This window comes from Perissodus microlepis, chromosome 17, assembly GCF_051167445.1.
Source record: "Perissodus microlepis isolate ML-2025 ecotype Zambia chromosome 17, ASM5116744v1, whole genome shotgun sequence".
NCBI lineage: Eukaryota > Metazoa > Chordata > Actinopteri > Cichliformes > Cichlidae > Perissodus > Perissodus microlepis.
Window position 1 is genome coordinate 32989024 of NC_140477.1, and position 144179 is coordinate 33133202.

General features: G+C 39.7%; 3 protein-coding genes and 1 long non-coding RNA gene across 6 annotated transcripts; 2 read left to right on the forward strand and 2 right to left on the reverse strand.

Moving 5' to 3' along the window:
- Positions 1-11231: 11231 nt before the first annotated feature.
- LOC146369940 (anoctamin-4-like) lies at positions 11232-61542 on the forward strand. Of its 2 annotated transcripts, XM_084910019.1 has the most exons (29): positions 11232-11638; positions 14424-14498; positions 22971-23195; positions 32882-33082; positions 33776-33924; positions 34088-34237; positions 35319-35419; positions 36059-36103; positions 36181-36312; positions 36533-36639; positions 37334-37389; positions 37567-37688; positions 37903-38037; positions 39089-39185; positions 39636-39696; positions 48688-48770; positions 49902-50042; positions 50247-50411; positions 50694-50730; positions 50824-50935; positions 52532-52589; positions 53221-53318; positions 54169-54311; positions 55460-55612; positions 55699-55846; positions 55932-56051; positions 56381-56486; positions 58447-58650; positions 60948-61542. In XM_084910019.1, the coding sequence occupies exons 1-28, from the start codon at positions 11413-11415 to the stop codon at positions 58636-58638; spliced, it is 3438 nt and encodes a 1145-aa protein (XP_084766145.1). In that variant the 5' UTR covers positions 11232-11412; the 3' UTR covers positions 58639-58650; positions 60948-61542. The 2 variants fall into 2 exon arrangements, with proteins under 2 accessions (XP_084766145.1, XP_084766146.1); XM_084910020.1 differs by lacking the exons at positions 11232-11638; positions 14424-14498; positions 22971-23195 and adding an exon at positions 24875-25328.
- Positions 39831-44569, reverse strand: LOC146369941 (uncharacterized). Its single transcript, XR_014797333.1, has 4 exons — positions 44250-44569; positions 41353-41470; positions 40790-40933; positions 39831-40535 (listed from the first exon to the last, which is right to left on the reverse strand). It is a non-coding gene; the product is annotated as an uncharacterized LOC146369941 (long non-coding RNA).
- A 22769-nt stretch (positions 61543-84311) lies between the features above and the next one.
- On the forward strand, positions 84312-88581 carry LOC146369942 (amphoterin-induced protein 2-like). 2 transcript variants are annotated; one of them, XM_084910811.1, is made up of 2 exons: positions 84312-84833; positions 86223-88581. In XM_084910811.1, the coding sequence occupies exon 2, from the start codon at positions 86308-86310 to the stop codon at positions 87820-87822; it is 1515 nt and encodes a 504-aa protein (XP_084766937.1). In that variant the 5' UTR covers positions 84312-84833; positions 86223-86307; the 3' UTR covers positions 87823-88581. The 2 variants fall into 2 exon arrangements, with proteins under 2 accessions (XP_084766937.1, XP_084766938.1); XM_084910812.1 differs by having other exon boundaries at positions 86229-88581.
- A 25956-nt stretch (positions 88582-114537) lies between these two features.
- LOC146369943 (serine/threonine-protein kinase pim-2-like) lies at positions 114538-117895 on the reverse strand. Its single transcript, XM_084909352.1, has 7 exons — positions 117751-117895; positions 116270-116458; positions 115910-116004; positions 115247-115468; positions 114985-115165; positions 114719-114895; positions 114538-114629 (listed from the first exon to the last, which is right to left on the reverse strand). The coding sequence occupies exons 1-7, from the start codon at positions 117893-117895 to the stop codon at positions 114538-114540; spliced, it is 1101 nt and encodes a 366-aa protein (XP_084765478.1).
- Between the last annotated feature and the right edge of the window lie 26284 nt (positions 117896-144179).

The window sequence follows — 144179 nt, forward strand, 5'->3', positions numbered from 1 at the left end:
CCATCAGTCCAAATCGCCATCAGCTGTTCTCACCGGCATCTCCAGCACCGCCCCGTTGAGCTCACTGCACCACTCCTCCCCTGCAGCTGCGCCCGGGACCACACCTCCGCCACACCCATATTCATATAAATATTATTGATATTATAACAAAAGCTGTCACCAACACAATTGTCCCAAGTGCTTTTTTTTAAACAGGATTTTCAACTAGAGGATTTCCCCACAGAGCCTTCCTGATTTGTTTTTCCAGCCTGGATGAGTCCTTCTTTGCTGTGCTGCTCCCCCAGCACACCACAGCATAGAAAAGTACTCCTGCAACCACCGACTGATAAAACATCCTCAGGAGCTTCCTGCAGATGTTGAAGGACCTCAGCCTCCTGAGGAAGTACAGTCAGCTTTGGCCTTTTATGTACAAGTGCTGCATGTTGCATGACCAAACAAAACTTTCAGTGCACTGTGAAAGTAAAAAAAAAAATAGGAAGGCCTAGTTAGGACATCTAAGCATGCTCTTCATCTTGGAAGAGTAATTCATACCAAAACTAATTGGCAGGTTCAACTTGGTAATAAAAGTGTTGGGTCTGTGTTTCCACAGGCCCCGCTAGTTTAGAGACTTATTCCTCATGAAGAACACAAGACAAAACAGAACATCTTCAACCGGTCTTTAACTCGCTAGCGAGGGAGAGCTTTGGTCAGAACCAGGCAGTGGAGCAATGCTCCTCACCTGTCTCTAGCCCAAATCCTTCAAAGAGCAGCTCTCCTCGCAGCTATTTATTGACAAACTGTTACAATACACAACACAACACAACACAAGCACCTCCCACCGTAAAACCCTCCAATGGTTCTAAGACAAGGCACTATGTGTGTGTGCGTGTGTGGAGTCCTGTCTGTGCCCCTCAACAATAATATTTAACTATTAATCACAGTTTTGCTCAATAAAAGGACTGGCTTGCATCAGTCGTATGACTACCATTAACCAATGATCGCCCTTAACAGCATAGCGCGCTGGTTACAGGCTGGGAACGGGCTGGCAAAGAGCACGCGCATTTTTCGCCGTTTGAGCTGTAATTAATTAACACAAATTAATTAACAGACGCAGGCTGAACAAAAACAAACAAACAAAAAACAGTAAGTAGGTGTGTACACTGTAGCCTATAGCACACAAGAGTATTAGCTTATTATGTACACGTTGGTAAGTTATCTCGTGGCTACGGTGGCCCCTGGAGACAAAGCACGTACAAACTCCAAAACACATGCAAACTCCAAAACACTTGCAAACTCCAAAACACGTACAAAATCCAAAACACTTGCAAACTCCAAAACACTTGCAAACTCCAAAACACTTGCAAACTCCAAAACACTTGCAAACTCCAAAACACGTACAAACTCCAAAACACTTGCAAACTCCAAAACACTTGCAAACTCCAAAACACGTACAAACTCCAAAACACTTGCAAACTCCAAAACACTTGCAAACTCCAAAACACGTACAAAATCCAAAACACTTGCAAACTCCAAAACACTTGCAAACTCCAAAACACTTGCAAACTCCAAAACACTTGCAAACTCCAAAACACTTGCAAACTCCAAAACACGTACAAACTCCAAAACACTTGCAAAATCCAAAACACTTGCAAATTCCAAAACACAACGGAAGTGCTCCAGGACGCTAGGGGCAGTGTTGAGCTCGATTTGAAAAAATAAACGACAAGTTTGTCTGTATGGGACGGTCTAGTCTCCGTCACGCTTCCCAGGTTGCCTAGCAACCATGATACTAACCGCTGGAAACGTGTCATACAACTTTGTTTGACAGAAATGAAGGAGAACATATTTTGTTCATTTGTTTGTTTGTTTCTACAAGAGCTTTGTGTGATTTGATAAGTATCTGAGGCTGAGACCACTGGACAGTAAAACATGATTTTTGGGCTTCATTTCTGTACTGAACAGTCATTTAAGATTAGTTAGTAAATAACAATTAGCTAATGTTGTTCATGAGACTAAAGTCATATCACTTTTGGTAATGTAAATATAATATGGCCAATATTATAGTTATTATATTAATCATTATTAGCTATTACAGCAGTGAACATGAACTCTGTGTCAAATACTGAGCCTCAGTACAGATTCAAGTTGCAGTTATTTATATGTCTTATCACCTTAAATCTTCACTCAAAGAAAAGTATCTTTGACAGTGCATATATAGGTGTATCATATATAAGAGACAAATGTTGTTCCTTCAGTATGTTGGCATTACTAAATTTGGCTCATTGCTTACATATATTTATAAAAAGAAAATGTACAAGCTGTGATAACTGTTTCTGATAGAATGAAGAGTAGACTGATATATTGAATATTCCTTTATTGGGTGAGAAAATCAGACCATGTCATAACTGCTTTAAGTCATACAGAATAGATATCAGAGCCTTAAACAGGCTGACTTCTGCTAAATGGGTCAAACTGGGCAGAAAGTATACAAACACATAACATCCTTATAAAATATGATGTAACACTATAGATCAACTTACCTCAGAATATATAAAGCATATAAACAATTACAGCAATATGATGCAACAAACACAGTAGTACTACTAATACAAAATACTCAAAGCTTCATAGAACTGAAACAAACATTTATTTTTAGCTCCATTCTGCTGCTGATACATACTTTAGGTTTCTGAATGTTAAACTTGTTGCTGCCTTTCATAGTGTGTAACCTGAAGGCCCTGAGTACTTTCTCCCACACTGAAAACACTGGGAGGATAAAATTATTTGAACATTACCTAATAAGACTGATTCAGGACAGACAATTAGTTATGTTAAACTTTCTTAGCAGTCCTTCAAAAACAGGGAACAATCTGTCTATTCTCTCCATCTGTCAGCTGCTGCTGGCTCTTCCTCCTCCTCTTCCTCACACACTGCTGAGTTTGTCCTGGTGGATCATCAGGGGTGCAAAGCCTCACAGATGATGTGCAGCAGTGGGTCCCTCAGTCTGTCCTCACTCTGGACACTTGCAGTTGTCACACATGGAAATCAAATGTGTGATAAGCTGCAGGATTCAAACACAAGTGTAACTTATAAATACATGTTCATACTTTTATTCCACAATCAGAGAGAAAGAAAAAGAGAGAGAGTGCAGGACAGACAGACAGGTGACAGTCAGGTACAGTGGACACATGTGTGACTCCTGTGATTAAAGCATCTTTCTTTCAGCTTAACGAGTGAACCGTCAGCTCGTTCAAACACACGTTAAAGTCCGTTTGGCTCGACACCACCGAACAGAGGCAGCAATATAACACAGCTAACATTAACAGTGCAGTGAATCCTGCTTGTGCCGTGATATTCAGGACTGCAAACCGAGCAGCATCACTGACTTTCAGCTTGTTGTGTTTGTGGATATATGACTGACTTTAATTATCCACAAAATCATCACATTCTCTGTAAGATTAAAGTCAACTATTGAACGGCGTATATTTTGAAGTAAAGGCTTTAAAACCAAGTTAGTACAAACATCGCTAATGTCACATAACTTTCCCGACATGTGGCCAACAGTAATGTTTTAATGTTCTTCATTATAAAAACATTTGCGCATAAATAAGTGACATAATATTCAGTACTTACTTCAGAAAGTTTACTCTTCGGCGGCTCCGCTTCCGCCGTTTTTTTCGGCAAAATTATCCACACCACCGCTGCGCTATGAAATCTGGGATATGTTGGGCCATGAAGGCTACACCGACCCATCCTTAAAATTCAGGGAAATTAAGGACGCATTTGAGGGCCGCATTTCGAGCAGCCTTTGAATTGGGACAGCCTTCGTGGTGTCGCTGTGACGTAATCGGCCTTAAAATGCGGCCTTTAAGGCTGCAGACCCTGAATTGGGATACAGCCCAAATCCGGTCATTCGTACTTCCTGGCTTGTGTAGTTACTAGGTAACAAAAGCTCAACACTGCCCCTAGTGTCCTGGAGCACTTCCGTTGTGTTTTGGAATTTGCAAGTGTTTTGGAGTTTGCAAGTGTTTTGGATTTTGCATGTGTTTTGGAGTTTGCAAGTGTTTTGGATTTTGCATGTGTTTTGGAGTTTGCAAGTGTTTTGGAGTTTGTACGTGCTTTGTCTCTAGGGGCCACCGTACGTGGCACTAGGGCTGGCAAGGGATCATTTTGGGGTGACACATGCCACCTTTCTAGATCCACCCCTGCAAGTATGACTTACCACTTTTATTTAGATTATCTGGTGCAACTTTGACTTTGTAGGCCTACCAGTGTACTAGCAGGTTAAATACACATCCAACTGAGTTAGACGCTAGAAAAGTTCAAAGCTGTGAATTATGAATGAATTATAATTAAATCTGATTGGCATTTTATTATAAAATATTGTTAAGAGATGCCAGGTTTTTATGAGCTGGTCCTTTTAGAGACTGTTATGTAAGTAACCACATGACACCACCTGCACACATCCTTTTCTCCTCTCATCCCTGTGACGGTTCAGATGTAAAGCTATGCTTGCATTACTTCAAGGATAAACAGTTACTTAAAGTGGCATGTAATTTCAAATTCAACATTTCAAAAAGCTCAATACACATAACAACCAAACTGTTTTTGCACAGTGCGGTAGAGGTGGCAAAAATACAGACATTCTTTACTTAGGTAGAAGCACAGACAGGCCACCTGTGTTAAAAAATACTCCAGTAAACGCTAAAGTACAGAATCAACTTCTTTGCTCAAATAAAATTGAAAATGTCTGTTTACTTAAAGTAAAGAGTAGCTCTTTTTTACTTTGAGTAAAAAGGAGCTAGTAGTAGATGTCACTAGATATTAGTAGATTCTAACATGCAAATAATAATTTAACCTTCATAATTTAACCTTGTGCTCTATTAATATGATAATAAAATAATATTGGCACTCAGAATACAAAATTTATTCACATCTAAATTATATATATATCTAATACACTGAGCTTGAATCTTTTATGAAGGACACAAGCAGTGGAGGAGAATTTTAAAGTTTTTCTCTACACCAAAGGGTTAAAGTGGGATTCAGAAGGTAGGGGAACCCTACAATTGGTTGTAGTGGCTCAGTAGAGCTCTTTATCTTGGCTAATTTACATTTCCTACACTGACAGTATACTGCATATTGTCTTCATACTAGACCATATACAGTTGGCACAATTAATCTAAGCATCATCAGCTTCTTTGCAAATTATTTAAATGTAATTGTCCAACATACTCTTTTATTGTGAATTCACCAAAGTAGCTTGCAGCTAACCTGATTATTCTGCACAAGACTACAGAGTATTTTCATTCAACATTTAAATAACACAAAATAATTATACCGTAGTTTGTTGTGCAGGATGTTTCACATCATGAAAATACATAATTTACCAAAACACAGTAGATTTCTTGCCGCTGAGCAGTCCTTACCTTTAAATCTAACGTCTGTCCTTTCTTTCGTCTTTCTCCATCTCTTACTGAATTTATCTTGAAACTTCTTTCTGTACCTGGAAATACAGCAGCTGTTGTTGTTTTTTTACCTAGCAACAAAATATGTGACAAGCTGGACACACAGTTTGTGTGTTTGTTGAGCTAATAAAATTGACACATTTCTAATTATTTGACAAAAAAAACAAAAAAAAAACGTTACTCCCTTTATCCTCACTCCTCGCTGTAGGGCTAGCTAGATGCTCAAGAACCGCAACCACAACTCACAACACTTGCACTCTTTCTGGCCCACTTTAGCCCCCCACTATAAACACCTAGCTATATTTGATAGACTTAAACCTAACTTAATGTCTGTTTTGAAAATATAGAGAGTGAAAACCATGTAGGTAGTAAAAGTAAAAAGTGTTCTGAAAAATAAATACACAAATACACCTGAATGTATACCTGAAAAATATGACCTGCAGAAACAAAGTATTTGTTCCCAGAGAGGTGGAGTCTAAGACTCGACCTGACATATAGACACAGACGAACAGGCACACACAGACACAAGCGTACATTCCCATCCTCATGCACACATATACAAATACTCATCATTCGCCCAACGTGGAGACAAACATAAATGGACACTGTACACACACTCCCCAAACATACTCTATACCCCTGGTCCAGGCACCACCACCCCCAGAGGGGTGATGGTACCCAGACCCAGGAGATGTTACTCTTTTCCCTGGGGTGGAGACAAGCAGACCGCCCACGGTCCCGCAGCAGCAGGGAGGCCCCACATCCAGACCCTGATCAGATGGCCAACTCTTTCTCCCAGCCCCAATGGTAAAGAGAGAACGGAGGTGTAAAGAGACCCATGCTTCCCTCCGCCCGTTCATATGTGGTGTTACTGTGTGCTGTTCTAAAGTGCAATTTTTTTTTTTTGCCTGTCCCGTTTGGATCTTTAGCCATCAGAATTGTTGTCTGAAGGCAAAGAGATGCCAAACGGATTTACTTTACCAGTTGGATCATCATGGCCTTGCCATATTGGTCCATTTGATTGACCTTTATTATAATTATGTATTAATTGTATTTGATTTTCGGTTGTTACAGACGGGACAGACATGACTGGGGGATAGGACAGGGAGAATGAATGAAAGAAAGAGAGCGAGAGAAAGAAAAATAGAGGAGAGAGAAGAGATGGCGAGAAAGGGGGGAAGAAAAAACAAACAAACAAAACACCTGGATCACCTGTATGGAGATAAGAAAAAACAGAAGAGAAAACAAACAAGAAAGAGCAACATAATAAATACAACAACATCACAATAAACTAGCTAACAGTAGATAATAGTAGATAGTAAGTATTACATATTATTGTGCAGCACGCAATATAGACAGCGCACAATGTGCTTTGAGGTACCAGCCAAGAAAGGTGTAGTTTGTGTCTGTGCACACCTGTGTGGATCAGCACGCTTGTATTCAAAAGGTTTCTCCATGTAACGATCTGCTAGGGAGTGTGGGGAGCCATAGCCCCGTCCCCCAGGCCATGAAGCAGGCATAGAGGAGATCCAGGCCCCAGACATCCAGAGGCCCCAGAATACGAGGACCCAAGGAGGACCACCAGGGGGGCAACCGTGCCACCCTCCTGGGCAGAGATGAGGAGAGCCCCAAACGATAGGTCACCCAGCCGCCATGGAGCAGAGGCCAGAGGGGGTTGAAGTGACATGCCAGCGGGCTCTGCCAGCTGCCGGCTGTGCCAGAGTGGACCGGAAGAGGCCCAGCCGGGCCACAGGCGCCAGGCCCCGCCAATCGGCCACCAGGAGTGAGCCAGTACATACATGAGCGCCCAGCCCCAGACACCAAGAACCACCAACACACCAACGTCTGAGGGCGTCAGCCACCGGCAGGGAGTGTGGTGAGGGGAGATAGGCCTCCATACCTCGGAAAGCCTGAGATGTTCCCAGGGAGGTGGAGTCTAAGACCCAACCTGACTTATAGACACAGACGAACAGGCGCACGCAGACACAAACGTGCATTCCCACCCCCATATACACAAACGAATACTCGGCACTCACCCGACGTGGAGACAGACACAAATAGACACTGTACACACATTCACACTCCCCAAAAATACTCTATATCCCAGGTCCAGGTACCCCTGCCCCTAGAGGGGCAAACCGTACCCAGACCCAGGAGATCTAGCCCTTCTCTCTGGGGTGGAGGAAAGCAGGCCGCCTCCTTATCTGCAATAGCAGGGAGGCCCCGCATCCCAGACCCCAATCCGACGGTTAACAGAACGGGAGTGAGTGAAGACCCCAAACCTCCCTCCGCCCGCTCATATGTAGTGTTGCTGCATCCTGTTCTAAAATGCATTTAAAACATGGGAGGGCATGGTGGTTCCTGCCAGAGAGCAGCCGGTGTCTGCTTGGCCCCTCCCGAGAACCCTCAACATGCAGTTAAAACTGAGAGGTGGGCACCAGCGCCAGAGGTGAGGTTGAATACACAGACCGTCCTCTGGACGCTGTACAGCGTGCTCACCGTGCTCACAGGTATAGGGGCCTATCTCCCCTCACCACACTCCCTGCCAGTAGCTGATGCCCCCAGGCCTTGGTGTTTCTTGGTGTCCAGGGTTGGGCGCTCAGGTATGTACCGGCTCACTCCCGGTGGCTGCTTGGTGGGGCCTGGCGCCCGTGGCTCAGTCGGACCCCGTTTGGGGACTCCGGGGCCCTCAGGCCTCTGGATGTGTGGGGCCTGGATCCATGCCTGCTTCATGCCTGCTTCATGCCCTGTGGGACGGGGCTATGGTTCCCCACACCCTCTAGCACAGGGGTTTCGAACTCCTCGAGGGCTGGTGTAACATGGTAAATGGCCTGGAATTGGACACCTGTGATCTAGCAGACCATTACATGGGGAAACCTTTTGAATACAAGCACGCTGATCCACACAGGTGTGCACACGGGTGTTCACTGTTCATAGACATAAACTACACCTTTATTGGCTGCTATTTCCAAGCACATTGTGCGATGTCGGTCCTGCTTGCTACACAACAACATTCAATATTTAGTATTTACTGCTGTTTACACTGAGCTAGATTAACGTGATGGTGTTGTGTTTAGTATGTTGCTCTGGTTTTTTTTTTTTTGCTTGTTTTCTCTTCTTTTTCTCTCAACAGGTGATCCAGGAGATTTTTTTTTCTTCTTTCTCTTTTTAAGTGCCCTTTCTCACTGTCCCTCTTTTTGCTTCTTGTTCGCTCTCTTTTATTGTCTTCTCTCACTGTCCCGTTTCTCCTCTGTTTTTCTTCACACCCCCCCCCCTTTCTGTTAGGGTGAAATTGTTAAATGTTGCCATTATTGTACGTACATTTTTAAGCCTTGGTTCAAACTGTATGTTCAAAGACATTCTGTTTCTGTCCTTATTTAGTGAGGATGTTTACTTCTTGCAATTTATGGCCCCACCTGTGCTTGTGTATGGGTGACCATTAAAGGGGTTGAGGCATATACAGGGTGAGGGGAGATGACCCTTTGTGATCAGCAGGAAGTCACACAAAAACACCCACATCCACACACAGACTCACTCACGTGCACATGCATGCACACACACACACACACACACAGAAATCACATGTACTACCCCAAAAAACTCTCTTGAATCATTGCTGTTAGACATGATGACAAGGTTAGATATAAAACTTGAAATGATTTAAGGCTAAACACACCAAAGCTGACATGCTGCTTTATTACAGAGCAGCAGATTGGACCTTGCTCAGCTGAGTCTGGGCCACACTCTGCTTGTGAATGTGGAACAGCATAAAGGATCTCTGCAGTAGTTAAGTTATTATCCGACAGATCTGGGCTGTTTCCCTTGAGCCAAAGGGACTTTCTCGAGTGAAGTGTTTTCTACCTCAAAGGCTCATCAGTTTACACTGGAATCCATTTTTTGTTTATTATATTTAATTGTCATTATTATTACACAAGTTTGTACTGATTTTAGCTTTAACATCCAGTTTGGATCAGATTTTGCACTTGTGCAATTATTTTGCAACTCTCATAAGTCCATGTTTTATTCACAACAGAACACAGAAAACATATCAAATGTTAGTTTTGAATTTGATGAGAGCAAAAAAGAGGACAGGTTTGGCCAGTGTTTACCACTGTGCAGCATCCCCTCTTCTTTCAATGAGAGGTTTGCACTGCAGATTCTTCTACTATGATGACATGCTGCAGTATGCAGTTTAGCATTGTGTTGCTGAAATATGAAAGGCCTTCCTTGAAGAGGAGGTTGCTAAAACTTGTGTATAAGCTTTCAGTAGTGATGGTGCCTTTTCAGATGTGCAAGCTGCCACTTCCATAGGCACTAATGCACTCCCATACTACCAGAGATGCAGGCTTTTGAACTGAGTACTGATAATGAGCTAGATGGTTGGTCTCCTTTTTAGTCCAGAGCAGGGGGCAGATCTAGAGAAACTTTTTAGGGCATCATGAAAATCAGATGGAGTAGCAAAATACAAGCCATTTCTATACACATTCTTTAATATGTACTATATATGGTTAAAATATATAAAGTGCAGTAAGTATATTCATGTTTCATATAGACAAACTTTCTTATTAAAATTAGCCCAAATAATAAAGCATTTGAGTTATATGTAAAAAAAGACGTAAAAGAAATGAATTTATGAACCGTAAATGTCAGTTTATTTAACAAATAAGCATACAGCCAAAAAAGTATAAAGTCCAGAAAGCCAAATGAGGTGGATCGATTAAAAATGAATTTAAAATTAAGAAATTTAAAAAAAAAAAAAAAAAAAAAAGCATTTAGCCTTCATTGACATTTGACATGCTCTCTCAACTTTTCTGAAATTTTGATGTATTGATGTGATATCATTTTTAGGAATGTGTGTACAGCTTCCTAACAGGCTGCAGCCTCTGCTCCCCGTGCATATCAATGATCCTTTGGCCAATGTTACAGCTCAGTGCTTTTCCTTTTTTGAACTAGTTTTACCATCACATGTTGGCCGATATCAAAGTCTGTCAGTTCTCAGTCCTGATGAAACATGATCTTTTTATTAACTTTATTGCTGTTGTTCACACATGAAACCATGGCCCACCAATTCAATTCAATTCAATTTTATTTATACAGCGCCAAATCACAACAACAGTCGCCTCAAGGCGCTTTATATTGTAAGGTAGACCCTACAATAATACATAAAGAGGAAAACCCAAAAGTCATATGACCCCCTATGGGCAAGCACTTTGGAGATAGTGGGAAGGAAAAACTCCCTTTTAACAGGAAGAATCCTCCGGCAGAACCAGACTCCGGCAGAACCAGAACAGGGGCGGCCATCTGCTGCGACCGGTATTAGAACATCTTAGGGCTGAGGTATATAACAAAGCCTCATCCTCTGGGTTCAGATCTGAAATTAGTGTGTGTTGATTAACCGAAAGTCATGCATTACTCATCTTTTTATTTAGTTTTCATTTCTGCATGCTGAGCTGCTGTGTGGTCATTCCTACAAAACATTATCCTCACTGTCCTCCTCCGATTGATCGACCAGTCACAGCTCAAATTGTCTCTCTATAAAAAACCCAAGCACCCTGTGCTAATGGATACTGGCTGGACATTTAAAAGTTTAGTTCTGGTTTCGGTCTCTGCTTTGATTCTCTAAGTCCAAGATACTGACAGTGTTACAGGGGGGAATCTAAATTGATCCTATGATCGATTGTGGGACTTTAATTAAATATTTATTTTAGTATCACTGTTATAACCCCTAAGAACTTGACACTGCGACCTCATTAACCACGTGAAACAGCCACGCCTGCAATTGTGCGTAAAGACTGCAACACTAACCGCTTACACGAGCCGAAAGAGGCTGACACGATGGAGCCGAGGTGAGTGCGGAGGACAGGTTAGAGTAGGTGGGGTTAATGATGTTTGAGGTACAGGACAAGTTGATGTCTCCTCATGCCGAACCCATGCGTAATAAGTGCGATCGTCGCCGGTGAGGAGGATGCTGGATCATGAGGCTGGAGCCGACATGCGACTGGTCCGTAAGATCAACACAGGCATGAAGATCCACGCCGGGGGTGAGCACATGGGCTGCAGCAAGGTGGAAGACAACCAGGACAACCAGGTCATCTGTTTGCAATGTCAAGATGAGGTGATGCGGGTTTGCCCGGGGAGTCCGCGCAGTCCTCGCCGCGCTATCGCGACGCGCCTCTCATCCGGATCCGCAGGTAAGGGCAGGCAATGCAGCACACGAGGTTAGAAAGAAAGCGCGACGCATGCTGTCAGCTGCAAGCTTAATAACACTGTTTCTTCCGTTCATATCGTCAATTACTCCGATTTCAAGCTGAAATGTGGGTGTGGTGATCCACTGTGCTCAAAGTGAGTCCACGGGATGACCCAAGGCACACACAAACAGTAGTGGAACACCTCACGAATTCTCACAGAGCAGACAGCGAGAGCTGCACTACCACAACACATACTAGTCCTTTTTTATTTTAAATATAATTGCATGTTGTACAAGAGATACACTGCCTCAGAGTACGGGTGCTATTTTTTCAGTGAACATTTTGCTGTGGTGTAATTCATTCATCTGATGTTAAATTAATGATGTGGCTGGAAGCTGCTCAGAGGCTGATATGGTTTGTTCAGCGGTGTGCTCACTCCAAAGCCCATAGCTTTGGAAATAAATGATACCTGCAGCTTTATCTCTACACCGGGACGGGAATGTGTGTGCTTAAAAATATTCCCAGTCGGTAATAAATGTCTACACTGTGCTGCATTTGCTCTTTTTTTGATGCATCTGTAGGTGTTAGATAGGAAAATAAAGGAAATTAGAGTTTGTTTTTTTTAAAGTTGTCTTAGTGCTTAAATGAGAAAAAGCAGTTCAGGTGTTCATTTATCAGTCCCAGGCAAAAATGTTGGGTGGTATCTTTCAGGAGGTGACTGCAGTGCCAGAGAAAGTCTTCTGCTCTGCTGAGGCAGATTAATGACTTAACCTCTGTCTCCCAGAGGAAAGTTGGTGTTCCACATCAGGCCTTCAGTTTCCACTGTCAGGTTTATCTTATTAATTGGAGCCTCAGTTAACAAAGCCCCTCAAAACCTCCTCCCACAAGTTTTTCAAACTGCACTAATCCAAATAAAGGCGCAGATAAGGTTGCTTAACTTTTTTTTTCTTTTCTTTTTTTTTTCCACTATCGCCAGTTTTGCTATTGCAGAGTTCTCCCATAGATTTAAATGACAGATTCTGTGAGTGCAAATTGTCTCTGTCTTATAACAGTTCTGACAGTTACACTGTACTCTACTGGACTGAATTATTGTTCAGTTGCTTATTGTCAGTGATGGTATGAAGAGAGTGCTAAAAAATAGAAAATATGAGCACATCTATAACCTGCAAGAGTGGTTGGCTTAGGTTTGCCTTTTTATTACAACCAAAACTGTAACATTAAGTGTACACCTACTTTTCATCAAATAATAATGCACATTGAAGCCGTGTCTTAAATCATGTTGCTGGTCACATGATGCTCAGTCACACAGAACATATACATTAAACTCATGGTGTTCATTTTGCCATGATGTAATTTGGCTGTGAGAACAAAACAGTAGGAAAACTTACTTCAAAAGAACATTTCTGTGGTAAACACTGAACAGCTAGCTGTTGGCTAGATAGCTGCCCTCTGGGAATTTGTCATTGTCGTTGCTGTTTGGATCCAGTTTGAATCAACACTTGATGTACTGAGTGCTTTTGTATTTTCTGTTTAACTGAATGTCCTCTTTAGTCTATTGTTTTGTTACCTTTTTGACGCAACTGATCCGATATTTTATTTATCGTATTGAACTCATTGTTTTACCTGTTTTGTATGCTATAATGCAGTAATTTCACAACATTTGGGATCAATAAAGTCCTTTTCATCTTATCATATCTTATCTTATTGTTACATAGCACCCCAACCTTTTGTAAATAGATACATAACTTAGCCAATAATTTTATTCTTGTTTACTTATATTGTATATTGTCAAATAAAATCGTTTTTAGCAGTGTAAGTAGCTCATATGGTGATTTATGCTTTCTATTTAGTTAATTAATGAATAGCTAAAGGACTTAAAAACAATTCTGTTTTTTTCCATACTGAAAATGTTTTTTTTTCCTTGGAATAATAGGATGAATGAAAGAGAGAATCAAATGAATCGTAAACTCTTGATTATTATTATTATGGGCATCAACAGAAGCTTTCACATTTAGTGCATCCCTAGATAGCATTTAACAGGCTTTCCATTATATATGTGGCTTTAATTGTGTTAAATATTAATAATATTGTTTCAGATGTGCCACTTGGGTAAAACTTGTACTATTATTGCAGTTGCAGTTCAAAAAGAAACTGAAGTTAAATTAATGTAAAAGTTGTTAATCATTAATCTTTTTGGTCAGCGTCACAAAGACTGCAAAAAGTACTGCAAAATGCTTGACAGTTAAATCTTACTCCATTCAGTCTCGTATGAGTTTAATTATTTTCTCTTTGTTTTGTCCAGTCTGCCCTGCAGGGAAAGAAGGTGAAAATCACTTGCGGTATTCGAGGCATTATTTCTTAAACATTATCAGGCTCTTGGAGAGGTTTTCTCCCTGTAATCCACAGAGTTCTACCACAGTGAAAGCTTTTATTCCCTCTATATAAATTGGTAGACAAAGGCAATAAAGCTGCCAGACTCATGCATTTTATTCCCCTACCTCTGCCAAGGTCAAGAGTTTCCTCCCCTTGTGTAGCTCAATGTGGATCAGGGCACTAACATTGCAGGATTACGGGTTTGATTCCTGTAACGCTGCTGGGTCATGGATTTTCACAAGCCCCCATGAAAAAGGGAAGCTCAAAAGCTTAGTGGGCACATTTGAAATTGCAAGATACATGTTTCTCTGGGACTCCATGGTACTGATGGTCACCTGTGCTAACAAAAAAACCCTACCTTAGTTACACTGAATATTTGCCTTCACCTTATACGTGATGTCTTCTCCATTCACAGATCGCGAACCCAGCAGTAGCAGCTACAATGTCTCCTCAGGAACCTTCTACAGTTGTGTCAGTCAGATCACCATCGGTGAGTGCACTGCTTTTGAGTTGTCTCATGGTTCCTTCAGCGTGAGGATTTGGTCAGGAGATTTGGTATCTCCTGCATGTAGTTAGTCTTGTCTCCATGTTTGTTTACATTCTATCTCACCAGTCATGTCCCCGTGTCTGTGCAGTGCCTCTGTGCCCTTTTTCTGTAGTTTCTCATTTTTCTCTCTCAGTTGTGTCTCCATGTTTACTTTTCCTTTCGTCTATGTCAAGTTTTTATGTCTCTGCCTCTCAGTTTTACTTTTCTAATGTGTTCCCCAGGTGTGTCCTCTCTACCTTGATTCCTTCTTATTGTCTGAGTCTGAGTAGTAAAAAAAGTGAAGTGTCCACGTGGACAGTTTTATGTTTGTACCTAACATTTTCAGAAAACTGTAAGCAAACTGTAAGCACCCCGGGCAAAACCCATCCACAGAGCTATTTAATCTAAGCACTGGCTTTACACTAAAGGGAAGTTCATTTCCAAACTCTGCAAAACATCACTGGACTTTATTTAACTGGGAAAAGGCCAACACAACACTCTCCTTAATCAAACACAAATGTTTATATCAAGCTCGAACATTTTGGACTTAAGGGCCACTGACTGAATACATTCATACAACCTGAATTCCAAAAAAGTAAATATAAAAGAATGCAAAGATTTATTTACAAATACCCAAAAACTAGTATTTTATTAATAGAACTTAAAAAACATATCAAATGTTTAAACTGAGACATTTTTACTTTTTCATGAAAAATATGATCTCATTCTGAATTTGATGACAGCAACATGTCTCTTAAAAGTTGGGGCAACAAAAGGCTGGAAAAGTAAGCCCTAAAGAGAAAAAGCTGCAGGAACATTTTGGTAATAATTAGGTTAATTGCCAACAGATCAATAGCATGCTTGGGTAAAAAAGAGCATCTTAGACAGGCAGAGTTTCACTTATCTGCAAAAAACAAGAGCTGTCTACAGATTGTGGAACAAATTCAGTGTTTTTAAGTATAAAATTCATTGTCTGTTTCATAATCTATACCATCAAACCCTAAAAAGATCCTGAAAGTGCTGTGCAAAAGAGATGAACACTGAATGCTGTGATCTTCATGTCCTCAGGTGGCGCTGCATTAAACACACGTACAGGCCTATCAAGGTCTATCATGCAATTGCTGCCATCTTCTCTGCATCTCACACTAGAACAATCTCGATAATAATTTTTTTTAAAAGGCAAAATTGACATGGGGAAAATTTTTTATCATCATAAATAAAAAAGGAAGACAGAATGTGCATATTTACTTCAAATGTTTTAGCAATATACAGGGAGTGCAGAATTATTAGGCAAATGAGTATTTTGTCCACTTCATCCTCTTCATGCATGTTGTCTTACTCCAAGCTGTATAGGCTCGAAAGCCTACTACCAATTAAGCATATTAGGTGATGTGCATCTCTGTAATGAGAAGGGGTGTGGTCTAATGACATCAACACCCTATATCAGGTGTGCATAATTATTAGGCAACTTCCTTTCCTTTGGCAAAATGGGTCAAAAGAAGGACTTGACAGGCTCAGAAAAGTCAAAAATAGTGAGATATCTTGCAGAGGGATGCAGCAGTCTCAAAATTGCAAAGCTTCTGAAGCGTGATCATCGAACAATCAAGCGTTTCATTCAAAATAGTCAACAGGGTCGCAAGAAGCGTGTGGAAAAACCAAGGCGCAAAATAACTGCCCATGAACTGAGAAAAGTCAAGCGTGCAGCTGCCAAGATGCCACTTGCCACCAGTTTGGCCATATTTCAGAGCTGCAACATCACTGGAGTGCCCAAAAGCACAAGGTGTGCAATACTCAGAGACATGGCCAAGGTAAGAAAGGCTGAAAGACGACCACCACTGAACAAGACACACAAGCTGAAACGTCAAGACTGGGCCAAGAAATATCTCAAGACTGATTTTTCTAAGGTTTTATGGACTGATGAAATGAGAGTGAGTCTTGATGGGCCAGATGGATGGGCCCGTGGCTGGATTGGTAAAGGGCAGAGAGCTCCAGTCCGACTCAGACGCCAGCAAGGTGGAGGTGGAGTACTGGTTTGGGCTGGTATCATCAAAGATGAGCTTGTGGGGCCTTTTCGGGTTGAGGATGGAGTCAAGCTCAACTCCCAGTCCTACTGCCAGTTTCTGGAAGACACCTTCTTCAAGCAGTGGTACAGGAAGAAGTCTGCATCCTTCAAGAAAAACATGATTTTCATGCAGGACAATGCTCCATCACACGCGTCCAAGTACTCCACAGCGTGGCTGGCAAGAAAGGGTATAAAAGAAGAAAAACTAATGACATGGCCTCCTTGTTCACCTGATCTGAACCCCATTGAGAACCTGTGGTCCATCATCAAATGTGAGATTTACAAGGAGGGACAACAGTACACCTCTCTGAACAGTGTCTGGGAGGCTGTGGTTGCTGCTGCACGCAATGTTGATGGTGAACAGATCAAAACACTGACAGAATCCATGGATGGCAGGCTTTTGAGTGTCCTTGCAAAGAAAGGTGGCTATATTGGTCGCTGATTTGTTTTTGTTTTGTTTTTGAATGTCAGAAATGTATATTTGTGAATGTGGAGATGTTATATTGGTTTCACTGGTGAAAATAAATAATTGAAATGGGTATATATTTGTTTTTTGTTAAGTTGCCTAATAATTATGCACAGTAATAGTCACCTGCACACACAGATATCCCCCTAAAATAGCTAAAACTAAAAACAAACTAAAAACTACTTCCAAAAACATTCAGCTTTGATATTAATGAGTTTTGTGGGTTCATTGAGAACATGGTTGTTGTTCAATAATAAAATTATTCCTCAAAAATACAACTTGCCTAATAATTCTGCACTCCCTGTAATGGGTGTTATATTTTATTTTTATTATGTATCAGTGCAGTTTAGTCCCGTATGGATTGTTAGAGTTCTGACAGCAGAGGGGTTAGGGGAAATTTAACTTGGGATTTGCTAAGCAGTAAGAAAATTAAAGATTTCCGCTGATGTGGAAGTTTGTTTGTATGTCCAAGGTTCTTGATGGAAAATTGTACAATGGTGACAAAGCTGTTCAACATAATTTTCCTGTCTGTCACAAAACTGCAACTGCCTGCCATTTGGAATATTGAGGCCTTGGCTTTCGACATTTTTTCAATGAATATTAACACAGTGTGTGGTTAGCCTGTAAGCTACTGTATAGGTTGTTGACAGCAAGGGGATTCAGACTGTGCTGCTGCTGCATGCAGGTGTTCCTCTCTTCTCTAGAAGCTAAATTTAAAAAAAAACCCAACTAACTAATGAACTGCTGAGGGGGAGCTTTGGACCGCTGAGACTCACTCTGTTGGTTTTCACAAAAGAAAGATCTATAGTCTCGTCCCACACTTTGACATCAAAAAGATTTACTGTGCTGCCTGTGATTTTAAAGCCCTGGCCTTTGTTTGAGAGGAAAATACAAGTCAGCATCACCGTAGGTTCTTAAAAGTTCTAATCGATTATAATCTCACATCAATTCCACCCTCCTTTATTGTTGTAGGAATCTACTGGGATAGTGCAGCTGATAGACAGAGCTAATATTCACCCTGAGGTAGGGATTCAGTGAAGGATGAAATAAAACATTGCAGGCCCCTCTTCTGTGGAACCAGCTTCCAGTTTGGATTCAGGAGACAGACACTATCTCTACTTTCAAGATTAGGCTTAAAACTTTCCTTTTTGCTAAAGCATATAGTTAGGGCTGGATCAGGTGACCCTGAATCCTCCCTTAGTTATGCTGCAATAGATGTAGGCTGCCGGGGGATTCCCATGATGCATTGAGTTTTTCCTTTCCAGCCACCTTTCTCACTCACTATGTGTTAATAGTCCTCTCTGCATTGAATCGTACCTGCTATTAATCTCTGTCTCTCTTCCACAGCATGTCTTTATCCTGTTTTCATTCTCTCACCCCAACTGGTCACAGCAGATGGCCCCACCCCTCCCTGAGCCTGGTTCTGCCGGAGGTTTCTTCCTGTTAAAAGGGAGTTTTTCCTTCCCACTGTCGCCAAAGTGCTTGCTCATAGGGGGTCATATCATTGTTTGGTTTTTCTCTGTATCTATTATTATACAATCTACCTCACAATATAAAGCACCTTGAGGCGCCTGTTTTTGTGATTTGGCGCTATATAAATAAAATTGAATTGAATTGAATTGAATGTGGCCTTCAGATTAGCTCAGGAACATATAGAGTGTATAGGACTATAGAGCTTCATTGAATGGGTTGCAATGGCTGAACAGCTGCAACCAAGTGCTATGGAAAGCATCCAGTTGAAACTACGCCACCACTGGACTCTAGGGCAGTGGAGATGTTTTCTCTGGAGTGATGAATGATGCTTTGATGGACAAGTCTGGGTTTGGCAGTTGTCAACGGTACCTGTCTGACACCATTGTGTCTCCAAGTGTCAAGTTTGGTGGATGGAGATTATGGTGTGGTGCTATTTTTCAGGAGTTGGGCGTGGCCCCTCAGTTCCAATGCAAGGAACTCAACTTAATGCTTCAACATATGAAGACATTTAATGCTCCCAACAGATCACCAGTCTTTTGCAGGTTGCAAAAAAAACTTTTCTTTTTTTAATGTTTATTTTATTTAACTTCCTTAAGGTTGTTACCTTGAAATAGTGTAAAAAGCAAAGAATGAACATTTTCATTCATTGTGTTTTACCCTGAATTGAATGTATGGATATTTTTTACTGTATGAAGATTTTTACTCTGATGGAAAAAGACAGCTATTGTTATCAAGAATAATACTGTACATAGATTTGCAAAGCTACAACAGTGTTTCCGACCTTTTACTTAGTTTTGTCCCTAAAATGATAAAAAACCATTCATACAGTATTTAATATAATGTATAACTTCAACTGTGCAGCACTTCTTAGGCTGTGTTGCTGTAGTTTCAGACACATGCCCATTCACTGTTCAAATTAAAGCACCAGTAGTTTCCTGTAAACTCCAAGCTCAAACGTGTTAATGCATTGTGCCGCATGTGGCCCAGATAAATGCACCTGCATTTGTTTTCTTACCTCTGAGGGCATCAGGAAGTGAGGGGGGGTGTATCTAGGGCTCTCTCTCCTCAGAGAGCCACAGGGGCACTTTTTTCTGATGACTGTGACATAGATAATGCTTAGAACACACTATGCCCGGGCAACATGAGTTTTGGAGGTCGTTCGGATACACGCCAGGTGTAGATTACAGCACCCACTCCACCCTTCCCATTGTTGTGGGTGACTTTTATGAGATGATGGCATTGATGGCTCAAAGCACTTGTTAATACAGTTTAAAATCCAGGAGCCACTTACAGGTTATGGAGCACTGTACATTGACCACATAAATCATTCAGCAGGGATGTAAGCAGGTACAGGATACAAAAACTTCAAAGAACACTGTGTGCCTGTAAACAAATTCTAAAAGGCATTAATGGAGCCATACCTCCCCGCATAAATCAATAGATTCCTTTTTAAGGCTTGAAGGCATCAACTAGACAAACGGTATAAGCTACAAGATTTTTGAAAAAATGTAAATTGGCAAAATTATACTAGTAGCAGTTCGTAAAGTAAAATTTACATTTAACACCCATCTTAAAGGCTAATCCACTTCTAAAGTTTAAAACAAAACTATGCATATATAAACTGCTGAGGTGCTCTTTCTGTTTGTGGCCATCGAGTAGATGAGCTGCTCTGGAATATCTTAGAAAATTAGAGCAAACATGCTTCATATTATTTATTAAGTCCCTACAAGAAACAACAGATTTAGTATACATAGCCCAAATAACATATATAAAATAGTCTCCCTATGTCTTAGGCTCATTCTCACTGCCCTGCAGTGCGCATATGCCTGTGTCCACCTCACACTGTACATCAGTAACGGATACATCTCAGAGACTGCAGTGTAATTTATCCATCCATCCCTGCTATTTTCATCACCTTCAGTAATATGAGCTGCACATGACACATTATTTCTTATCTTCACTATTCCTTATTTCAAATCATACACTGAAATAAGATCAGGGGTAACAAATCCCTATAGTGTGAGGGCATGTCTGTTACACTGCAGTAATGTTTGTAATGAGTTAACAAACACAGTGTATTTTAACAAGGTGTCTGTGCTTTAAAAGAGTTGAAAAAAATCAAGTTTTCATCATTATTACAGGCTGTCTTTTTAAAAAATTATAATTCCACACTTTCGAAATCAACTATAAATCATCACTATATTATAAATGGGTTCCAGTATTTGCTCTACATCCTAATTAATATCTCACCATGTCAAATTTTCACCCACCAAAGACGGGAGTTAGATTTGTCTTTCCAGAGGTAATGCACTTACAGTTTTCTCCCCCGGGGTGAATAAAGTCCTACTCACAGTTTTTGAAAGTGCTGACTTGAGCACATCATTTTGGGGGATGTCCAGCCTTACACTCTTACACTTCATTTGTGAAATCCCTCCTTTCATTCTCTCTGAAAACTGGAGGGTGTAAAAGATTAGATGAAATATAAAGTATGGCTTAGATTTATCCCGTCACTCCTCATCGCAGTTTATCCTCCAGCTGAATGTGCATTGCAAGGAGCGAGCCAGAGGGCCCGGAGACTGTGAGGCGTTCCACTTTTCTGCTATTGATTGGGGCTGCGTTTGTTCATTGCTGATGTACATCTGAAATCTGCTGGGCTTTGTGTTTTACAGGAAACCAGGAGGTGGCATGGGTGGAGGTGTTCCCTTATCCTATCTGCCAGTGAAAGATACCAGAAATATTAAATATACAAAACATTAAAAACACACTTTGCTGCTCTTTATATTTGGTACTATGTGTCTCATCTATTCAGTTCAGTTCAGTTTTATTTATACAGCGCCAAATCACAACAACAGTCACCTCAAGGCACTTTATTTTGTAAATTGGACCCTACAGAGAAAAACCCAACAATCCCAACAACCCAACAAGCTTGCTCATATGACCCTCATAGGGTCATATGAGCAAGCACTTTGTCAACAGTGGGAAGGAAAAACTCTCTTTTAATAGGAAGAAACCTCCAGCAGAATCAGTCCACTCATGTAAGCAAATGCAACATATCAGTTCAGATTAAAAATGCAAAACAGGTAGTGATGCTGCTATTGAAAAAATAATATTGTGATTTAATTAATAATTTGTATTAAAATGAAATAAAAGAAATTAAGATTTGGTTTGTGAAGTGTAGAGAAATAGTTTTATCATTTTTCCTTCCTTAACGAGACTTATTTTGGAAAATAGGACATTTATTTGCCCGTTATTTTGTGTAGAGTAAAAAACATACGTAACATTGGCATTATGGCATTGGCATATTAGAGATTTCTTTAGAATAAGGCATAGAATAAAGTCAAGGTTAATAAAAAAAAACAAAAAACAAAGTAATCAAAAAGGCTTAATAAATTGAACACAATTAAATAGTAAATTGAAAAGAACACAGATTATTTACAACAGAGCTCATCTACTGCATCTGGATCTATTGGATCTCTGATTCCAAAGTTTAAGCCAACATAGATCAAGTGTTCTAACAGCAGGTACAAGAATGTACATTGTGGTCCTAATTGAAGGGTAAAGTAGGGCACCATGACCTGGAAGACAAGCATAAAGCATTTCAATTGACTGCAGCATTCTGAAGGTCAGCATGGTCCCTGTAGCCCCCCAAACTGCACTTGATAATTCAATAATGGGGTCAGCAGCAGCTTATAAGATAGCTATGTACAATCAGATCTGCTGCATCTATAATGCCCTACTGAAGAATTATAGATAATAAAGGTTTGGGGGGGGGCAGCTACATCTGGACCATCCAGCTCAGTCACTTGTCAGAGCTGAGCTGAAACAGGGAGGGAAGCCTGCTGAGGAGAAATCGAAGGCCGGAAGCGTGCCGAGCTGGTTCAGCAGAGGGCTGGTCCTCAGGAACTCTGGAGAGCAACAAAAACTGACAGAAAAATGTGGAGGTTCTTCGTGGCCCTTCTCATTATTATTATATTTTCATTTAATATAAGTCAGAGGTGTTTGAAGTATTCCTGTGTATTAACTTGTTGTTTTGCAACTTTTAGCTATTGGAGGAAATTGCAAAATTATGCTTAATAATCTATCTTTTAACTATATGCTTTTATGTCTATTTGTCTGTGTGGCTGTATTACATTGTCATGAATTTTATCATAATTACTTTGCTGAACTAGAATCTCATGCACTGAGAATCATGTTTTGTGTGGTTGCTGCTGAGGACATACCTGGCAACAATGAAAATTCAATGTTTTATTGAAGTTGAAAGTTTCCACCACTAGGGGGCAATATTGCAACATCTGTTTGCTGTTATGTTCAGCATACACAGTCCCAAATTGTACATGTAGCAATGCTCCCATAAGATGAATGTTAAAGTTTTCAGTGTCCTCTTCCCTTCTTGTTTAGAATCTCATTATCTGCCTCAATTGTTGTCACTCAACAGGGTTTGATCTCGGGGGTCAAGTGGCCATTGAGTTCTCACACTGGAACAGTCCTTTTCCAGAGAGCAGCCAGAACCTCCCGAGTCCAGACTGTGTTCACTCCGAGGCCTCCGCTGTCCCGCCCATCAGCGAGCATCTTGAGCCAGTGTCCTGCCCGGCGTCGCTGTCCGTCACCCCGCTCCCCACGTACAGTGCCAGCCAGGAGACGCTGTGTGACAGCAGCACGAGTACGCTGAGAGCTGTGACAGTACATTCTTTTCAATTATGATAACTTTTTTTTTTTTTACAGCAAATCTACATTTCAGTTAGTAAAACACTGATTACAACAGGTCAGATGGTAACATCCTGCAGCTGTGTTGATATCAGGAGTTATGATTGACCCTCTACGCAATCTCCATAATGCTGAAACTGGCACTCTGTGGGCCACACAACAACTGTTTACTCTTTTAGCTGAAGGCAGTTCTTAATGTCTTTGGTTGTACATATGAGCTGATTGTCATGCTGCAGAATTAATCTATAACCAGATAAACTGCACGGTGTCTGTACTTTTTTAGCACAAAGGAAACTCTGATCACATCTGAAGCTAAATAAGGAGAAACGTGGTCTCAACCTCCAAGTTTCTTCCACCATGCATTTCTGTTTCCTGTTGGCATTCATCTGCTGTGCTCTCTGGCCCTGGATTGAATAAACTGCCCTTTGTCGACAAGTGATTCAAATGTTATGGGAGCACCCTCACTGCTCAAGCTTGGCTTCAGACCAGGGACCCTCCGGTGTTCGTGAATTCTCAGCTAATGGCAGTTTTAAAGTGGAGTCAGCTTATCCTGTCATCCATAAGTGCGGGTTTTGTTTTATTTGAATACCATCAGGTTTTCCCATTCAGTGTAATCAATGCTGAGTCAACACACATATGGACATGATTTACTCTTCTGCCCTCTTTTGTCTTTGGCTAGTACCAGTATCAATATCCGGTCACCCTTGAGCCTTTTGTTTGAGAAAATAGCCTCTTTAATGCAATAACTCAGGAACGTAGGACTTTCAAACTGATACCATAGATGCAACTACTTAAAAACTTGGACAAATTCAAATCTCAGGACCTCGACCTTGAGGTCAGAGCACAAGTTTTCTGAAAATCTTGAAATGCGATAACTTGAGAACAAGGCGACGTAGGATTTTGACATTGATATCATATATGTATCTACTAGGAGCCTGGTGGTCACCAGTATTTTGCCTTCTGACCTCTACAGTTTTAGACCAGAGAAGATGAGGCTGAGATAATGTTTATATCGGGGACTTCATTCCTAAATATTGGTCAGAGTGTTCTGGCCCTTTGACCTCTGTGTTCACCTCACTTTACCACGCTGCAGGTTTTCCACTCGTCTGTTCTTATGTCTGTACACATCTGCAGAAGAGCTTGGGCAGCACATCTGCTACACCTCTATGACGTGGTGTAGTACACTATCACTTCTTCACCAGTGTCACCTTTTCAATATGGCTGTCCTTCACCCAGATTTGCCCCCATCCCCCCCGCGCAGCTGTTTCTGCTCCACTTACTTGTTCCGCTTAACGAACTGCAGATCTTTATATTGAAATTAATCGTTCTTATAGGGTTTTTATTATGACATGATAAACCTGCAATATCTGTTGATAGGTTAGATAGATTAATGGATATATTTATTCCCAGGTGTGTGTGTCTATGTGTGCGTGCATGTATTTGTATGTAAGCGTGTGTGCCCTTGAGTCTCCATCAGAGGACCATGCTGACACTGTCATCAGTGCCAACTGTCATTGTTTTGGGCTGCAGCAACACTGACTAGCCGGCCCTTTTTTCTGATTGGCTGCTGTCAGAGCAGCTTGACCCCCGATTGGCTGCCAGAGAAGCCCGATTAAGAATGCCGATGAGTAGCTCTCCTTTCTCTCTCTCTCTCTCGCTCTCTCTGACACTGTAAACATCCTGCTCGTGCTTGTGTTTTTTTCCTTCAGTGAGGATCTGTGACAGCTTTTGCAGCTTTCCTGCTGCCAGATTTGAGCATCTTTCACTATGACAGATCCGATCCGCATGTGTGTGAATGTTACAGTGATTCTGGACCGACTGATGCAGGGATGTGAGGAATAAGGAGTAAAAAAAAAAAAAGTGGGGATGCTGGTTGCTCTCGTGGGACATCGCACTTGTTTGTCGCCCTCAGCGAGGGGCTGGAGGTGGAGGGTGGTGTGTGCATATGTCAGTGTGTGTATGTAGAGGAGTCATCGGGCTGTTTTGGCATTTGCTGCGGCTCAGCTGTGAAGCCTCTCCCCCCCTCCTCCTCCTCCTCCTGCCTTCTGAGGAGCGAAGCTGCCTCTCTGCCTCTGCCCACCTTCACATGGTGAGTGTCCTCAAGTTGTCTTGAAGCAAAGGCAGCTTGATCTCCAGAATGGATTCTCTTCTTTTTTTTCTGCAGTGCTCTCACTCATTTGTTACCGTGTCCTTCCCCCCGCCCTTACGCTGCTTCATCTTTCACCCGCAGTTCCCTGAACAGTGTAAGCATTTGACCTTCATATGCACACACACACTCTTTCTTCCAGCTCCTCATAATCCCCTTTCTCTTGATTGTAATTCTACATGTTTTTTCCCACACGCTCCACCAGCTCTTTTGCTGTGATTCATCAGCTGTAACGCACGGAAACTAGTCATGTCTCTGTGAGCAGTGTCCGTGTATGAGTGCGTGTTTGCTGTGACTGTGGTGACTGGGCACCAGTAGCAGCTCGGCAGGTGCAAAAATTTCCATCCCTTGGCCGCTAGGGAGAAAATGCGCCCCTGGGTATGATTCGCGCATCCAGCTAGAACAAACAATCCCTCCTAACTGGTGACTGACACCTAATCCCCCTTGACAACACACACATCCCCCCCTCCCATTAACCCCCCCCCCCCACACACACACACACACACACACGCACACACACACACACACATTCACACACACACACCTTTCTTCTCCTCTCAGCGTGAGCTGTCATCTCCATGTTGTGTTGTGTTATAAATGGAGCCACACTGTTGAGTGTTTTAAGCAACTAGGAGAGAAGAAGAAATCCTTTTTCACTGGAGAAAAATCTTTAAATATTCTTGTGTAATAGTAATGTTATGCTCTTTTTTAATATGACCACCACCCCAGTCTTCAATAGGTTCTAAACACACTGCGTTTTCCAGTGTATTTAAGACCAAGTTAAGATAAATTGTGTCCATGTACTGCTCTGCATGTAACATTTCAAAACTAATTCTCTAATCAACTGGGACTCAAGGTCAGGCACATAAAGTAAGAATAAGGTGAGTTTGCTTACTAAAAGACATTAGAAGTCTTGGTGTAAGTCTGAAAGAGATTATCTAAGCCAGTGAACGGGTCACAACAGTAATCTAAACACAATGGCACAAAAACATGGACGCTTAAATCTCGTGGTGTGTCCACAGATGTGACCATAAAGCACCCACAGCATTTCAACTTCAAACAGCTAATGCTTGGAAACTGTCAGGTTTGCTACATTCTAGATCAAAATAAGAACAGCTCATTAGCCACAATCTGTAAACGTCAATAACCTTTATATATGCTTTTAGCTCTAGTTTATATATTGTATGATATTCATAGCCATGGGGCTATTATTAGGCTACTATTTTGAAGCCAATGGCATTTAGACATGATGATATTTTAACGGAAGGGCGAAGCTAATCAGCTAGTGCTAGCTTGGTTAGCAAAGCAAATTACTAGAAAAACTGAAAAGCTTCTTTAAGCAGGACTGAACATTCAGCAGCTGTCAATGTGACTGAAAAACCAGTGACACTGCACCAAAGACTTGCCATCTAACCTATGCCATCTAATAATGAAAGCTAAATCACAGTTTAAATATGGAAGCAGCAGTGGATGTTAAAACTGTAAAGACTGACATCATGGAGAGTCGCTTTAAAGCAATTTTTTAATTCAGAAAACTTCAAATATTGTCTGCTTCTGAGTGACTAAAGTTATCTAGCCGTCACACTGACACCCATGCGAAACAATGTGCATAAGATTTTCATTCACCATTCTTGACTGACAAGGCAGGAGCAGTGGCTCGAAATGAGAGGAGCAGCTCAAGACATGTTGATTAAATATGTACCATATCTGACACTGAAATAACAAGCATGGCCTACTTCTCCTCACATTAATTTTGATGACTTACTTGCTTCAAATACCGGAGATCTTGACTCCAAACTATTTAGCAGACAAGTTTAAATTATTGATACGACATCCTGTAAATGAAAAAAGTATTCGGGCTGCTCAAACTGACACAATGGAATCATATTATGTTAACAGAGAAGGCTCACCACACTAAAAATGCAGAAAATAAAATACATAATCAAACCGAGGTTGTTTGAAGTTATTCAAACAGGCTATCCAGATTTATGTGTCACTTTTGCATCTTCAAAATCAATAAAGACCTGTTTGAGTGACCACGTGAAGCTCCAGTGTTACATCAGTTTACACAGAATTTTCTTCTTACGCAGACAATTTCTCGCTTAATGTTTTGCACCATTCCACTGCTGGCGTCTTTTTTTCAGCTTTTGTTCAAACTGTCATTATGTCATCAGGAAGCATTTAATGACCTTCAGCATATCGCAGTGAAAAAGTCACAGCAAGGTAACTTTAACATAACTGTGATCAGCTACTTTTAGTTCAAGCTTGTGTGGTTGGAAAGTAGCAATCAGTTCGGAAAAATGACCTGCATTAGCATGAAACTATTCGTTTTGTTACAATGGTGGCTGGTCGTACTAAAAATGGCTAAAGTTTCATATAATCAGGTCAGTGTATGTACAAGTAACCTAAAATGAACCAAACTAGCTTCAGCTCTGGCAGTGAGCACCAAAGCCCCTCCAACCTGATGCTTAAACCTTTTGTTTGCTACGGCAACCAATTGAAAGAAAGCTGGCTTGAAGTGAAGGAGGCCTTAAAGGAAGTGGAGCTAAAGCAGCATGGTTCAGGATGAACTGAGGTGCTGCACCAATTCTGAGTCGGACAAATAAAGATTGTTACATTTCAGTTCTTCTTGGTGGACATTAAGGTATTTCCAGGCTATAGAAGATATATAATTTCTCCACAAGCGCTAACTTGCAATACCCACAGTGACCACTTGGAAAACTTTTCTAGCACATGCGAGTGAGATTAACCTGCTCTACATCTACAGTAAAGGAATAAAAAAGGAAATATCTAACAAAAATTCTTGTTCTGTTAGTCCAGTTAGCTGATCAGATGCTTCTGACTGTTTTCCGCTTTAAATTGAAACTCAGAGAGCATTCTCCAAACTGTGGAACAGCATTCCCCTCCCAGTCAAATCTGCTCCATCCAGCCTGGACTGGACTTAAAACTCATTTTTACTCACTGGCATTTGAATCAGACTTGCTCATTGTGTCTTCACTCACTTTTTCAGCTTCATGTATTTAGCACCTACTAAAATGTAAATGGTAAATGGCCTGTATTTGTATAGCGGGGATGACTGGTTGTGTAAAGCGCTTTGGGGTCCCTAAGGTCCCTAAGGTCCCTAAGGACCCCAAAGCGCTTTACACAACCAGTCATCCACCCATTCACACACACATTCACACACTGGTGATGGCAAGCTACATTGTAGCCACAGCCACCCTGGGGCGCACTGACAGAGGCAAGTATGTATTTTAGTCATTTCTTATCCAAAGGAAAGGATTTCCACGTGCTTAAATTGCTTTATTTTAGCATTATGCAATTCTGTTGTTCCAACTTAATGTACTTGAGTTGAACCAACTTAATTCATTAATTGTGAATCAACTTATATACTGCAGTTGAGTCCAATTTAATTAAATTGAGTTGATCCAACCTTTCCAAATTAGAGTAGTCCTGCAAAAATACTTAATGCTAAGAGAAAGACATTTATAAATGTCAAAATACCTTTCCGTGATTATTTTAAAGTTCATTTAAAGAGTTCTTTCTTGGAGTGTTCAACAAAGTCTAGAGTCTGGTTAACATAAAACCTGTGTAGACATTGCTTTTTAAAATAACAAAATGTACATAGCTGTCACTCCAGCCACTTGTCCTTATCAGGCTCACAGGTGGGCGAAGGGGGCTGGAGTCTATCCCAGGTGTTATAGGGCAAGGTATAAGCGGGACAAGTCTAACACAGCTCGGACAATTTAGAAAAATCAATTAACCTAACCCCACTAAGCACATGTTTGTTATGTGGGAGGAAGGCAGAGTACCCAGAGTGAACCCACAGGGAGAACATGCAATCTCCACACAGTTGGTGGATTTGAACTCAGGATCTTGCTGTGAGGCAACAATGGTAACCGCCGTAATGTCATTCAGAAACCAAGGCTTGATGCAGAATTTTCTTTACATTTTTGTACTTCACGGGTTAAACCACAACAAAGAACAATAGCATACATGTGGTGTGTGTATGGTTTTCTGCCACATCCAACCCCAGTGATTTTCCTGATACAACTACTACGAGTTGACAAGTATTAAAACTACATTAAGAGTATGAATATAGTTTATAGTGTACAGTACTTACTTGTATACAGCAAGTAAGTGAGCACATGTGGCACAGGTAATACTTTATGAGAAAACTTGACACAACATATATTTTTTCTAATACAAAAAAACTGCATTATGCATACAAAACTAGTGAGAATAAAATAAATAATAGAGCAACAACTTGCAAGACTAGGCTGCATGTAATGGCATGTTATATAAAATCTTAAAATACAATTAACAAATTCTTCATCTGGTAATTGAAAAAATTTAAGATGCATTTTTCTTGGATGTTCAAAATGAAAGAGGAAAAGGAAATAATCTACAGTGCCACTGCTGAAGTGTGTCTTTATTGAGTTTAAGAAAAACAGATGTGTGTACACCCAAAGCTTTAGTACCATGTGACCTCAGTTGTGGCTTGGGTTACAGAAGCCCCATAAGGTTGTTAAAGATTGATGAATACATTGTTTGACTGGCCACTGCCTGGCAAGACAGCACGATGTAGGCTAATATCTGGTGTCTCAGTCCTCCGAGAGCCAATATTTATAGTAAGCAATTTTCCTTTCCATTAACGAGAGCAGCGTTGGAGTGCTGAGGGTGCTGAGGAAACGGGGTCGGGAAGTGTATGAGGTCATCACATACTGACTGGGTTTAAGAGTTGAAAATAACATGCTAAAAAAGCTTCTCATGTCAGAACTATGGAAGCTAATTTCCACCAGTAACAAAACAATAATAATAATAATAATTTTTCCATTAAAAACTATAATTTTTTTTTTTTTAACTGTGCATGTTACACAGTAGAAAAGTACACCGATTTAAACTGATACAAAACTGGAATACGTTCAGGTATTGAACAAACTTTCAATTTTGTTGTGAGCAAAGCACAATCCATATGTTGCGACTGTTTCGCTTAATTTTTATGCACCGACTCCTCCAAAGACACCCAGGCACAGTACAATATAAGTATGACATCAAAGGAAAAGAATAGTAAAATTAGGACTTTATTTCAGTTTTTCAATTTAAATGAAGCATAAAAGGTCGTAAGTATTCATACACTCTTTAAAGTTCGTGATTAATTTGATCTTTTTTCACTTACTGGCAGAAATGAGTTTCCATAGAAGAACTTTTAATCTCAAATCTTGAGATTAAACTTTATTCATCTTCTTTGAATAAATAAAGTGTTTTTTCAGTGTGCCCTCTCTGAAGGTTACAGGTTGAGTTGGTCACCCTGTTTTCCACTAGTATCAGATTGATCATCTTTCCATTAGCCTCGTCCATGAAGTCCAATGTTCCAAAGCATCAACGGCTGATTAAAAGCCGGGACGCCTCCCCAACCTCTATATCTCTGACCCTCTTACCACCGCTCAGCAGAAAAATTTAGCTGAGTCACCTTTGCTGTCACAAACGTAAATTCACCGTGCAGACCTTCAAGACAGCCAACCCCCTCTCTCGAAGTCTTCCCACTCTCCAGAGGACTGGAAGTAAGAGACACAGACCCTAGATTGTTCGTTTTATGCTAAGCTTGGAATAATTTCTCCCTCCCAGACGGGCACAATCTAGTTGACCAATAGCTCCAATTAGCATATGTGTTCCCATGTAGAGTGTCTATCCTTGGAGGGTCTTTCAAGGTTAATCTTTGCTAAGGAGATAGAAGTTACAGAGCTGTGCTTTTTCTTTTTTCCCCTCTAATTTTCACACAGCTTCCTCTGCCATATTATCTGTCGCTGTACATCTGTTCCTGCTTTTTTTGTCTTCCTTTTAAATTTTGCTGTTACACTTCAGCAAAAAAAGTGTTTGTATAGTGGGAATCGCTGTCTACGTCTTCAGCATTTATTGCATTCTACCCATTGGTTTACACCTTGTATGATGTACAGCACGGCTGTTCATCAGCATTTCCTCATAGGGACTGCTCCTTTCCACTCTACACTAAACTCTAGCTACCTTTGTAGGTGTCAAAACCTCCATGGATTAAAGATTTAGAAAAGACAGTCTTGATTGCCTGTGAAGCTGTAGTTTTAAAAATATTTCTTTTACAACCAAGTTTTATTTATTTTATTTGCAGAGGGGGTTTGTTGTTGTTGTTTTTGGAATACCCAGAGTGACCACTTGGAAAACTTTCTAGCATATGTGAGTGAAATTAATCTGCTCTACATCTACAGTAAAGGAATAGAAAAGGTAATCTTCTCTAACAAAAACTCTTTGTCTGTTAGTCCGGTTAGCTGATCAGATGCTTCTGACTGTTTTCCGCTTTAAATTGAAACTCAGAGAGCATTCTCCAAACTGTGGAACAGCATTCCCCTCCCAGTCAAATCTGCTCCATCCAGCCTGGACTGGACTTAAAACTCATTTTTACTCACTGGCATTTGAATCAGACTTGCTCATTGTGTCTTCACTCACTTTTTCAGCTTCATGTATTTAGCACCTACTAAAATGTATTTAAGTAATTTCGTATCCATTCCCTTTTGTGCTTTTTGCTTTTTGTTTGTTTGTTTGTTTTTTAAAAAAAATCCATTTTGTCTTTTGAACAGGGTTTTGGTCAGTGCCGGTTGTTAACAATGTGTTAAAAATGTGCTTTATAAATACATTAAGTTGAGTTTGAGTCGAGTAATCTAGCCTTAACTGCGAGTGAAATATACGTAGAAACATTTCATTTGTTTGAAGTTCAACATTAGTTAACTTAGCTAGCTGAGCAGCCTTGTGTGTGTCAAGCTCTACTGGCCATGATGTGATCGAGTCAAGTGCGCACAGGCAGAAGTCACAGTTGGGACACCAGCAGTTGACGTGTTAGCTTAGGAGTTAATAGTTAACATTTTATAACCAGTCAACTTGGGCATTGTTAGTGAAGTCAACATGGTCTCTGCCATTTCTAGAATAACTTTAACTGTGTTTTTGCAAGGCTGTCAGATGATGCTGGCTGGAGGGGCCCTTGTGACTTTGTGTGTGTGTGTGTGTGTGTGTGTGTGTGTGTGTGTGTGTGTGTGTGTGTGTGTGTGTGTGTGTGTGTGTGTGTGTGTGTGTGTGTGTGCAGAGTAATTGCAAGTTTGCAAGTTTTGCCTGCCTGGCCCTGATTATTTTTGTTGATTTATTCCTTGGGATGACTCACATTTAGCTTCGGGTCTTTGGTCTTGATGTATTCTTCTTGCATGGATGGCCATTACCATGTAGTTAGTGGGAAAGCTTTACCTGGGGGACGTTCTGACAGAAAGTCTTCTCATGTTCACTGTCACAATAGTTCCAAGTCCAGATGACACGGTCAATACTCGACCAGTTGCTGGCAAGTTTATTACTAGACTTTCTGTTGTGTCTTAAGCGAGAGCAAGTAAATGGAAAAAGATAACAATAAGCACTAAAAGATTAATTGCTATCTCTTAAAAGGAAGCAAAAAAACGACAGTAACGTGCTGTGTATCCTTACAGGTGCAAGTTTATCTCTACATGGGTCTGAGCTCCAGCACCAGAGCCTCCGCCGACACAGAGTCCAGCTGCAGCCCTCGGCCTCTGGCTACCGGGCAGCAGACAGACCTCTCGCCTTCCCCTCCTGTGGGGAAGAAGACATCATGGAGGAATCTTTGGCCACAGCCCCAGATTCCAGCACTCAAGATGATGTCCCTCCACTGGGTGAGCACCACCAGCAGCAACTACATTTATGTCGACTTCACTCAGCTTATTTTCTCCCAGCAAGTTTAGCTGACAGCATTGTGGTCTTTCTAATGAATACCTTTACATCAGCTAATAAAAGGCCATCACTGTTCAGAGAAACTTTTTCAGACTTGCGTGCAGGTTGTTGGCATTTTCAATTACCGTATTTAGAGTCTTTCCCCTATACCTGATATAAAAATAGTAAAATACGATAGTCCTCTCTGCTGAAGCCAACATACTTGCTTTTTGTGACAACACAGATTAATTAAAGGAGTTAGATACAGTACAGAGCATCGTGAAAGAATCAAAAGCCATTTGAATTGGAATTTAATTTAAAGTCCCTTTCCTCTCATACAAGCTCTTGAATAATCAGCTCCTGTTGTGTCTGAAGATGCCATTGTGGTTTCTATAGTTCTTAAAAGTAGAATTTGAAGCAGAGCTGATTCTATCCCGGAGAAAATCTTCTAACACTACGATCGTGTTGATGTTTTTGAGCTTTTTAGCTCATTGTTTTGGATTTTTATAGCTAAAAATAATAAGGGATGAAAAGGTTTTCTTTAGCTGTCTTATGATTGCTCAGTTATTGAATAAGAACAGAAGAAGAGTCAGCATTTTTACTGGATTAAAAGTTAGTCAGCTTGGATTCTATTCTCTTTTCCATTTACTCTCCAGTTGTGAAGGATGTTAACGTGCTTCTTGAACAAGAAAGGTCAGGTGGCATCAGCAGCCCGTCCAGAGACGACGACTCCACTCTGCAGAACCAGGGCACCCACAGCAGCATCCTTGATGACAACACAAAGTCCAGTGCAGGTCTCCCAGAGGTCAGCGGTGAAAATAAACAAATCACCAACAGCCAAATGTTTGCTTATTCATCCATCCATCGTCAATAATAGACAATAACTGAGTCAAAACAGCAGAGATAACGGTTCCTCTAAATGGCCAGTTGCTATTCTTTGCTGACTCTCTTTATCTGCGTGTCCTCAGGGGAGGAGTAAGTCCAGTGGCCTTTGCTTCAGTGATGGAAAGAGCCGCATCGATTACATCCTGGTCTACAGGAAATCCAGTTCACAGTCAGAGAAAAGGGAAGTATTTGAACGGAACATCCGTGCAGAGGGCCTGCACATGGAAAAGGAGGTAAAATAGCTGGCTTGCACAGTGTTTGTTAACCATTCACTAATCCTTTCTAGTATTTTGCGCTTTGCAGGTAAAACAGTTTCTAAGACCTTTTCCTTTTCTTTTTTTGACAGCAATAATAAAAGCAATGTGACCTAAATTATTCTGAAGCATCTCCTTGTGGTTTGCAGAATCCAAACAATAGACCCAGTCAATGAATGAGGCAAACTTTGGATTATTAATCATTTATGATATACCGTATTTTTAATTTTGTTTTGGAGGTCAGCAATGTAGCACTCAATTCGTTCTTCGGCCATATATTTATTGCTCAAGAGCAATTCTTATAATCACAGGACATTAGCAAAGCAAACGTAGTCCAGTTCTTTAAAAAGCGATGACTCCAAAGTAAACGAGAAGCTCGATAGTTTCCGGTGCTGACAGAGAACCAGCTTCTTCAGCCAACCTGCAACTGCATTTATTGTGAGCCTCGCTCAACAGCAATACCATTTTGTGTGAGGAAGTTATTTAATGCACAGCCCTATTATGCATGTAATCTAAATGGCCGAAGTGCTGAATTTTAAAATGCTCAAAGCCTTTGTGCCAGGTCTGACAGCTGGGGGCTGTCGAGACATTCAGCACTCGTAGAGCAAAATCAAATGTGCCGATCGCAATTTTCTCTGCCGCTGCTTCTCACTGAGCAAAAGTGTCACTTGATAGAATGGAGAAGGTGGATGTTGTGATGCTGTGTTAACACCTCAGCTCTGTTTGCTGATGCTGTACCGCCAAGGTCGTCATTATCTAGAGTGCGCAGCGGAAGGCGACGGTTGTTGTCTCCTTCAACCTTCAGCCCACTTGTGTGTATTTCTTGCATGGAGTCATTTAGTTATTTTTAGGTCTCTGCAGTTAGCTTCTGATTCATGTACCCTTAGACAGACTCCTACACAGTCAGGAAGTACAAACAGGTGAGGAAAAGAGCAGATGCTCAACAGCCTGCAGTGAGATATTTTGTAGCTCTTCCCTTTAAAAAATAAATTCTGCTTTATATATATATACATATTATAAAACGGTATAGTATATTTATGTGTGTTTGACTTCATTACAGGCCTCGTTAACAAACAGTGATGTGATCTTCCTGAAACTTCATGCACCGTGGGATGTTCTCTGTCGCTATGCAGAGCTCATGAACATTCGCATGCCTTTCAGGTTAGACAAAACTTCTAATGATGCTAATGTGAAAATAATTAAAGCTGCCCTGTCGAATTTTCTTGTACACAAACAGAAGTTATTTACACGTTGTGTAATGTAACCCCAACAGATCACTGAGCCTGATTCTTCCAGGGGTTTCTTCCTGTAAAAATTGAGTTTTTCCTTCCCAGTTTCACCAAGTGCTCCCTCATTTAGGGTCTTTACTCTACAATATAAAGCACCCTGAGGTGACTGTGCACTCTATAAATATAATATTTAATAATTACTATTCAAACATACATGAAAATACAGTATAAAAAGCAAAAAAGCTCTTCGTTTTATGTTGGCTGCCCTGTTCCATTTCTGTCTAGATGATGCCCCACTGTTTTAACACGGTAATATAAAATCACCAATAAAAACAACACTTAACACTTAATGAGATCCATTAGCTGAAAGTTGTAGCTTTTTTCTATAAAAACATCTTAAAACCCAGTGCACACAGTAATTTTAAGCTCTGTGGCATTTATTGCACTGTTGAATAGATGGAAGCCCAAATTGGTTGTAAGGTTGTATTTATTTATTTAATGAATTAATTATCAAGTGATAGCATCCTGAATGAATTTCTTCTTCTCTTCTCATCAACATTCCGTTTTCCAGGAGGAAAATCTTCTACATGCACCGACGGCACAAGTTTATGAGCAGGTGAGTGTCCATGGCAACGTGTAAGTGGACTAAGCAAACCCCCACTGCTGCAGCTTCAACAGAAGCTTCTCTTGCAGGATGGAGAAGCGCATCAACAAATTCCGCGGCTGGCTTCCCCGCAAGCCCATGAAGTTCGACAATGACAGGCTGCCCGACCTGGAGGAGAACGAGAGCTTTACCGCCCCCTTCAGTCGATCGAGGATCCATCAGTGAGTTGTTGAGGAATGCTCCACCCCGAGAGACTTTTAGAACTTAATCTTACACCGTCAGCTGGTGCATTTCCATTCCCTCTTTTGTACTTTAGCCTCTTATATGCAAATTGGTGCACAGTGTAAAACACACTTTTGCACCTACATATGTGCACGCATATACAAACAACCTATCAGTCAGAGCAGACAGACTTGTTCTAACCAGTTTGTTTCACTCCAGTTTCATCATCCACAACAAAGATACATTTTTCAATAACGCCACCAGAAGTCGCATCGTTCACCACATCCTCCAGCGGGTCAAATATGAGGAGGGGAAAACTAAGATGGGTAAGATTCTGTAGAATTAATGAAAATTACCAAAAAATAAATTTAAAAAAATACATATCAATGCACAAAATGCACCAGAATATTATTGTATATAAGCACCGTATATTTGACTAAGAAATCCATTTGGTTTCCATTCTTTGTTACACTTTAAGCTTATGTGTAAGTTTTCAGACTTTAAATATGGTTTTATCACATTTTAATATTACTATTTCCTGTTTATCAATGCCTCTATATAAAAAAAAAAAACAACAAACAGTCCTATCTGATGCATATTAATCCAAGGCCCATAAAAAATGGCAGCTCATGCTGTCTCTAAAACTCCGGATGAATTCTCGAAATCCTTTTATGACAGGCTTACAGGCATTTCTCCTGATTTTATCCCAGTGGTTAGTTGTGGCATTACATCAACAACAATGAAAAAATCCTCTTTAGCTCAAACGGTGTTTCTGCAGGGACCAGAATTTCAGCCGATATCTGTAAAACACCCCCAGCTCCAAAATTTTGACTCAATTTTTATGAGGTTTTTCATGAATGTGTTTGCATGAAACCCCGTCTTCTCATGCAAGGCTTGATCTGATTATGCATTCACACGGTAAATTCTAAATGTGAACACTGAAACGGTATGGCTCCACCTGACTTCACTCCTTTAATGATTCTCTTTCTTTCTTTTATTTATTTATAAAAAATTTTGCAGGGCTTAATCGTCTTTTGAGCAATAATTCATACGAGGCAGCTTTCCCCCTTCATGAGGTAATTTGGCTGCTAGAAACCTTTCACTCATTCATTTCCACCACCTGTTTTGAAGTAATCATCGTTTGCTCTCACTTGCGCTACATGAGGCCAGTGGTGATTCTTTGCTGTGATATTATACCACACACAGAGATCATGTCTACGTGTACATAAACATATATATGCATGCTTTAACAGGGGAGCTACCACAGCAAAAACTCCATCAGAACGCACGGAGCAGAAAACCATCGGCACCTCCTGTACGAGTGCTGGGCTTGGTGGGGGGTTTGGTACAAGTACCAGCCGCTGGATCTAGTCAGGTAACTACATGCACACAATTAGATCTGAAACTATATTGAAATGAAAACATCATCATCATCAGGTAGCGATAGCTGAAATATCTTTACATAGAATTTAGTTAAGACATCATGATGTGTTGTGTAGCTTTTACCACATACAGGTGTAGTTTCGAGGCCATTCTGAGGGAACAAACTTGTTTTTTCTCATACCTCTTGCGCTCGGCTGTTGTTCCAGGAGGTATTTTGGAGAGAAGATCGGACTGTACTTCGCCTGGCTCGGCTGGTACACGGGGATGCTGTTTCCTGCAGCTCTAGTTGGCCTGCTGGTATTTCTGTACGGGCTTTTCACTCTGGAGCACTGCCAGGTCAGGTAAAGACACCTCCTCTCTGTAGTGATAAACATGTGTGTCCTGCTATTCTTTATTCTGAGCGTCTACAGAAGAAGACGCATTATTTTCTTCAAACTGCTGCATCTTTCCACGAATCCTCGTGTGCAGAGCAGACTAAACGTTAAATTATTTTTACATACATTTGGATACATTTAGCTCTATGTTGAAAATGTTTGTGTTGAAAATGTTTCTATTTCAGTCAAAGACTGTTGCATATAATTTAATGTTTGCTTGATGCATGAAGATTAAAACTAACAAGTTTTAAAAAGAGACTTTTTCATTTCGTTAAATTTTATGTGATGGATTATGCAGAAAAAATAGAATTGGGCTGAAAGGTCTGTTGCTTTATTACGTATTCAGGTTGTGTAGCATGTAAATAAGTAATAAGTAACTAATTACTTTTGAAAATAAGTCATCAGTAAAGTAACAGGATTTCTTTCTTGGAGAAGTAATCAGTAATTAATAACTAATTGCTTTTTTCAAGTAGCTTGACCAACACTGCTCCTAAGGTATTTGCTGTCTCTCTCAGTCAGTACTAAAATGAATTTTGAGCCTCTTTGTTTAAACTATATATGTTTATGTTTACAAAAACTTCAATCATATCCTGGCTGTTTGATTTAAAATCCACTGCAGTGATAATACGGAGGCAAAACTACAAAAAATGTGTGTTTGTCCAACAGATTATGGAGCTAACTGTAATTTGCAATTTGAGATGAGGCAACAGAGTGTGAAATTGTCCCCTGTAAGTGATTATACTGGATGCTGCTTAACTGAAACAGAAAATCAAACGTGCGCAGGCTTCTCTGGCTGAAAAATCCCACACAGAAGCAAATGTTCTCTGTAATGACTTTTCTTAAGAACATAACTTCATTTACCTGAACAGAGATCACACACACTTACGTTTTGCACTTGTATTTTTTAAGAGAACTCAGACTTGCGTTAGTCTGGGTTTTTCTGTGACTTTGTCTCTTGCTGGATGTTATAATTCTTGTCCTACTTGAATGCTTTGGTCGTTTGTTTGTCATCCTCCAGCAAAGAAATCTGCCAGGCCAACGACATCATCATGTGCCCCATCTGTGACCAGTACTGCCCCTACCTGAGACTGTCAGACAGCTGCATCTACGCCAAGGTACACGAAAAGGGGGACGAAATGTTCCCAGCAGCTGATACTTGTGATAGTAGCCGATCTCAGTGTTAGTTAAATCAATATGTGTTAAGATGCTGTCTATCACTAAATGAGTCCAGTAGGACTGAAATATTTGTACATTTGAGGTATCATCAAAAAGAGATTAATGAGGGTATGCTTTGGGGTAGCCCTGTTTTGATTCACAAGCTACCAGTTTATGAATGAATGTGCAGTGTCCTCAGTTTCTCACCCTTCAATCATCTCATCCTACTTGGAAACACTGTGATGAAAATGACATTTTTATCATCCAAAAGTATTCATAGGAACATACTAACTGCACATAAACCGGCACTAAAATCTTTGACATTTATGCATCTCATTGAATCAGGTGTGTAGATTTTTCCTAAATTTCCTTTTTGACATAAAAATGTGTGATCTTGTCTTCGTTTTAAGGTCACCCATCTATTCGACAATGGGGCGACTGTTTTCTTTGCTGTGTTCATGGCTGTGTGGGGTAAGTTGACATTGAACTTTGGAAAAATGCAGCAGGGAAACACATAACTACGATGTTCGTACAGTGCTGTGCTGCTGCACTGTCTGATAACCTCTTCTGATGTTTTCTAAAAGATAGAGATTACTGTGCAAAAGTCTTGAGCCATCCTTCATTTATTTGTATTTTGCAGGGAACATGAAAATTAGGCTTCTTGAACTATATTCAGGTTGGCTGTCTTTTGTTCCATTCAGCCTCAGGATTAAATAAACGTGCACTTGTTTGTTCCCACTCCTGTTTGATATGTAAAGCAGATCAAAATAGGTGGATAGATTTCTGCTTTAATTTTTTTTTTTCCTAAATGACTCTCTGTATATTGTTTACATGATAAAAATTAACTGAAAAACAACAACAGAAACAAAAAAACCCAGATAATTCCCCTAAAAATCATCACGTACAAGGAATGGACTGAAAATGAATGAAGCAGCAGCCAATAGCTGAAGACACTAAAACATTTCAACACAGAGCTATTTCAGCTATTCTATATATTATCAAAGATTTTCACATTACACAGTAACATCAGTTGTTTGTATTTCTTTTTCAATTAGTATTAATACTCTAAAAACAAAACATTTCCAAATTTTATATATTTAAAAGATTAAACATACATTTACAGTTTCATTAACACTGTTTAAAAGCCTGGTTGAACTGTTAGACACGTGACTACTGAACAAGGTCCCAGTATATGTGCGGTGCACTTAAGGAACCTGTGGGCTGTTCATAACTTTCCTCCACTGCTGACACGGCAGGTGATGAAGAACCAGCAGCATCATAAAGGTGATCCCTGGACTCTTTATAAATGCCTTAGTGACAGAAAAATGGAGCACAAAAAATGCACAAAATAAAGAAAAATTACTCAAAAGTCACATTTCTAACAGCTTAAACTCAAAATGATACATATCAAAAAAATGTTGATGTTTAAAAATAACTACCATCTTTAACTGGTGTTCCTGCAAATTGATCTTCACATATATAATCAGAAACGTTGTTGAACTGTGTTTAATTTGAGTACCTATGTAAAGGAAGAACAAAAAATAGAGTAGCAACAGATGCTCACCAAGGATTTTTTTAACAGCGGTCGGCTGTTTGAGAGCCTCTCGTATTCTGTTGTCATATCTAAAACATCTCAGCATGAAGAACAGAGCTAAACACAGCTGGAGGATGAAGATCAACACACACAGCACGATGACAATGTTGTTTACTGTTGAGGGTAAAAAGGAGGGAAGAGGTACAAAAAGGCTTTAACAAATCAGACTGACAGAACAGGAATAAAACTTGGACCTTTGTTTCTTTATAATTATTATGGGTTAGGGTAATTATGAAGGTAATTATGAATTACCATTGATTACTTTCATAAATACAATGTACAGACAAATGAGGCGTAGCTTCATTCAACGTGAACTAATTATTGGATAAATTAAAAGATAATGCCTACATTTAGTGTTCAAAGAGGCACAAAGTCATTATTGATACTTTCATAGTTTTCTAGGGCGGGCCTAAGAGTACAAATGCACTGTTGAATAAAACAGTGCAAACAAAATCTAATTTTTCTATTTGTTTTCTGAAGTTGTAGTAGTTGTACAGAATCAGGACCCTTTTGCATTGGAAATACTATAGTACCAGCTGATTGTTGTGCTGTGGACTCCAAGTGGATGACCTCTGGTTGAGAAAAGACCAGAGACTGGTTCTGGTTCTGGAGGAGCCCCATCAGGCAGATCTTATTGCTCCAGGAGATTTGCTGTGAAGGCAAAACGACATTTGGATTTTGATCAGCTGGGCTTGGAATTTTATTCCAGCTTGTCATTGAAAATAAGTTAAATTAAAAGCTCCGGTGGACGAGTTACTTGGGTTTGTGAGCTGTGTATAACTAAATAAAGGAAAGCTCAGTATCCGTTCATATAGAAGTTAAATTTGCCAGAAGAAAACAAATACTCTACAGCTTGTAAAAGCTCAGACCGGCGTTACAGCAAGCTACCACGTCCTTTCAACTAATCGCTGGCTTTTTAACTTTTCAAAATGCAATTTAAAACTTGCTTGGGAAGGCACGATGTGATCAAAAATGATTCCTTTGATTTTCTTTAATACAGATTTTTCCCATTTTTATAGATGTCATTTGCATACTTTGGTACCAACTGAAGCATGGCTCGTGGCATTGTCTATTGTCTACTCTGCATGATGAAACAAAAAAAAAAAGGTTAAGAAACAACCTGAGCACATGGAGTTCTTATGCAAAGACATCCTAGTAAACTACAACTTCAGTGAAAAAACGTATTGTCTATCGATCAACCATTTCCTGATTTTTATAGTGCTGATGATGTCGTGTCTGACGTCATTGGGCTAGTCTGTTTTTATGTAGGAATGTCTTTTTTGCTTTTATTAGGAATTCAGATGTTATTTACTAAGATCATTTACCCTCATAGAGAGCCACTGAGGCACGTAAAAGAGCTCATCATGGTTCAGTCAATGTTTAATAATCTGATAATGAATTGTTGTAGGTCTAGCAGTTAGTTACTAGTTAGTTAGGTTTGAAGAAAACACAATTTGAGCGTTGCTTCAGATGAGCACAATTTGGTTTAGTGGTGTGCAATACTGCAAAATTTGGTATTGATCCATTACCACGTAATTACAGGACCATTATCACAGATGTTTAGTGTTTTCAGAGGGAGAAACGTTTTGTCACTCATCCAAGTGACTGCTTCAGTCTCAGCTGACTGCAGGTTTCCCCAATCTTATAAACAGTACATTTGCATTTCAATGACTGAAACCAGCCCACTGAAGGAACAATGGGCTGTGAGGTCATTTCCTTGATCATTAATATGCAAATTGTCATGACCATTGATCAACAAAATGAGTACCATTCACAGAGAATTGGGAAATGGCTGCAGTCACAGCATTGTAAGATGGTGACAGATGTACCCTTAGGCCCCCTCCTTCTTGACTCCCCATATCAGACCAGTCCTATATCCCTGTCCAGGATTAAAAGAGTGTCCACCGGCCTGTAGGTGTGAGTAGATAGTAGAGTCCCGGCCTGACGAGGTAGCTCTTCTGTGTTGTGCCATCCGCTTAGTCAGAGGTTCTTTGGTTTCCCCGATGTATAAATCCTGGCAATCCTCCTGGCACTTAACAGCATACACTATGTTACTCTGTTTGTGTCGGGGGACCCGATCCTTGGGGTGGACCAATTTTTGGCACAGCGCAATTTGGGGTTTAAAAGCTTCAGAGACGCTGTGTTTTCGAGAAAATTCGTCTCAACTGTTCCGATGCTCCTGAGACATCAAACGTTTCTCCCACTGAAAACGCAACGTCCAGATAAACTGAATCAACTTTTTGGGATAACAGCAGCTTATTTGTTATAAGTTTTGAAGTATCTATCCTCAATATGCTTCTTCTGAATACACCTAGATGTCTTTAAATTTTAATTCCACTATTAGTGTGCTTTGTTGTGTTACTTAATAAAACCAAACACAGCTTTCACAGTTTTTACACAAATTTTAAAACTGGGACTTTCACAGACCTACAATGTAACGACTTGACTTCAGAGTCAACACAAAAGTATCCTTGTATTCAGACATTTTCATTCATGATTGAGCAAATTAATGAACCTAGAGGAGAAAATCAAACTAAAGCATTGATCCTGTCTCGCTAGTATCGAGCCGATAACAATACCAACATTGGTATCAATACTATGGATATTTAAACTGAGCAGCCCACACCTGGTGGGGCTGTGCTGTCTAGAAAATATGCCTGTCAATCAAATGCTCCTCTCTGGGAAAACAAAATGCCTGATGACATATGCATGTGGCATGTTTTTATCTGTTTAAGATTCTGACTGTGATCCTAGGTGCACCTTCTAATGCTGCTGAACTAAGAAGTAATAATGTGATAGTCCAACACAGCGGTTAAAAATGAGGTTTAAAGTCTTACTTTAACATGTTAAAGTGTTGCTGAAGATTATATTGTACAGTACAGGCAGCGACAGTCTTGACAGCAAGGTGCTAAACATCACTGCTGATTATCTTTTGGCTGCTTTAATTTGCATATTTAATCTGTGCCTCTATAAACAACTTACTAAAACTAAAACTGTTAGTAATATGGTGTTGTACAGGGCACTGGGATCTTGATAGGGAGCTACAACATTTTTACTCTACAATGAAATCTGCAATCCTAGTCCCTTATCTTATCAACTAACAAAGTTAACCAGCTCTTACGTAATTAACAAATAAGCGCCCAACTGAACTCTAAATAGTACAAAGTTAAACTCCACATAATAGTTTTTTTTATTTCTGTATAATAATTGATAATTCCTGAATACACATAGTTGCATTTATTAGACATTGAACTACACATATAGAAACACCTGCCAAGTTTAACAACCAGTGTAGAATACTAAAGCTGTTTTCACAGCTGCGCTGGCATCTCAGAGCACTGTTTGAAGTCTGCAAATACAGCAAAAACATTACCAGTTTTCTATTTTTATTTAAAGAAAATTCTAAAAGAAAGCGCATTAATGTACTGACCTTACATCCACTGCTTCTCGCCGCTTGTCCGAATTAATTTTTGGGTTTGACTGCAGCACAGAATCCACTGAAATACCCTCATTAAGGTTCCTCAGAAGTTCTCTCCCCTGCTGTTTGCTCATACAGCTGAGTGTTCGCTCTGAAAATACCTTTCTCTTATGCAGCTTCAGACGGCATGTGGACATGACAGAGAAAATAAACGAAAAGCTTGTGTTTGAAACACTGAGGATGAAGGCCTCTGATCTGAGCAGCGTCTGCAATAAGTAAGCTATCCGGAGGACTTTGTTCGGCAGGATCTAACTTCCATGGCTCAGCACTGTTTCTGAGTTGTCATGCATTGTAAACACTGGATCAGAAAGCACTTTGACACGTGACATTTTCAACACAGTTGGATAACACGGGCATCATATCAACCTCTCACTATTTACCACTCTGCAGTTAGGATTGACTTAATAGTGCACAATATAAAGATCCAGAAGACCAGTAGGCATTTCCCTACACAGTGCAAGATCAACTCGGAAGCAATAGTAAAGATTAACTCATTAACCAGTGTTGGCAGTTTGTGTCAGTAATTTAAACTTCATTGTGATCTGTGGTGTAGAAAATAATGGCCAAAACACTATCTTCTCTTACCCAGAGAGTGATGCAAGTTATTTTTATTTAGTGATGTTTTAAAATTTAAACAAATAAAAGCTGAAATGTTTCATCTTTTGTGCCTATTTTATATAAAGAGTTGGTCAAATTACATATATACACTGGTCCCTCGCTATAACGCGGTTCACCTTTCGCGGCCTTGCTGTTTTGCGGATTTTTTGTGCAATATTCCATGTTTTTTTTGTTTGCTAGTTTAGTTTTTTTGTTTTTTTTTTTACATCCTGATTGGCTGTAGACCATTGTCAATCAATCTCATGCCGTGTCTCCTGTACAGTACAGAATGTGTTCAGCTTGTCAAATTTATATAAATCTTTCACTAGCAGTGTGACTCTGAAGTGCTGCTCTGTATGTTTGTAAGTTTTCTCCCCAACAAACACAACAATGTCGATGAAACGTTTTGCACCGTCAAAAGCAACCGCGGTGCCTTTGGTTTCATTCTACAGGGTGGGCCATTTATATGGATACACCGTAATAAAAGGGGAATGGTTGGTGATATTAAAGTCCTGTTTGTGGCACATTAGTATATGTGAGGGGGCAAAGTCCTCAAGATGGGTGGTGACCATGGTGACCTTTTGTTTTTTCAATAGGAAGAGGGCCATGTGACACATCAAACTTATTGGTAATGTCACAAGAAAAACAATGGTGCGCTTGGTTTCAACGTAACTTTATTCTTTCATGAGTTATTTACAAGTTTCTCTTTGTTCACAGCCATTGACATGTTGAAGAGGTTAACACGTGAGGAGCGGATTGAAATTGTGTTGATATCTGGTGAACGCAGTAACCGGGTCATTGCAGCAGATTTCAATGCAAGACACCCTGCGAGACCACCCATCTCCCATGCTACAGTTAGCAAACTGCTTGCTAAGTTTCGTGAAACTGGTTCAGTGTTGGATTTGCCAAAATGTGGACGCAAGAAAACTGTCACTAATGAAGAAACATCAGTGGCTGTCCTAGCTTCATTCAGCAAGAGCAGCCCACAGCGTAGCACTCGCCGCATGTCACTGGAGAGTGGCATTAGTCAAACATCCCTTCGGTGGATATTAGCTACTCACAAATGGCACCCTTACAGACTCCAGCTACTGCAGCATCTCAGCGAGGACGACCCAGATCGGCGCACAGAATTTGCAGAATGGGCAAAACAAAAATTGGAACAGGACCCTCTGTTCACGCAGAAGACTTTGTTCAGTGATGAGGCAAACTTTTATGTGAATGGTAAAGTTAACAAACAAAACCACCGCTATTAGTCTGACACTAACCCACATTGGATGGATCTCTCCAAGACTGTTGGAACAACAAAAGTGATGGTTTGGTGTGGTATATGGGGTACAACAATAGTGGGTCCATTCTTCATCAATGGAAACCTCAAAGCCACTGGATATGTGAAATCGCTACATGATGATGTGTTTCCCTCTTTATGCACTGAAGCTGGCACGTTCCCTGAGTTTTTCCAGCAAGATGGTGCACCACCACATTATGGGTGCCAGGTCCGAGCATTCCTAGATGAACAGTTTCCTGGAAAGTGGATTGGTCGTCGTGGGCCAGTTGAATGGCCCCCAAGGTCTCCCGATCTGACCCCCTTAGACTTTTATCTTTGGGGTCATCTGAAGGCAATTGTCTATGGTGTGAAGATACGAGATGTGCAGCACCTGAAACTACGGATACTGGATGCCTGTGCTGGCATTTCTCCTGCGGTGTTGCTATCAGTGTGTGAAGAGTGGGAGAAGAGGGTTGCATTGACAATCCAACACAATGGGCAGCACATTGAACACATTTTATAAGTGGTCAGAAACGTGTAATTACCTCATAAAAGAATAAAGTTACGTTGAAACCAAGCACACCATTGTTTTTCTTGTGACATTACCAATAAGTTTGATGTGTCACATGGCCCTCTTCCTATTGAAAAAACAAAAGTTGTATCCAAGATGGCCGACTTCTAAATGGCCACCATGGTCACCACCCATCTTGAGGACTTTGCCCCTCACATATACTAATGTGCCACAAACAGGACTTTAATATCACCAACCATTCCCATTTTATTACGGTGTATCCATATAAATGGCCCACCCTGTATAGTACTGGACTTATTTGAAGGTTTGAGCTCTGAGAGTCAAAGGAGCTTGCAAAGAAAAGCGTCTGGACTTCTTTAAGTTGCTTGAAGACGTTTCACCTCTCATCCGAGAAGCTTCTTCAGTTCTAAGGTCAAATGGTGGGGAGTCCCACTCTGAGAGTGTTTAGAAAAGAGAGAAAGGTGTGAAAATGTTCATGCATGTCTGAGAAAAGTGTATAAAGTGTGCAATGAGGAGGTTTACAGCCTGAAAACATCTATAATAATTGTAAAAAAATTAAGTTGGCTACTTCGCGGATTTCCCCTATCGCAGGTTATTTTTAGAACATAACCCCCGTGATAAACGAGGGACCTGGTTCTTTGCAACAGCCAGCAAGAACAGCTTTTGCTCTTGCGTCCTTCTACAGTTTGTCACAGTCTAGCTGAGAAGCTGACTGTGTGGAGTGAGGAGGACCCGAGTACAAACACGCAAAACAAATCTTTAATTTATCTAAGAACAAGCCGTTTATTCAAGGCCGGAAAACATTACAAGAGGCAAAGGCGAAACTAAACAATAACCTAAACTTGGTGACCTAAGATTAAAACATAAAAACAAACCTAGAAACATGACATAGCATGAACATAGCAAACGACCCAAAGAAATGAATGAAAATACACAGACTAAATGCACACAGGAAGTGATCAGGGGAAGTGGAAACACATGGGGAAACAGCTGATTAGAAAGAACATAATGACGTCAGAGGGAAAAGTAAACTTAAACCTCACTGAATATAGAAACACAAGACTTTCAAAATAAAACAGGAAACATGGAGAGACAGGAAAACACAAGCTTGACAATGACATGACAGACTAGACAAGAAACAAGACACAAAAACCAAGGAGACAGATGATAGTAATGGCTAAACTAAAACTCCACTAGACCCCAAATAAGACTAACACAATAACTTATAATCACAAACCTTACATAAGAAACTCAAAAATACAGAATAAACTCAAAACGCCAGGTCAGAAACATGACACAATTCTTGCTAGCATGATTTAAGCAAGCGAAGTTGTTGCAGTCCAAAACTACAAGATGAATCTGAGGGGTGTACTACACTAATGGGTTGAGCCATCTCTGTGTCTTGAAAGTGGTGCTTTACTGGCCAAGTATGTGTACGCATACAAGAAACTGGGGTCCAGACAATAACCACATATGGAGTATATTATTGGAATAATATGTGCAAATATGAAATCACCACCAACTGAACAATCAGTTCTCTGGAAAATAACACTACTAATCCTGTTGGTCTTCTAAGCACGGATGGTAGGAGGGTCTACAGTTTTTCTGATCATCAATTTTAGATTAAGTGAATCCAGATACAGGAAAACTGCCCTCAGTGTTTAACAGAAAACTCAGACTTTAAGCTTGACTTAGCTTTCTGACCCATGCACTTTGCTTTTTATTACAAGTATCTGTCTTGTTGATTAATATCAGGCCAAATATTTAAAGATTGTGACGATTTCTTCATTATTAAGACTTGTACGTCTAAATTTGAAGCATGTTATCTGCAAAAACATGACGGGCTCATCAATAATGTATTGTTTACATAATGACAGAAGAAGCATCTAACAGAAGAAATTTAATAGAAAGTTGATTAGTGCTTGGTAGGAGCCATATAATCCCATCCTGGGGACTGTTTAGGACGCAATGCAAACTTTTTTGTTCATGTCTTCCAGCAACGGTCTTCCTGGAGTTCTGGAAGAGACGCAGAGCTGTCCTCGCATATGACTGGGACCTCATTGACTGGGAAGAAGAGGAGGTAAAAGTCCTGTAGCTTATCTGCTCCCTTTAACATAAGTAAATAGTATGAAAAGAAATTAGGAGGGAAAAGATAGTCAATTATATTTCTAGTTATTTCTTTTTTTCTTGAACAAGCACTTCTTCCCTGAAGAAATGTTGGCCTACTCATACCCTTTTCAGTCCATGTCAATCTCAAAGCATATATTTAAAAAGGTGGAGATGGTGTACTAAGAGCCTGTGTCAAGTCTGTCTCAGTTCATTTTATGAGTCACTGAAAATCTGCAGCTCTACAATGAAAGCTCACACAGCTGTCATAATGTAATTTCTGTGGGTTTTTATGTTCTCTCCTGTCTTGTGTATCAACCTCCAACCATCATCTGTCAATCACATAATAGATAGTGAATGTGTTCTTTGAAGGCTGCTCTTCTTTCGATGTAAATGTGATTCAGAATTTCAATCTGCTTTGTACGTAACGTAAGAAGACAGGCTTTTGGTCAGAGCTTGAGGATATAAGGGTGGTTTGCAGTCACTTGGTTGTGCCTCCACACTGTCCCAGCTTGGCTATTATATCCTGTTGCTATGTGTCAGGCACCTTTGGACACAGCCTGCAGTTTGAGTCCTGTTGGCTGTGCTAGACTCTTGCCCAAATAGATCTGGTGCTTAGGGCCGGTTCTTGTGCTGCCATAATCAGAGCCTCTGTGGCCTTTCTAGCCACTGGTAGGATTTCTTGATGTCAGAGACTTCCTCTATCTGTTGGTGGTACATCCCATGATACTCATGATCTGTGCTTTACACAGTTCGTATTAAATATTTGTGGTGATACCCTGAAGAAGAAGCTTTCTCCGTGGTAACCCTTTTAAAAAAAGTAATACTTGTTCAGTCTTTTTCTAATTGCATTGACATGTCATGTCATGTCATTTATCCCACTAACTAAAGTCTGTTGAGTCCTTATGCTTTCCACTTCTGTGAAGATTGTGTTAATACGTACCTCAATGCTATAGTTACTTTATCTGTGAACTGCCTGTGACTTGCACCCTCAACTATGCAATCCTGTGAAAAACTTCTCAGCAGAAATGGCTGCTAACTAGTAGCTAAATGTGTGCTTTCTTACTGCAGTTTATGCTCATATGTGTAGTCTGTTATCTTTCAGGAAGAAATACGCCCGCAGTTTGAGGCCAAATACTCAAAGAAGGAGAGGATGAACCCTATATCTGGAAAACCTGAACCTTACCAGGCCTTCTCTGACAAATACAGTCGCCTCATCGTTTCCACATCTGGAATATTCTTTATGGTGAGTTTCTGGAGCAAGTGAACATTAAGTAAAAGATGTGTTACTAAATGTGCCAACTGCTTTTTGTCTGCAATTACAATTTCCATTGTTCCATCTAAAACTAGACCTCTCAGTTTATAGACTGAAATATTCAGTTATCATATATACATTCATATGTGTTTACAGTTGAAATGTTCTCTTTTTCTTGTCACTGTCACGTCACAGATATTGGTGGTGATTGCTGCCGTGTTTGGCATCGTCATTTACCGAGTTATCACTGTCAGTACCTTTGCTGCCTTCGGCTGGGCTCTCATCAGGAACAACTCTCAGGTGGCGACCACGGGCACGGCAGTCTGCATCAACTTTTGCATCATCATGCTCCTTAACGTGGTAAGTTTCTGCTGTTTTTTGACTGCACTGTGCAGAAGTAGAGCAATGACGAAATAGTTAATGCATTTATTTCAGGTTGCAGTAATGATAAATACTGTTTTAAATGTAACGGCTAATTCATGCATTGTATGAATAGTTACACGGATACATATAAGATTATCATTATCATTATTTTGATAGCTTTCTAACGCTTTTAACAGCATTTTTAGACATTAAATTTACTGTATGGAATTTAAATGTAAAGCCTTGAGAAATACATTTAATTTCACCTTTTTTTTACAGCTTTATGAAAAAGTTGCTCTGCTTCTTACCAATTTAGGTAAGCTGGTGACACACAATTTTGCAATTTCTTTTTGTATGAATAATGTTACGATATTCTTAAAATGAACTTCTTCTTTCTGTTTAACCACAGAGCAACCGAGGACAGAGTCCGAGTGGGAGAACAGCTTTACTTTCAAGATGTTCCTTTTTCAGTTTGTCAATCTTAACAGTTCAACTTTCTACATCGCCTTCTTTTTGGGAAGGTGAGTAAGTCACAGGCAATTCACGAATACAGGACAGGACCAGTATTAGTTGAATCATGTAACCAGTTTCACACAAATATACGTAGCTGAGTTCCTATTACTTATTCTTACACTGGCTAGTTGCCTTGTTTAGCAAGGTGCCTGTATATTTTACTGTGATATTAAAGTCATACATAATTAGGGAATATCCAAAAGTCTTAAACAAAATATACTGAATCCTTTAGTACAGCTGACCTATAAGAAAGACAAAAAAGCAATCACCTGTCATGGTTTGCCTCCACCAGTGTGTGAATGTGAGAGTGAATGAATAGTGGAATTGTAAAGTGCTTTGAGTGTTTAGAAAAGCGCTATATAAATGCAATCCATTATTATTATTTAAATCAGAATAGACTTCATACATTTTAAAGAGATGTGTTTTTTTTTTTTTGGGGGGGGGGGGGGGGGGGGATTGCTTGAATTGCTTGTATAGTTGTGAATAACCCATTGACAGTTAGCTGCAGAGATTAAGTTTTATATTAGTTTAAACAGGACGAGCATTTGTAAACTTTTGAAAATAGAAGTCTGTGGGGATTGCCTCATTTTTTTTAGCCACCTTCAAGTGGCCGTTCGAGGAACTGCAGTTTTTGGTGCATGATCGTATGCTTCATCTTTCAGCCTTTCTGCTTGGGGATAGTTATCCTGATACCCTTTGAAGAGTTCACCTTTTGTGTGATTAGGGACCAATTGGAATTTTCCTGACGGTCAATGATAGTACTGTATGTGTAAATTATACAGTTGACATTCAAATGCTGGTTGGTTGTTGGTTAGGTAAAACATGTAAAATGTAGCTTACAAAATGTAACCTAATGCAGCGCAGTGTATCTCATTGAATCTATAACAACACTGTATATTTAGTGTACTTCTGTTCTCGAAGCCTATTTGTTTACACACATTATTGTGAGCACTTAGATCAGGGATGGGCAATTCCAGGCCCCGAGGGCCGGTGTCCTGCAGGTTTTAGATCTCACATGATTAGTTCGTTACCAGGCCTCTGGAGAACTTCAGGACATGTTGAGGAGCTAATTTAGCCATTTAAATCAGCTGTGTTGGTTCAAGGACACATCTAAAACCTGCAGGGACACCTGCCTCGAGGCCTGGAGTTGCCCACCCCTGACTTAGATTAATCTTCCAGCTTTTATTTGTTACATGAAATAAAATGCCTTTAAAGCCATCAAAACTGTCCTATTAAGTACAGTTAGGAATAAGTTTAAGGTTTTCTGGATCTTGTAATTATCCAAGAGTAATAAGGTGTCACAGGAAAATTATTTAATCTCTCTTAAAAGGACAACCAAAGGGATACAAAGATGTCTCAGGTCTTTCAGTACCAGAAAACTGCCATTTTGCATTATCAAGGCTTTCAAATCTAGAAGAGTTTTTATTTTTCAGTGACATCTATAATTTTAACCATCGGGTCCATTTTGATACATTTTACAGACTTTGAGCAAAGCCGTCTCTGGGCTTAACGTAGCTTATAGTGACGCTAAACATGTAGCTCTAATTGTGTGCTCTTTTACTTACTCCTTACTCCTGTTGTTTTTTTCGACCCTTGGTCTACAGATTCACAGGTCGACCTGGTGCATATCTGCGTCTCATAAATCGCTGGAAACTGGAAGAAGTGAGTAATGACTTTCCTTTTCCCAGTGGGGAATAATCGCAAGGCATTATGGATTGACATATTTCTAAATTGGGCATTAAGCTATTACTGTATGGCTAACCGCCAGGCATTTAACCCCCATCATTAGCAAGTGGTACTTCTGGGAACATGCAGGGAAATAATACAGTGGAGTGGTCTAAGGGGACAAAAGGCCTGAGCCGACGCTTTTAGGTGCTGAGCTAATGTTTTCCCTCAGCAGCAGAAATGGAAAAAGTCTCTTTAATGTGACATGTACAGTACAAGTGTAGCCTCAGTCAGCCTTTCATTCCCATGCAGAACCATTACTGCCTCGGCTGCACATTTAAAAAGCTGCTAAAGGTTGCAGGCATAAATCATAATTGTAAATGTATTAAAAATAATTACAGGTTGTGACTATAGCCTTTCCAAAATAAACTGCACTTGCATTGCTGCAGTGGGTGTTTTCCAGCAAGTGATGCTTGCAAATCCTGTTAGACTCATGCTTATAACAGTGACTAGTTCTAGCTATCCTGGATTCCTTCTTGAAAATGAAACTCTTTTGTTTACACTTTAAAATACCATGTTGGCAAAGGCTAAAGTTTGATTTCATGCTATCTCTTTCTTGTCTCCTCAGTGCCATCCTAGTGGCTGTCTCATTGACCTCTGTATGCAGATGGGAATCATCATGGTGCTAAAACAGACGTGGAACAACTTTATGGAGCTCGGCTACCCGTGAGTTCTGTTTGCTGCTGTAACCTTAAAATAATATAAACCTGTTATGTGTTTAGACAAAAAGCAGCATCTGGTGTAAAAAAATTAAAATATATGGAGCTAGTTACTATGGCAACCTCTTACGTGTATGTATATGGAGTAACTACAAAAATATATAATTCTATCCCATTACTAGCCCATTTTATTTAATGCTGAATTGCAAATGCATCTTGCTATCCAAGCTAGCTAGCCAGTGCTAGCATTAGCTGGCAACTCTCTAACTCTATGTCATCTGAAAATTTGAAAAAAAAAAAAAACCAAAAAAACACAGTTATGGTAAAATTGTCAAACTGTTGTTCACAGCTGGGTACATCACAGTGGATACATCCGTCGTTTATATACAGTCTATGTTGGTCAAGAAACGGTAGTGTCAGACTGAAAAGGTGCTGAACGTATCTGAATCTATTGCCATGGTAAACATTCATGATCCCCAGGCAATGAATCCTGCTTTTCTAATCTTGTGATTCATCATCTACTGCAAAACTGGTCTCACTCCCATTTTGTTTTTTGTTGTTTGATAAAGTGTTTTTCTCTTTCGTGCTTTTTATAAATGTATTTATTTATTTATTTTTAAATCAGTCATTTGGCCAGTACTTACTTATGGTCATTTACCTAGCTAATAACATTCCCATATTACTCAACTGTGCTTGTGTGCAGCTCCAGTTACCATATGGTTACATGTACTGTGTTTAAGAACAGATCCGGAGAGCTTTTAAACTTGAAAACAGCAGTCTCTCGTGTTCCGGAGCACCTGGACTTAGTGTAGTTACACAAGAAGATCATGCCCAGTTGTTGTTGTTTTTTTACTCAGACTGATGCAGAACTGGTGGACGCGGCGGAGGCTGAGGAGAGAACACGGCCAAAATGCAAAGGCCGGCTTCCCACAGTGGGAGAGGGATTTTAACCTGCAGCCAATGAATGCCTATGGACTGTTTGATGAATACCTGGAGATGAGTATGTTGGATGCAAGCACAATATGAATGAAATACGCTTTGCTGGTAACCTTTGATATCAGTTTTGTATTTTAAGGTTATCCTAAAATGCACTCTACAGTTTAATCTTCAGAATTTATCGAAACAATTTTTTTATCTTGGTCCCAGCAGCTTCAATCCATGTTATGTAATTCTGACACTGCACTATATTGAATTAGAGCTAGAAGCTTTTCCACGTGCTTTAAGGAGCTTTAAGGTGCATTTGATGTTTTTGATCATTGTTTTGGATTTTCATCCTACAGTTTTTAAGTTCACCCATTCCCAGATTTGAAATCGCTCAAATAAATCCACTATACGCTTTCTTCAAGTCATAAAGAGCTGAACAGGACAGAAACTACTGCCTTACATTCATGCAGCAGCCAATAACATGACTCTAAATTCTTGCATTCCAGTCTAAAAAAAAAACAGTTTGAAAGCATGATGAACATCTAAAGGAGATGTTGGACATCAGGCATGTTTTTGTTACATGCCTGATGTTCAAGGTAGCTAGTTTACCTTTATACAGTCTGGCTTCATTAAACCTAATAATCACAATCAGGCGAAACCTTCTCACAACACTGGTTTTCAACTCGATAAATAAAGGTTAGGGTCAACAGTATCATTCCTTCATATTTGTGCATGAGTAGATATGATTGTAAATCCCTTAAATGTATCCCTATTCTTTATGATCCAGCCATTGTGATGTCAAACAGCCAAAAACTTACAGCCAGTAGTAAACAAACAGAGCCTTTTTTAATATCTGTGCACTGAGGTCTGCTCGATCTTTGAGTGGTCAATAGACAGATTTTATAAATGTAGCTTGCTCAGGGTAGCAGGCTACTGTGCAGCATAAATGTCTGGATTTACCATGGCAACCACAAATCCTGCTTGTAATTAAATTGAGTAGAAATCACAACAACGGTCGCCTCAAGGTGCTTCTTATTGTTTGGTAAAGACCCAATATTAATGCAGGCAAAACCCCGTCAATCAGACAGCCCTCTATGAGCAAGCACTTGGCGACAGTGGGAAGGAAAACCTCCCCCTTAATAGGAAGAAACCTCAAACAGAACCAGGCATCTGCCGTGGCCGGCTGTAGTGCAGGCCTCTGAAGTCTTGCACTGTTTGTTTCAGTTTTACAGTTTGGCTTTACCACCATCTTCGTGGCAGCTTTCCCTCTGGCCCCTCTCTTGGCGCTGATCAACAACATCATCGAGATCCGTTTAGACGCTTACAAGTTTGTCACACAGTGGCGACGCCCTCTGCCATCACAAGCCAAAGACATAGGTAAAGAGTAAAATGCAGTACGTTCCTTTATTACAGAAACACTTTCCTGTTTGTGGGGTGTCTTTGAAATCATTCTTTATTGGCAGGGATCTGGTATGGCATTTTGGAGGGCATCGGCATCTTGTCTGTCATCACCAACGCCTTTGTGATCGCCGTTACCTCGGACTTCATCCCCCGCCTTGTTTACGCCTACAAGTACGGACCCTGCGCTGGTCAGGGCCGAGCAGGGGAGGGGTGAGGGATGATTTTACAGTTTTTGCTTTAATTCTGTGTTGCTGCATGCTGCAGTTGGTAAAATCATTTCCCATATGTGCCGCAGGTGCATGATGGGTTATGTCAATGCCAGTCTCTCAGTTTTCCGGGTGTCAGATTTTGAGAGGAGGTCGCACCCCAGGACGAATGGCTCGGAGCTGTTTGGAGAAGCCGTGAAGTACTGCAGGTGGTGTGAGAAGTGAAAAGCTGTTATTTTGAGGCAGCTGTATGTAGAAAACAGAAACACTGTGGAAAGAGAAGTTTGTTTATTTTAAAAAGGCTTCAGCTAAAAGCACAGGGTCAACTATAAGATAATCCACTACTTTATTCACAATTCTGGTAACTGAGTGATCTTACTGAGATCCACATTGAACTGAAGTTACAGAACATCATTTTGGAAACGCCCCATTTTCTGCCAGTATCCCAATTTTCCTGCTCACTAATATGAGTAAATGAGTCATCAGTGTTTCTGTAGGATGAACTTTGACCTTTCTCTTTTTTCCCCTCCCCTTTTAGGTATCGTGACTACAGGGAGCCTCCAGATTCTGCCGAGCCTTACTCTTACACTCTGCAGTTCTGGCACGTCCTGGCAGCCCGGCTGGCCTTCATCATTGTTTTTGAGGTCAGCCTTTTGTAGTCACTGACAAATGACAGCAGGCTGCAGGCTGCCTTCTTATTATTTTGTCAACAGGTTTTCACCTTTCTCTCTTATTTATCAGGACCAACCAGCAGTGCTGTGAAAAAGTACTTGACTCCCTTCCGTCCCCCTTCAAACTAATTCTAATTTTATAGAAAGATAAAAAGAGTAAATGCAAATTTCAGTTTTTAAATGTTGATTTCATTGATCAAAAAAGCTATCTTACCCCGACCTTAGTCTAGGTGAATTAGTTGTTGTGAACCATATTTTTTTAGAAAAATTTGTTTTAGATTACGAGCCACACCGAGGAAGACCTGTTGAATCAAGAATTCACTTAAATAGAACCTGTCTGAGAAGCTGAAGAGGTCTAAGAGATCTCAAAAAGAGGAACATCATGACACGATCTGAAGAAACTCAAGAAGATCTGAGAGAACAGATGAGAGACAAAGTCATCGACACCGAGGTGGAAGGGTTACAAAGGCATTTCTAAGGCTGAGGGAGGTCGTTATTCACAAATGGAGTAAACTTGGAGCATTCACAGGAAAGTCCACCCTTCCAAAATTTCTCTATGAGTGCATCAGCAATTTATCAAGGAGGTTACAAAAGAACTGCAGGCGTAAATTGTCCCTAAAGGTCAAAGGTCAAGGCTCAAAAATAAGAAAGACACTGGGCAACAATGACACCATGGGAGAGTTGGTGGAGACAGCCACAGCTGACCAAAAAGAACATAAAGGCTCGTTTCACAATTGCCAGAAACTATCTGCCATAAAACTAACACAACATCATATAAGCAGGCAGACATGGTGGTAACAGTGTGGTGATCTGGGCCTACCTTGCTGCTTCAGGACTTGGACAACTTGCTGTAATTGGTGGAGCCATGAATTATGCTCTCTACCAGAAAATCCTGAAGGAGAATGAACCATCAGTTCATGCCCTGAAGCACAAGCTCACTTCTGCAGCAGGACGATGATCCCAAATACACCAGAGAGTCCACCTCTGAATGGCTAAAAATAACGAAACTTCAGGTTTTGGAGTGACTAGTCAAAGTCTGAACTTAAATCTTTGACCTTAAAAGGCCATTCATGTCTGAAAACCCTCCAGTGTTGCTAAATTAAAACAGTTTTGCAAAGAGAATGCCTCAATTTCTCCACAATGAAGTCAAAGACTCATTGCCAGTTGGCACACTTGATTGCAGTTCTTGCTACCAAGGGCGGCACAACCAGTTATGTTTAGATGGATTGTTTTCCCTATAAAAATAATTTAAAATTGCATTTTGCATTTACTGGGGTTACTTTTGAATAATAATAAAAGTGTTCAATGATCTAAAACATGCAAGTGTTACAAATATGCAAAAAAGTAAGAAATCATGAAGGGGTTAAATACATTTTCATAGAACTGTATTTTTCTCAATATTTTTCTCTAATCTAAAAAAGCCTAATAGAGACATGCCTCTAGTAAATATTTTTAACCATGACCCATCAACTCAAATCATTTAGAGACTAAAGTACAAAATAGAGTCATGCAATTTAAAAAAACATGTTCTGCTTTCTGTGTTTGGCATTCTGATCGACCTGTTCCAGCTTTCAGCGGCTGGATAAGTGCACTCTTCTATTTTAGCTCACACGCTCTAAGTAACATTGCAACTAATCCCAGATTTAGGAGGTGTAAAAAAAGCATTTTATAAATCCAGATTAGAGCTGCTCGGGTACAGTGTATTTATCAGAGAAGAGGCTCAAATAAACGTGTCACTCGGAAATTTTTACCATCTTTCAAATCATTTGTTATGCTTTGGTTTGTGAAGCATTTAACTGATAAAGAGCCAGTCTTTCCTATTAGGACATAACAATCAAAGAAGAAAAGCATTACTGCATCTTATCACTTCAAAGTTCTTAGCATAGTGGAGGTATAGCTCTGGGATTTCTGATAAAGTTCTGTGTTTTTGTAGCATATGGTCTTTGCCATCAAGACTCTGATCGCGTACCTGATCCCCGACCTTCCCAAGGACCTGCGAGACAGAATGCGCAGGGAGAAATACCTGATCCAGGAGATGATGTATGAGGCTGAGCTGGAGAGACTGCAAAAGGAAAAAAATGAGAAGAAGAAGAAAGACAGGGTCCACCATAAGGAATGGCCCTGAACACACCAACAGGTACATGTAGAGAGATTTTCTTCAGCTCTATTAAGGCTGTATATCAAAAATGGCTACCATGATGTCATTTATTTGTTTGTGAAGACCAGCGTTGGGGTTGTTATTTAGGAAAAGTATTGCTTTATTACTTTTATTAAATGTAAGAGTAAATTTTTTTTACGCTACTCGTTACATTACTTTCCAGTTACTCTGTAAAATGACCTGAAACACAGTGTCATGTAATTACTATTTAACAAACCTGAGGCTACAGTCCCACACATCAGCCCAAATCCCTATCCTAATGAGGACAGGCCTACAATCTTTCTTTTAGTAGTTGCATATGAACACAAAGAAAAGAAACCTCAAAGGGGCTGCTGCAGTGATTCTGCTTAAGTGGCATGAACAGGTGGAAACAGAGGCTTCAAGTCTGATGACTCATCATTTAACTAAGTGAAGATCAAGCCTATTAAAGATCAACGTTTGGTTGCTGGGTTGGGGTCGGCATATACTCTGGGTTTTTGGCTAGCTTTGCCTTAGCATGCTGTCTGTGCAGACATGTGCAAAAAATAAAGTTGCTTTATCAGTAAAATGTGGCTATTTCTTATCTAAATGCAGTTTCCACTTTTCTCATTCTCATCCTTTTGTGAAATTAAAATAAAAGTGATGCACATAACTCCTCAAAGCTGATGCCGCTCCACCATTTTACTCCACCCAAATTCAGTTGATTGTAGTGCAAGTACACAAGACGAAAAAAAAGTGTTTGATGTGGGGTGTTTTTTTTTTTCATTTCTGCTGCTGATAACTGAAGAACCTTTGTAACAGAAGTAAAGAGATAATTGTAACTGCAATATAATTGCTAAATTTAGTATCATATTAACATATTACATTACAGTATTATGGACAAATGTAATGTGATGAATCATATTACTTTGCATGCGTTGTATTAGTTACTGGTGTAATGTTTACTTTGTAATGCGTTACACCAGTACACTGGTGAAGACCCATGTTAATGGTTTAAAGTTATTAATTTGACCACTGCTGTTCTTTTAGCCGGTATTTAGTGCCTAAAATTAGAATACCATAAAGTGGATGGGTGACATATGCAGACATAAGTGTCTGCTAAGTCACACAGAGAGGTTACACTGATTTGTAGTGGCATTTACCGCTTTACTCACCACATTCTCATCCCAACGCATAACATACCGGCGCATGTGACAGATCATCGGTATGTTACGCATTCTGAGGCATAAGAGCCGAAAGGAATGAATCTATACATGTAAATGTGTTTTATGTTCTGATCATGAATCACTCTGGAAAACACTTCGTGATAGGTTTAAGCTTATGGTTAAGGTTCGGGTTCAGGCTGGAAGGGAGGGCTGGAGCCTCTGCTCGAAGCGTGTGTTCCCACCACGAGCGGCATTCTGTTGGATTCAATTGAGAATCTGGAGCATCTCATAAGGACGCAGAAGGGTACCTCTCGCGTCACTATGAGACTCCTCGGGCTGTGACAAATTGTCGGTATGTTGCGCGTTGGGAATGAGAATGTTCTGGTTTTACTACCTTTTAAAGATTTTTACCGCTAAGTTTTAAAAGTTTAAAAAGTCTGAGTTATTAAATACTTAGCGGTGTGACTCAGCTATAGAGACCAAAAGCCTTTTTTGTATAAGGCTGTAAACATCCCTGTTTCCGCTATGATGTTTTACCAAGGGGGTCTTTGGAGACAGTCTTGAGGAAATGCAGTATTTGGCATTAATGCATTAGCTTCCGTTTTCAGCTCTGGTAGTTGCCATTTACTCACAACTAACATCTTCTTATGGGGACTACAAATTTCAGTCCACCAGAACAGCTGTTGCAGTCTTGTATTTACTCTAGCTAACTAGCAAATTGTGCTAACGTTTAGTTCTGACTGAAAATATGAATTGATTGAAAGCCTGGTTTATGTTTTCATCTATATCCAGTCTATCCACAGAAATTCAAAAGCCCATCTAATATCGACTTAATAAATGTACAGTTGTATGACCAGGAAATGAAGGTTCTTGTGTTTAATAAGTGTTATAGTCACTTTTAATTGGCATTTTCTGTTACTGGACTAAAACCCAGACATTTAAATTCATTACAGAGTAAAGTTACTAAGCTACAGTTCAAGTTATTGCTCAAAAGATGACATTAAAAGCAGTTTTCTGCTGCCATGGATGAATGCCGTGTATATTCAGTACAAAGTGTATTCAAACTGCGATCCAAAAAAATGTAAATAAAGCTGTTTGTTTGAAATGTTTCTCGGTGTTTGCAAGCTTTACACGAGTGTCTCTTATTTCCAGGTAGTCAGCAGGTCTTTGGTTTTCACAGCACAGCAGAGGGAGAGTGCCGGGTTTCCTGCATGTACTGGACTCTCATCCCTTCCTCCTGCTATGTCGGACCAGCCCCTCCTGTTGGACAGTTTCTGAACTGCATCTAGCTCACCGTAACAGTGACTTTGGAGCCCATGTCTGCAAAACTAAGAGAAGTGCTCTGGAACATTTGGCAGTGGGATTTGCTACTTTTTCCCCTCCAGTTTGGACTCTCAGCAGGGTACATCTTCAGATCCTGAATGTAGATTTTAAGCAAGAGGAAACTTTTCCACATTTTCTGTTTTAGATGAGAGGACCTACTCTCCTGAGCTTACTAGGTAACAAACCCTGTTTACATTTCTTCTTGCTAAGGGAGTTCACATTATGCTTTAGTGTAAATAAATGTATTTAAATGAATGTCAGGCTTATATGCTCTGCTATAGTGTAGTGCAAGAAAAATTAAGTAATGTAAAGACCTATTCTATCAAGGCTATGGCACTGTCCACAGTTTGCCTATATTGGAAATGCTTTCCACTTGAATTTAGATTGATAACTGCAGTAATAAATATTATTTATTGTAAAGACATTTGACTTTCCCTTTCTTGATTATATCTTGAGTCAGTAGATGTTTGTTTATTTAGACATTATAGCCATTAACACTGAAAAAAAAATGTCATGGTAAGTTTAATGCATGGTTTAAAAGTACAGGGAAACAACTGTAAAAATTGAATATGGAAAATTCTTTCACTGCATCCAGCTTTTTTTTCTTTTTTTTTTTTTTTTACGTATTTTTACTTTTTTTTTTCATCGCAGGTGAGTCAGCACTCACTTAAAAGTGAAAAAGGTGTATTTATTTTATTGACTTCCTACTACAAGGAAACAGACTCATATATATTTCTAGTTAATTAATTCCACAGTAAAACCACAGAGGCAAAAATGTCAACTTTCTTTAGAGGTGCAAACCAATACGAACCAATGGGATAAAAACAGTCAGCAATAATCAAATGGATAATAACTTTATTAATGAGTATTTACTCTCATACTTCTTCTACAATTGGTTGATTATTTTCTTAAAATATATTTCCCAATGAAAAGGTTAAAATAAAAGTGAACATGGTAAAGTAACTATTTTCTGCTACTTCATAGAGTACTTTTATTACCCCGCATTTTAGAGGAAGATATCAGACTTCAAGTTACTTTTTTATTTTGACAGGAAGTAGAACTCTTGAAATTAAGAGTCTCTTTTCGAGAGTGCTCTGAGCCAAGGCAAACAACATGAGGTCCACAACCCTGATTTTGACCTAGGGCTCTCTTCCCGTGTGGAAAAGCACTCACCACTGGGCCACATTAACACACTGAGGTCGAAGTCATCACTGAGAGCTACTTCTGGCTGGTCCCCCACCACCGCAGGTAGCTCCACATGTTTGTTTTGACAGTTTCACACTTCCTGATGTATCACCAAAGGGGATTATTGTCCCCAGCTAGAAATGAAGTAACATTTCACTTTCCAGGCAAGTGTAAAAACCAGTACTTTTCTACTAACAGTACACAATCAGAAAATGTAATTTTTGGTTTTATTGAATTGTTCTCCTGAGTCTTGGTAACCAGGGAACGAAGAAAATAATCATTCTAACATGTTTGGCTAAAAGTGAAACCAATGGCTGTAACTTTTTTGATTGGTTACTCTTTACAAAACTGTCACTGACTTTTCCAAAGTCTACCATCTCAACCAGATATCATTAAAATGGTGCCAGATCCAAGTAAATTTAACACAGTCTTCTTTTTTATTCATTTTTTTCTTGTATTAAGAAGAGAAACTTTATCTGTAATGGACTCTGTTTTGTAGGGTTGTATTGCTGTTTTTTAACATCACTTTCACTGCTCAAATCTTTCATGACACCACCAGGTATTGAGTTCAGAGGTGCGAATTGTTGCGCATTTGAAATACTCTAATCCTGAGTAACGCCAGCATTTATCATCCCACACCAACAGAGGGAGTCAGAGCCTTAATTTGTAGTTCACATTTTGTTAACTGGCCAACCTCTTGCAATATTAATAATACCCTGATGAAGACAGAGCCATACCTCAAAACAAATTAATGAATTCCTATAAATTCCACGACAGACTCTAGATTTGCACTCTTTTGTAGATCATACACAAAAATGAAGGAATCATTGCTATCATCAATAAGATGTTTTTCTATGCCCAAACACATCTGTTTGTCAAAGGTCTGTCACTATCTGGTCATTTTGAACATACAAATAATCATAGATTAAAGAGCAGAGGATTGTCCTCCAGCATGGATTACTTTGGTGTGGTGGCCTTTGCGCAAGCTGCAATTTGATTATTAAAAGCAGGGGATAGAGGAGGCAAACTGTTTTGTTTCCTATTAAGGGGACTTTTCTCCCCTGTAAGAGGATTACCCCTGACACACGCTCAGGAGTTACATAAGGCCGTCAGAGGATAACATCTGACATTTCCTCATATCCTGTATTTTGGCAGTTCGGCACTCTGTGAAATCACTATAGTTGAAAGGTACGCATGCAGTGAAAAAGTAACAAGGCATATGCGGAAATTAGAATGCATCGCAGGGCAGAAAGAGCTAACCTCAGCATTTTCTCCTCTCACTGACAACATTTAAAAGAATCTCTGTGGTTTTCAGGTTATGTTGTTTTAAAGCTCTGTATTCTCTGGATCTCAAATGGATCAAATGACTAAGTCTAACATGAAAGGTACTGCTTATTGTTTAGTGAAACCACAGAAAGTTGGTTGAAACCCTAAAGTTCCATTCACTCCTGCTCATTTAAGTGCCATTTTTAAATGCAGAATGCTGCTGTTTTGCTGTTTTTTTTAGCCAATAAACCCCCTGAGAGGAGGTCTCTGTGGCAAAACAGCCAGATTTTTGTCTGCAAAGGCGGTGGAGGAGACCAAAACAAAGATAAAAGGAGAGTTCACTCACTGGGCCCACGTCCTCATTTGAGGTTTGACAGCGTTTTAGTAGATAGAGGTGAATGGCTTAAACATGAATTGGCGAAGGCCTTGAAGGGGGCTGGCGGTGGCTCCCGGACCCCATCTCCAAAAAGTATTCTACTTACATTAACCAAGCAGACAGAAACATAAATGCTTGTCAATACTGTGATTGTTGTGTGTGATGAATTTAATTGTTGGTAACGTGAAGGTCTTAGTCTCCTCATAGCTGCTTTAACAAGAGTCACTGGGCTGTATTATTAGTCAAGGTAGCTTGGCTGATGAAAAAAAAAAATACAGAACATTGCAAACTTTCTTTAAGCATCTCACAGAGAGCTGACTTCAGATATTAAATGCTAGGAGTTGTATTCCCCCTAGCATTAAAGTAAATCAACAATTAGGAAAGCCAGACTTTGAAATTAATGCATTCATTATTGTGGCATCATGCCAGCTTCTGTGAGTAGCTGCATCAGCACCTAAACTTTTGTGGATAATTTTATTTTACTGCTGGTTCTAATTTGGTGGACTTGCACAGTGATTTACATACAAATTTAGAGGAAGAGGAAAAGACAGTCATTTGTTATAATGGCTAGTCAGTTCCCTGTTCTATTTAAGCACTGTGGTGTGTAACCACAACCGGTGGGCAGCCTGCTGAAACATTGCTACATCTAGTTCACAGCCCCCCTGCTACCTCCTCCACTACACACCCTGGTCTCCACATATCCTCACTGCTTCAGTGATTTTGACTTCTTCCCCCCAAAATGAATTCTCTCGCTCTCTCTCTTTTTCTCTATCTCTCTCTCTCACACACACATACACACACACCCAAGGTTCTGAGGACCTGCAGCTAGCCAGGAGTCTGTGATCCTAAGTCGTCCCATTTACAACCCGAGTCAGCATGAAGCCATTGCTGTGTGGTGGAAAATATCTTGCCTGGATCCTGTACCAAAGTTGACACCATAAGTATCAGGCGGTTGCCTTCACATCACATATGATGCAAACATTTGATTATCTGCAGAGATCCCGAAGGAACAGCTGCACGTTGAGGATGGCCTTCTTTGATTTCTTAAGTGCATTTAATACAATTCAGCTGCTGCTGCGGAGAGAGAAGCAACAGGAAATGTCAAGGAACATGCCCACCATCCCATGGATCATTGACTACCAGACAGACAGGCTGGCGATGTGTTGTAGAGAAGCTCTTCAGGGAACTGTGCTTACTCCATTCCTGTTCACCTGGTTGAATTACTGAGTGATGGACAGGAGGACGAGTGCAGGGCACTAGTAGAGGATTTTGTGTAGTGGTCTGGAAGAAATCAACTTCAGAAGGAAAAGGATGATGTCTACACGGTCCATGTCTGGGTTCTGTTTCTTAAGTAAACTGAGATGCTTCAGTGTCTGCAGTGATGGAGATTTTCTATCAGTAGTGCTGGTGAGTAAAGTGTGCTTTGCTGTGGTCTGCCAGGGGGAGCAGCATTGGACGTAGTGACACTAAAGACTAAAGACTGAAATTCAATATTTTTGATTCTTGGTAGAGAGGTCCCTGAACTGTTATCCCTCATGGATCGTCCTGACCACCCTGTGCACCATTTACAGGCGAGAACACCTAATTAATGAATTAATAATGAGAAAGTATTATATAAAATATGTAATACATTAGTATTATTAATAATAAATATTTTTTAAATCTTTTATAAAACTTTATAAAAGTTCATTTATACAGCTAATTGTTGTTGTTGTTGTTACAAAATAATATGGGATAAATAACATATTTCTTATTCTTCTTATTATGAAACTTGCGTGATGAAATCAAATGCACATACAAAATAAAGCTCACAGCTTCATCGTGGCTTCAGGTACAGATTCCTTTACAAATTCTTTCTCATGTGTAATATTTGCATCGATCAGTGGCTTAAGCAGAAGGCCAGGTGGCTGGCAGCACATGTTTTCTCCCCCTCATAATGTAGACAAATCTCGCCGTGTGCCAGAAACCCGCCTTCTTTAAATGTCAAGGCTCCAGCTGCTTACTCTGTACACTGTTAACGAGCACCTCTTGGAAGCTGCCTGGCAGACTGTTTGCACACACTCAAGCCTTAGACAGCAAGTCCCTGAAGTGACATCCCAGATCATCACAGCAAATACCAGGAAACCAAAAAAAAAGAAAAGGTAACTGAACACTCCTCACTCCTGCTGCTTTGCGGTGTGGTTGCCACAGCGACACAGCTGACATGTCCATCTCTATTTTCCTCCATCTACTATTCTTCACGCTGTTTCTCCTCCACTCTTCTTAGGACTGGCACAGACACACACACAAACTCACATTCTCATATTCTTGGAGTCTACTACTGACTACATAGTAAAACACTGAAAGCAGAGCTTTTATTTCTCTTTGAAAACATGGGCACATGTCCGAGGCATTTCAGTCAACCATCTTCCTTTTGGTTTGGGCCATGCTGGTAACAGTGCAAAATCAGTGTGAATGTCACTTCAGTTTCAACTAACAGCAGCATTTCAGACAAGCTGGAGACAGGAAATAGAAGACTGACTGAGACTATTGTAAAGTGAAGTGCAGTAGCTCAAGCAGGAGGACATTAGAGCATGAATAACAATTTCACAATCTCTCACAGAAAGGAAATGCTTAATTTTTGATATGAAGTAGAGATGATGCATTGAGTATTTATTCTTTAGTCACCTTTCTTACTCAAATATGTTGGTAGACCTCTCTGCACTGAATCATACCTGTTATTAATCTCTGTCTCTCTTCCACAGCATGTCTTTTATCATGTCTTCCTTCTCTGACCCCAACCGGTCGCAGCAGATGGCCCCGCCCCTCCCTGAGCCTGATTATGCTGGAGGCTTCTTCCTGTTAAAAGGGAGTTTTTCCTTCCCACTGTCACCAAAGTGCTTGCTCATTAGGGGGTCATATTGTTGTGTTTTTCTCTGTATGTATTATTGTAGGGTCTACCTTACAATATAAAGCACTTTGAGGTGACTATTGTTGTGATTTGGCGCTATATAAATAAAATAAAATTGAATTGAATTGAATAGAAAAACAGTTTTTAACCACTGAGTCCATTTACTCGTCGAACTTAAAGCCAGAGTCAAATTTTACACAAAAGGGCTTCAAATGGGTGGAGAGAGGATGGCTTTGAAGGCTTCACAAAAATTGTTAGCAGTGAAGGAATTAATATAACACGATCAGTTGAAAGGCGGGTCGTTACAGGAAAGACATAGCAGTGCTTGAAAAATGAAAACTATCAAAAGTGAACTGTTCATGCCCACTGACATTAACTGCAGTTCAAAACTGACAAAGTGAAATGCTGATGTAAACTGAAGACACCTTTGTTTTCTCAGCTTGTTTTCTCGCCTGACTGAGACAGCTGAATGCTTCCTGGCTTTTTGGATTGTTGTCTCTGGGGTTAGCCCAGGGCCCTTTAGGTGTACTAATGATTAGAGAGCGGAGAGGGCATTTCTGAAAAAAAAAACGAGGAGGATGGGAGTTCATAAGAGTCAGGCAAGTTTGGTGTGACAGCTAAAGTTTGGCTGAAACTGGCTCACACAACAGACAAAATTCCCAAATAAAACAGAAAATTCACTAAAGAATGAGCAGAAAAAGAAAAGAATGAAGGCGTTGCTATCAAAGTCAAAATCAAAGTTAAACCTGATTGAAATTCTTTAGCAAGATCTTGACAAAACTGTACATACCCTTACTTAACTGAAAGTCATAAAGAACAGTATGCTGACATTCCTCAAGTTATTGCTGCTGAAGGTGGTTCTATAAGGTACTGAGTGAATGAGCTTCACAGGCCTCAGAGTGCTGTGAAAACTTTCACATGACTGTAGGAATGGGACAAATGTGAAATGGCCTTACCAATGTGCCTGTTAGAAACAATTCAACAAGCACTGGATCATTTTCAGGTGAGCAAGCAGTTTCCCATTTTCCACATTAAAGCGCTCTTACTCTTTCACTGCCATGTGAAAGAAAGAGAAAAACAGGACTACCCTTTTCAAAAATAGTGTAAGATCACATCACTGATGTGAGAAGCTGTTTGTGACTCAGCAGGTGTTAAAATTATCTGGATGGAAAATAACATCATTGTAGTAATAAAATCAAGAACTCTGTTGAAAATGAAGATATGTGACTGAGAGGGAAAAAACATTGAACGCAGCAATCATTATCTAAAACATGACAATACAGCTGCAGAGCTATTGTCACAGTTAAGAGAGCTCAAACACATGACACAACTGAGTGGCTTAATGAAAAAACTTTAGATTATTTCACAATACCAGGAGTTCACTAAAGGTCAAAAGCAGAATCTCAGGTCAGTAAGTCATGTCTGTGATTGTTAGAAGAGTCTTTCCTGTTATTTCTCTGCTTTCTGTCTTCCTTTCTTAAAAATGGGTCAGCTCCTACACTCCAGATTTCCAAGACAGGGTTTCTTTTCCAGAAAACACATGAGAGACAGAGTCAGGTAAGAACATCCAGCAGGCACAGCTAATGGGAAGAGGAGGTGGAGACAAGCAGGCAAGTCCATCAAAAAGTAGAACTGAAAACAGCAAAAGCGACACATGAGTAACATTCTGGTGAAAGCCTGACTGAAATGGTACCACTGAATGGTAAACAGGTGCACCTGCCTGGGATGCAAACTGATGGGAGAGAGAAAAGGAGATCAAAAGAGGAGGAAAGGGAGACTGAAAGCAGGTCTGCAATGGAGGACATGGAAACCATGATAATTGCCTTGATATAACAATATTTATTATCGTTTTCCCGCTAAATGTCGAGATCTGGGCACAGGTAGGGCTCCAAGTCATAGTACAACAGTTGTGATGGTCCCAGACTCCACTAGGACACTCCACAGTTTCCAAACTCTCTCTCAAATCCAAACAAAGACTGCTCACCACTCTCCCGTCCCCAGGCAGACCTGAGCACAGGGAAACAGCTCTTACACAGGTAAGTGGAAACATTAACTTAAGGCTTGGAGCCTGGCTGCACTAACTGATGCAAGACAATGATCCAGTGAGGACTGAACAGGACATCAGGAACAGGTCTGTGATTAAACCAGGTGTTTGGAGGCAAAAGGAGAGTCCTGCTTTTGCTAAACACACATCTACATACAAATGAGTTGGAGAGAGAGAACGTCACAAGAGGAGAGAAGGACTGTGACACAAAATGCTTTAACTTTGACTTTGGTCAGGTGAAATAAGACACTTTTACATATAAATATTATGATTAAGCCCAGGTCTGTCTCTTTATATTGTGATTGGTTGGCAGCCAGAACTGAAGAGATGGGCAAATAGGGACAGAGACTGAGAAAACTAAAGCAAGTACAAGTACAGCAGAACTGATAGTATACAGACCTAGGAAGCATCCCAGAGAAGTTTCTGATACTAAAAAAAATGTAGTTAATTTTTAAAAATCCTTTAAAAGTCCTTCAAGCTGAGAACATCTCATTTATTTTACTCTTGTGAAGCCATTTGGCTGTGATAGTCTTTAGTAACAGAGACACTCGCACATCTGCAGTGTGCACCACTGGACAGATAATGAGGATTAATAACATGCCTTAGCAGATCACATCTTCTCCAGACACCGACCCTACATTCAGACTGAAATATTTGATCAGACAATTTTAAGGGCAAAGCAGCCAGTGTTTTTCTCACAGAGGAAATTACTTTGTAGATGAGACTCTCTTCTTGCCTTCTTCCCACAGAATCTGGGTCAGCTTCATCTGCTGTATCAGTGGCCCCTCGATTGAGTCTCTACAGTCTCTTACTGTCTCATCGCATGCTGCACCTCAAACTGGCTGTCTTAGAATGAGTAATTGCCTTTTGAAGGGCAATGTGCTAGCCCAGGAGAATATGTGAGCCAAGTTGAAACCTCAGATTGCACATACAGATGTAATATAACAGACATTTAAGCAGACAACAACAGCAAAAGAGGAGCAGCTACCACCCAAAGTGTTTGGCTTTATGGAGGTGGCAGAGAGCACTTTCTGTAGCATAAAATACAACCCATACAGTAGGTCTCAATGGCATCAGATACAAAAACAAATTCTTATTAAATACTTTATTTAAACAGGTATTGTCACTGGGTTTGACATCTCTTTCTCAAGATAGACAGCTATTACCATATATAATAAAATTACGTATTCCACACAATCAAAAATTAAGAAAAATGGCGTAAAAAAAAAAGCAGGTAGTACATTTGCAATAGCCAGATCAAAGGAAGAGCCACTGGCATATAAAACTGTGTCATCTGCATAAAAATATATAAAACAGTTTTGAAGGCTTTGCTTCAGGCTTTGTGCATGTTGACATAAAAGAAAGCATTTGTACGTCATTTGATTTTTTGGGGGAGATTCAGTTGAACAGCACCTACTCAAATCAGAGACATGATCAAAGTCAAAGTCAAAGTTAGCTTTATTGTCAAAGACCAAATTTACAATCACACACAGGAATTTGAAACTGCAATGCTCCCATGGCCCTCAGTGTACACTAAAACAATATAAAGATAAAAAGATAAAAATAAAATGGGAGCCTTATGTGCAACACAATACTATACAATCTTATTTAAACAGCAGTGTCCAACACAATTATAGTGATTGTGGGGAAGTTCGTGTGCGAGTGGGGTGGGGCAGTCAGTGAAAAGGCAATGGTGGCAGTTCAGAGTTTTGTATGTTTCAGAGGGAAGAAGTGAACGCAGGTCTGGAGGTTGTGTGTGAGAGCAGGGAGTGAATTCAGCATCCTGACAGCCTGATGGTCGAAGCTGTCTCTCAGTCTGCTGGTTCTGGCCAAGAGGCTCTTCAGTCTCCTTCCTGAGCAAACTGAAGAAGCTGTTAGATGGATGAGTGGAGTCACCTGTAATGCAGAGGGCTTTCTGGATGAGGTGGGTGCAGTAGATGTACTGGAGAGAGGAAAGAGAGGTACCTACGATCCTGTCCGCTGCTCTTACTACCCATTATAACTATGGCAGGAGACATACCACACAGTGATGCAGCTGGTGTGGATACTCTCAACGGTGCTCATAGTCGGGGTTGAGGCTCTTGTTCTCCCCAGTTTGTGGAGGAAGTAGAGTCACTGTTGGGCTTTACTGACCAGCAATGCTGTGTTTTTTGACTAGGAGAGATCTTCTGAGATGTGCACACCCAGGAACTTGGTGCTGCGTACCTTCTACATAGCAGCACCATTGACAGTGCAACATGTTCAAGATCTATTAAAAAAAACATTAAAATGTATCAGAAAAATGAATTGGTTACATTTTAATGGAAATAAAATTTACTTGATTAGTAAATGTTCAGTTTATATTGGCCATATTTTTCTTAATGATTAATTATTTGAATATATAAGCCCTTGATTTTCTATATTTCATTTGTATTTTACTCACATTTATTGCTTCATATTCATGAGGATCAAGAATCATTTACTTGTGTTATACATTTTCTGTGTCACATTTTCAGTGTGTGTGATTTCCAGTGACAATGCACAGTTAGAATTGCTGTAACTTCACAGTTGAGCGACACTTAGTAGTTTTATTAATATATGACTAAATATTGGCTGCTTATATGAAACATATTCATACAGCAGAGAGTGTATAGAGCACTTAAAGCATCCTATACAACAAAGAATTCAAATGTGGCACTTCTCAAACTCTGAACATAAACTGATTGGTATGTTACTAAGGGTTTTCCAAACAGCTAGATTACTTTGCTGTTAGGTGGCTTGACTAAACCTACAACCCCAGTTAGAGTGATAATGACTATCAGGACAGTGGTTATTAACTTTGTCTGTTTCTGTGATTTCTGCTTCAGGCTCTGTGCATGCTCCAATCATGGATGTTTTCAGATAATAATGACAATACTGAAAAAAGCTACACACACACACACACATATATATATATATATATATATATATATATATATATATATATATATATATATATATATATATAAGACTTTACCAGTACATTGAAACACTTGCAAATAAGACATGAAATTGATGCTGCAGAAAACTATTCTTGGGCTTTAGCGCACATAGTGGTAAAATTTACATTTTCATTTTAATGAAATATTTTAATGCTCAGTGTGCTCTCATTGCTTTATTTTCATGCACATTAGAAACCTCAACAGGCCTGCCTGAAGTCCAGACCAAAAACATTTGGAGTATAGTGAAACTAAAAATACAACACAGAAGCCCACTAACTTTAAAGTGAGCAAATATTTTACGTTTATATTTCTTTATATTAGAATGGTGCAAACATTTGACATAACTGTGTTATCTATTGCCCCTGTAAGCAAGCATTAAAAGATGCACCCTTTACCCCCACTCTTGCTAATGTATATGTTGCACTGCCATTGTCATTAATTCTGAAGGAAACTTTGGTGACTGTCATGTAATGCACATGAATTATTGATGGCTCTTTTTTGTTCTGTGACATTTAATTCTAGCCTTTCCATTTGCTTCTCCTGCCCATTTCCCCATGTCCTTGTTTCTCTCTTTGTATCCCATTGGTCTGTGTTAGCTGCTTTATAGTCACGTCCAGTTTTATTTTAGTAGTAATGTGTGTCTGTGTGTGGGGGGAGCTGCTTTGCCTCCTTCCTTGTGATTGTGTGCCTTGCCCTCATAGCCCTTTGTCAGTTGTCAGTGTGCGTTTGCTGTCCGCCTGTCATGTGACGGCCCAGTATCCCTCTTGTCTCCATGTTAATCCCTCTGAGTTTATGCTTTCTTTTCTGGTCCTAGTTGTTAGCTGGGCTTTCTGTTAGACTCTGGGCTTGTTGACTATCCAGCTCAACCTGTTTTGTTAAAGTGACCTTTTTACATCCACCAGCCTGTTGTCTTCAAGTCTGCCTTTGAATTTTACCCTAACACACAGGATAACGTTTCCTAGCATTTCTATGTGGGAGAGTGCTTTTGCAAGTGCTAAGGACACACACATCCAGAACATAAAAGTCACATTCTCACACAATCTATTTGCTATATGATATAGTAGATGTTTGCACCATCTTTTAGTTTAGGGTGCATGTGTACTCAATCAAGTATGACAGGTCCCTCATTTAAACTACTCTCGCAGCTAAAGTCAGGTTTCAGTGTCTGAGGGGCATTAACAGCAGTACATAGAGCAGCTAGAGTAGATGATGATGTGTAAGATGAATCACTGAAGGCCAGGGAAATTTTAATACATGGTATTAAGACACTATTTATATCCCTCTGTTTGATGTCTTATGTCAGGGAAATGACACAACCTGATCCTTTCAGTGGTTTTAAATCCGGAGCTGCGGTTTTGCATGATGAATAAATTTTAATTTGTGCATTTATTCATTCTCACCTGGTGTTTAAAACCACAGTTCAGGTTTGGATACTCAGTCCTTGAAGTTTGAGTGCTGCAAATGGAGACCATTAATGATACCTGACGGCTACGATCTACAACAGTTACTTGAAATGCAAAATTTGCACATTTGAAAATCCTTTGGCAGTTAATAAGTGTAAAAAAAAAATAATTGCACCTCATTTCTGCAGTTAAGTCCTGTGCTGTTATGTCTTTTTTTCAGATGAGGTACTCTTACTGGTTTTATCTCTAAAATAGGAATGTGTTTCTTGCTGGTGTTTCAGTGAAACTTCAAGGCATTTGACATTTCTGTCCAACCTGGAGACACTTGCTTATTGAGTTGCTTGCAGCATAGGAGTGTGCAATACCAGTCAACTAAGGTCAACAAATGACTGGCTCATAGCCAGCATGATCCTCCAACATTATACGGAAATACAAAAATCCTTTTGACTATAATGTTAAGTACAAGTATTTCATTGAGCAAACGCTATGCTGCCTTCACCAGCATATGAATCTGATGACATCACATTCTTAATCTATAGGTTTAATATGATGTTGACCCACACTTTGCAGCCATAATCACTTCAGCTCCTCTAGGAAGGCTTTCCACAAGATAGTAGGAGTGTAGGAGAAGAGCATTTGTCAGGTCAGACACTGATGTTGGATGAAAAGGCCTGGCTCACAGTCTCTGCACTAATTCATCCCAAAGGTGTTCTGTTGGGTTGCGTCAGGAACCTGCAGCCCAGTCTCGTTTAGAGATGGACCTATCCGATATTACATATCGGTATCGGTCTGATACTGACCTACATTACTGGATCGGATATCGGAGAGAAATAAAAAAATGTAATCCGATCCTTTAAATATCAAAAAAGCACCTCACAAAACTTGCGACACGGCGTAACTCAGCTCATAACCGTAGCACGTGGGAGCAGTGTGCTCACGTGATAGAGCGGCTGTGTGTATTTGTAGCCTCACTACCAAACCAGCATTTCATCTCGAGGAAGTGATCCCAGAGAGAAGTAGAGCAAGTGTGTAAGTTCATCTCTGAATGTTTGTAAAGCATTCCCGCGTTAAGCTTAACAACCGATATATGGAGGGACTGCCCCTCTCTCCCTCCCCTTCCTGCTGCTACCTCACTCATGAAACTGATCAATGATCAGCTGATCGGCTTTTCTGTCGCGAGTTCATCTCTCTTGCTTGTTTTTGGCCCACTTCATGCCAGAAAGAGGAAACCAGCGGCTGAACAACAGCAGCACTATTAAGCTTGATAAGCTGTTGTTAGAATTTATTTATTATTACTTTCTACACCAGGATCCTTTTCTACGTAGCTGACGGCTGGTAACTGTGCAGGGGCGGATCTAGCAAAGTTTAGCCAGGGGGGCCGATAGGGCATTAACAGGGAAAAAGGGGGCACAAAGACATACTTTTCTTTCTTATTCTCATTTAAAATGTCTAGCTTTTAATAAATAATTATCTGAATCTTACACCCAAAGTTTTAATCTTATGTAAAATATATAGAAGTCCATTACTGTATATAGTAACTGTTAAGTCTAATATACCTATACTACTTTTTCCTTTGGGAAGATACCATCTGTGCAGTCTGCAGTTCTGTTGAAGAAAGATGTTGAATCTATTTAATTATTCTTGAAAAATAATTTATTTCTGTGCATTTTTTTCCCCACTGCATCAAATTAAAGTTGATTACGTCGATTAAGCATCATGAGGTGGAGGGTGGGGGGTGGTTCCCTATTTTTTTTTTTTTTGCTGGGAGTTTGCAACCCTATTAGTTAGGTTGCTTAATATTTCTGCTAAGTACTCTTTAAAATACCAGAATAGCAAGGATGGAGTAGGTTTAAGTTTATTAGATTGATCAGTATTGCTGAACTATGAAATATTTTGGGTGCAGTGTATTTTTTACATACAGGTATAACAGAATAGCTTTAGTCTTGTAGTTTATTTAAACTTGAGTATGAACTTATACAAAATGCAGCAAGCTATTAAAAAAACAGTTTTATTGATTAAAAAACACACTATATCGGATTTATATCGGTATCGGCAGATATCCAAATTTATGATATCGGTATCGGTATCGGACATAAAAAAGTGGTATCGTGCCATCTCTAGTCTCGTTCTTCCACACCTAATTTGCTTTGTGTATTTATGGCTCTTGCTTTGTGCAGTCATGCATAGTCTTGTTGGAACAGGAAGGGGCCATTCCCAAATTGTTCCCACAAAGTTAGTTCACCAGAACTAAGGGGCTAAGCCCAGCTCCTGAAAAACAACCCCACATCTTAATCTCCCCTTCACCAGACTTTAAACTTGGCACAGTGCGGTCAGACAACTATCGTTCCCCTGGAAACCACCAAACTCAGACTCGTCCATCGAATTGCTAAATGGAGAAACACGATTTGTCACTAGAGTCCAGTGGCGGTGTGCTTCACACCACCGCATCCGATGCTTTGCATTGCACTTGATGATGTAAGGCTTGGATGCATGGAAACCGATTCCCGCTAATCTGAAGTCCACAAGTTTGGAGATCTGTTGTGATTGACTCCAGAAAGTTGGCAACCTTTCTTTGATTTGACATGGCTTCATGGCTGAGTTGCTGTTGTGCAACCAGTAGAGTCAGCTCTATTGGTTGCACAACAGCTCTACTCTCTCTCTGTTGATATAAGTCAATGTAGCTCACCCAACAGTCTCTTTTTTTCTGTCATAGATAAGACACCTTATTTCATTACACTTTGGTCCTGATCTTCACAATGCACAGCACGTATAATGCTTATAATAAATCGAAGCAGCAGTATTGAAAACTTTATCCTCTGTACTTACAAGGCCCATGATTTCTTCAGTGTGTCCTGAGTGTCCACATGCCTGAAACATCTCGCCTACCTACAAGGTAACTAGGAGGCATCTTAGTCAGATGCCTGGAAAATGTGTGCAAACCACAGTCCCCAACCCAAATGCACAGGGACCCAATCATCTGGCCCACTTGGGGAAACTCACAGGTACGGCTCTGAGCCTGTGGGATACAATCATACTCACCATTCCAAATTGGAAAAAAGTCCAGCCCCTCTCCAGGTAACTGTTTCTAGAGACTGTTTCTAGTCTTTAACAGTTGCAGATATGCAAACTCTTCACCACCACCATCTAAGGTGGTTAATCATGGAGGAGATATAAATATTAAATATGCAGTATAACAGCACAGAAGTATATAAGTTGGTCTCTCAGTAACAACTTGCATTACATTCAGGAGTTGCTAAAGTTGCTTCCCTTTTTTTGGCTGATGCTCACTACACTACATACCTGCAGACACAAGAAACACATGGTCATGTGATTACAGCTCATAAAATCACGACTGTCATAAATAACCACATTACTGATAACAACACAATCTCTGTAACATCCCGTAAACCTTTTAGAAAAATACATTTTTAGGCATTCCTACTTGGACTTAAGACAGTGGTCTGATAAGGTACTGCTTTTAAGTCATACAAAAAACTACATGCAATGCTAAACAAACCTGCCTGCCTTCAGCCTATCTTAAGCAAGAGTCTTCCCATATTTCCTGATTCAGTAAATTCAGTAAAAGGACTAGATGTTATAGTCCCTGATATTGCATTGCTTTAAATGGAGAAAATTTTGAGGGATGGCTATTATGAGGAAAGGCAGCCCAGAAACTTTACCAGCAGCACACATTGTTGTGTGCCTCATCTATTTACCCAAGCTAATCTGCCATTTTTGGGGATTAGAGATCTGATCTAGATTATCATATTAAGATTTGGGACACATTGTCAGTAGTGGACCTTGGATTCAACGGGTGTTTCGGCCATTATTACTAGACACCCTCATCCAAGGAGGCCCTGCCAGGGTTGATCAGGCCCCAGAGTGTGTCACTGGTTTATGTTAAATTGTTATTTCTCTTCTTCTGTTTAGTTTTCTACAGTTTATTTTCTCCTATCTATTCACTGCAACTGAGAAATAATACTTAGCTCTTTAGCATTTATGGAGCCTCACTTCTTCAAAGGGATAGATAAGGTGATAGAGAGAAGTAAGACTAAAGGGACAAGATAGGAGAGAGCAGAGAGGAGAGCCAGAAGGGGGGTGCCTGATCTGGCTTCCCACACCTCCCCGCCGGATCGGGCTGTACGCTCTACCTCCCTACTGCCTCCCAGAAAAGGGAAGAAGAGCAGAACATTTTCTTTTCTTGCGCAGTTAGCGTAAGTAAGTGATGTCAGCCCTTTTTAACCATAGCCAGCGACTGGTCCTCTCAGCAGTGTTAGCTAATAGATTAGTTAGATTAGATTGAAACATAGATTCTGCATTCAACATATTTTCCAAAATGATTAAAAACCCTTTTATAAGACACGTCCTGTAACCTGCAGAACATCAGAAACTGACTTATTCTCAGTGCCCACTGGAAGTGTGCCATGTTCTTCTCATCACCCTTGAGAGTAATAAGTGGTTAGAGCCCTGAGTGGACAGATGGCCTGTTGAACTCTAGCTAAACTAAAACCCATCTAGACCAGTACTCTTCAAAGCTTGGCTTCAGCCAGCAGTCAGAACCCAGCTGGTGTTGGTTCTAACCGTGTAATCAGAGGCTAATTTACATCAAGGATGCAAAATGGATCCAATGACAAATATTTAACAGCCAGGCGAGATTAAACACCTGCAGGCATTGGCTGAGTGTTTGATTGATTTCAAACATTTATATATAAGTAAAAACAAACAAAATTTGTTGTAAACAGAAAAAATAAAGTAGAAGACATCGAGTTGCCATGATTATCTCTATACACCACACAATCTACATGTTCGAAAAGGAGTAGGATGCAGTTCCTGGCCCGCTTTAATACTGTTTAATAAACGGATCAAATGGTTAAAGCTACAAACCATCCTGTGCATCTTTAACAGCAAGTTATCTGGACATGAATAAGTAATTGGAAAACTGTTGGACCATCCGTCCCATGCATATCAACAACCTACGTAAGTGATCGCAGAGCAAAGATGGACACTTTGGCAAAATCCCCAGAAGCCATCCCCTTTGATGATCGGCACCATGGAAACATACAGTGATTTATCTCCCACTGAGTCCCGGGTGGAAAGCTCATAATTACCAGTGCATTGTGATTAGACTGAAGTTGGGATTATAAGAGCGCTCACTCTCACTTCTCTTTCAGCTAATCGAATTGACTCATCTTCAGAAATGAGAATTCCATTGATTTCTTTTCCTCTTTCATGTTGCCAGGTATTGAGCTGGACGTCTACATCTTCATTCAGGAAACTGAACAAGAACTCAAGAGGGAAAAAAAACACAAAAGCTGTCAGAGCTTCAAGCTTAGAGTTTACAACCTTGACAAACGGATAAAGTAAAGAATATTTCTGTGTGGCATGAAAGACTCCATCTGCTAGTGTCAAACTAAAGCACACACACACAACCACAAACACACACACACGCACACACACACACACACTTTGGTAAACTGCATAGGCAGAGAAAGAAATTTCAGAAGATTGAGCCCCATCAGAATGGAGCAGACCAAATGTGAATCCCCTGCATTATTTATTCACTTATAAATAAGGCAGGGGATTCATACGTTTTTTTCATACGTTCATTTTTTTATTCCAACACTTTACAGATAAACGGAGTTTTAAAAGAGAGGGGATTATGTAAACCCTTTGCTCAGCTTAACACCATCTGAAATATTCTGCCTCAACAAGCAAATCCTAAAATGCTGCTCTTCTTTTAAAATAAAAAAGAAGCCTAGGGGAGTTATTGTGAGCTGCAGCTGCTTGTTTACATATTTCCACAACTCAGTGCACTTTCTCTGGTGCACATTTTTGCTGTGCAATGCGACTGAGCAGCGATGAAGCAGAGGCTCCGTTGGAGAAAACGCCACAGGCATCTTTAAGGTCACAGATGTTTAATTACAATGATGTTATCGCTAATGAACCAAATTGTCCTTGGCAAGCTGCCATTAATGGCATAATGCTACGACAGCTCTGCTGCCATGGGGCCGGCTCAGAAATCTCAGCAGGCGTTATAATCCTTGAGCTTCCAAGAACAAAAGTAAAGTTTCCAAATTGCTGTATACGCAGGGGAACCTTTACCAGGCATGGGCCTTAAAAGATTTGAGGGTATCAGTCACACGATAATACTCTCACTGTTAGAGATCTCAGATTTCTTGGGTTAATGTGACCTAGGAGTTATTTGAGGAATTCATTTTGTGGTGCAGATTTCCATTTCTTTCCATGACAGGTGACCAGTGTTGGGACTAACGCGTTAGTTACAGTAACTACGTTATTATTGTGGTAACGAGCATGGTAACTAATTATTATACCAAAATCAGGAACGCGTTAATCGTTACTGGGATTTAGATAGGCTCGTTATTCGTTACTTCGTGTGGTGGCTATGGCGGAGCTTCCACAGATTCAGTAACATTAGCAAGTGGTGGAGGCCAGCAGGTGGATGAGGGAAAGGGGAGGCAGGAGGAGGAGAGACCCGAGGCGGCCGCTGGTCCGAGTGTCAGGTGAACTGAACGTCAGGTAAGAAGTTATGACCTGCAGTCTATCTGGGTCAGATATAAACCAAGTTTAGGTGGAGTTTATTTTCGTTGTGCTGACTTTTTCGTACTGCGTACTAGCTAGCATGACGGGGTTTCTATACAGCTGGGTGGTGCTATGATGTTAGTGAACTTTATTTTGTTCATAAGGTTAATTATTAGAGTTGCCAACCATCCCGTAAAAAACGGAATCGTTCTGTATTCAGAGAAAATATCACGCGTTTGGTATTGAGGTGAAAAGGAACGCAGTTTGTCCCGAACTTCAGCTAGAATGAAAAACAGACAAAGCTGGAGTTATTCCGTTTCTTTACTCTGCAGCTGCCTCTTCTTCTCTCATTCTCTCCCCCTCCCTCTCCTGTTGCTACTTCAATCATGAAACTGATCAATGATCAGCTGATCGGCTTTTCTCTCTTGTTTGTTTATCTCCCACTTTGCGCCAGAAAGAAGAAACCAGCTGTGGTTGCGTTAAACAACAGCAGCAGTTCAGCTGTTGTTAGAATTTATTTAATATTACTTTCTAGTATCAGCTGATGTTTGCTGGAGCCACAGCTGTAAAAGCTGCTGGTCATGATGTCGGTTTGGTTATCTGGTGAGAGGGAAACATGAAGATGAAACCAGGAGATGTCCTTACTGAATCATCAGAGCTGAACAGGTGATGGAGAAACAGGTTTACCCTTTAGGTGACATGAATGAGTTGAAGGGAAGTTATGAACTGTTTCTGAGAGACAAATAACACCAGGATCCTTTTTTTACGTAGCTGGCAGCTGTGCAAGGGCGGGTCTAGCAAAGTGTTGCCAGGGGGGCCAGGTAGGGCATTAACAGGGAAAGGGGGGCACAAAGAAGTACTTTTCTTTCTTATTCTCATTTAAAATATCTAGCTTTTAATAAATATTTATCTGAATCTTACAACAAACGATTGATAGATTGATACATATATACCATCAAGACAATGTACATCACTGTCACAACAGCGTTTGTTTTCATTCAAAGGCTTTAGGATTTTTCCTATAATGGCGGGCCGGTCAGTCAAAACGCCCGGGCCGATTTTTTGTCCCAGTCCAGCCCTGTATGCAGCTCATCTGCAGTCTGGTAGTTACCTACATCTTCCTATTCAGAAGGCAGAATTTCCGAGTTCTGAGTACAATCGAAAAGCACCACGACTGCAGTTTTTGTGTTGGATGTAAAAAGCGCACATGACGCTGTGACGTAGGCTAGAATCATGTCGGCGATCAACGGCGGTCCAGGCGTGGGATTTACGTGGATCGTGGAAATACGCAGATTATTTTTTCCTTTCTATTGGTAGGTGGCACAGTGCACTTGTGGCAAGTAAGCAAGCTAGAAGACTGGCAATCTCGTTGGGTATCCAGTTACGGAAGCAACACATTAACAAGAGAATTCTGTGTAAAACCAAAGTTACTTTCCCTAGTAACTAGTTACTTTGAAAGTAACGAGTAACTTGAAGTGACTGAGTTACTTTTGATAGAAGTAACTAGTAATGTAACTAAGTTACTAATTTAAAGTAACTTACCCAACACTGCAGGTGACTGATGAAGAATGAGTGTTGGGCACCACTGAAGCATAGAATTTGGGTCTAAAACACACTCTTTGAAGTTCTAACACAATTAGAAGATAATGATTTTACTTTTGCTTTTTTAAGGCAAACTGAAGTTTTCTGTTGTGGGCAAACAATGCAAGGAAGGCCTGATTTACTCTCTGAAATATACTTTCAAATGATTTCTATCTGAAGTCAAAAGTTATAAAAAGTTGGACAGCAAGTTACCGCTTACTATCCAACTTCAGTTGCAGGATGGTTTATATAAATGTCATGGTCCCTGTGCCTCACCAGCTGATCCCGTATTAGGCAACATGTATTTTTGTTGTTTTTGCTCTTTCTCTCTCTTTCTCTCCTGCCGGGGCGGTTCTCATTATGGGCTCCCGCCCCTGGCCCATGCACCTGCCATCTCCACACCTGCTACCTATCTTCGTAATCCCGAGCCCTACTTAAGATGGCAGCACGGTGCTACTTGTCGCTGGATCGTTGAGCTATCAGTGTCAGTCCCCCTGCAGTCAGAAAATTAGAATCTGTGAGTTTCTTTCTGTCAGTCTGTTTCTAACTGGAGTTTCTGTGTACAGATCTTTCCCGGACCCGCCTGCGAGCCAGTGTGTGGCGTGTACGACCTTGTGGTGGAGAGAGGAGAGCAATTTGGAAACGTTTGGAGTCTGTTCGATCCCCCTCCTTTTCCCTCACGGACCCTGGAACCCTGGACCTCCTCCCTTCCCCCCACTTGCACATGTACATATTATCACCAGGTGTTGTCTTTTTGTAAATAAATTCACTGTCTTCCTTGCAAGGATCTCTGGTCTGCACATGAGTCCGTTTACACCCCGTGACAGTAAAAAGACAAACTCAAAAGAGCATACGCAACAAGAAAAGCTCTCCTGGTCTGTGTGCGGTAGAGTAGAAACACAATCAAACATGGACACAACTCACTTCAATACTCAGGTATTGTATAGATCACTTCAACCATGAACACCCTGTTTGTTGTGAGAGGAATACATTACTTGCAAAATAGGTAATGCATTATATGAGAACTAACATAAAGTGTCATGTAGTGCTAATCTGTTATGATATTTCAGTATTTATTAGTGGTTTATTATAAACTTGTCATAAATGTGAATATTCTTAACCATCCTTGTTTACTTTGGTATAACTGTGACATAAACATACGCCAGTAAACACACTGATTAATTGGTTAACGATTACTGAATAAACAATAGCTATCTTCTCACAGTGTATAGTGTTACACAGGTCAAAATTCAAAATAGTCTTGAACGATCAATCCATTCACACTCACATTCACAACTACAGCCAGTTTAGAATCATTAATTAACCTAACATGCATTTCTTTGGCTGTGGAGGGAAGCTGGAGGACCTGGAGTAAACCCACTCAATTGCTGGAAGAACATGTAAACTTCACACTCAAATGTCCCAGCTGGTTGGTGGATTAGAAACCAGGCATTCTTGCTGTGAGGCAACTGTGCCACCCCTGGTTTTATAACAACTGATTTCACAAAAATCACCAAATATCACTGTTTATGTGCAGCAGTCAAAGCTGAAAGCACAACAGGGATGTCTTATCCAGTTTTACCTTCTACTGGCTGTGATAAAAAATGGGAGCAAAAAAGGAAGCAAGGTGATTGCAGAGCCACAAAGTTTTTAAAGAGAGGAGGTCAGGGTGGATGGACGAGTTGACAAAACACTGGGCAAGTGCAGATAAAGGAGATTGTTTCCCAATTCGAATCAGCATTGCTTTAACTACAATTTCCATAAGTCTTTCTTGAAGTAGGTTCTTTTGGGTTCTTTTATTTTTTTATTTGTTTTATGGGGGAATGGGGAAGAACAACTCATATTAATTTTAGTGATCATTAGGACATGCAGCTGAATTAAAAATTATGTAAACAGATTTAGTTTAGCCCAGAAGAAGGTAAACAATTTATTTTAAAATTGACATCTTTTCTGTGATAACAAATAGATTATCACCAGTCAGTTAAAACTCACTGAAAAGTCCTGTGAACCTCTTCTGTGCACATGTGCCCAACAACATGACTTTTTGGGAGTAGGGGCAGGGTGACACCATATCTGCTATTACAGGAATCTCCCATAGCCCTCAGGATTCTTTGAGTGCCATGTCTCCTACATTGTTAACCTGGGTATCAGCTGTTAAATGCTGGGCAGGTGGTGTACAGAAGGTCCACAGCTTTTCTATTATTATTTCTCTTAGGTTTTGGCACTTGCTTGCATTTAACATCTCACAGAAACAATTGACATGTGATGGGTTCAACATATCATTTGGGAATGGAAAAACTTATGAGGTTAACCAACAGGGAGCTATTCGGAGTAGTATTTACATGGTGACACAACAACAACAGTCATCTCAAGGTAATGTATTGTATTGTAAGGTAAAGCTCCTACAATAATACAGACAAACCCCAACAATCAGATGGCCCCCTATGAGCAAGTAGTTGGCAACAGTAGAAAGGAAAAACTCCCTTTTATCAAGAAGAAACCTCTGGCAGAACCAAGCTCATGGAGCCATCTGCTCATGGGAAGAAGACAGGACAAAAGACATGCTGTGAAAGAAAGGCAGAGATTAATTACAACTAATGATTAAATGTAAAATAATGTATAAACACATAAAGAGGTGAGTGAAAAAGAAGTGATCAGTCCGTTAAAGGAAGCCCCCAGCAGCCTGGGCCTATTGCAGCGTAACTCTGGGAGGGTTCAGGGTCACCTGATCCAACCCTAAATAGTCCTGAAGAGGGCTTTAAAACTTACCTATTACATTTCTAATACTACTTTCCAAATTCTGTAAAACCCAAATATTGAGCTACATTTTGTCACTTTTCACAATACACATGCAATTTGAGCCATGTTTAAAATATTATTGCAAATGGATAAACGGGAAAACGGGAAATAACGGGAAGTATTAATGGAAAATCCGGGAAATACTTTGATGATCGTCTGATCGCCTTTTAACTGAAACAATAAAATCTAAAAGACTAGTCTACTTTTATTATTATTGTTATTGTTATGATTGACTTTTATTGAGCTGCACTCACCTTCTGACAAATTAGGCTATAAAACAGTGGATTTGCAGAGTGTGTGGTGCTGATGCTGTCCTCTCTGCCTCTGCCGCACCTTCTCCCTCTCCTTCACCTCCTTTTCCAGGGTGCCCTGTCTCCTCCTCTTGGCATCATCCACTCTCGCATCGTCGCTGTATTGGCTGCTGTTTTGTGTTTCGTGTTTACTCGCAGGACGACCCCTCCCACGGTGACATGTAACCCGAGCTTCAGGTGAACAATTCTGCTCCGGCACCTCTCCGTGGATTGCTCAGAGGGTTGAAAACGATGCGCTTTGTTGCGAAAAGCTCCAAGTTGCTTTTGAAAGACTCGTGAAACAGGACCCGGTCGCCCCCCAAAAGAGCGGGTCTGGATAACGGCACGATGATTTGAACGGGCAGCGATGTGGATGTAAAGGTGAGCTGGGTTTATGCTGTGCGTCTGCGTTTTGGTTCCTTCAAAGTCGCAAAAAAGCCGGTTGATATTGTTCTGCTGAGCCGTGTTTCGGGGAAAGAGCAGGAAGGACAAATAACTGATTAACTCAGGCGAGCATTGTAGATGAATAAGTATGGCAATAATGTAGACCCACGGTCACGTTTCTATATTTTTAAACTATCTTTTTCAAGTTTTCTGTGCATTTAATATAGTTTTTGCAGTAATTCTTTAAGATTTGTAACTAAAAATCAGGTTTTTGTTTAAGTAAAAGAAAATCTTATTTAGAATACATATTTGTAAGGCTTGATTATGGATATGCATTTAAACGTATATCCAAAGTAGATAAATACATTTCTTTAACAAATAATAAATACAAAAATACAAGTGAACGGGATTATTTTCTTCACTTGTTTATTTCTGAGTTAAAACATGTCTGGGTTTTCAAATTGAAATTAGGTTTGCAAAAGGTGGCACAAGAGCCTGTAAACACAGAATGATTGGCACTGCAGCGTAAGAAATTATTTAAATGTTTGTTGATTATCACATTAATTTCTGTCAGTTGTTTAGTGATTGCTTGGCTGTCTCCTCTCTGAATTGACTTCATTTATTTTTTTTTCTCCCGTGCCTCTCTGGTATTAATCCGCTCTTGCTTTACTGCTCATTTCTTTAAATTACCATTATGAGAGAAATTTATCAGGGAAAACAGCTGCTTATGGTGATTTGAAGAGTTGTGTATCCGAATTATTCAATGACTCTTGATTAACATAATAATTAATAATAGTTCTGACTTATTCTTGGTGTTTATATTATCTGGTACCTTGTTTTCTGAATGGATGAAAAGGTCTATATAGATTTACTGATGCATTTGTTAAAATTGAGGGGGCAAGTAGAAAGTAACAATTGGAAAAAAACATATACTAATCTGTTTTCTTTATGTGTACAATGTGATACTAACCTGTAAACAGATGCATTATTACAAAAGATGTGGTCTTGTGAGCAGTGAAGTAAGCAGACTTTATTTGTATTGGTGGGGAATAGGGGAGGAGTGTTACTGCTGTGCACATATCAGGTTACACTTGTTCCAGTCTTTACTACCAGTTGTCATGTATGGGTGATGCCAGCAGCAATCGTTGTATTCAAATGTGGATTATAAATTATTTTTAGAGTTGCATGCATGTCATGCCTTTACCTATTTTATCCATTTCCTTAAACAGTCTTACTGTGTGTTCCTCTTGTCATCTCGGTGCCTTTAAAAAAAGAACTTTAAATAGAAAACACTTTATCTACTATGTGTATTTTTATTCTCAGGTAGTATAATGCATTAATTTCCATTGTCTTTCTCTTTCACTTTTCTTGTTTTGTCTCTTCAAGCTGTAGACTATCTGAGGATTATAAACCTGACATGTGTACACCTAATGAAACGGTAACCTGAGGTCCATCCTGAGGAAAAACCAGGATGCATTCCATTACCTTGGAGCTTTTAGGCAAGACTGATGTCAGGGGTTGCTGTAATCCCTCTGCTGCAGGAGTGCTGTTCCTGCTGTGTCTTGGCTTCCCTCCCTCTATGGCCGCTTGCCCACCTTCCTGCCTTTGTGCCAGTGATATAATTTCCTGCAGCGGATGCAATCTGTCTGTGGTGCCCTTTGATCTACCAGGTTATGCCACACGGTTGGACCTTAGCCACAACAGACTCACTGCCCTGCATGTGGGCTGGATTTCCCAACCGCTGCAACGGCTCGTTACGCTGATTCTTGGCAAAAATTTCATAAGAAGCATTGACGTGAACGCCTTCAATGTGACACCGCATCTCCTCCACTTGGACCTTTCGTCCAATCAGCTGACAGTGCTGAACTCATCCATCTTCAGTGGATTGAAAGAACTGAAGGAGTTGCTGCTGTTTGACAACCAGATTATTCAAATCGATCCAGGCGCCTTCAGGGACCTCTGCAACCTACAGAGGCTCTACCTCTCTACAAACAGGCTGTCAGTCTTCCCCCTAGTCATTTATGAAGAACCCGAGGGACCTCTAAATCTGACATTTCTAGACTTGTCATATAACAGACTGACTAAGGTGCCTGTCCAAAGCCTCCTGTCCCTCACTCGCCAAAGAGGAATTTATTTGCAGGAAAACCCTTTGGTCTGTGACTGTGCGTTGCTTGCCTTGCTGGAGTATTGGATGTGGAAACAGTATCCCCCTCTACTGGATTTCAGAGGTGACTACCCATGTAAAAAAGGAGCAGAGTCAGGAGTTCATTGTAAGGAGCATGAAATGTCAGATATGCCCCTTGAGACACAGATCTTCCAAGTAGAGCCTGGTCAGTGGTTAAGAGTGCCATGCCCAGGGTTGACTTTGCCTGCTCAGGAGGGGCTTGTGGTGTTTTGGGTCACCCCTACAACGGTACTGAATTCCTCAAACAGTGATCTAAGTGCCCGCCTCGCAATTCTTCCCAATGGCACCCTTGAAGTTCGAGAAGCACTGACGGAAGATTCTGGAACATATGGGTGTGTCATACCCCGCGGACATAACTACAACCCCAGTCACTCTCTGGAGGTCACAGTGGTAGTTGGAAATTTAAGCATTACCTCCGCCAGCGGTTCAGCGCATCGCAATAGTGCAGAAAATTTCAACACTGCATTTACCACACTGGCTTCTTGCGTGGTCAGCATCATATTGGTGCTCCTCTACCTCTACCTCACCCCCTGTCGGTGTCGGGATGGCCGCGGCGGGGACTCGAGAGGCTGCGGCGGACGAGCCATCATCCTGTGTTCAGACCCCAGAGATGTGGAGACAACACAGCAGCGGTCAAATGGGAAGAAGGTGGTTTTCTTAGAGCCTCAGACCAAAGACTCTGACACTGGCTGCACCAAAATTGCAGCAGTTAACTTGAGTCATGTCACTTCCGAGGGCATTCTTAAAAATGGAAGTAGGACAGTGGGACAGCCCCTCACAGACCCCACTCACATGGCATAGCAAGAAAAAGAACCTTTTGCATATTTCTGTACAGCATGAACCCAAGTTTTTTTTTTCTCGCTGTCTTCTTTCAGTACATCATGAAAAAATCCATTTGATGTGAGTACTGCACAGTGATTCTTGTGAAGTAGTTATGCACTGTGGGGTTTGGGTGTTTGGTCTAAAGCAGAAAATGCAATCCTTTTGTGGGCAGAATTTCAATTATGTCTCGACTGTAAGTGGTGTCTGTTTTTTTAATATTAAGAGTTCATATGGAAATTTCAGTGTTACCGCAGGAAATTGTTACAGCAAAGATCACAAAGATAGAAATGTGGGTGGGTTTTTTATATTGGGCCGAGAGAAATATTCACACCTGATGTGATGAGCTGTTAGAGGCAGTGGTGGCTGTTGGGTATTGTGCTTGCATTTTCAATGCATCATGACCATTCTTTTAGCATCTGTCTTGTACCGTGGGGCATATTGTCTTTGAAACATGCCAGTCGTACTTGTGAATTTATCTTAATGTTGTTTAACAATGTTGTGCAGATGAAACTATGTCTGCCATTCACCTTTAAAATCTATATGAATCTGTAAAAATTTCTTCTTAGACTAAAATACACACAAAACCCATTGTTTTGCTATTGTTGCAGAAAAAAAACACTTGATGAACTGTTACAGGGGTGGTTTACTTCAAGAAGAACACATTTCCAAAATACACCATGATGATATATAGTTATTATTGTCATGGCTTTTGTAAATAAATGATGGATGTAGCTAAAAGTATGTCATCCGTAGATTTGTGGTCTGCCATTTTGGGGTGGGGGAAAAAAATCTATACGGCACAGAATTACGTGTATGTATTGATATAGGGACACCAAATATTGACATTTCCTTAAATGAATGAAAATCAATAAATAATGAATATATTAAAATGTTCTGGGAATACTACTCTACCAACAAGAGGACTCGTGTCCTTCACCACCATCCCGAGACAAAATTAGCCAAACAAACTTACAATAAATCCGTTCAACCAAAAAACCATCCAACATATAATTCTATAATTTCCAACTTGACTCCATTCAATTGAAGACTGAAAGCAAACTGACTCTGCATTATGGCAACATTTTCAGCAGGTTTTAGTGACATGTTTGTATGGTTGACAATGAAATTTTGAAGCCAATAAAACAAAAAAACTGAAAAACAGACATGAGATAAATATCTTATTGGGCAAAACAGACATTGACAAAGTATAACTTTGAGGAAATAGCTTTTAGTTGGTGCCATTTTGACTGATTTCATCGTAAATTTTTTCTTTTTAAATTGAACATAATCAAACGTGGGGAAAGGGGTAGTGCTAACATTAGCAACAGCTAGCTAGCATTATTTCGAAGATGTGCAATTCACTTTAAAATGAAATGCTAATTTTCTCTTGTAAAACACTGCCAGTCGCTGTCGCTGAACCAAGACGTTCTCACTCCCAAAGCGTAGCATATTACGTTATGTGACAAAACGTGTTGGGTGGCCAAACATAGGAACGTGTTTGGCCACCCAACACGTTCCTATGTTACGAGGTTACTTTTCGCGTTCCCATGGGACGCCTCAGGACGTGACAAATTGTCGATATGTTACGCGTCAGGAATGAAAAGCTCTGCCTGAACTGACTCTCAAGTAGCCATTTAAGAAACTGCAGTTTTTGGTTCTTTGGCTCCTTTTTTAACCCTGTAAGGTTCAGAGAACTCCCTCCATATCCAGAAGCGCCTTGAGGCGACTTTTGTTGTGATTTGGCGCTATATAAATAACATTGAATTGAATTGAATATCCGATGTGGACTGGATTTTGTTTTTGGTAGCTATATAAGCAACACAGTTTGAGTTACAGTGACAGCATTGCTGGTCTCCTGAGATTCATCCACAGGGCTTTGTTGTGTCTTTTGACGCATTGTTTTGGTGTTATAATTTGCAGCTTTAGTTTTTTGGTTGACATTTACTGTTATTGATCGTGTGTCCAGCAATCCATATTATGTTTATAGCAACATGAATATTTAATAAATGTATATAAAAGGTAAAAAACTAACAAGTCAGGACATGTTAAACTTTTTTTCAAACAATTAATTTTTTTATATTCAGCATCCATTTGTTCACCACTGTGCCTAATTACCCACAAAAAAGAGAAAAAAAGAACATCCTCTTTTTTTCTTTTTTTTTAAACAAAGTAATGAAATGAACGTTAAGTGAAAGTTTATCAAGTTAATCTTTCTATTAAGGCTAACTTTTGCGTCTTTTGCCTTTGTGATTACATATTCTTTATTTTAACAGATCCAAGTTTGCAATAAAGTTGTTCCAATTTGCACATTTTTCAGAGAGATATAGAGATAACCACCTTTCACTTATAAGCTGCTGGTTAAAAGTGTGGTTAAAAGTGTGGTTGTATTACCACATTGCTGTCTGAAAAATAGTGTTAATTTATTTGAAATTATTACTTAGCAATAAAATTTACAGGCATATTCATGTGTCTATTGGCTTCCTTGGGCTCAGTCAATGTCCCCTGTTTTTCATCCATTAAACTTTTGCAGGCAACAGGTCACTTGGGTTTAAAGTTAAAGTCACTGAAACGAGTTGTTTAACACATTCTTGACACATGGCAGACTTACTTGCTACATAGGGGTAATATAAACTCTGGTACAGTGACCTAATGTTTATACTTATGAGTGTGTACATCAGCACTGTGGATTTTAAATGAAACACTGAAGATGTGATTGAAGTGTAGACTTTGAGCTTTAATTCAAGGAGTTTTACCAAAACATTACAGAGGCTCAAAACTAATTGGAGGAACTACTATCATTTTAAATATAAGACTTGTTTTTAATACTTAGATGAAAATATTTTGCAGTCACCAAATCACCAAATGTTGTGTTTCCTCCCAAGGGATGCTCTGCCAGGCCTTTACTGCAGCTGCCTTCAATTGCTGTTTGCTTGTCTCCGTCTTCTGTTTTGTATATAATAGCTGAAAAGCATGCTCCATTGTGTTGCGATCAGGTGATTAACGTCACCACTGAAGTGTATCCAATTTCTTGACAAACTCCTGTGCAGCTTTTGCACTGTGCTCTGGGTCATTATCCATTTGCGAATCCTGAATTTGAGCAGAGAGTACAGCCATGTAAACCTCACAATTCATCCCGCTATCAGCAGTCACGTCATCAATAAACACCAGTGAAGTGGCTCCACTGACAGCAATACAGGCCCAAGGCATAATACTGCCTCCACCAGGTGGAACATAACAGATGGTGGTATGTTTCATACTCTCCATACTTTTCTTTTCTTTGGTTATTTTTGGTTTTATCAGTCCAAAGATTTTTTTGGCTCTTGTATATGTTTTCTGGCAAAGTCTAATCTGGCCTTCTTGTTCTTAGGTGTAACCAGTGGTTTGCACCTTGTTATAACGTCTCAGTGTTTCCATTCAAGAAGTCATCTCCTGATTATAGACAGTGATATACCTACATCTTTGCATACGTTCCTGACTTGGTTAGATGTTATGAAGTTGTTTTTTCTTTCTTTCATTCAGGCCTTTTGGTGTTGGTGAGCTGCCCAGTGCATTCCTTCTTTTTAAGAAGATACCTGATTATTGATTGGCCATTTCAAATGTTTTTGCTATCTCTTGAAGAGATTTATTATGATTTTTCAGCCTAATAATGGACTCCTTCACTTGGATCAATATCTCAATATATTGATTGAGAGTTCAAATGAACAGCTACCAAAGTCAAGTTCAACATTTGGAATCAACTCCAAATCTTTAATCTGCTTAATTTGTAATGAAATAATCCATGCAACTCCTTGTCAGTCAATTGTCCATTTACTTTTAAGCATCCAAATATAAGACACATGTTAAAATCCTTTAATTAAACCTGGAATTCTGCACTTCAGTTACTTTGTAATTGTTTGCTCTGGTAGTGATGTTCTTTGTGGATGTAGAGCGAAAAGAAAAGAAAAGAAAAGAAAAGAAAAGTGTCATTGTACAACTATTTATGGACTTGGCTGCATGTTTACACTCTGATACCCAGGGTATTGTGTAGTACTACCACATACTAAGTTTTATAAAACTTAGAATGTGGCTGTTGAAATGCAAAATCAGCCTAATAATCGTTCAAGAGCGAGTGTCAGGGCTCTCACCATTTATACAAAAATATTTTTTAATATTGATTACTTATAACTAGAGATGGACCGATCCGATATTACGTATCGGTATCGGTCCGATACTGACCCGAATTACTGGATCGGATATCGGTGAGAAATAAAAAAAAATGTAATCGATCCATTAAATATCAAAAAAGCACCTCAAAAACTTGCTACAAGGCGTAACTCGGCTCATAACCGTAGCACGTTGCAGCAGTATGCATCACGTGATAGAGCGGCTGTGTGTATTTGTAGCCTTGCTAGCAATCCGGCATTTCATCTCCGAGGAAGTTTTCCCAGAGAGAAGTAAAGCAAGTGTGTAAGTTCATCTCTGAATGTTTGTAAAGCATTCCCACGTTAAGCTTAACAACCGATATATGGAGGGACTGCCCCTCTTTCTCTCTCTCCTGCTGCTACTTCAATCGTGAAACTGCTTAATGATCAGCTGATCGGCTTTTCTGTCGCGAGTCCGTCTCTCTTGTTTGTTTTTGGCCCACTTCTCACCAGAAAGAGGAAACCAGCGGCTGAACAACAGCAGCACTATTAAGCTTGATAATCTGTTGTTAGAATTTATTTATTATTACTTTCTACACCAGGATCTTTTTCTACTTAGCTGACGGCTGGTAACTGTGCAGGGGCGGATCTAGCAAAGTTTAGCCAGGGGGGCCGATAGGGCATGAACAGGGAAAAGGGGGCACAAAGACATACTTTTCTTTCTTATTCTCATTTAAAATGTCTAGCTTTTAATAAATAATTATCTGACTTTTACACCCACAGTTTTAATCTTATGTAAAATATATAGAAGTCCATTACTGTATATAGTAACTGTTAAGTCTAATATACCCTAGTAAGCTATAGTACTTTTTCCTTTGGGAAAGTACCATCTGTGAATTCTGCAATTCTGTTGAAGAAAGATGTTGAATCTATTTAATTATTCTTGAAAAATAATTTATTTCTGTGCATTTTTCCACACTGCATCAAATTAAAGTTGATTACATCGATTAAGCAGTATGAGGTGGAGGGTGGGGGGTGGTTCCCTATTTTTTTTTGCTGGGAGTTTGCAACCCTATTAGTTAGGTTGCTTAATATTTCTGCTAAGTACTCTTTAAAATACCAGAATAGGGAGGATGGAGTAGGTTTAAGTTTATTAGATTGATCAGTGTTGCTGAACTATGAAATATTTTGGGCGCAGTGTATTTTTTACATACAGGTATAACAGAATAGCTTTAGTGTTGTTATTTATTTAAACTTGAGTATAAACTTATACAAAATGCAGCAAGATATTAAAAAAAACGTTTTATTGATTAAAAAACACACTATATCGGATTCATATCGGTATCGGCAGATATCCAAATTTATGATATCGGTATTGGTATCGGACGTAAAAAAGTGGTATCGTGCCATCTCTACTTATAACCTGCCTCTCGCCCTAAGACAGCTGGGATAGGCTCCAGCCCCCCAACGACCCTGAAAAAGGATAAGCTGAAGCGAATGGATAGATGGATAATCACTTATATAAAATACCATCACACAGATATGACTAGAGGAATCAGAGAAAATGTTTTGGTTGGTTGGTTGGTTTTGGTTTTGTAATATTTCAGTTATGAAAACTACAGGAACTATATGTTGCCATGATTGAGCACCATATCAAAACACACTTCCCAAAGGGAAGAACTATTTTGGACCTGAACTAGAGTTCTGGTCCAAACACACTGACCCAGAGCTGGTGTGACTGGGTTGGCAGCCTTGACACTTGTCAACTTCATCTCAGTCCATCCTTTAAAAAAATGGACTTGGTCAGCCTCCACCTTGTTACACTGACCTGCAGCTAAACAGATTCACTGAGGAACTGATCCTTATTGGTTCAGACAGGAACAGAGTTTGGGCTCTGCAAAGAAGCACACGCCAGCTCGGATCACTGTCACAGACATCAGAAGGAAGTTTGCCAATTCAACCCCGAGCCTACTGTGACCCACATTCCACAGTCCGTGTTTGTTTCATTTTTATAGGTATGTGGAAAATTTTCAGTCTGCCAAGAAGGTTGAAGTTTGTTCAGGTACACACGTTAGCCTAGTGCTGTCTGCATATGAATTTTCTCTATTTTTTCAGTTTTATTGTGATTAAATGAAAAATATGTCATCGTTTAATTGTTAGTTGTGACTTTTGCTGAGTACATTGGCTAATTGTTAGTCTAAGCTTCAAATTGCTCAAGCCTGCAGCATGTAGCTCAGCTGTGGTTGGGTGCCTGTAACCATCGCTTGTTTTTTTGCACATAAAGACACAGCTGCAGCACATTCATGGGTAGAGCCTGGTCATTGCTCTGTGTATGGTTTATTTAACCAGTCACAAATATACAGCAGTGGCAGTACTGAATACAAGTTTTATAGTTTTACTGATGTTTACGTGTACTGCAGCTGGTTTGACTTTCCGAGTTGGAAGTCTGACTTGAGGCAGAACTTAGAAATTATGACTTTAAACACGCCATAATTCTCTCTACCAGATTCATCCTGGTCTTTTCAATAAGATGATCCTGATAACAAGACCTTGTGCATATTTGTCTGAATAAACACGCTCATCTATTCAGGTTCATAACGTATTCTTTTGCAAAGACAGGGACACTGCTTTGGACTAACACATTTTCCTATTTTCTATAGAACCCATCCATAAGTGGTGTTATTTCAGTTTAGTCTGAATATATTTTAATTAGTGTGAATGCTTGAAAAGCATTCACAGTATTGGTCTTCTAATGTTTATTATTCTATTTCATTATTATTATTTTTATTATTATTATTATTATCTATTCCGTACGTTTTTTGTAATCCCACTACTTCAAAACCGTTCAACTTAGAAAAAACATTCAAACACCTTTAGATTCCTCTTCTTTCGGACATTAATGCTTCTATTTTTCTCATTTTTAACATTTATATTTTTAAAATTATTCAACTTTATTTAACAAAAATTTATAATGTATTTCAATGGAGAGACCCTTAAAATTCTCATTCAACTTACTCCTCTTTAAAATGTATCTACTTAGAATGTTTGTTCATCTTTTAAGTTCATTTCAACAAATTTGTTTTTACATTTATTTTTAATAAGTTATTTTTTTATGAATTGGAGATTTATAATACATAATTCCACTCTTTAAGTGATTAGAAGAATATAAACTTTTAATATTAATTCAGAGGTTTTCTGACTCTAAATTTTCTTTTGTCAATACTCATCTTTTTCTCATTTCTAATTTATCTATAGCAACCTATAGCAAATTCATATTTGCTGCCATCTTCTTCCTGATGGGACTCTTCGTTTCATATGGCTTCAACGACACGATCTATCCGCCCTTCCATGTGGACGTAAATTACACGATTAAACACACAGACCTGAAGTAATGGTCTGGAAGAGACAGCTGTGTTTCAGTTCAGGGGAAAGAGGTGGGTTGCACACAAACAGCCAAAAATTACAACTGTAACTGTAAAATTACAACTGTAAGAAAATGTTATGTTCAGCATTGTCTTGTTAAAATATCCAAGAACTTCCCTGAAAAGGGCGTCATCTGAAATGGAGGGCTACTTACCTGGGAAGCTTTATATACCTTTCAGCGCAGAAGCCACTAATATACCCCACTGCCATCAGAGGCTTTTGAACTCAGTGCTGAACAAAAAGTCAGATAATCCCTCTTTAGTCTGGATGATGCGATGTCCTTATTTTTCAAAAAGAATGTAACTTTTTGATTTGTCTGCTGATTGAAGCGTTTCTGGATCATGTTCACTTATGGTGTCTTCTTGGCATGACTTGAAGCTTTTTTTCTGTATTTGTTGATGGCACAGTGAACTGTGATCACAGAGAGTGATTTAGGCGTGTGTTGAGTCCATGCAGTCATTTCAACACAAACGGACCTTCTTGCTGTGCGGCAACCGTGCTAACCACCTTGCCACCGTGCTGCCGTCATAAACATGTTCAGCTATTTTCCAAATTCTTCCTTTGTGTAAACATCAGCTTTTAGCAGTTCAGCACTTTTGTTTTCAGGTTAAAAATTCAGTTGTTTTTTTATCTCATTCAACATTTTTAACTTAATTTCATCAATTAATTCATTTCAGTGCATACATTCAGATTCAAGCATTCACACTGCAGTTTCTTCAGAAAATGCACTTTCTAGTTATATTTTGTGTCCCTGCGAGTCCACTAGGTTCCACTCGGGTATGAGTAATGATAAATTTAAATGGAAAGATATATGTGTCTGTTTTTGTGACCATGCGGACTTGTCTGCAGAGAATTTATATTGCAGTGAATGAACCACACATGCACCCCAGATGGCCGACTACAGGAATAAATACTCATCTGTAGTGCCTATGTCTGTGTCTGCACTAGAGTATAGGCTAGGCTTTTGCATCATTAATTTTCTTTGATTGGGTAATAAGAAATTTTAAGGTTTCACAAAAATGAAAAATGTTTGCTAAAGATAAAATCAGTTGAAGACTGTGTCCAAGCAGGACCTCACTTCAACTACAGTATTAGCTGAAACAAAACTTTGCCTCAATTGAGTTGAAGTGTTCTCCCTGTTCCATGAATGAAAGAGAGATTTATATGTTTCACTGTTACTTTGTCATGAGTACAAAGAGGCAGTTTGGGTGAAAAATAAAAAGTAGTGTTACATCAGAAGGATTTAGGGATGACCAATGACCTCTTAGTGAGTCAACAAATCACCTTTTCAGAAATCCTCTTACAGTACAAGCGCTTTCTGTGGCTGCTAGGAAAGATAGAAAAACCTCTTTAAACCTTTTTTTTTGTCTTTTGTGCTTTATTTTTTAAAAGACACTTGATGTCATCCAGCGTTAAATGCAGTAAGAAAGTAAGTAAGGATCTTTTATAGCAGTTTCATGATTTCTTAAGTGAGATACCAATGGCAGTCGTTGAACTGGGGGCTTGGGTTGGAATAGAGATGGTAAATGGTCACTTCAATGAAACGTTGTGATAAGGTGTTATGATCTTGCATGACTAGATTTTGACTCTTCTAGATACAGGGCTATAATTTTTATAAATAAATGCATCTACACATTTATATCATGTACAGCTCACTGAACAACTTATTAGAAACACCATGCTAATAATGAGTTGAGTTTCCTTTTGCTGTGAACATAGCCCCAGTTCTTGGTTTATGGATTCCACAAGATTTTGGCAGAATCCCTTTTAGATGCTGCTCCACACTGCCATGACAGCACCACATCAATTCTGCAGATTTGGCTGTTGCACAGTCATGCTGCCAGTTTCCATACCAACTGGGGAGACTTTTTCTTGCTGGGAGTAGCCATTAGAATTTAGCAAACATAAAGTAGTGCACGTGGTTAGCAACAATATTCAGATGGAGTGAGGCATCCACACCATGATTGATTGGTGCAAAGGAGTTGTTGTGCACCAGGGCAACATCATCACTAGCCTCACATTCATGTCCTTCTCTGACAGGAAAGAGTGGTTATTTGAGTTATTATTAGTCTATCAGCTTCAAATGGCCATCATCAGCTCAATCACCATCAAGGCATTTTGATTTTCAGAGCTCAAAGGGAGGTTTTTGTTTTTTTGTTTTTCTCGTTAACTAGACAGACATTTGTGTATCCAGATCCCCAATTGGCATGTTTCTAAGGTACATTTCATATGTTGACCACCCAGCAGTGTTCAAACCATTAAAAACATTCGTCCACCCACTCGTTTCCAATCTCCAGTTGATATGCAGATGACTGGAATTATCTTCAAGCTCATTAGCATCTCATTTGTGGTAGACTGTGCCCTGCCCTGAGAATCATGATGCTCAAAGCGACTGCCTGTCCCTTGGCTCTTGTCTGATATTTTCATAATTACTTGGTTGTGACTTGTAGCCAATGTTTCATTTTCTGGCAAAGTGTTATCCTGTTCTGTCTATGAAATTAGTTGTTTTTGTTCGTTCATAGACATGTTTAAATAGTAGCAGCAGTACTAAGAAAAGGCTGGGGTAGTAGGAATTTATATCATTTAATTTAATTAAAATCACATTCTGAGCTTCTTCAAACAGCCAATAGTAAGACACATAAATATAGTCCAACACCACAGAGGTATTTAATTTCCTCTGAGCCCAATATAAATGCAGTAATTTCCTGACTATTCATAATTGAAATGACAGAGAAATTTAATGGATGTGTGGGTCGTAGCTGAAACAAGAGCATTAATGTGAACACCATCGAGACAATGGGGCCATTTAGCAAATTGTTTCCACTATTAAATTAACATGATTTTATTAATGTTGGCCTCTTAACTCTGTGGTCGAGCTGCCACATCCTCACAGTTCTGTCCAAGGAATTGTCTTTTCAAAAATCCGGGTGATTCCTACCTCCTGCAGACCTGCTTTGTGTCCACTCTCTTTCTGGAATCAAACAGCAGGATATGCTGTAAAAAGTAATAAAAGATTCTGTCATTAAAAGTCTACATTCAAAAATTAATGACATTTGTGGGGTTTGAACCTGGAGCCTTGGTACCACTGTGCCTCATTAGAGTGCCATGTGAGAGTTTCCTACTCTAAGTTCCACTGAATCAGAGCAGCAGGGAAAAACGAATGAATGAAGCAGTTTCTACTTCCATTGCATTTGTTTGTATAGCAGGTGTTATCAGCTGCCCTGTGCTTCTAGTTCTGTTGAGGTTTATTGTTTGTGGACTTTGTTACTAGACTCTAAAATATATAAGCTAATGTGCTGCTGTCCATCACTTAACCAGTATAAAGGTGGAATTTGGTAAAACTCATTTGAGTTCTGCAAATCCTGTTACTCACCAGCCTCACTCAACACCAATCCAGCTTAGTCCATCACTGAAAACTGCAGCAAAATACTGCAAACTACCCAGCTTGGCATGCACTGAGTAACCTTTGATCAACATGATTTCTTTGTTGTCAAAGGCAAATATCTTGTTATCTATATGAAATAAAAAGATATCTGGAGCAACAGGTCCAGTGTCTGATTTTTTTTTAATTCTACAAAGAATTAGGAAATTGCATTTAAATATTTTAAATCCACACCAGTGAATCACACATTAACATTTTGCCAGGGTGTATCTTACCCTGGCAGATCCTTTGTGTGCAAAAGTAGATGCAGAAACAGTGCATGATTGCAGATTTTTGTTGGGATTGATGTCATTAAATGAAGGTCCCAAATCATTCCAGCACTAATCATAGCTTTTACTTTGCACATATACATCAGTAGGTGTCTTGATTCCTTTTAGCATTATTAGTAGTAGTAGTAGTAGGAAGTATTATTCAAAGAGTGATATCTTGATATCGTCTAATTGGAATTTTTAGTTTTAGTTTAGTTTTTTAGTCTGTAATGGGGCCCATTTGCAAGTAAAAAATTATATTTTGTGTCAGGGCTGATGGAACGGACTCATGCACAGACTCAAAAATCAGGCAAAACAGTCTGTATTTATAAAGCACCAGGTGAACTATATACAAAGTGGGGGGAAGGTCGGGTCTCCAGGGATCCAGATCAGGTGGGAGAAAACACACACTCCACACTTGCTCCTCAATCCTTTCGCTGCACAGGCTCCACTCCTGTACTCCGATACACTCCACGCAAACTGGTTACACTCCTCGGCTCACACTCACACTCAGCCATCCAGGAAAACTCAGGAACAGGTTTTGGGAAATCTATTTACAGACAGATGGAATAATTACAACTGTGGATTTAGTTACTAGTTATTTACTTACTGAGAAACACAAGAGATTGCTTTAGCCAGGGTTACACTAACATGAGTCAATACAATGGCACTGAGAAGCTCCGCCCATTCAGGGAGGAGACAGGAGAGAAAGAGAGTGAGAGCAGAATCAAAACAAAAACACATGTAGCCTCACTGAGCCAGCCGGGTAGACACAGTGACCATGACATTTTGTTTCCATGGAGTCAGACTTTCTCATAGTTTTTACACTGGTCTAGCTCTCAAGGCTTGGTCCTTTGGGCATTGGCTGCATTTTCATCTAGTCTTATCTGTCCATTTTCAGATTAATGTTTTGTGTTTGTTAAAACCAGTGATGGGAATAACGGCGTTACAAGTAACAGCGTTACTAACGGCGTTACTTTTTTCAGTAACTAGTAATCTAACTAATTACTATTCTTATCTCTACAACGCCGTTACAGTTACTAACAAGAAAATGCGGCCCGTTACTATTTTTCAACAAACAGACGGTTGAAGCTGTGTTCAGCTTACCGCATCTTGTATCAGTTGCACGGAAGTAGCTGACTACGTAAGTAATCTGGACGCTACAGCTTTAAGCAGTAGCGTCCGCTTCCGCGGACGGTAATCGCAATCACTGTCTAGACCAGGGGTCAGCAACCTTTAACACCCAAAGAGCCATTTGGACGGGATTTCCACACAAAAGAAAACACTGGGAGCCGCAAATACTTTTTGGCATCTAAAATGCAGATAACACTGTATATATTGTTTTTTTACCTTTAAGCTTTGTGTGAACAACTAAGGTGTGTTGCTTAAATCCATGAAGTGCTACAGAGAAAATTACTTTTTTATTTATGTAATTAACACATTTTGAACTCTTAAAGAAATATAACAAAAGGAAAGACACCCAGCTGAACTAAAATGATCCATGTAGCAAACAAAAACTGTTGTGAGCCGCCACCCTTATATCGCCTTTGGGCTTTTGGAGCCTTGACCTGGCTTTTAAAAATAATTTGAAAAAAAGCACTATGCTGCTGAAAAAAAATAGATATTTGCAAAATTCAGCCTAAATATGTATTTTACCTGGTTACTGTGTGTGGCGGGGCGTGGTCTGCAGCGCCGCTGCAGGGGAGGCGGACGCACCTGAGCGGCACCCGCAATCACGCCTCGCCGCCTTAACGTCTGTGCTATCTGTGCTGGTATGTGTCGGGCTGTGAGCTTTAACACCGGCTGTATGCGTCAGCAACCGTGTGTGAAAAGTGGTCAATAAAGAGATGCTGAAAAGCATGTTCATGCAAACATCGTAGGGTCTGCCGTGATATGTTTACAATGGGACTTCTGCTCCTGAACCTCTGCGCACAGCATCTGTAAATCGGGGCTGTACGAAGTGACTTTCATCTTTATGCAGGACTGTAAGCTGTCGTCTGTGAGGCGCGAGCGGTGTTTGTTTTTAACATAGTTCACGGTGGAGAACAGCTGCTGACATAATGTGGATCCGAAGATCCATAATTGGCCTACCTGGGGTTGAAAGTCTCGATAAATGCACGGCGTTTCGGCGGGTACACCGGCTTCCGCAAGTGTGACGCTTATTTTGAGCGATCAAAAAATATAATTTTATATTTATATTTCAATATCACAATAATCTTCCAATTTAGAACTACAAGTTAAAAAAGAATTAACATTAATAAAATAAACTTCAGCTAATTACTTAAAAAAATAATTTATTTTCCCAAACCACGCGGAGCCGCACTATAAGGACTAAAGAGCTGCATGCGGCTCCGGAGCCACAGGTTGCCGACCCCTGGTCTAGCACAACACCTGGAGCTAAGGGGGCAAAACAATCGCATGAGTGCTGCTGTTTGACTGAGGAAGAATAAAGTAGTAGTGGTAAGCCAATCACATGACCACTTAAAGACAAAGCAACAAGGTGATATATACCAGTTTTATAAATTGTGTTGATAGGCCACATAAAACCAGAGTCATGATAACAATATATACGCGGCGTTTTTTCCTCAATAGTTTCGTCACGTTTACTGTCTAAGGACAACGCAGCGAGCACTATGTGCTTATGAGCAAAAAAAAACCAAAACAAAAAAAACTGGGGAAGTTTTAGGAGTGACGGCGAGAGAGAGAGAGAGCAAGTTTTGAGATGTGAGAGATTTGTGACGATTAGCGTGTTTGGAGTGTGTAGTTAGTGTGTAGTGTTGTGGATAGTTTTGTGTTGTGTGTCAGAACAATGAGGCGACTGCTGTCTCCAGGTAGAAACAGGAGTGATACACCTGCTGCTGTCAGACCTGCAGGTATCAGGCCGTGATGTTCTCCTTTATAGTGGACAGAAATTATTGTTTTGGAGTGGCACAAATAATTTGTTTGGCATCTTACTGAATGCAGAACAGCTGATTGTTCTGTATATAAAAGGTAAATGGATACAAATAACTTTGTTGTTTGCAAAACTTGTGCATAGGATTTTAAAATTGACCATTTATATTTGCTTTTAAAGTTATGAAATATGATTCATTAAACATGTCTGTGGTTGTTACAGTTAAAAAAAATAACTTTACTACTCTGATTTTATGTTTTTTGTCTGATTTTTGATCAATTGTGTTAATACACTATATCAAAATTAAAACATAACTGTAAATTCAGACATGTGAGGTTGTGCTGAAAAGAATGATACCAAACAAGGCAAAGTAAATAGTTTTTAAAGGAAAAATGTGGAGGGAAAATCAAAAGTAGTTAAAAATGGCCAATTATACCCTGGACCCCAGAGGGTTAAACGTGTTTTTTAAAGTAACGCAATAGTTACTTTTCAAGTAATTAATTACTTTTAGAATATTGTAACTCAGTTACTAACTCAGTTACTTTTTTGAAGAAGTAACTAGTAACTATAATTAATTACTTTAACTTGCCCAACACTTTATTTGTTACCAGCAACCTGTTGCAAAAATACAATCTGTTCACATTTCTATGAAAATAGCCAAAGACAACACAAAATGTGGTATTGCTCAGGATGGTGTGCAGGGCATCTTTAAAAGATTTTGATAGCCATGTTTGTAACAAAAAAGAAAAGATCTGAGAGAGAACCAGAGAGATCCATCTGGCCTTGCATAAAGGTGGTCATACCAAATACTGACTTTCAAGGTCATTAGAATTGTACACAGTCTGTTTCTGCCTTATATAGTGTGTTTCGATTCATGTATACAGTGAGGAGATTCAAAGGAATTCAGAATGAAAGGCTCAACAACCTGGACGTCTACGGTAAGCATGAATCATTTCTCAAGATTGTTGTATTTAATAGAATTCTATTAGCACACGTGCTATTTATTATGATAAAAGCTTCTTATTCTCACTTTAGGCATCTATGACTTTCCATTATGGCAACATGAAGGCAGAGCTGCCCAGAATGTCCAGCAACAAGATTGAAATTCCATACGAGTGCAAGTCGAAATGCTTGAACATGTTTTTGCAAGCTTACAGTGATAAAGTGCTTGAGCCCAGAACACTGAGAGCGTTGGAGAGAGAAAGGATGTTTTCAGTGGAGGTAGACAGAGGAGGGAATGTGATTCAGTGCTGAGAGACTGATGCGAGCTCATCCCTTTCGTTGAAGGGATGAGTATTTAGCCCACAGTGAGATAGGGAGGAATTGTAATGCGGCAGACTGACTTGATAATCTACATATGTAGGATAAGCTTTACAAAAGCCAAGAAAAGTGTTGAATGGGTGATTCTGAGCTTTAAACGCAGAGTAACCAAAGCTAAATTTTATGCAGCATATTACATGCTGTGTGAGCTAATTCAGTGGGATTTGCGGGGTAAATGCAACACATTACACATGAAACTGCCATTGATTTGTTTCTGGAAAACTAAAAAGGAACCATCTGGTTAGTCTCAGTGGGAAAAAAAGGCATCAGCATTGTCATACTAAAAAACTGATGCTAAATATAACTACATTTGGAAGCAGTGATTTTGTGGAGGGCACACTGCTCTTAAGCCCATTTCCATAAGATGTCTGTGTGTTGACGGTACCTGCAGAAGCTTTAGATCAACAAGTTTTTCTTACATTTTAATCCACGAAGGTCAAGCTGACCCCTCATATTCCTCCTCCTCTGAATACACTTTAGCTTATGCAAGGTCAAAAAATGCACAAAAACACAACATAAAGAGCTTCCGTGTCATGTAAGCTACAGCAAGGTTGGGGGAAAAGTGTCACTCTGCTCAGACCCTAGTACCACTGACTCTAACTAACCATTGCTAATGTAACCTTGCCCAGTATCTGTTGTATCTATGTTGCAGGTTTAAACGTTGTTTGTTCTTTTGTTATGAGTCTCCATGTTAGACTATTATTTTAGAGGCATCCCCCCTCCCCATCATGTCCGACATTACTAGGTTTAGACCCAAGGGGCACCTCTGGAGATGGAAAACAAAACCAATGACAAAGGAGTTAAAAACTGCAGTTCCTCAAGGCTGGCTCCATAAAAGAGTCAATCCCCAAAGATTAGGTATTTTCAGCTGCTCTCTAATTCCCCAAAGGGTCACCACAGCAGATGGACCCACATGTTGCACAGACTCCTGGGTTGAGAGTGACAACTAACAACACATTTAAAAAGAAAAAAAAACATATTTACAGCCTGATGCAAAAGATTGCTTTGGGTTTTGGATAGCTTCCACTTTCATTTATGATGTCATGTCTGACATCACTAGGTTAGACTCGAGGGGCAACCCCTGGAGCTGCAAAACAAAACCAATGACGAAAGGGTAAACACAGGAGTTGTTCGAAAATGGCTCCAAAAGGGAGTCACTCCCCACAGACTTAATTTTGGGGGGGTTTTAAATATTAGAAATAATTTTCCTACCATAATTAGCCTTTCCTAGGAGCTTTTCAGTTATGTAAATGAATCACTGAGTGTCATTTGATTCTCTATTAATATTGTTTTGTACTGTAGGTATAATGGCTTTGCATAAATACCGGCTGAAACTAATCAAATGTGAACTAAACATCCGATGCATAGTCAGTTGCCTTTTGTTTTCAACTATTAGAGGTAATTTGGGTGTTCTTTTGTATTAGTTTGAGTTTCCCAAGTAAATGCTGGAAACTCTATTATTATTAAACTATAATGCACTCAACCAAATGGAATATTTTCAATGCAGTAGAGTACAATGAAAACAATATGACGAAAATAAAAGAACTACCAATGTTAAAAAAATTAAGCCTGGAAGATATTTATAATGCATTTATGTCCTAACCCTGTGAGCGCTCAGTCATCATATTCTGACCCTAACCGCATATGTTGCAAACAGCCAAAACAGACTTTGTGGAAAAAAATGTGAATGTTTTTGATGTGTCTCACTTCTTCACCATCATGAACACAGGATGGACATCACTCTTCCACCTAATCACATTTTGTGTATGTGGCTAGAGACCCGACAAATGCGTAGTACTTCAAAGGCAGAGAAGCCACAGGCGTTCATGTGCTGTGGCCGCAATTTTAATTCATGTCTGCACCTTCAGACTCAAGACGTGGAGCATCATACCTTTGTTTTATTATCTGAGAAGGGAAAGGGAAACACAAAGGAAAGAGATGTGACTGGTATCTGAATAAAATGTCATCCTCTTCCTGCTCACCTGAAGCCACGAAATATAAATAAAGTATGCATAAACATGCAATAACTTACTCTCAGATTAGATTAGATCAGATTAAACATGCAACCCCTCTCTGTACAACTCAGTGCACAAGAGTCAGCTAACCGCAAGAACAACAACATTAGCTGGTCAACACAAAGCTAGCTAATGTTAGGCTTGAGTGTCCTAAAAATCAAACTTTCCCTACTTTCACTTTTCCCTCTGATAAGCAGTTTGATTGTAGTCGCACATCTTATCAGAGTTTATTGCATGTCTGAGTCCAACAGTGTTATATGCACTTCAAATAAAGTTTTTCAACACGTGCTAACTCAGGCTACCAGTAGCTAACAGTGGCAAAAACAAGTTCAGGATGTCCACAACACCTCACCTTGCTAGCTGGGTACAGAATATTGAATTGGCACATATCTGTTTTTACCGTGTTGCTATTATTATTATATTCTAATAATAAAGTGGTAACAAAAGTGTTCATTTTTACATAAACAGTAGTAGAAACACATCATTATGGGGTACAATCTAAATTTAATGTTTCTGGTCTGATCTAATCTTGGCTGACTAAAAGAAGCAGCAGAATTCAGTCGACTGAGATCTAGTGGTGAAAACTTTATACATTATGTCTTTAAGCATGTCTTTGAGTCATTCCGACTGTATTTTTCATAGCACAATGAAAAGAAAACAAGTAAAACTGGAAGAAAGACCAGAAGACCAGAGGGAAGACATGTAGTAAAAGATTTGGGGATAGATTTAAACCATGTCCTCTGCAATAGTCATGCAGCATATGGATTGCCTGTTCAACACAGTGAGCTAAACAGGCAACTCTAGATCAAGCAATTTAATTTTTTAAAAAAGACAAAACAATCACCGATGACAACACGGTTAATTTATTGCTACTGTTGTCTGTTTGCCAAGGTGTTTGCCAACAGAGAGCCTGTTGAGAGAACCAGAGAGGGGTCTTGAACCAACTGTCCCCATCTGTAAACCGACACTCTCTGCAGGTAGATGGGCAGCCAACAGCCTGCCAACACACTAATACTGCTGAACCATAATTTCCACATTAGATCTCAGAGGGTTAAAGCTGTACCAGTCAATATTTTCTTGGTAACAATTACATTCAAAGTCAAAGAGGAAGCTCACACAAAAGAACCGATGTGGACATTCTTTTAGTGTTTTTCAGCTTACTGTTTCGGCTCATCCGCAGCTACTGTTTCCTTCCCCGTGTACGTGTTTTTCTCAAATTCAGCTGTATTATCTCTTGATGCAGACAGTTTTCATGCTTCCACTCACTTTACTGCTCTCAGCTGTGGTGACTATAGTGTTATGTCTATGTTCATACACCAAACTCTCCTGTTTTGCACTTAAAACACTGGTGTTACACATTTCTCCCCTGTTCAAAAGCTGCCTACCACCACCTCCTCTTTCTGAGTGTATGTGAGGTAGTGTGTGGGTTAAATAATGCATGTAGCACCTTGCAGGACCTTCATGACATTAAAAGTGCTTTGTAGTGAGTGTCCAAGCCCACATTCTCACAGTGAATACTATTAGTAATATCAATAGCATTTATACTAAATAGTAATCATTTCACTGTAGTGGTAAGGAACATTTTAAATGGGATTTAGTCATTTCGTGTTAGAATTATAACAAAACCGAATTGACAGACATCAACAACAACGCAGTGGCGTTATTTGGGGGTGTCCAAATTCATAGGCTGCATCCTCCTGGGGCTGCATTTGTAGGCCGATTACGTCACAGTGACGCATTGAAGGCTGTCCACATTCTTAGACTCTTCCAAATGCGTCCTTCTTTTCCCCAGATTTGAAGGATGGGTCGGGTGCATCTTTTGTGGCCCACCATATCCCAGAATTAATAGCGCAGCCCAGCCAATTCCAGTTTCCAACAATCGCGGTAGCTACCTAGTTTTAATTAATAGTTAATAGTTAATAGTTTTAATATTACTTTAAGTAGTATTACTAATAAACCTTTAACATATTTTCAGAGGAGAATGTAGCTGTGTAAACTTCAAATATCTGCTCGGTTTATCAAGATATCACATATTTGCAAAAGTGCTCCAACGTTTTCGGAGACGTCTGTTACCCACCAGCTCGATAGCTGGTCGGGTGGTCAAGGCTCACTAGAGCCAGCAAGAACAGCAAACTCCCGGCACATCGTTTTCAAACCCCTCGCGGTCTTTCGCTACTCAGGTTATACATGATATATAAGTCACTTAGATAACTTAAAAATGTTATTGTTTGGCTTTTTGCAATGTTTGGTTTGTTCCTGAGTAAATCGGTTTGGCTGAGATTACAGCTGAACAAACTTCAAACGGAAAACTGATTAAACAGAAGTGTGAGATAATAGAGAATTTACACCAGTGTCCTGATATATTTTACATAGCAAGGAGCAGACGGCTGAGTTTATTAAACGCCACCGAGACAGCTGGTGACGCAAATCTGAAGGCTGAAGGCCACTCCACAGCCGCTCACTTCTGGCCGACCCGGCCTTCGCGGTCTACATGGGCTGGGCCCACCGAAGGCCGGGTCCTCAGGAGGATGCAGCCTATGAATTTGGACACGGCTTTTGGCTTCTTCTCATGTGACCTTTGACCCTTTTCAGGTCAATCAAGAATGATTTGTCACATGATCCTAAAACCAAAAACTCCCTCTCACATTATTATTTACTGTGTGACCTATATCATGGGTTGAAATTTGATATTTGTGCTATTATAGGAATTTAAAAGACACCCAAAAAAGCAGAGACAGTTTTTAAGCTTTGGCACTTCATTAATTTTCTGTGCACCTGTAAAACATTTTAGAAGATTACAGTTTACCTTAACGTTAAGTTAAAGTTATTTAATGAAATATGGGAAAAGTTAAAAAAAAAAAAAAAGTCCAAATATTGAAAGGCTGGAAAAACCAGCCTGCTATAGTGGGGAATAATGAATGTGTTGGTTTCTTTCAAACCCCCTCTTCTGTACAGAGTCAATGCTTACAAAGGAAGAGAGGCTGGTTGGTCTGTGGTTCATTCTGCAGCAAGATCATTACTCTAAATGTTGGAGAAACACACAGTCTGTGGCTGAGCTGTACTGGGAGAAATTGGACAGCAGGGTGAAAGCAAAGTCCAAAACATTAATTTCCAATTTCATTGCTGTTTGCCAAAAGCATGTTTGGCTGTTCAATACAGAGATGCTACCTTCAGGTGCTCCCTTATTCACTTGGGGTTGCCACAGCATGTAATAACATTCTTTTTTAACTTGCATTTAAGATGTAGCGTTCAGCAGTTCTTCTATACCAAAAAAACGTTCTTTGTTATAAAACTCAAAAATAGTTGTATACTTTTTTCTACAAAGAGTCACTTTAATGCCCAGCAACTCAAAGGCAACCAGCTGTGAATAACAGATAAACGAAAAAACATCCAAAGCATCAAATATTTGCGAGTATATGACCTGCTGTGTTTAGAGTTGTCTTTGGAAATGTTTTTTCCATCAGCTGCAGGGGCTCTCTGTCTTTGAACCGCAGTCGCCTGGCTGACAAAACTGCGACGAGGTTTCTAAAACGGGACTGTTATGCCGAGGTGGCCAGTGTAGGAGCGGCTGATGTATCAGCGCACCGATGCCAAAGGACACCTTGACAAAACCGTGCTACATCACAGCCCAGTGACTAACTTGACTGGCCTCAGACCTTTCAGCTTGTTGGGGTCATTGTCTTCCTGCTGAATAAACTGCTTTGAAAAATGTGACCCACTTGCAGAAGTGTGGACCACGTATTCTCTCCTGTGTGTGTGTTTTTTAAACTGATCTGTTGTTACCTGCTTTCTTCTCTTCCATAGTCAGTCCTCTGAATCTTCAGATAGGTGTTCACCTTCTGGTTTGAAGGCAATCTCGACATATAGAAAGAAATTATAAACATTTCCACATTTATGTGAACATTTTTTTAAAGCCCCTCGGCTTATTTAACTCATTAGTTAAATTTCTTTTGCACATGGATAAAAAGCTGCAGGAGAAGTTTGCCTTCAGTGCGTGCTGATGAGAAGGGTTCTGTAAAATGAAGGTTTTAAAATGTTGCACTAGACTCAAACTATGATCTTTTTCCCAAAGTCATCAAGATAGTTTTGTGCCTTTAAAGCCATTAAGGCAAGCCTCACCCGCCAGCAGAAAACGGGGACATAAGACATGAATGGCTCATAAACAATGATTTAAAAAAAGAGCAAAAACAAGTTTTTAAATCCATCTTCATTCTAGTGTTAAATTACTGTTGAAGAAATCTCAGAGGTGTTAGAGGCCCTGAACTTTCCGATTTAGGATAACACATAACATACAAAGTACAGAAGCATATAAGCAAACAGAGAAGCACAGGCTATCCTGTGCCTTTTAAAGAGTGATTTACTGATCCAATACAAAATATCCACATCACGAGATTATTGCAAAAATAACCAAATGTTCTTGTTATCATTAAAGCTAATGAAGTGTACCAAAAGCATTTCACAAACACACGATGAGAAGAACTAAAAATGATTTCTCCCTCCATTAGTTCTGCTCATTTCTCTGGATAAAATGATCTTCATGGCTGCTGCTGCTGCTGCACTAGTTTATGTGTTTGACAGATTTAGTTCTTTGTGAGGGAAGCTATGTGCTTCAGGTTTTGCTGTTTTTTTATTGTGTAAAATATTACCCGGAGATTAACAGTCTCAGCTCTGATCCTCCAACAGATCCTCCAGTCCACCGCCAATCAAAGCTTAAAGAAAATCACATTTCATCACAGGGTCTTTGTCCCATTTAAAACAATCCTTTTGTCTGTCAGATGAAAGACTCTACCAGCTGGAAACAGCTTTCTTAAATGTGTTGACAAGGCATTTTGCCTTTATGGAGAAGGATTTAACATTTTCAGCGATTCTGCAAACGCTTTAAATAATGTAAAGTTTTTCTTTTTAAAGGCACTATCTGCTTAACTACATTGAGCAACTCAAATGGTGTTATTGTTATGGAGAAACAGCACACTCCGGTGGATATATGAGGTACCTCTCTCTACTGCCTACTAAGCAACACATGTATAGTGACTCATTTTACCTTTAAGATATATATATATCTATATACATATATATACACACACACACACACACAAATTATAGACTAACTATGTTGACACCTATTAGCTTTTGGACTTACTTTCTGAGAGTCTTCCATTTTGGTTGTCCTGGTCTTGTTGAGAGGGTGGAGCTGGGAAATTGGAAGGGTTGGTTTTGGCTGAGAGCCCAACTATGTCATCCACACCCAGATGTTGACTTTTAAGTTGCAAGGTACACAAACCCTTAATTTACAAAATTATGACTAGTTAGTAGTGGGAAAAGACTAGTAGTAGTGAAGACTTGAAATGTGAAGTAGTAAGGAAAAATTTAATTATAAATCACGTTAGCAGCTAGCTAAACATAACTACCTTTATCTGCTTTACATACCTGTGAGCTGACTGCCCAAGCTTTCATAACTTATGTTCATCAAATGACAAACAAGCAGTCCCTCTCAGTTGAGCAGATAACAGTGTCAGTGGTAACAGATGTCAAAAGGGACATTTCTATCAGGTCTATCAGTACTGTTGGCATTTTAGTCAGAGATCTTGCACTGCCTCATTCTAAATCACATGGGTACGGAAGAGGATTAGGGCCACTGGAAAAAAAAAAGTCTCAGAATTCTGACTTTTTTCTCAGATTTTTTTTCCAGTGGCCCTAATCCTCTTCCGTACATGGGTCCCTGTGAAACCTCTGTTTTTAAATTTGTGACTACAGTCACTCTGTACAATAGCTAGTTAGCTTTGTTACAGTTAACTTGCCAAGTAAAAGGGTTTAGCTACTGGTATGTGATTTTATGATTCAGGGAACAGTATCATATGAGTGTGATTAACATCACATCCACTGGCTGGTGGGTAAATATAATTCTGATTTCATAAGATCTTTGAATGGTCCTGTTTTCTAAATCAGGACATTATTCTTTGTCAAATATAAATAATATCAGGCTGATCCTGCCACAATTTGTTCCCCCTGTCCAAATCACAGACAAACAGTATCCCACGGTTGTTAATAATTTTGAACGCATTTTGCACAGAGAGACATTTTTTGAAAAATGTATTGATAGTGTAACCCAACCAGTGCAGGGGCCTCCCTACAATAGCAATGTTGAATATTATTACACAGGGAAAAAAACAACTACACATAAAATAATTACACCATGACGCCTCTGCCTTTCTAAATGGAGGGACAGTAACTGCGTGTGTATATGTAAGCATGTAAAACCTGAAGATAGTAAGATTAACAGTAACAGTATTTTGTCTCTATCCGCCATTGTAGAAATTCATTTCATGTAAACAATAACGTGGTGCACAGCGTGAGGTGAAAAAAGGCACATACCTTTGATGTTGTGAGACGAACTCCGGGGTAAAACAAAGGGGGGCCTAGCAAAAAAAGTTGAGAACCACTGTTTTAATGCAAAATAAATGTCTTTATGTCTGTGTAAAACAATTCCTAGTATTCTAGTGGACTAGATTTTAATTATTTGACATTAACTTTTTTTAGACAGACTGTGGTGGGACTCTAAAAGCAGAGTGTGAATGTTAGATAGAAAGTACTTAAGCATATGCTTCTATGAATTGGTGAATGAGGCAGGCTGTATTAAGTGCTTTAAGTGCTTGAGCAGAAAAAGGCTATACAAAAACTAGACCAAGGACCACAAAAGATATGTTGAGAAATAGAGATAAACTCAAATGTATTTATAAAGCAAACTGTGTTATACAATCAAAGTGTTAAAACATCAAATAAATAAAAAATTAAAAAGATAAGAATTTATAGAAATAATGTTTCTAGTCATATAAACATAACATTACCGCAAAAACATGTTATTTAGACAGAATTTAAGAACAGGCAGTGTTGAGGCCCTCTCAGCTCGCAGAGATAAGTCACATTCCCCCCTGTGGTTCAGGCTGGATCTTGGGATAACCAGACCCAACTTGTCAGTGGACATGAGTAACCTTGTTGGGAGGTTGGAGCTAGCCCATCGAATGATTTGTAAGCAAACAGTTAAGTGAAAATCGATCTGAAACCGTACAGAGGGCCATAAAAAAGAGGCCAGTGCAGGGGAATTGAGCTCTTGGCCGTGTGCTTATGTGAAAAAAAACATGGCAAATAATTACCAAGATGACATAATAGCATGTATTCTTCTTTCAGAGTCATTAAGCAATACAAAGGACTTCAAGCTCCACAAGTGGGACCAACCCCACAGTTTAAAAGTGAGGGCATTATGTAACGATTGGTTAAATGAAGCCTATGTTCCTTTTTCATTTCTAGTTATACCACTATCTGCTTTTTTTGTAAAGGATACGTTTACTACATTTAGTTAGCTTCAGTTCTTCAAATTAAGTTAAGGCCTCAGTTGCACAGACCTAGAGACCAGTTGGCCTGGCAACCCATTGTTTCCATGGAAGATGCTGTCTTCTTGCCAAGTCATCCATGCACCGGTGGTGGAGCCTTGCTGCGGCAATACTGGACACCGGCCGTTAAGAATCCTCGTTTATAGAGCAACAAAGTCCACATTTTAGGAGGCGAGAGCAGAAGGGGGTGGCAGAGCAGCCACTAACCAGAAGGTTGGTGGTTCAATCCCAGGCTCCTTCAGTCTGCATGCCAAATATCCTTGGGCAAGATACTTGGGCAAGAATGTTGCTCTCCGATGCATCCATCGGAGTATGAATGTTAGAAAGAGCACTTAAGCTTGGGTGAATGAATTAGTTGTATAAAGCACTTTGAGTGCTCAGACAGAGTAGAAAAGCGCTATATAAGAACCAGTCCATTTACCAGAAGTATTAGAGAACTTCATACATTTTTAGAGCGACTGCTGCGTTTTTTTAACTTTCAGTTTTACCCTCTGTTAAAAGGTGTTTTGTAAAATCTGCAAACTGACAAGAACTGTTTGCGTGAACTGAGCAAGACCATCTTCCATGTATTGCTCTTGCTACAGCATGCCACACATCTATTCACTACTGTATGTGGAGAAATCTCCAAAAGCTTACCCATTTCTCACTACTCCTTTAACATTTTTTATTTACACGTTCTCTTACCAATGTAGCTGCTTGCTGTGTTTCTGATGAATGAGTGTCTTAATCATTCCTGAATCATTTACAAGAATGTCGCAATTAATCTACTGTAAAAGTCAGTGATGTGTTGAAGACTTAATTTTCTCTGCTGGCAAAATACGTAGCAGAAAAAAAAACATTATGGGAAATAAATGGTTGCCCCAGTGTTAAACCCACATAAAACATGTCTGATTTTGAGCACTGAAAAATCAAAGGACGGGGTGATCTGTAAATGTAAATCTATATACAAATGAAGACACCACTTCATTAGGCTACTTTCACAAATATTAAGTCTTCGATGACTCATTGGATTTGAGACATCAGTCTGAGGGTCATAGCTCAGACAGCTCACTTGCATGCTGTGTGCTTTGGACGAGCAGTGAATATCCATGTAAAAAGAATCACAATGTTAATAATAATGGGAGAAGCACAAACCTCACATTGCATGTGAAAGTGGTAAAGGATGAATGGATCTTAGTGATGGATTTTAAGTGACCTCTAGCTATGACCGTACAATGACTGTAGCATATGTTTAAATGTTCCATATATTCCTCAAGACGGTCAAACAAATCTTGATAAAACGTATAAATATTGCCTGGGTGCCGACATCTATAAAATTCCACAGTTGTATATATTTGTGCAATTGACAGTTTGATTGAACACTTGAGAACTTAAGACTCATGTTTTATGTTTAGTATTCAGTTTGAGGGGGATTTCAGTTGAACAACCCTTTTTCAGATGAATGAAAAAATCACACAAAATATGACTTTTTTTTTTTTTTTTTTAATAGTTGTTAACTTAAAATGGCACCAAATAGTATACCCCCAAAGCAAACCTTTCGGTATGCCAACATTTCTTCAGCTATTTTCAGGGCAGGGTCGAATGATGATGAGCTACAATAAAATGCATCATGGCCTCATACACTACATTTTCATCAATGACATTTTTCATAAAGCAAGCCTACAAAAGCCTATATTTAGATGAAGGTCAGATGGAGGGCTCAGACTGCTTGCTGCTGGATTGGAAAAGAAAACACCAAAAAAGAGCCACGTGACAGCAACTGCAACATTGCTACTAAATTTGAAAAGTGACTTATGTGTTGGAGCTTTTGCTCCATAACCCTTTTTATTCATGGTGCGCAGAAATCATTTGAGCCACATGTGATTCCAAAGATCCTCCAGGGTGAAGCGGTCCTTATAGTGCTTCCTCAGACACCCCGTCAAAAAATCCCTGCATTCTTTACAGAAATGAAATACTCTTGTTAAAGTTATCCACAAAGTTATTTCACGTTTCTTATATCAACAACCCTTTTGGCAGAAATCTTACTGTTTGAAATGTCAGCTAAAATCGGTGGGTTTTGGTTGATGATCTTGTAGTCGCAGTCAAATGGTAAATTGTTGTGTAACAGCTGGTACATCACAACACCCAGCTGCCAGACTGTAGTATATTCTGCAGAGCAGAAGCCATACATGAACCACTCTGGACTATCGTAGATCCTGGTTCCTAAAACACAAAGATAAGAAGAATTAATGGGGAGGGAACATGATGTGGAGACAGTTCATGACAGCACAACGCTGTGGCTGAAAACATACCTGCGTTCCTCCTGAACCTTTGTCCCGGAGTAAACGTGACTCCACAGCCAAAATCGATGTATCGCACTCGGGGTTCCTCGGAAGATGTTTCGATTAGAATGTTGTGTGGTTTAATATCTCGGTGGAAAACCCCCTTGTAATCCATCGCAATGGCTGCGTCAACTAATTGTTTCATTATGACCTAAAAGAAAGGAAGCCATATTTGGAGCACAAGACATTCTCTATGAAAAACTGCTATAAGCTCCAAATGCTCGTCACTTACCTTAACATGTGTCTCTGACAGAGGTTTATATGTAGTTTTGAGGTAATTGTTTAAGTCCATGCAATTTTCTGGTTTCTCAAAAACCATAATAAGCTCATCTTCCAGATCAAACCAGTCAAGTAGGAGTGGGGTTATACTGCTTTCCGTATCGTGTGGTCCAGCCCCAACTTGTATCAGTAGCGCCACCTCCAGGGGAACATCAGTACTTTTCCCATTCCAATCCTTCAGAAGGAAAGTTACTTCAGGTCAATATTCAGAATTTCAACAAAAGTAGCTATCAGCGTACAGACAGTTTTGAAATAGTCACAAAATGACCTGATTTTTAAAAAGCATTCTTTCCACTGAAACATGTCAGTTTAAACAATAAGGTGACCCACTGTTCATAGAATTCGACCATATTTCCTGACGATTTCACACACAACTGTGAGACCAGTCTGGTTCATGCACGGAGGAAATACGTGCCTTATGCTTGATGCCTGAGAAGGCCTGAAATAATATAAATACCTGCTGGAATAAGAAAAGACGCTTACCATTGTTGTGCGCACAACTGTGCGCTGGTGAACATGTTTGATTGCCACCTGAATTAAAGACATTTTCTGGGTTAGAGAAGTACAAACAGGAATAAACAGAAGATCCGTGAAATGCAAATGTAAGAAGCCATACTGGAAAACTGTCTTTTATGCATATTCCAGAAAACACGGTGGCAAAGCCTCCATAACCCAGCACCTCCAGCTGTTGATATTTTTCTAGGAAGTCTTCTGCAGACACACAGGAAAAACATACAGGTTATGACTTGTTACACAGAAAACAGCTGGCACAGTCCTATAGAGCTTTGTTATAACATTTCTATTAATTGGTAAATAGCAGCTACATTTTAGGAGATTAGTAGGTAGGTAACATCATTACTGCCCAGAGTGTCTCTTATTGTCGATTGGTCCCACAGGAATCAAACCCAATCTTAAACCCCAGGACAAGTTCTAAAGGATCTTGTGATCCAGCTCAGAAATATTGCCATTATCTTACCTTTTCTGTCAGTGCTGGATATCCTCGGTGAGTCACATGTTTCAGAGGGTTCCTGGGTGGGACTCTCCTCTGGGCTCGTTGTCCTGCTTTTTTTGCTGGATGGTCCCTCAGATTCGTCACTAGTGCTCTTCCGTTTGTTGCTCATCTTAAATATACTAGAGTCGCTTGAAGGGACTATGAGAAGGCCAACTAAAATGGAAAAAGTAGTTTGACTTTAAGCATTTTCAGTCCAACTCTGTGTGTCAACTGCTTTCTACTGACTTTCTAAGGTCTGGCAATCGTGCATTAAAGCAATAACTGCACACTGAAAATCAACACAAAGAAGGCTAAATGAACCAACTACAAAGTTAAAGACTGTTAAGTACACAATTAAAGTCACAAAATAAACTACATAGCCAAGATAATGTCACAGCTAAAACAGGTCTTATCACTAACATTTCCAACTGGATTCCCCAGAAACAAAGTGGCTGGGACCCAGTTTTGGACCTCCACTGCTTTTGCTTTTTTTGGGGGATTTGTCCAGTCTTTCAGTTAAGTCCCTTCTCTTTCTTCCCTCTATTCTTCCATCTGGAGTCATCTTCACCAGTGTGGAGATGCAAGGCTCTGTTTGGTGTCCTGAAATCAACAAAAGATGATTTTGTTTAAGTCAAATTCAGTTGCCTCAAATAAAAACCCAGAAGCATGGATAATTACCATATGAATCCCATTTGACTTACCTAGAGGGTTATTCAGATCCACAGGACATGGTGCAGTATAAGTTGGCCAAGACTTTGACATTGTGTGATTAATTTAGGTTAATTTAGTTTCAGGATTTCACTCTTCAAAGATGCAATGAGCTGTGTGTTAGAACTATGATCTTTAGATTTCTTATAACAATGAGGTGATGACATCACAAGATTTTGGAATTCTTGGTTTCCATAGCTACAGAACATCAGCCTGGGCTAGGCAGTAGTTTCTGGTGAAGGCAAAGTTCTGTAAAGATTTATTTAGGGGTACAATATTGCAAAAACTGTAGCGCAGCTGCATAAATGCATGTTTATAGAGGGCTGCTTCAAGGTGGGAACTGTGCTTCTACAACAAAGGCCATAAAACTAGTTAGGAACAAGCAATGGATATTATAGATAATATTGTAGCTATTATACCAACAAGAAGGACTCTCTTTGGGCAGCATTTACTTGTAAGGCAGTAGTGAAGGCTAATGGATAGCTTTGCAGGCTAAAAGCTAACTGCACAGGTTAAGTCAAAATTCACTTGTTACACAGAAAACAGCTGGCACAGTCCTATAGAGCTTTGTTATAACATTTCTATTAATTGGTAAATAGCAGCTACATTTTAGGAGATTAGTAGGTAGGTAACATCATTACTGCCCAGAGTGTCTCTTATTGTCGATTGGTCCCACAGGAATCAAACCCAATCTTAAACCCCAGGACAAGTTCTAAAGGATCTTGTGATCCAGCTCAGAAATATTGCCATTATCTTACCTTTTCTGTCAGTGCTGGATATCCTCGGTGAGTCACATGTTTCAGAGGGTTCCTGGGTGGGACTCTCCTCTGGGCTCGTTGTCCTGCTTTTTTTGCTGGATGGTCCCTCAGATTCGTCACTAGTGCTCTTCCGTTTGTTGCTCATCTTAAATATACTAGAGTCGCTTGAAGGGACTATGAGAAGGCCAACTAAAATGGAAAAAGTAGTTTGACTTTAAGCATTTTCAGTCCAACTCTGTGTGTCAACTGCTTTCTACTGACTTTCTAAGGTCTGGCAATCGTGCATTAAAGCAATAACTGCACACTGAAAATCAACACAAAGAAGGCTAAATGAACCAACTACAAAGTTAAAGACTGTTAAGTACACAATTAAAGTCACAAAATAAACTACATAGCCAAGATAATGTCACAGCTAAAACAGGTCTTATCACTAACATTTCCAACTGGATTCCCCAGAAACAAAGTGGCTGGGACCCAGTTTTGGACCTCCACTGCTTTTGCTTTTTTTGGGGGATTTGTCCAGTCTTTCAGTTAAGTCCCTTCTCTTTCTTCCCTCTATTCTTCCATCTGGAGTCATCTTCACCAGTGTGGAGATGCAAGGCTCTGTTTGGTGTCCTGAAATCAACAAAAGATGATTTTGTTTAAGTCAAATTCAGTTGCCTCAAATAAAAACCCAGAAGCATGGATAATTACCATATGAATCCCATTTGACTTACCTAGAGGGTTATTCAGATCCACAGGACGTGGTGCAGTATAAGTTGGCCAAGACTTTGACATTGTGTGATTAATTTAGGTTAATTTAGTTTCAGGATTTCACTCTTCAAAGATGCAATGAGCTGTGTGTTAGAACTATGATCTTTAGATTTCTTATAACAATGAGGTGATGACATCACAAGATTTTGGAATTCTTGGTTTCCATAGCTACAGAACATCAGCCTGGGCTAGGCAGTAGTTTCTGGTGAAGGCAAAGTTCTGTAAAGATTTATTTAGGGGTACAATATTGCAAAAACTGTAGCGCAGCTGCATAAATGCATGTTTATAGAGGGCTGCTTCAAGGTGGGAACTGTGCTTCTACAACAAAGGCCATAAAACTAGTTAGGAACAAGCAATGGATATTATAGATAATATTGTAGCTATTATACCAACAAGAAGGACTCTCTTTGGGCAGCATTTACTTGTAAGGCAGTAGTGAAGGCTAATGGATAGCTTTGCAGGCTAAAAGCTAACAGCACAGGTTAAGTCAAAATTCACTTGATTTCAGTTTTATTTACAGCACCAAATCACAAAAACAGTTGCCTAAAGGTGCTGAAATGTGTTGACTGATCTATAAATCGTATCTGTGAGCATTATTGTGACTAGCTACTCACTAAATGTATGAGCAGTATTGGATGTAATGCATAATAAAATTATGCGTTACTGTGATGAGGTTATATTTTTCAAGGTTCAAAAGCTATAGAAAGAAAGCACGTGTAGCCCAGTGAATTTGAACTTCCACAGTTATTCTTTTTCCTTTCCTGCCTAATGTATTTTCTTATAATTTCTCAATAATTTATTTGCTCTGTTTTACCTAACCTCCGACTGTCTTGGTGAGTGTTGTGGAAGTTAGTATTGTTAGCTGATGTAACAAGCATGGTACCTGCTTCCAGTGTTGGTCAAGTTACTTGAAAAAAGTAATCAGTAACTAATTACCGATTACTCCCCCAAAAAAGTAATCCCGTTACTTTACTGACTACTTATTTTCAAAAGTAATTAATTACTTAGTTACTTAGTTACTTTTTAAAAACACGATTTACAACCTGAATAGGTGATAAAGCGATAGATCTTTCAGCCCAATTCTACTTTTTCTGCATAATCCATCATACAAAATGTAATCAAATGGAAAAGTCTCTTTTTAAAACTTGTTTTATTAGTTTTAACCTTTTAACTTTATGCATCAAGCAAAAATTAAATTATATGCAACATTCTCTGACTGGAAGAAATTTGTTTAACATTTAAACTTATTTTCTGCACATTCCAGCACATAAAATATATTTTTTTTTGTGTGTTTACACTCAGTCTTTCAAATAGATGCAAGTAAAACACAGCAGAAAATAAATAACATCAAAGACTAGCGGTCCTGTTGCTCTATTTTCACCTGTAAAGCAGGAGTGGCATAGGCGGAGGTTTACCCTGGTGCAGGTGTGCCGCAGCGGTCAGTGGAAGAATCCGCGAGTTTCTCTGTGAGTTTCCCATTACGTCGTAGCGCACTCGGTGCTTGCTTGGAAGTTTAGGGGGGGTTCGCTTTAAAAATAAGTTTTCTTCCCATGCACAACGGACACTAATGTTTTTGTCACTTTTTATGGAATCAAACTCAAAATAAGGTCAGTACTTCCAAGCTTTAAACGCTGCATGCTCATACTCTCTCGATATATAATGCACTGTTGATCTGCACACAGCTGTTGTCACAAACGTCGCACTCGCTTAGGTCACTGTCATGAGACATTCTTGCAAAAAAAATCACGGTTTTAGTAACGCAGTAACGCAGCGTTCCTACGGGAAAGTAACGGTAACCTAATTACCGTTTTTGCAATAGTAATCCCTTACTTTACTCGTTACCTGAAAAGAGTAATCAGATTACAGTAACGCGTTACTTGTAACGCGTTACTGCCCATCTCTGCCTGCTTCCCAACTCTATCGGTGTGGGTTTTTTTCTTTAACCGCTGGTTGTTCATATTTATGTTCCACTTCCTTGTATACCTCATCTGTTTGTATGTTGTATACTCACTGATTGTTCAATAAAGTTCTTGTTAAAAAAAAATGTATATATATATATATATATATATATATATATATGTATGTGTGTGTGTGTGTGGGTGTCGGGCAGGCACCAATGACGTTTTTAAAACAGCATTTTTTAGTATTCAGTTGTTTTTATTAATATTGTTTGTTTTATGTTCAAGTTAACTGTGTGATAGACCTGCTTCAGCCAATGCTCTTCATTCGACTTTTATTCCTCTTTATGCACCTGCGAAGGTAACTGCTGCAGCAGCAGTGTGTAATATGTGATTAGAGTCCAGTAGCTGAATAAAGAGTGTTATGCAAATTGTTACCATTGTTTCAGAGGTTGACTAAAAAGAGATAAAAATATAGTTTTATACATCAAAAACATTATTCTAATGATAATTGCTGATTAACACTTATTGTAAGGTGAGTTCAAGTTGTTTCAGAAAAACTTGATCATTATCTGGTCAAAGATGATCAGACTTCATAAGCAATGGTTAAAATTTAATGAATTCTTTCATTTTCATTTTGGAAAAGAAAATTCCAACAACAACATTCCTCTGTTATGTGTTTTTCAATGCAGACTTGCACTGTTTTATTAGTTCAATAGTGTGTTTGCATTTTGCACAAGGATTGAAATAATGCCATGTTCATATGTTAAACATACTTGAATACACTATTGTGTGTGTGTGTGTGTGTGTGTGTGTGTGTGTGAGCTAAATTCTAAAGCTGTATGCAATAAGGGTTTCTATTGTCATGCAGGCTGGGTTTTTTCCCTTCACCCCATTGGTGGTTATTCATGGACTTTTGATGTTGGAACTCTCCTCTGTGAGGAGATGGCGAGCCGTCCCAGACCCTAGAATTCATCTGCTACAAGGATCGTCCTTCGCTCCTTTGAAGATTCACGGTTTGGTAGGACCCCCCAGACCACATAACAGTGCAGACAGTAGAAAAAGAACTAAGGGTGCACCCAGTAGATCTTCTTTTCATTTTTTTTTTCGTGTTCTTCTCCAAGAAGAAGCGAGCTTGACTTGACTTACTCTTCTGACTCTTGACTTGAGACTTTGGATCACTGACACCATACCCGTGTGGTGACTCAGAGACACTTAGCGCAGATTATATGTGTGAGATTGTTTCGGTTATAAATTGTTTTGCCGGCTATAGTTGTGTCTATGTTGCAGTGTTATTGCCTGTGTGACAATACAGTATTGTTCTCAACTCACCTGTCTCCTGCAAATCATTCTCTCTCTAACACTACCACAAGAATCTAGAACTGATCCACGCACTTGAGCTTCATCCAGCTGATTTCATTTCATGAGCGGGAGGAGAAAAATGATTATGAGCCAATTTTTTTGTCATAAAAATACATTCAGCAGTCCTTGGAAGAAAAGGTAGATATTGAAGGTGCATTTCTTCTATGAATGTTTTTTTAAAACTCAACTGTCCCTGGTTAGCTTTTAGTAAGATGTTTTAATAGGTAGTCTGTGTTTTTTCTTATGATAGAAGTAGCTTAAACATGTTGGCTTTGAAATAAAGATTTTTAAAGCTAGACATCCTGTAATGTATGTTCCTTTTATCGTCTGTAGACCAGTGAAGTCTTGATCTTTGCATAAACATTACACACTGTGAGTCCTGACATGCTTATGACGTATACAGATATTTGTGTAATATATTATGTTGTACAATTAAACACAATTGTGCGTATTTCTACAACTGACTATTCATCTAGGCACTGAATGGAGTGTCATATTAGTATGATAAGCTACAATAAAATGTATCATGGCATCATACACTACATTTTCATCAGTGACATTTTTCATAAAGCAAGCCTACAAAAGATGTGTTTTGATTTATTCTCATTTATTTGTTAATAATCTGACTGAAAACTTTGCTTATTCTTCCAATTGATTTTGATGTTACTAATCAATCGGTAAATTGTCATGTTTTCTGCCAGATAGTGGTGCTTTTAATTATTAAATTTGCATACAATCCCCCCTGGTTAACGTTGCTGTTGCTAATGTGACTGATAATTTGCTTTATATTGAGCTCTGGAACTTTCTTTGTCTCGTTCACCCAATCTAGAGACTGAGTTTTATACATATTTGCACATATTTGCATGGCTACTAAATTTGAAAAGTGACTTATGTGTTGGAGCTTTTGCTCCGTAACCCTTTTGATTCATGCTGCGCAGAAGTCTTTTTTTTTTTATAAACTCAAGTTTTATTATAATTTTCAACCTTGCAACTTATACTTGTCAATGTTCAAAAGTTGAACAGCTACAGGGACAGCAATGTAGAAGCACAAGTTAAAATTAAAAATTAAAAAAAACTACAAAAAGGAAACACAAAAAAGTACTAGAAAACAAGACAAAAAAAACTTCACATAATATTAAATAAGATTTGGCAATCTTAGTAACAATAAATGAACAAGCAAACCTATGCTAGATTATTGAAAGAATAAAGCATGTACAGGTCAACATCGTTCACTGAGCAATTCTCTCTGAATCCGCAGAGCATATGTTATTTCCTCCATGAGAAATCTTTCTTACACTATCAATCCACATATTATATGAAGGTGGATCATGATTTAACCATTTAATGGTGATACACTTTAGTGCTGCTGTAAGCAAGATTCTTAAGAGATACTTTTTATTGTTTCCTGTAAAACCATTTGGAAGTACTCCTACAATGGCTAACTGATTGTCCTTTGTTAATGGTTGTTGGAAAACTGTATTGAGAGCTTTAAATATGTCATTCCAAAATGAGCAAATTTTTGGACATGACCATAATATGTGTGAATGGGTTCCTAAGTGAGTACCACAATTTCGCCAACAAGTGTCAGGAGTTGTTGGGTTCGATTTAGCAATTATCTCGGGGGTTCTAAAATATCTTATGACCACCTTCCATTTAAATTCTCTCCACAGCCCAGAATTAGCCAGAATTAGTCATCTTAAATTTCCCTCAATTTTTTTCGTTAATTAAACTATTAATCTCACTATGATCGGAAAGCAAATTGGCTGTTTGTGCTTTTTTGTGTTGTTGCTCTAGGTGCCTTATTTTGGCCTCCAATTCACACCGCCTGGCCTACCTTTTTTTCCTGGCACTTGCAAATGATATTATGCAACCTCTAATGTATGCCTTAGCGCAATCCCAGAGAGTTAAGGGCGATATGTCCGGAGTTGTATTCAATTCTAAGTATTTAATTTGGTGTGTATGAACTCACAAAACTGGCTATCATTTAGGAATGAGGCATTTAATCGCCAAAGTTTTAGTTTTGGTGTCAATCCTAAGTCCCATGAGAGTGAATTAGTGTAATTGGTAAAATTTCAATATTGTTAATTCTATGTTCTTCTGTTTTGGAGGTAAAAAAGAAATCTATCCTATAGATCCATCCTATAGGAACCGTGCTTCTGTAAGAATCTGTGCATTTGCTAGTTTTAGTGTAGTTTTAAATATTTTGTATTTGTTTGCATGTTACTTGTTTGTTTTTTTTGTTGGTATATTTATGTTAATTTGAATTTCTTTTATCTGTAAGCCAATTTCCCCACAGGGAGAAATAAATCTGTCTATCTAAAAGACATTTTGTGAAAGTTTTACCATTGATAGTCTCCTTCTAGACAAATGAACCAGTCTTGAGACTTAAGTATTGTCTTGAGCACTGTTAGTGCCAACATATATAAATGGCAAAATAAAATAAAAATACTTCATAAATATCTCATAATTGTATATATTTGTGCATTTGAGCTGAGCATTGAGCGGGGACTTTTCACCATCGATCGATTATGATCGATGACAGTGAACCTGAGCACCTCCCCTACCTTTGGTGTGCGCTCACGCAGCTTGTAGAAAAAGTTTAGTGTGGAAGAAGTGGAGAAGGTGGAGCTGAAAAGCTGACATAAAACAATTAAAACTAAAAATGGGTGCAGCAAAATGTGTCAGTTTAACCGCCATGTTAGCTGTCAGTGCTGCTGCACCAGCAGCAAGCGGTAACAACTAGTGAGAACCAGTGAGAACCAGCAACAACCGGTAACCAAGCCTCACAGTCAAATATTGTTTGAAACAGATACTTGGATTTCAAATAATTTAGAACTGATACTACCATTTATGTGATGCTCCTCTTCTATCCAAATCACCTGAAAGGCAACAAAAAAGATTCTCTATCCCTGGTGATTGCTGCAACCAGCAGCACAGCAGTGAAAAAAAAGCAGTGATCATTTGTATGTAAACAACACATGAGTTATTGGATGTGATTGCTACAGGTTATCACATCCAATATGGCAACAGCTCTTGAGCAATGTGTGCATGACATGACAAACATTAATAAGAGGCCTAACATTGTAGAGGGAAGCCAAAGTGTTTGAAGAGAACTCGGAAAGACACAGGCCATCACCATGGACTCAACCAAAAAGGATGAATGCATGTTGTGTGCATGCTGCATACCTATGTGTTCAAAGTAAAACGTGTGTACTGAACAGAGCATTTGCCATCCAGAAGCATTTATTGTATTTGTAATCATGCTTTTGTATCATATTTTATGAAGTCTTGTAATATGTCTGCTTGTCAACTTAATCTCAGAAGGAAGAAAGAGTAATAATAGCTGAGTAAAGATGTGAAACTAAAAGGAAAGCTTTTTTGTCAAAAGGAAGCTGGCAGCTGAGGAAGAAAGCAATGGTGCAACCTGGAGCAACTCTGAAATATAACTTTGACAGGTGTTCCAGTTTCTGTGTGAGGAGGATTAACACTGACAAGTTTGAAACACCAACATCATTGTTTATGTTAATATAAAAATGTCACCAACCAGTCATTTACAGCTGATTACACTGTGAGACTGACACAAAAACCTCTGAATCAGTAAGAATTCCCTTAAAATCTGAGCTCTTTGTTATTCCTATTGAAACAGCTTAATCCATAAGTCCATTTTAGTATAGTATAAGTCCACTGCCCCAGATCGTGGCTCAAGAGTTGGCAGTTCGTCTTGTAATCAGAAGGTTGCCGGTTTGAGCCCCGGCTCCGACAGTCTCAGTTGTTGTGTCCTTGGGCAAGACACTTCACCCGTTGCCTACTGGTGGTGGTCAGAGGCCCTGGTAGTGCCAGTGTCCGGCAGCCTTGCCTCTGTCAGTGCGTTATTATAGCCACAGCCGCTCTGGGGAAGTGTGTGAATGACTGAATGTAGTGTAAAGCTCTTTGGGGTCCTTAGGGACTAAGTAAAGCGCTATACAAATACAGGCCCTTTACCATTTTATTGTAAGCTGCTGGACAATAAAATCAAGTTATTAATCCATGTATTAATTTAGACCCAACATGCCGAAATTGTGTGCTTTCAGTTCATTTCATTTCAATTTATATAGCCCCAGTTCACAAGTACAGTCTTCCCAGTTTGAACGACAAAATGTGGTGCTGGAGATGCCTTTTACATCTATTACAGAAAACAGATGCATAGCAGAGGGATAAACGGGCCCAGCAATGGAAACAGACTCACAGCACAGCATCTGTTTAGCAAAGCTTTTTTTGTATATGTTTTGATACTAGACAATTATGAGGCAATTATTCACTTAAATACCTATTTTACACAAAGATGGCGCCGGTGTGTGTGGCTGCTCGTCTGTCACTGCCAAGTTTGTTCCTGTTTATGTTATTTCTAATTTGTGTCATCCATGAAACAAAGTCTCTGCTGAAGTATGATCGCCAGACACTATTGGACCTCAAACCTGTGGTCCAAAATATTGTGTCCTTTGGAGCTGGTGGGCAGCAACCCCTGCCCCCATTTGCATCGGAAACCCCGGGTTACCTGTACCGGGTTCCCACGCTACCTTCCCGGCGAAAGCGTCATCGTCGCCGGGGTAAACGAAGCGGTCGCCTGGTGAAGCTAAAGGTTTACCTAAAGAATTATTCTGCTGTTTTCCGACCAGTGCATGGATTCATGCCAAGGCTGTTTGCGTCTCGGCGTTTTCTGGATCCTGTTGATGCCTCTTTGGTGCCTGTTGTCGGCTTTGATGATGATGCTCCTCAGCCTCGCTGCCCATGCCCTCCCAGGCTAAACCTCCGCTGTCAACATCATCGGAACCTGAGATCGCTGCGGCGGGTTTCTGGACTTCCTGAACCCCGAGCGCCAACTCCAGCTCCCGCTAGGATTGGCCTGGTGAACGCCAGATCACTTTTAAACAAAACTTTTATTCTTCGGGACTTCTTCAGTTCCCGTGATCTGGATTTTCTGTGTGTGACTGAGACGTGGCTGAGTGTTGGTGAGTCCAGTGTTCTATCTGAACTTTTACCTGTGGATTGTTGCTATTTTAACTCGCCACGGACGTCAGGCAGAGGTGGAGGCACAGTGACTGTTTACAAAAAGGATTTTAAATGTAAGCAGTGTTTTCTACAGCCTTCGTTCTCCAGCTTTGAACTTACCTCGTTTGAGGTGAGTCGTACAAATCCGATTTTCTGCGCTGTCATCTATCGCCCCCCGAAATACAATAAGAACTTTATAAACGACTTTTCTGATTTTTTAGCTGGGATTATGCCCAACTATGATAGTGTTCTTATTGTTGGAGATTTTAATATACATGTATGTTGTCCTGATAAGCCACTGGTAAAGGACTTTTTAAGCCTTATTGACTCTTTTAGCCTGGTACAGTCCGTACGTGGCCCTACACATGAGCACGGACACACACTGGACCTTGTTCTGTCATATGGTCTGCCTGTCACTGACTTGGAGATTTGTGACTGTGCACTCTCAGATCATATGCCTGTGTTATTCAACGTTGGTTTGACATATACCGCAGTTAAATCTGGCGCTGCTACTCGGTGCTGTCGGGTTATTAACCCCGCCACTGCTGCGCAGTTTTCTGCTGCTTTTAATCAGCTCGGCGGCCCTTCTGACTTTGTTTCCTCTGATACAGAACAGCTAAATTCCTGGTTTTATTCTTGCTGTCAAAAAATCATGGACTCTGTGGCTCCTTTAAAAATCAGGCAGCCTAAGGCTAAACCTGAGCCTTGGTTTAATGAGAGCAGTCGTGCTGTTAAGAGGGAATGTCGTCGAGCAGAACGGAGATGGAAAAAGGATAAACTGCATGTATCATTTCAAATTCTAAAAGACTGCTGGCATCGTTACCAGAACACTGTTAAAGAGGCAAAAAGGGAATATTTTGCAAATATTATTTCTTCCAACTGTCATAACCCACGTGTGTTGTTTAGGACCATTGACACTGTTCTTAATACTCCATTGAATGTCTGTTTGGAAGTTTCTCCTGAGATCTGCAATGATTTTCTGAACTTTTTTATTGAAAAGGTTGTCACCACCAGGGCTCTTATCACAGCTCCTGACTCTGACCCCTCTGTCTCTGTCCCTTGCGCTGCTGTTTTCACTCAGTTTGAGCTTGTGACCCTCTCCACTTTAGAGGATGTGGTTCGCCATATTAACCCCACAGGTTCCCCACGGGATCCTGTCCCTCCACAATTCTTTAAAGAAATTTTTTCTAGTATACAACAGTATGTCCTCGACATTATTAACAGCAGTCTGTCTTCTGGTATGGTTCCTGCAAATTTCAAACATGCAGTAGTACAGCCACTGCTTAAGAAACCTGGCCTTGATCACACAGTTTTAGCGAACTATAGGCCTATTTCCAAGCTGCCTTTAGTCTCCAAGGTTTTAGAGAAAATTGTTTTTAGTCAACTGAAAGATTTTCTAGATGAAAATGGAATCTTTGAGGTTTTTCAATCAGGTTTTAAAACCCTTCACAGCACAGAATCTGCATTATTAAGGGTTTTTAATGACATCCTTCTGGCATGTGATTCTGGTAACCATGTTGTTCTTGTCTTGCTTGACCTAACTGCTGCCTTTGACACCGTAGACCACAATATTCTAATTTCTCGATTACATGATGTAGTGGGTATTGGTGGCACTGCACTTAATTGGTTTAGGTCTTATTTGTCAGATAGAACTTTCTCTGTCAGCCTTCTCGGTTACGAATCGTCTTCTGCTCCTCTGTCATGCGGCGTCCCACAGGGCTCAATTTTAGGGCCACTGCTCTTTTCACTGTATCTACTGCCTCTGGGTTCTATCCTTAGAAGGCATGGGATCTCATTTCATTGTTATGCCGATGACTGCCAAATTTATTTGCCACTAAAACACAAGGATGGCATCTCCATAAAACCTCTCTTGACATGTCTAGATGACATTAAAGCTTGGTTGGCTCTAAACTTTTTAAATTTTAATGAAAAGAAAACAGAAGTGTTGGTGTTTGGACCCAGTGGTCCCTGTGAGTCCTCCTCTGTTGTTTTAGGATCCCTGGAAGTCTATTTTAAATCTGTTGTTACTGACCTTGGTTTTAAGTTGGACAGTGATTTTAAATTGGACAACCAAATCAGAGCAGTGGTGAAGTCCAGTTTTTATCATTTAAGGCGACTGGCAAGAGTAAAATCTTTTCTTTCGAGGCAGCACCTTGAAACAGTGATCCATGCTTTTATTTCTTCCCGCCTGGACTACTGTAACTCACTTTATGTGGGGGTCAGTCAGTCATTGCTCTCACGTCTGCAGCTGGTTCAAAATGCAGCTGCACGACTCCTAACAGGAACTCGAAAAAGAGAGCATATAACCCCCGTGCTAGCCTCCCTGCACTGGCTGCCTGTGTCTTTTAGAGTTAATTTTAAAATTCTTATGTTTGTTTTTAAATGCCTTCACAGTCTTGCTCCGCCTTACCTCTCTGAGCTTCTTCATCCCCACATACCCTGTCGGTCTCTCAGGTCAGCTGACCAGCTGCTCCTGGAGGTACCGAGATCCAGGAGGAAGCTCAGAGGGGACAGGGCCTTCTCTATTGTGGCTCCAAAATTATGGAATAATTTGCCCATGCACGTTAGAGAGGCCCCTTCACTGTCCAGTTTTAAATCACGTCTTAAAACCCACTTTTATTCCTTGGCTTTTAACCTCAGTGAGACTTAGTTTTCTCTTTTAATTGAAGTAGTTATTTAATTAATGATTTCACTCTTCTTTTATTTGTTTTTTATTTATATCTCATGTAATTTTATTTTATAGTTCCAATGTACAGCACTTTGTGTCAGCTGTGGTTGTTTTAAAGTGCTTTATAAATAAAGTTGATGATGATGATGATGAAAGGATGTTTAGTAATGAAATGTAATTAAGGTTCACAGTGTGTGGGAGTCTGTTTATTGTGAAGTTGACATTAAAACATATCTAAAAGGTTAGAGGGAAAAAGAGGGTAGAGGTGTGGCTTACATTCTCCTCAGGAGTTCCTCCTCATCCATCCTGCCATGTATCAACAGTTGAGGCTGGTGGCAGAGTGATGGAGGGAATATTTTCTTGGCACACGTTGGGCCACTTACTAAGAGCTGTGAATCATTTAAATGCAACAGCCTACCTGAAAACTAAACTCCATGCATTTATCAACCATCTCCTAACAATAGTTAACATCCCAGTTTAATTAGCCCTTCTGTTATAAAGCATGCATACACTACTGTTGTTAAAGTTGGACAGATTCCAGGTTAACTGGGTCTACCTTGTGATCCAAAGCCTAACTTTATTTATACAGTACACATTTTCCTTATAAAGTGAATTTAAGTTGCAAATATTCATTCAATCAGTTGACACTCCATCGATTAAAAATAAGGGCATTTGGAGAAAAGTTATGATCGCTAGGAAGTAGATTACTTTTACTTTACGTCTTGTGGAAAAAGTGTCTGAGCCTCAGCTGTGCAACAATTTGTTTGTTGGCAAGTGTCTTGTAAATTAGTGCAGTGATGGAGTGGCAATATAAATTATGTTTAGGAAGCCAAAGTAAAAAAGTGGTGCTCAAAGAAAGAATGGGGGAAAGAGAGTAGGATGAGAGATCAACCAGGGCTTTAGATTTGTGCAAATCATACGTCATGCTACGGTTGCTGCATGGGAAGACAACTCTCCACTATACACTATACACACACTCTGAGAGACTTCCCAGCATTCAATGGGGAGAGGTATAGGGCACTGAAGGTGAGAGTTGGCATTCAAGATAGAAAACATGTAAACTGAATGTGCCCTTGAGAGAAACGAAAAGCTACAATGGTTTGTGTTTATTATTCCAGCTTTTCGTTGATGCAATTTTAGAATTTGATCATTGCAAATCATGAAAAATGCTGTTTTCAGAGACACGTTTTTTATTCCCCTCTGCAACGTAAAATGGTTTGCCCCCACTTGTGGTCAGTTTATTAAGCCAAATGTTCATTTCTAAAAATATCATGTTGACAGGAAGGTGGCGGGCCCCATTTTGCAGGTGGCAGGCATTTAAACAAAGCACTGGCCTCACACTCAGCAGAGTCTCCCTCAGTCGCTAAGAAGCATGCCATCTGTAGCTCCGGAAACAATAACATTCTCGCTCAGGGACTTCTTTGAATCCCCTCCTAACCCCTCCTGGCCATCCAGGCAAAAACTCAAGAAGAGGAAGACGAGGGGAAAAACTCATTCCTCTTGATAAGACATGGCTGCTTAGAAAATTCCAGAGGCCTTTGCAAGTTGTTCGACTGTCTGATGGAAAAGTACAGGTCTTTGGCCTGCCACCCACACGCCTAATCATCATCTGTATGGGAGCATCATCCTCCTGAGCCGCTGCTCTGTGTATAGAATTAGCACAACTCAATTTGGGAAAAACAACTGGCGCATGACGTTCCATCGCACAAATCCCTGTTTGTGCAGACACTCTCACGAGGGGCGACTTCTCATTATGAGTGGTGACACAGCAGAAAAAACAAGTCGGGGAAGGACACTGGAATATTGTGTTCTCGATCCAGGTGTTTTGAGAAATTAAAACCTTTTTTCTTAAGTACAGGTTATTAAGGAAAGGATTTACACAGCTTTCTGCCAAGAACAGTTTTGATTATTTCACTAAGTTCATGTTTTCCTCATCTGACCTTAAACCCTGCTGTACAGTCCCTGCTGACAGTTACGCCCATAACTTCTCTGATAATTGCACAGTTTTTGTTGTTTTGCCTGTCTACACCACCACAGTGGATTTCATACAATCAATATATGTCTGAACTGCTGACTTTCAACTTTAAGTCAAGGGGTTTAACTAAAGTACTGTATTTACTATTTAGGAAATGCAGGCATTTTTATATGCAGTAATTGTCATTTGAGGATTGCTGCTAATATTTTTATAATTTAGATTAAAATTAGTGCTGTCAGCGTTAATCTTGTTAAAATGGCGTTAACGCCATAACCGCATTACACGGCAAATCTCCGTTAGCGAGTTCACCCCATGTGTGGGGCTGCACAGCGCTAACACATTAACGAGCTAACGCGTTGACACCGTGCAGCCGCACGCACCGGGCGATCCGTGTTAACTCGCTAACAGAGAATTGCCGCGTTAATGCGGTTAAGGCGTTAACGTCATTCTAATGAGATTAACGCTGACAGCACTAATTAAAATCCTTCGAAGTTTGTTGCCTGAAGTCTAGAAGCCCAGGGACATCACTAAATGTTTCTTCTCTTGAGATGATCTGGAAGGCCTTTATTGCAGCCACCTTACTGCATGTTTGTGGGTCTCCCTCTCCATTTAGTTTTCTATTTAATAACTGGAAAGTGTGCTCTATTGGTTTGAGACCAGGTGACTGCCTTGGCCATTGAAGAATATCTTGTTTCTTTACTTTAAGAAACTCATAGGATGCTTTTGCAGTATGTTTTGGGTCATTATCCATGTGCACTGTGAAGCAATGTCAGATCGGTTTTGCAGTTTTGAGTATAGCCCTGAACACTTCACTGTGCAATTCATTAACAAGGTCCGCGTCAGGTGAACCAGGACACTCTGATGATAAGTGGGCTACTGGAGCAAGAAAACATAAGTGGAGAAGGGCTAAAGCCATGGCCGACTACCAAGACTTTGTGAAGTACCCTCTGAAAGTCTCCTAGAATAAGTGAATGCAGTATTACAGACAATCTCTACTGCGACCATCACTGAAACCAACCAGCTGATATACACCACAGCAACACTGATCCTTGAGATGCTTGGCTACAATATAAACGCCTGCAAGGAGCAGGACCCTCCATGGAGAAGGAGACTAGAGGCCAGACTAGATCACAAATACTGTAGATTGCACTAAAAGGTATAGAAAAAAGTGCTTGCTTAAATGAAACCTTGGCACACATGCTAGACGAAGAGAAGTTCACTAACTATCAGAACTGCAGAAAGGTGTGGTAAAGAAAGAGGTTCTTTAGAAATACAACAAGCTGAGGCCTTAGAAACTGCCAAGCAATGACTAACAGCCTTGGCTAGCTGCCTAAAGAGGTATACCAGAGACAGAAGCCAGGAGAATAAACCAGATTTTCTGCACTGAACCACCCAAGGTGCGCTTTCAGCGGCGGGAACAGCCCCACCAAGGCTTTAGACAGAGCAATGCTGGAAGAGCATATGGGAAAGGGATGCAACACATATCAACAGTGCTGTGGATAGTGCATCTAAGCGCAGAGCACAGAAACCTCCCTAAAAAGTAAACCAGTAACCATCACAGTGGCAGACGTCCAGACAGAGTCACAAGCATTGGCACTGGCAGAAACACCAGAGGGACTAAACACCAGCTAGAAGTAGACAGAGCAGTCGCTCGAGACCGTAAGACCAGACTGACGAACATGTGCACCGCCTGGATTGACTACAAGAAGGTCTTTGCCTCACACATGACTCCTGGAATGCCGAGAACTGTACAAGAGGAATTCATAGGGATGCGGGAACCAACACTAGAGGGAAACTTCAAACCAGCACTCTGAGAAATCCTGAAAGAAAGAAAAGGAAGAAAAAACGTTCTGACTAATTTTAGACTTTTAAAGCTTGTGGACAAATATGTATGATATGGTTTCAAAAAGGCAAATCTAGTTTAACTGAAAAAAGCATTTTTCTTTCCTTTCTCAACATATGTCTTAAATAGCCACCATTTTGAGTTTTCAAACAGCCAACGGGGTTTTATCATAAAAGTAACCATAAAAGAGTCTGCACCACTCGTTGTCCTTGTATTTCACTATTAATGATTTCCCTGTAACAATATCTGTTACACTCTTTCTTTGGGCCTTATATTTAATACACCCTGAAGCAAAGTCTGGACTTTTTGATTCTATGATGTAAAATCCACTGTGGTGGTGTACAAAGGCAGAAGTATAGAAAATTGTGTCTTTGTCGAACAAATTATGGACCCAACTATCACTGAACTTAATCTCCAATGTGTTTAGCTCAACAAAGCATTCAGACTATGACTCTGCTTGCTAAATTGGCTGGATGGAACAGGTCATAATAAATAAATAATAAATCTGATAAAGAATTATATCAGAAAGACTAAACCTAAAATTTATACTAAAGTTGCTTGTGTATAAGTAAATACAAGTTTTTAAACAAGTGGCTGTTTTACCTTCCTAGTTCGTGGTCACTGGCTGGTGTTTATTAAAGGACAGGAAATGTTATATGTGTCTAAACACATCTATACCCTTAGCACTCTTGAATGGTAACTCCCACAAAGGTTTGTTCTTTCCATATTCACAGTGTTACTGATTGAACTGTCATAATAAGAGCTGACATTTAAATGGAATGAGAAGGACAGATCCACTTCTGCTAGTAAATATCCTCTCTGCTGAAGGATCTTTGAGCAATATATATATTGGCTTCCCACTGGTTCGGGGAAGGCAAAAGACTAAGGGACCAATCATATTTGCTCATGTGAACAGTGAAGGTAGCTAAGATAAGATAAGATAAGATAACCTTTATTAGTCCCACACGTGGGAAATTTGTTTTGTCACAGCAGGAAGTGGACAGTGCAAAAGTTATGAGGCAAAAATTAGGATACAAGCTGTTTTTGTAAGTCACATGAGGACAAAGATAGCTAATGTCTATTTTGGTGTCCCCGTTGCCCCTGTTGATTCCTTGTATTTATTATATTACAAATAGTGAGCATTTGCATTATTGCACATAACCATTTTTAAATGTAGTAATTAAAATAAACGGAGAGCTATTCGATACTACAAATCAGTGCCAGATCAGAAATATTCTGTTTTAAATCTGACGAGTATTTACAATCAGTAGTTGTGGTAACCTTGAGTACAGCGTATATAGCCAGGATAAGGTGTTCTGCCTGTCAGGGTCCACTAATTACTTTTCAGGCTTTCTCCCAGCTGCACCAACCTCTAAAGGAGAGGGAAAAAATAAAACAAGTATCACATTATCACAGTATTACCAACTAGGAAAGGAGGCTAAAGTTCATTTCCTTAAAATAACCCCAGAACCACAGGGCGAATATTGTGAACATATGACAGTTTTAAACCAGCTCTTGTGAATATTTTTATGTTGTCAAAGGAAAAGATGAGTGACTAGAGACATGTGGACGATTGAGGAAAAACAAAAAAATGTACTCTCCTTTAAACCTTTATTGTCTTTGAGCTCATTGTTTCAGTTTTAGAGTCATAGTTTCAGTCTCATTGACTCTGTATTAGTGTTAAAGTTCTGAAAAATCACCTGTATTTGTCAGCCTATAGACAGCAAGTAGCTGATCTATCCATTATACTCCCACTTTGTGTCATCAAGAAGTTATTACTAATTAATTATTTCACTTTCCTTTATCTTAACAGACAAAACAGACACTGTTAATCCAGATTACAAATATGTCACACCAGATTGCTCATGAATCATTCTTTTGTCTGTCGAGTTTCCAAACAAAAATAAGTCTACCCACAGGATAGCCCATGCTGCGCTGTAACTGACAAACTGCATACATCCCCTGTTTTCTCCAGACACGTGTGGATCGTGACCGGTGGGCTCTCCGACACAGCCGACTGTTTATGGTCTGTTTGGGTTCATCAGAGCCAAACATCCACATCAGGAAGGGGAGCAGGGGGTGAGCTTTTGAATATAAACAGCATCTTCAGCCATCAAAAATGTGCCCCCGGACCTGTTAGTGAGCGGAGCCCTGAAAAATAGACATCAGACATTGCATAATATCTTATGTAACAAGCCTCAGAAATTAATAGATGGGGCAGAGAGGCGGAAGAATTGGGAAATTATGCCATGGCCTTGCAGTATTGTATCGGTGCCCTGGCATGAGGGGCACACAGGAGGGCTCAAAGGATTTTAGGGGGAAATGTCAACTGCTTGATGAGAACAGAACGTTTGAAGAGTTTCAGACTTTCAAGATAGATTAAAAATTCACAAATTATTAGACTAAGCGTCTTTTAGACTAAAACGACGTGATGCTTTTTCCAGTAATTCCAAGTCTTTTGGTTCATCATAGGTTGATAAATTCCTGACTAGTTAAGGTAAAAACATGCCATAAGAACAGAGTAAGATAGGAAATGTGATCTATACCTTGTTAAACATTTTAACTCAAGACTGAGTTTGAGTTAAGAAGAAACTTGCTAGTTTCCTGTCTTTGGTTTTAGGCCAATGACAGTTCTCCACACCAGGGGAAGTGGGGTGATTGGTATTGATAACAATGCATCGAAGTAATGTGGTGCAGCACATGCATGCTTGTGCAGAAAAGGGAAGCATTGTTTTTGAAATTTTATTTTGAACTAGCAGGGCTGGCTTCTGCTTTAGTAAGACCAGAAGGGAAATTTTCACTAATCTAACCCATAGCAAGCCTGAAGACTTTGTTTTTCATGATAATGAGTGGTGCAGATTGAACAGTATAAAGTGGCAAGTGTAAAAGATTTTGATGAATTGACGGCTCAAGGCATCTGCTAATGAAAACAAACTTTGAACTTGGAGCAATTTCTGTGTCTTTAAGTTACTACTACTCAGTCACCAAGCCTAGAGACTGAAATCTGACCCTGTTGGCAACCTCTGGTCAGTCAGGAATAATGTGTATTCCTTGCTTTGCAAGTTGTGAATTTAACTATACCTCGTGATTCCTTTGGTCATTAGCAGATTGCCATAGTCTCCTCCAGTTTACATAGAAGATGCATACTTGGCACTTAAGCGTCATTGAGATTTCTATCAGAAATTTATTTTTAAACCAGAAATTCCTTATAGCCCGACACTGTAACCTTTCCACACCATGGGGTATGTGTCGACGTGATTTGTAGTTACATTTCTCAAGAGGTGCACATCAAGTTATGTAGAAGGTTGTGGCGTGGGGTTAAAATGGGGTTCAGGCTATAACGTAAATTACAACGTGGATCTGATGCAGAATATGTATTGAGCTTTGACAAAGGACATAAACCTATGAAAGAAATTTGTAATTACATAATTAGAGTTAAACATTATATTGTTAATTAACAACTCAAGTAATGTTTAGAATTAGGTAAATGTAGCAAGTGCATGATAATAATAGTGTAAGAATATGCATTACTATAACTAATAATATGTAAAAACTAATTTAGTTATGACACTGCCTTTTCTAATCTTAAGTGGTGTAAGTGTAACTGAACTGATATTGCAAATGCAAAGTACAACATCTGTAATGCGCATTTATGAACCCTTTCTAAAATGCTTTGCAATTAGGCATTCACATTTATTTAGCAGCACTTGATTCCTGAATAGAAAACAAGAATGAACATTAAATTGGTTAAATGTAGTTAACTCTAGGTGAATTAAATCTTTAACCACAACTCATGTGCAGGGTCTGTGTTCTTCACACACAGCAGAATATATTTCCTACTTTAACTGCACTGTTTTCACTAATGCAAACTGATATCAACCTATGTGAGCTCAGCCTTAAATAGCTGATAGCATTTTATTTTTGCATTGAATGAAGATGTGTATTATTCTACACATAATATTATATATCTAAAAGGAACATTGGACAAATTATATATGCATAATTTGCATGTTTTGAAGCATTTTAGGATCAAATCTGACAAGTGCTAAAATAAAAAGTAAAAACAGCCTATTATACCAAAATATTCAACAAAACTGTATGAAACAAATTTACCATATGGACACACTGCATAATCAAGGAATTTATCTTCTGTCAGATATAGCTTGACATATACATATGCAGTTTTACAGGGGATGTGGATTTCATGCCAGCAGATCTCATTTTGTTTCCTAGTACTATTGCACAACTTTATTTGGTCTCATGTGTGCAGTACATCTGAGCAGCCTACACTGATGTTCAATTAATTAAATGTGAATTAACCAGGAATCTGATTACTATTATTTAGGAATTTTTTGTGCGACTTTCTTATCACAAGTGAGTCATAAATAAAGTTTTATCCTCTGTAAATCAATTATGTGCTTTGGCTCTTATGGTCACAAAACACCCATCTGGATAAACATCTATTTGTAAGAGGTGAAGGGTCTTTGTCAGGGTCTCGCTTCTCGTCTTCAAACACTTCTTTTTATGCTAAATCGGGAAGACAGATGTTAGATTTAACAAAAACACTCTGGGGTCCTACGCGTTTGCCCTCCCCTTTGATTTTTGTGAACATTGTTCAGCCGTGTCAAAACACAGATGTGGTTATTATTCAGAAAACAGGGTCTGACATTGAACAAGGGCCTGCAGGGCCTAAAAGTTAAAAATTCCAAATCTAAAGTTTTTATCTGTCCCAGCTCACGTGCAGTAAACTCAACCTGTCCCAGCGATCACTCCAGCAAAAGTTCCGAAAGTTGGGAAATGCATTTGTGCAATGTCTTTCTCAGTTTGTCAGTTACATAACGCAAGCGTTCGTTTGACTGGTTTGCTGAGTGGGAGTATTATCATGCAGCAACAGGTATGTTCCAGTCTAAAGTTTATCTAAGTTCTGTTTGCTAATATTACGATCCAAGTCCAAGTTATGAAGTTCAGCAGTATTTGAACAGAGAGGGTGGGATGGCTTTGAGCAAATAGAACTCTTACACCGTTGTTGGGCCAATCACGATAACGATAAACGGGATACACATGTGTAACATCAAATCAAAGGAAAGGTCACACTGCTTTTAAGTAGCTTATTAATATTTACTTAAAAGCAGCCAGCCCTTTAATTGCAGCATGATAAAAAATGTGACATTTGTCTTCATTTGTAACATTTTTAAATCTATATTTAATTGTTGTTACTTTGTCACTTGAATTGTGCATGTGTATCCCACCACAGTGATCACTATTAATAAAATATTAATAATCAGTTTTATTCTTCCTTCTGTAACCACTAAATTTGATTGCTGTAGATTTTAGTCACAAGGTTTGTTGATATGTCCAAAGTAAATGTACCAATTATTGTTATTATGTACCAGCCGTGGTTACACCAGCCTTTTATTAGCAGGCAAACATCAAAGTAGCATAGCAGCATGTAGCTCTATAGCACAAATATTTTTAGCTCATTTTTTTTTGTTTAATATTTTAGTAAAAATCACAATTCTGAGAATCATGTTTTAGTATTTTCATGCTCTTTTCTTTTTCTGAAAGTTGTGAGTATAATATTATGTTTTACCTTCAATTAAAACTTAAGTGCTAGAAAGTTTATTATCATTTTTGCTAATTATTATCTTTCTGCTCAGCATTAGCACATTCTTCTTTACATGCTCAACAATAAAGAGCGATATTTATCATTATGTTTATGTTACTTATCCACTTTAGCAAGACTTTTGTTCTGCTTACCCCAGAGCAAAATCTCTTCCTTCTTAGCTAACATAAGGGAAATATTTTGGTTTGGGGTTTTTTCCTCAGCTAACATTGCAGCTAACTGTTCATCTGTCGTTTGATAATAAGTAGTTGGCTTTTCTACATGGAAAAGAAACTGCCACACCAGACAGCAGAGGCATAAGAGGCATAAGTCAAACAAACCTAGTGATATGCTATGCTATAAATTGCCATCTTCCATTGAAAGTATGGGCAACTGTGGCAATCTTCTAGCAACCAAATCTGTCACAATGAGTTTTTGGTTATACTATGTTCAACACAGGCATGTCGATACCTGTGAGATTGCTTATATGGTGTTTGCCACACTGCAAACTGACATTATGTGTGTTTTCAACGTTATACAAGTCACAAAGAGCAGCACATTTCAGCAACATATAACGGAATTTTAGTAGTAATGTGATTAATTGTTTCACCTTGCTCTTAAATACATGCAGTATCTGTACTGCAATTGTTCAACATCGTCCATTATAAAGTGTTTAGTTTTAATTGTGTTTTGTTTCCTGCTTTTTAGATTTTGATTTTATTCTCCCATTTAAATCACTAGTAAATTCAGAAGTTAGGTAGTTGACATCAGGGAATAGACATTTTCCCCTTGTCAGCAGTGATTGGCAGGAAGTCCCAGCCAGTCTTTAGGCTTGTGTGATTGGGCCTCAATGTTCTATGAAGACGTTTGGAAGGAATATTTTATATTTTAAGAGTTATTATTTGAATGAAAGTATGAATGAACCACAAGGCCTCCTTTTTCAAAGGAGAAGATCCTGTCACAATCTGCTGTAAACAGTTAACTAACCATCAGCATTCATTCCTTTTCAGGTAGGAAAGAACAAAGGTCATTACAGTTCACTTCTAAGATTCTATGTAATTCATTTTGTAATTTCAAAAGCTAAAATAAAAATTGGCCTTGAAAATGTTAGTTGTTTAGATCCATTGACTGCTATTTATAAAGAACTAATTTTCCTCGTGGTAACCGCATCTAAACATAGAAGGCACTTTTAGGTTCTGTTTCTCTTCTGAAAACAAAAGAAGCACATGATGGGAGTGTTATGATGGGAGTGTTATGATGGGAGTGTTATGATGGGAGTGTTATGATGGGAGTGTTATGATGGGAGTGGCTGGATGGCTTTGAAGCCTGATTTTCTTTGTTTCTCTAAACTGTTTGCTATCAGTCTCAGGTGGAATTGCTGGGCTGGCTTCTCTCACTGGGTCCGCCTCTGGGCAGCATTTCCCTATAGTTCCATCCTTCGTACACCTGCTTCACATTTGCGATCGAGTGCTGGGTATATCTGGCTGGTGGATTCACCGGTTCTTTGCAAGTTTGTTACAAATAACAGGTAATGAAGGTGGCTCAATGGGCGCCATGATGGTGATGACAATCTGTTTGTTTCCTCCCAGTTACCTGTCTGAGCTGTTCTGGAAACTTTGGCTCTTTGGAAATACAAACCTCCTCCATGACTCCATTCACCATCCATCCATGTACAGCACTCGCTGTCTCAAGAGGACACGCAGCATCCTACGGGACTGCAAACACCCAGGACACCGGGTGTTTAAGCTGCTGCCGTCTGGCAGGAGGTTCAGGCTGCTGAGGTCCCGAACAAATAGACTCAAGGACAGCTTTTACAACAGGGCAATAGCCCTGATCAATGTAAATAGCTGACCTGACTGGATACCTCCCTGGACTTTTTTAGGGGGGAGGTAACAATGTTTAAAACAATAACAATAATATTTATATTTATAACAAGGTGCAATAATAATTAATGTGCAATAATAACAGTGTGCAATACACATACACTTATTCTTCTTTTTTTATACTAAGTTAATATACTGTGTTGTGTTGTTTGTTGCGTTGTGATGTGTCATATCGTGTCGTGTTGTGTTATATGTAGTGCCGACGTAAGACAGTTTTCCAATTTCATTGTACTACTGTACTATGTATGACTGTGGAATGACAATAAAGAGTTATCTTATCTTACCTGCAAAACAAGTAAGGCTGACACAGTTTTCACCTCTGTCAACAGTGTCCCACTACTGGACTGCTTTTAGCTCCCCATTTAAAGGCAGTGCTCACTGATGAACTGCAGAACCTCCTGACCATCTATCCACTACTTCTTCATTCAGTCGTTGTCAATAAAATAAATCTTAAACTTCCCAGCTGTTCTTTGAGTCTGCTCTCTGGGTCTACAATTAGCCACATTATTACAGGAAGCAGTCATCTATAAAATTGAATAAATCTCATTCAACCTTTATGATCCTGTACATTAAACATAAAAGTTTTTAATTAAACATATTCGTGTCAAGGTGTCAACTTTTGCACCATATCTATTTATAAACGGCATGTTGCAATTAGAACGTCGCTCATGTGTGCTGGTTTTGTTTTTAGATACAGAATGTAACCCGCAGCTCAAAGGCTCTCAAATAGTTGCAGCTCTGCTATTGAAATCCATTTTTAGGTCAAGTCCCAGACATGCACTCCTTTCCATTAATCTGAGAGCATTTGATCAGGTCAGCTTCATGTCCGAATGTGCACACTTGTCGCTCTTCTATAAAATTAGCGACTACAATCTTACAAGGTTGATCTGAACGTGGTGCATCGGGCCGTTTTTTCCACATTTTGGCAGCAGCATTGTTTCATAAACATAAAAGTGCAACAGTCTGGCACACACAGAGCACTTGGCTTAGTTCATCAGTGTTGTAGGTGTGTTTGAACGAAAGCATGAGGAGCATAAACATAAACTATCAAATCCCTGAGCTATGCGTGAGTAAGTGTATAGTCTCTGAGTTTCATACAGGTGGATTCTGCCTGGCCTGCAGTGCTTGTTTGATCACTGAAAATGTGGCACATACTTTTAGTTTAACAGTCTTACTTGAGCTGTTATCACCTAATGATGGTCAACATTGCAAATATATTTATGTAATATACCTTACATTTACAATAAAAAGCTTTAAATATATGGTACCAAAACTTTACTTCAATTCAGGTCATTTTTATTTACATAGCGCCAAATCACAACAACATTCGCCTCCAGGTCCTTTATACTGTGCATTCAAGACCCTACTATTATACAGAGAAAACACCAACAATTAAATCCTCTATGAACAATCACTTGGTGACAGTGGGAAGGAAAAATTCCCTTTTAACAGGAAGAAACCTATGGCACAACCAGGTTTATGGAGGAGTAGCTATCTGCTTTAAGTGTCTGAGGGTATAAAATATTACTATTACACTGTACTAAGTGCTGAAGTATTAATGATGAGTTGTAGATATAGAAGATTTAACACTCAGCTGGTTTCCTTATGATATGATGATGCTCACCCAAACTCCTACCTCTTATCCCGATGTTGTTGACATCTGCTCTGCTGTGTTATGTTCCTACCTTGGGCTTTTATTAGCTAATATCAGTAAGTTAGCGGCCACTCATCTGCACTGCAAAGATGGCAGTTTTGCAGTGACCATAAAGATGCATAGCGTAACCAACATGCACAAACTACAAACATAGCATTTGAACACTAAACGTCCAGAAATGCACACGGTGAATGCAGTCATAAGGTAGGTAGGTAGGCAATATTTATGCAAAGTTTCATTAAGATCTGACTTCTTCCTTGTTTGCTCTCTCCTTGTCTCCCCTCTCAGTGAGCATGAGCGTGTGTCTTCCAGGAATTGGCCCAGGCGCACCTGTTTTCCATCTGTAGTCACTGGCAATATTTAAACCCAGCTTTCATCTCCACATTTCGCCAGATTGTTAACCTACTTCATGTGGCTGTGAAGTGCAGGCCGCTTGCATTTCAGATTTATGCTCTACTTACCTGCTGTTAACTTGTGCTTTCACTTACCTGCTTCTCTCCTCCTACTCTTGGAATAGCATACACATCTACATACCTGCCTGACCCACTATCATCCCAGACTAGGAGTCGACCATGTATCATCGATAGAGGACAGAAAACAGTGCAAGAAAGGAAAGACACTTCTGATTCAGTGACGAGTTACTTACCTGAATAAAACATTCAGGTGACTGCAGAAACCTGTCTGATTTTCTAACAAGAAGCCTACCTGAGTGGCTTATTCACGTTTCTGAGACATCCCAGGAGTATCACCTGTTTCTTTGTGGTAAAATTCTCACCTAAGTTGAACACCCAGCTTTTAAGAAGCGCCATGGTTAACTTCTATTGCTTTTGTAAAACCATCTTGGCTTTTTTCATTAAACGTTGTGAATCTGTGATCAGCGATCTGCGTGTGTGTCCTCTTTGCGAATAGTGACACTAAAAGTGATCTGCATGTGTTTTACCTGCACTTTAACAGCGTGGAGAACCCAGCAATGTTCTGTGCCTGAAAAGGAACTCGGAAAAAGTAGGTCATCTGGCTTCATGTTCATACATGTGTTGCACTGTTGGGATGTGCAGTTTATAATATCTGCCTGCAAATCCTCTGGTCTCAGATATAGCTGCTCCATGGACCAGCTATCGTGTGACAATAGTTCACATGAACTTGTTACCTGACAGAAAAAGCCAAAGTGATATAGAAGCGGACGAAGATGCCAACTTTTGGATGGTTAACTCGTTGAGGTATTAGAGACTTCTTCAGGGGACCATAACTCTGGGACTTACTTACCTGCTGACAGATGCTCCATCTAATTACTGCCAGTGTGGTTCAAGTATTCATAATCACTGTCAGCTGAAATGAGCCGACTCTCATGAGATGATTTATAGCATTTCTGTGCTGTTATTCAAAACATGAGACAACACATGACACGTAGCACCAAAAAGGGGGAAAAGCATGTCGAGCTGGCCTGTAACACCACACACAACTATTTCTGACCTCAGTGGGCACGTTGGCTAATAATAAGAAGGCATAATAAGAATAAGAATAATAAGAAGCTTATTTTTTAATGCAGTCAATCACCCATGCTATTCCAAAATATTGTTGTGCCCACTGTTATCAGCTGTACTGCGCATATAATAAAGAAAACTATCACTTGTTGCCTGCTTGTTGCCACATGAATGCCTGCTGAGAGGTGAAACCTGAAGGCGGATAAAGTCGAACCAACATCAGCTTCCTCTTTCCATCCTGTAAATACGGGGCAAGGATGTAGCAGAGAACAGCAGGTCAAC

Excerpts from the sequence above, each read along its gene's own strand:
- LOC146369943 (XM_084909352.1), bottom strand. The coding sequence starts at position 117,895 with ATGAGCAACAAACGGAAGAGCACTAGTGACGAATCTGAGGGACCATCC. Across the intron at positions 116,459-117,750 it reads ATCCAGCACTGACAGAAAAG|TTGGCCTTCTCATAGTCCCT; the intron begins GTAAGATAATGG and ends TTTCCATTTTAG. Across the intron at positions 115,166-115,246 it reads TGTCAGAGACACATGTTAAG|GTCATAATGAAACAATTAGT; the intron begins GTAAGTGACGAG and ends CCTTTCTTTTAG.
- LOC146369940 (XM_084910019.1), top strand. The coding sequence starts at position 11,413 with ATGCTGGATCATGAGGCTGGAGCCGACATGCGACTGGTCCGTAAGATC. Across the intron at positions 34,238-35,318 it reads GCCTGCACATGGAAAAGGAG|GCCTCGTTAACAAACAGTGA; the intron begins GTAAAATAGCTG and ends ACTTCATTACAG. Across the intron at positions 50,412-50,693 it reads TCATCATGCTCCTTAACGTG|CTTTATGAAAAAGTTGCTCT; the intron begins GTAAGTTTCTGC and ends TTTTTTTTACAG.
- LOC146369942 (XM_084910811.1), top strand. The coding sequence starts at position 86,308 with ATGCATTCCATTACCTTGGAGCTTTTAGGCAAGACTGATGTCAGGGGT.